We start from the raw sequence: 123,848 nt of genomic DNA, 5'->3' as shown, positions 1-123,848 counted from the left end.
AATTGCTCATACATATTTTCAAAGAAAAAATATTTAGCATAAGTTTCAACCCAATCAAATTTTAATCCCAAAAAATATCTATCGGGGAACACAACAATTTTTTAAGTACGGGGGGTTTATTGTAATAGTTAATTTTTTTTTCTACCGCCGTAAATGTAATTGTAACCTAAACCCAATATGTAAAAAATAAGTATAAGGGTGATTTGCTAAAAATGAATGACATGACATGACAACTCTAGTTGTACCGTGTTTCATTTGTAAAACTGTTTTTGGGAAATGATAAACTCAAGGCAAAGGACATGACAAAAACAGAATTTTTTTTCCCTCACTAAACCACATCACAATTTTTTGTCCCACGTACAAGTTATCTGAAATACAAAAATAGTTTTTTGTCCACCAAAAATCGTATAAGACCAAAAATTATTCAATACCATAAAAGTTTGTCTTGTATTGTTTTGTCTTGTGATGTATTATTCAATAGGAAAAAGATAGGTAGACACTCTTTTTCATACACTTTTTATGTACGCCCTCATGTATTAGAGGTATTTGAGTAATTTTACATCATATCATCACCCTTTTTCATCTCTTCTTTCAATGTTTTTGCCACGTGTCACAAATGTGTGTGGGTGTAAAAAGGTGTATGACACCTAAGGTGGTTCATGTATAAGAGCTCTATTCAATACCATAAAAGTTTGTCTTGTGTTGTTTTGTCTTGTGATGTTTTGTCTAGTACATACTCTTTTGTTAAAACGCACGTATGTTTCATTGTCGTCTTCTTCTTCAAAAAAATTATGCTTCATCATCGTAAAGAAATACGAGTTAAGACTCAATTTAGTTTGTCACATTTTCCTCTCAATCCAATTTAGTCTTTGACAAAAAATGATATCTAAATTGGACTCTGGACATTTTTTTATACATGAGACAAAGTTAGTTTCAGATTCATTATAATAGAATGACTAATTTTTCCTCAGTATGAAAATGTCATAGACTAGTTTGAGTGATAGTTTTTGTCGAAGACTAAATTATGCTACATGAAAATTGTGAGGGACCAAAATCTCTAATCTAAAAATAGTATAGAACAACTTTAATAGCTACTCATGTCATGTATTATCAGACCATGCAGTACAATAAGTGATAATTTGGTTTTACCATTAACCCTAGCTCAATCGGGTCAATGACTAGTCTGGTTTTTAAAACCTTGGATTTACTTCTTTTTTTATTGAATTCTTAAATTTATCTCTAAAGTTGAAACTCAAGTTAGTCACGATTACGGATCTATAATCTTAGGAGAGGTCATTTCTTCTTCCCAGTGACCTCTCCCATTTCACTTCTGCAGCATCATCCAAGAATTCTTGTTCCACACCACTTGAAACTGTTGACAAAGGGACATTAACCGAATATTACACACTCCTCGTGAAAAGTGGATATCTTGGAGGCCAAGCCTTGCTCTTCCAAATAATATGATATGTGAGCGATTACCAGGAAGAGTTAATTTTTCCAGTGCGATCACATCAGTGCACTGCTTTTAGTTTGTGCACAGGATAACAGTACAAATGCATCAAAGGGGAAGGCTAGCGTGCGTGAGTAAAACATATCGCATATGGTACATTAACAACATTTTGGTAGAGCCTATGCTACACTTGCCTATACCATATTCTACTTTCGCCACTTTCTTTGTCTTCTGTTCTTCTTCCTCTTCCACTTAGAACTGGAATCAAAACTACTTCAATAAACTCAGCAATCTTTGTGCAGTAAAGATATAATTTGTGGACTAGTTTAGAAAAAGTGATATTTTACGGGCTATGTTATTTGTGAATGAATTGAAAAACCATCAAGCCAATCCGTGAATGAAGCGGCACCGAAAATTATTCCTTGCCAATTTTCAGTTGCACACTCAGGCCATTGTTACACACTGACCATTGTTTTTTTATTTTGTTTTTCAAAAAAAAAAAAAAATCAACCTTAGCAAATCTCAGTGGCCACACCGATCAAAGCATAATGGAAAAGAGGAAATCTCAGCGAAATATTTAATTCTACCTCACGTTTTCGCACCATCAATCTTTCTTTTAAATCATTTATTTCTGCATCGCCACATAGTCATTTCTTCTTCTCTTCATAATTTAGAAAACTCAAAGATGAAGGTGACATTAACCATGATATTTAAAATTTAAACTGTATGGGAAGAAAAAAAAAAAGGGAACGAAGATCCAGATCTAAAACTTTTATTGTCATCAAATTAGCAAAATGCCATGAGAATGGACAAAAATATCCTCGTCATTCATTCGTGAAATGACATTTTTACCCATGTCTTCATCTTCTTCTCATAATAAAGACGAGGATATTTTTGACCATTCCCATGCCATTTTGCGAATTTGATGACTTGGTAGTGATTAAGTTGGTCAAATGACGAAATTTTAAATGATTAAACAATGCAAGGGTAAATTGCCAGAATTAACGATTACAAGGACTAATTTTTAAATGACACATAATTACAATGATGAAACACGTCATTAAACCTTATAAAAGTTCTTAACAAATAGTTCCAGCCATCGATGGGAAAACAACATAAAAATTATATTACTTCGATCTTAAATATAAGTAAAAGTTGACCAAAATTTAGATCAAATATGTGAACTTTATTTGACCAACTTTTATTTATATTTGAGACCAAAGGGAATATTATTATAATTTAACATATTTAGTTCAGTTCATAATGTAATGTTCAAGATTTGAACCAAATATTGCAATATTTGAGTAGCACTTAGCTAACATTAACATATAAATTGCAACTTCAATCTTCCGAAATCAAATGATAAACCATCTAAAGCAATGTATGATAATGAACTATTTAAAATGTAATACAAAATGAGAGTACCAACAACTCTACCTAAAAAACGACCAATTTGTCAACTTGTATTCCATTAACCATTAATTAACAATTATTTATAGAGTATCCCGTGAAGTTAGCTCATTTGGTAGGGATATCGTATTTTATATGTTCGGGGTTCGAACCTCGAACACTCCACTTCTCCACAATTAAATTGTGTGAGTTCTAACTACTGGACTACTTGACAAAAAAAAAAACCAAAAACAATTATTTGCAGAGTCGCTAGTAATCAAAGATGCACAAGCAATCCCTAAACACCCCTAAGGTCCAAATCCAATAATCCTTCTTCAAATGAAGCAGCGAAAGCTTTTGATACGACTCTATTTCCAGATCGAGAGAAACAATGGCATGAAAAGAACAACTACCTGAAACATCATATATCAACCAATTAATAGTACCACTCACAAATACACCCGGTCCAGGTATGGATTGAGAATACGGGAAGTCCTGGATCCTCCTCCAATAATTAGTACCCAAAGTATGAACATTAACTTCTCTGTTTTTGTCATTGAAGAAAGAAACAGCAACAACCTTATAAACATCATTGAAATTATCATATCCAATGCTAATTTCCAACATATTGTATCTTCTAAGGGAAGGATTCCACAGAAAAGCAGAATGTCCAGCAAAGGAGAAGCAGAGAATACCGTCGCAAGAGCAAATTTCCAAATAGTTATTCAAGGAAATTGGGCACTTGAGTTGTGTCTGTGTGACGCTGCTAGAGTTGGATGCATTGCTGAAAACAGAGGAAATTGATGAATCCCAAAGAAATGATTCACCTGAGTCGTTTAAACTGCTTACAATGAGATGCTTCTTTGACATGCGAAGGTGCTTCTTTGAAAATTAAGGATCGTTGGTGATTAGAGTTTTCCAGGACTTGCATATGCATCGGAGCTGCAGAAGTATCTTCACCGGTAACCTGCACAATATTTCTTCCACAAGTTCAGACCGAAGAGTAGGTAGCGTTGATGATATGGTTCCTGTGGAGGTAGTTGATTGCTGCCTCTTAGTGGCGGTTGGTTCCTCTTTCAGCGGCAAAGAAGAAACGATGGTGTACCAGTTATCTCCCTCGCTGTCTGGCGCCATTCGACCACTGCACTGTCAAACTATAATACCGGGAAGATGGCAAGTTGGAATCGTACGGCACAATAAATGTAAAGTTTGTTGTAAAAACAACGGTTTATTGTAATGGGCTTGGGCTTTAACATATTAAAGTTAATAAAAAAGACGGAGGCTAGAAACACACTCTCTAACATATATCGACACCATTCAAAATAAGGAAATTGCTACTTAGGCACATAACAATTTATTTTTTTGAACAGGTAGGCACATAACTGATAAGTGCTAGAAAGTTGTATTTTAAATGAACATTCAAAGCACTTTTGTTACTTGTTTTGCAAATTATTGAGAGAAAAGTCGAGAGATAAATGATTATTGACCTTTTATGCTTTATCTATCTTACTTTACCCATTTGTGCAGGATTTGAACTCAAGACATCAAGCAACGAGGAAAAATAGAGAAAAGTGCAAAGAGGCAGAAATTTGAAGTCACTCGCCTCCAACTCGCAATGGCGAGCAGCAAAAGCGAGCAGAGGCAGGAAGGCCTATTTACTCGCAACCAAACTCGCAATGGCGAGCTTAAGGCGAGTTCACTCGCAATGGCGAACAAGAAAGGCGAGTCAAAGGCGAGCAAGTTCCAGAGAGCATCAGTTTTTCACACGCCCTCAACTCGCAAAGGCGAATTGAAGGCGAGCAACTCGCACTGGTGAGTGCATTTACTCGCGAGGCGAGTTAGGGCGGTCTAAACTCCTCAAAGGTGACGTGGCTCAAACCCACTGGTGAAGTAACCTCAACTCGCCATTGCGAGTGAAGTTACTCGCGAGGCGAGTTAATGCAGAACATGAATCCTATAAATAGCCCACTTGATCTTTTCATTTAGATATCTTAGTTTCTCATATTTTAACTTGTAATACTTTTAGATAGAGAGATAGGGCTTGTTCTAATAGAGTGAGAGTGATAGAAGGTGGATTCTTCCTCATTTGTTGAGAGATCACATAGTTGTAATGAATCCTTCTCTTTCAATTCATTCTTGTAAGGCTTCCATGACAATGAGTAGCTAAATCTCCTTTGTTGGGATTAGAGGTACTTGATCTTAGCTAACATGTAATCTTTTGATCTATAAATATATGGTTCTAGCATTTGATTTGATATTGATGTTATTCTTGCACTTTAATGCTTATGTTTGATTTAATTGTGATTGAGAAATACTTTTGAATCTATGTTTAGAATAATCATCTATCAAAACATAAGTTCTGGACATGAAATTGATGTTTTGATAATACCTTTTGTATCCAAACTTAAAGCTTTCTTATCATTCAATAGATTGAGAAATCATCGATTAAATGATAAGACCGACTCTTGGATCATTCAATAGTTTGAGACATCGACGATTGAATGATACAATTGATCTCATAATATTGTTTGGACACGAATGGTGTTGTCGAGGGATACGTAATAATATCAAAAGAAAAGCTAGAATCCATGTATGATCATTAGGTTACGTGTGACGCTTGGTTAAGGAACTCTAATCCTGACAAGTTTCACGCCTTATTAATCTCAACTTTATCATTTCAACATAGTCAACTTAGTTTCTAAAACAAACAACAAACTATCTTTTAACTTAGAATGATATTTGATGTCGAATGGTCCGTGATATCGCACTAGTCCCTGAGGAGACACGATATAAATACTTACTTTTGTTTGATGCAAAAATACTACAGTACATCAATAACAACTGATCACAATCATCTTGAACTTGCGAAAATACCGGCAATGGTAGTTAACTATTTGAATGGTAGTTAACTAACCATAATATGAACGTAAGTTAACTACCATTCATTGTTCTCAATAACCGTTTGTGGTAATTGTTCTCAATAACTGGATGAAACTTTCAATTCATCTCGCAAAAGCAATTTTGTGAACTTTCAATGATACTGCTACACCGAAAATACACAATAAATTTCCTCAAAGTAACCTTAGGAAAGGGAATAATAAATCGATCTGAGAGTTAGACATGCAAATGCCACTAGTAAATCCAGAAATATGTAGCTGGAAAATCACATCAGAGTTCAAACAAAGATGATAATCAAAAACTAATTTACAAAGTTTTGGAATATGAACTATCCCTAAGCATGTACACTACTTGGCTTGGAAAATTCTTCACGACAACCTCCCAACAAAGAAGTTTGTTCACAAGGTATGATTATTGACCTCTCTTTCCTACGGAGTGGTGATGTTGGTGCTGAAGAAGATATTGGTCGTGTCTTCAAAGATTGTCTAAGGGCAAAATAGATTTGGTTCCAATGACCTCTTGGTGTTTAGCTTTGAAAATGTATCTACTCACTTTATCTCTTGGCTGGGTATATATATGTTATACCTCATTCTCCATTAGAGGTTGTCTCTTATGTTTCATCCTTGTGTTTTAGTTTTTGGCTTACTCGCTTTTGTAAATAAAAATATTGAGGTGATTTCTACTGTAAATACGGCTTAGGGCATGAATCCATATTACAAGCTCTCCAGAATTGTCCAACTCGACATCTAGGTGGAGTATTCCCATGAATCCATATTACAAGCTGAATGTAGATGTTGTAGGTGGGACACTGGAACTGTTATTAAGGACACAGGGATTTGATTTTGTGACGACCTCTTATCTTTTAAGGCCTTACATTATGGTGGTACCTGAGCTGTCCAACATTTAACCAAGATTCAAGGCAGAAATGTCACAGAAGCTTTCAGCTTTACATGTGATAATTTTGAATGAAAAAATTATTTCAGTTGCCATTACAGGACATCATACATGAACTCAATCTAGATCCTCTGTATTAAGCATGTTTTGGTGCATCTCTAATTCAAGGAAAAAATAACAACTATGATGGAACAAATTGGGAAATACTGTGCAGCCACAAATTCTGCCGCAAATTAGCACCATCATAGATACACTGTCGATGCATCAGGGTGCATCCATATACAATTAACAATCTGTTTTGTAGTTCCACGAGCTGAACTGTCAAATAGAACTACTGTTACTTATACCTAGTTAATGATGTTGCAGAATAATGAATTTTCTTTAACTGATTGATCAAATGAATCAGAATTGGAACAAATTGAAAAGTGAGCTTCTACTCATTCTACAGCAGTTTCCAAAGTAGATGTTAACCATGCCATGATCTAATATATATGTTTAAATCTCAGAAAGCTATGCCTTTCAAACTTTGGGCTCTATCCCCATATGTGGAATAGGCTTTTAAAGAATGCATAAAGAGTTCAGATTCAAACTATGTAGCATCATCATCACATATCGCTGGCCTCAATAAACATTTAGAGAACAATTAAAGGTTCTGTTTTCATTGAAATTCATTCACATATACAAATATCAAAATTAAAATGCAGATATACGGTCATGTTAATAAAGAAGCACCACACAGTCTCTTTCAAGTCTCTCCATCAAAGCATTGTTTACAGATCTAGGACATAACTAAACCCTCATAATGTTAAGATAACATGATAGGTTATACATGTACCAAACATTGTTACATAAATAATCATATGCACAAAATAAAGAAAGTAAAACCTTAATTAGCATTCTCTCTAGTCTGATACTATTTCAAGGTTAAAAATTATTCCGCGGGAAGGTGTCACGCCCAGACCAACGACCCCTAATTTCACATTCTGTACAAAACAAATCATAAGGAAGTAAAATGAAAGGGGGAAAAGGTCATTGTTCTTTAGATGGTGTGACTTGTAGCTGAAGGTAGGCATATGTGCAAAGTTTGAACATGTCAAAATAGTACCATTTTTCCCTCGGAGAGTAAGTAATTGAAATGAGAATAACTACTTCTAATACATAACTACAATGATGAATCATCAAAGACAATGCTATAGTTTCATACATTTCTTCAATTGAATGGTTATATGTATTTGTTATACTAACTCTTAACAAATAGCTCCAATCATCAGTGGGAAAAATTACTAGAAACTCAGCTTTAAAGCCAGTTTTCAAAAGGCTACATATTTGCTAAAATTGAATATTCTAAAAAAAACGACATAACGATAGTATTATTATACTATAACATATTTAGTTCAGTTCATACAGCAAATATTAATAAATTTGGACAGAACTCAGCTGACATTATAGTATCTAAATTGTAACTTCAAATTTAGAAAATCAAACCTCAAACCATCTAAAGCAGTGCATGATTGTGAACTATTTAAAACTAAAATTTACTTATACACAATGAGAGAACCAACAGTTCAAACTAAAAAACAAGTGAAAACAACAGCAATTTGGTAATCTGAATTCCATCAACCACTAATTTAACAATGATCGGCAAAGTGACTATCAATCAAAACAAAAAAACAAGTAGAAAATAAATAACATAATCAGAAATTAACCCATATATATATGTTGCAGTTGAAACTCATGCTTAAGTGACATAAACATTAGGAACCAAGGTCATGCTCAAGTTACATAAACATTAAGAACAAGGTGATATCAAACTCTCAACGTAAACTTCAGGGTCTATCCAACCATTGGTGTTTTGAATCTCAGGAATCTTCAGAGTACCATTTTTGGAATCGTAAACAGCCAACGTCAATTCGGAACTTGTCAATTCATAAAAATCAATTAACACTTAATCATCCTCAGAAATATAGAATGCCATGGGATATGGATAAATACCCCAATTTCGTAAGAAAGGAACACTATACAATTTGGTCCAAGACTCTATATTTCCATATTCCTTCATAATCCAAACATCCAAAAACATATGACTACATGTCAAGATACACAGGCAATCCTTAAACACCCGCAAGGTCAAGATCCGGTAATCCATCCCGAAATCAGGCCAAAGCTTTTGATAAGACTCCGTCTCCAAATCAAGAGAAACAATGGCACAAGAGGAACTATTCAAACCATAAAATGCCAACCAATTAACAGTGCCACTCACAAATACACCTGGTCCAGGAATGCGACGAGAATATGGGAAGTCATGTGAGAAATAGCAACAACCTTATAAACATCATTGAAATGATCATACCCAAAGCTATATAAATAAGTACTCCCGTCACTCTCCTCCGGATTTTCCAAAGGAGGCAACATATTGTATCTTATAATGGAAGGGTTCCACAAAACAGAAGAACGTCTAGCAATGGTGAAACAGAGAATACCGTCGCATGAGCAAATTTCCAAATATTTAGTCAAGGAAAATGGGCAAATGAGTTGAGTCTGTGTGACGCTGCTAGAGTTGGATGCATTGCTGAAAACAGAGGAAATTGAGGAATCCCAAAAAAGTGGTTCACCTGAGTCGTTTACACTGCTTACAATGAGTGCTACCCTCTTTGACATGCGAAGGTGCTTCTTTGCAAATTTACGATCATTCGAGATAAGAGATTTCCAGGACTTGCAGATGCATTGGAGTTGCATGAGTATCTTCACCGGTAATCTACACAGGATTTCTTCCACAAGTTCAAACGGAAGAGTGGGTAACCGTGCCACCGTGTTAAGTGACTGTGATGTTAGGGTTCTGGTAGTGGTGGTGGTTGGTTCTTCCGTGAGTGGAAAAGAAGAAAAGACGTTGGTTCTGTTTCTGTCGTCACACGCGCTGTTTGGTACCATTATTTTTCACCCGGTGTTTTAATGTATTTAAAATGCTGAAATTTAATTATTCAATAAAAAAATTATATTTAGTTGCAGTTTTTTAATTTATTTACATAATTGATCATCGTATTTTAACATCATTCAATTTTGGTTCATCTATCTTCTTTTTTTTTTTTTAAGGAAGTTTTGATTCATCTATCATTTTTCTTTATTGATGATTTGACATATTTTAAAAGATGGTGACATGATCATATGATATATAATGTGGATTGATCAATACTTATAAAATTACAAAAAATCAATTAAAATCTTCAATTTCAACTTTAACTTCGTTTAGGGACAAATAAGAAACAACTCTAATAGCTACGTATTTTATGAAATACTTTGAGAAAAGAAAATTATCAACACCAAGTCTTTCGGTTCACCAAATGACCCTCACCCAACACTCTAATTGGGTCGACGATCGAATCAATTTTAAAAAACATTGGGTTCACTTTCTTTTTTATTGAATGCTCAATCTTGCTCAAGTTAACCAATATGATGTTTGTATAACCTTTTCATAAAAACATTTTGATATAAATAATTTAGATAGTATTTTTAACAAATTTTTAAGTGAAGTGTGCTATTTTGTGTTTGATTTAAAATTATATAAATAGTTTTTGTATTTCTCTCTTCTATTAAAAATGCAATAACACATAAAAGATACAACTACTTATGCAACCACAGAAGTTTTCAGCTTGTCTTCTGCTCCTCCTTGTCTCGGGCCTCAACCTTGCGTTTACATGTTATGTGATACTTTTAAGAGAGAAAATGGTTTCAATTGGGACTATAGGACATCATACATAACTCCCATGAGATTTTATTACTCAATAGTGAGCACCTTTTGATGTATCTCATTCTCTTAATCAAAGAAAAGATAATATTACCGCATTATTGCTGTAACGAATGGTCAACATTTTACAGAGCTGCTTCAAATTCTTCCCTCCCACCTTGCTACTTCTTGCCAAGCATTCTTGCAATTGCAGCATAGACAGTAGTTTCAGAAATAGCAGAGTGAAATAAATTCATTTAAAATCTCCATCCATGGGCATTTCCCACTTCCCAGCATTGTAAATCAAAGTTAACCGCTGAAAAGTTAGATTAATGATTGATTCCCCTCTTGGCACGTTTCCTGGAATTCATAAGTTCCACTAATGAGGGAAGAGGCCGAAGCACAGGAAGATTCATTGACCTGTAATACTTTCTGACATGTTCACTAAAGCCTGGGGATCCAATATTTTCATAAGACGCACTCTTATGAACTTTTGTGTTTTCCTGGACCTCAGATTGCTGATCCACATTATGTAAATCTTCCTTTCTTCCTGGCGACCTCTCCCATTTCACTTCAACAGCATCATCCAGGAATTCTTGTTTTGGGCCACTTGAAACTGTTTGCAAAGGGACATTAACCGGTAAAAGATTACACCCTCCTCGTAAAAAGTCGACATCTTTGAGACCAAGTCTTGCTCTTCCAAATAATGTGACAGGCGAGCGATTAACAGGAAGAGTTAATTTTTCCAGTGCTTTTACATCAGTGCACTGCTTGACAGGTGATTTAGTTTGTGCACAAGGCTGAGCGGTCCCTTGAAGCACAGGATAACAGTTTACAGGTTTGACAAATGCATCAACATCGCCGTAAGTTTCCACAGCCATACCCAAAAGCTTTACCACTGAGTTATTGAGACTGACTTTAGAATTAAAACAGTATTTCTTGACATAATTGAGCTGCATTGCCCTGCAGGGAGGGGTTGTGGAAACAACCCACCTTGGAGCAAGAAGTTGAAGTGCCTCTTCCAATTCTTCCTTGGAGGAGTGCATTGAGTAACAGACATGCCAAACACCAAATTGATCCTTAACTGCTTCGTTCATTCTCTTCTTTTTAGTGTTTTGAACATCTGATAACTCTTCACATGCATACCATTGAGCCGAAGGGCGGACGATGAGAGGCTCAGTCTGGAGAGTTGCCTTGGCCTCAACCAGTTTTGATTGTGCTCTTTCATATAGTCCTGGAGATCCATCAAATAAATGAAAACGAGAACATGGATCTTCACAAACAATTTCAGGCACCGTAACCATGAAATTCTTGAAACATTCTGGATTTTGGGCTTTATCAACATATATCTTCGCTCCAAATGTTTGGGACACTTGAACAAGAATGTCTTCCTGTCCAAGGATATCACAGGTAAGATACACTGTCGATGCATCAGGATGCTTCCATATACAATTAACAACCTGCTTTGTAGTTTCATAAGCTGAACTGTCAGATAGAACTATTGTTACTCATATTGAGTTAACAATATGCAGAACGATGGATTCAATATAATTAAAAATAACTCAGTAATATGCATCTAGTAATACATTGAAAGTTTCGAAAACTGCAACTGCTAAAAGAAAAATGAAAAAGATAGATTAAGCATGTTTGGGCTTAAGAATCTACCTGCTATAATATATTCAATCTTCAACACGCAGAAATGATAAGTTTTGGCAACTATAAAGACTAAGGTTGAAGGCTTTTAATATGAAGCTGCAAATTTGTATATTATTACCAAACTGCTTTATGTACAAAATGCTCATACACTATACAATGAATGTTTAAAATACTCAATGATAAAAAAAACCATGTCTTTAAATTACAATATTAAGCTCACAAAAGAATACTAATCATCCTGAATTACCCAACAAGTTCTTCCTCCAATAACAATAACTTTCTTCTAGAAACAATGCCAAATGAATATATGCAATCAGCCAATCACATACCAAGAGCTTGTTATTATTTCTAAGTTGAGGAGAGGGGTTTTTATATGCATTTAAGAAGCTTACCCCTAGATAACGTAAACTAATTAACAAAAACCAATTTGACTACCTAAACTGTAAATTTACTTCCAACACTAATAATTAATAAAAATAGCAAAACATTATAGAGGCTGATGATATGCTTTTTTTAAGCAATAAAAAGTTATTGGACCTGTTGAATAGAGGAATGCTTAGTAGGCATGGCACGAGCGAAATCGCCAAAAGTACAGTCTAAGAAAACACAATCAAGAGGACAACGCGGCTTCTTTCCTTTCGTCCCTACATACTTGACAGGTAAATTGAACAAGCATTCAAGGGTGAGCCTGCAATCTCCTGTGTGTAAAATATTGCCAAATTTTCCTTCAAACAAGAACATCACTGCCCCTGAACAAAACAAGACGAATGAATCATTTTATAGCTAAACAAACAAACAACATAAAGATAAGCACAATTTTCAGAAAAATGTTTTCAGGGTTCATTTTTATAATCAAACCAAGCAATTATAATGATAAATATAAAATAAATTATTTCCTCCTCCATGACAGAATTCTAACCACAAGAAGTGCATCTTTCCTTCCACCTTTTGAAGAGCCCAAATTGATTTTGACATGTTTGGATGTTCTTGAGTACAATTGATTTTGTCTACAGAATCAATTCTAACTGGAAGCTAGAATTTGTAGTTTTTGACTCCTACAATTGATTTTTAGCCTAAATCTATTTTTCAACCCAAAAGCTACAAAATGCATTGAATGTAAAATTGATTAATTTAAATTCATTTGACAAAATCAATTTGTGTCACGGAAGAATCAAACACACTCGAAATCATCCATAGTTGAATGAAAATACAAGTGTAGAAATTGGTTGTAAGAATTAGAAAGGAAAAAATTACCTGGACAGTGATTGGCATCAAAAGCGGTAACGGTGAAGTTTCCATCAGGATCATCGACAATCAAGGATTGACCAACTTCAATTACCAGAAACAAAGAAGCATCAAGCTGCAACAACAGGAAGAAGATGATTGAGTAAAATTAGAGGAAGAAAAGGGGGTGAAAATGTAAATAAAGGAATAACCTGAGGGTGATGTTGAAGGAGGAGGGTTTTGGTGAGGGAAGTAGAGTAAATTGGGAAAGAGGAATGAGAAGTGATGTTTGAAGAATGATCTTTGTGAGCGTGTGTGATGAAATGATGCCTTTTGCTGATTTTGGATGATGGAGTCCATGTGTCTACAGAGAATGGTAATCCTTGAGGCATTTCGATCGGCATCTTCCAAATTATTCTTTCTCACCAATAACTGCTTCTAACCATGTTTAACATTTTATCGCCGGCTTTGGGTTTCGGATCTGGCCTCGTTCAAATGCCGTGGCTTCCCGCGGAAGTTTCACGATAACAAACAAATATTTTTTACTTATATATGAATATGAATATGATATCAAGGGATAAAAATAAAATGTTTGTGTGATTTTGTTATTAATTTAAACTAATTTATTTGTGATTTTATCATTTTTATTCAATCAAATAAATATTTTTTTAAAAGTTAAAGGGTGAACATTCACAGGTGACTATGAGGTAATTTTAACTTCTAATAGTGGTTGATTGTAAGAATTTGAAAGCACTATTGCAACTAGGAATTATGTTCGTCTTACAATTAAAATTAATTGGATTCTACAACTTACAAAAAAAAAAAACATTTTTTTACTTTTACTACATACAATAAGAATATCACATTGTAACCACGTATAATAAAAATATCACATTTTTATTTCATTTTCCATTTTTCAAATGGTTATAAAATATGATAAAATAAGATATGATTATCTTCTTAAAAAAAAAGATATGATTATCATTTTATCCCTATAAAGGACACACATCTTTCAATCTCGTTGTTCTTGAATTTTCATTCTCTAAATTCTAAAAAAAAGATCAACTAACATGTGACATAAAGAAATATGTTAAGTTATCTATAAATAGAAGTTGGGTTGGAAAAAAAAACAATGTTTACACTTTTGAGAAATTCGATGGAGAGATGGTAAGCATTTTATATGAAATCGGATGGAGAGATCGTAAGCATTTCATATTTAGTTTATTAACTTGTACATTTATGGCATTTGTTATATTTTCCTTATAAAAATTGGAAAGTTTTCCTACCAAACCTCAAAGGTGTTTCTGTTTCTGTCCTTGTTGCTCCCAACACGTTAAGCTTCAACGTTCACTTGACAGGATTTTGATTAGCTTTAGAGAAATTCGTAAAACATTGACTTTCAGAGAATGATCATTATTAAATCTAGATTCTCTAAAAGTTTCCAAAATTCATAAATTTCTGCACTTATAGGAAAATCCCAAATGTGAAATGGGCTCTCGTCTTTATCAAACCCAACAAATCTGACTCCAAAACCACACTTGACATAACTTTTCAAACAAATATGACACGGCTGTTGCTGACATTCAATATGTCTTAGAAACACAAGTAAATGACTAAAAAACCCAGCGGCACTTAACTGCTGCCGGTTTTCTAGTTATAGAGCCAGCAATAGTTAACTACCGCTGGGAGTATTTTAGTAATTTACTTGTGTTTTTAGAAAGTTTATGATGTTAAAACAGCAATTGTCATATGACACACAGGCTCTTTACGCCTTTCTGTCTAACTTCAGGTAAATTCAATACGAAACACCTATTTCAGATAATCTGGACCCATCATACTTGTTTAGGCTCTTAACGGATTGGTATCAGACCAAAAAAACGATGGTGCCATTCTCAGCTAAACAACATTATAAAAGGAAAAAAGATATATGTATGAAAATTTTCTCTTCTTTTCTTCTGCCTTGGACTAATAATAATATACAACAAAAAGGCTAGTACAAAGTACAAACATGGCAAACACCTTCCGTTTTACAGTAATCAATAAAAATTGTTACAAGCTACAAGGTCTCCCCAGTCCAATGCCTGCTCCGAGAGGGCTCCTACACTTCTCACTTCTACTGTCGTCTATTTCTCATGTATAAAGAAAGAATGGACCAGAGTTTTTTAGATATAGTTTGAACTTTCAGGGTTACAATTGAATGAAGTTCAACTATAGAGCACAAGGCATGACTGGGAAAACCACCAAGAAAGATTTTAGGGTATTTACATTCAGAAACTCAAATAAGTCTCGTTCTTGGGGATGCACCAGGTGTGCGGACTTTGTACATATGTGTTTCATGCCAAGGATCAAGAGTAAACTTGGTATTTGATCTCATTGGATATGATTCATATGAAGTGAGGGTATTTTGTCCCATCATTGCGTAAGTTGGATGAGGTGGAGAAAGGAAACAGCTCTTGTGAGCTGGACCAGACTGTCGCAATGGACTTGAACAAGGAGATACAGGCAAAGATGTGATCATTCTTGTGTTGTCTCTGAACAAGGAAATTAAAAATAGCAAGTCAGTCTAAATAACATAAAAAACGTGAAGCAAAAGAGAGAGGTATAGCAAAACCATGCTTCAATCATAAATAATCACAAAAGGTTAGATATCTAACCTTGGGCTCCTTACTGCTCGTGAAGCTGCAAGAACTGATTTTGTCGCATAATCTGCATCCTGAGAAGCAATACAAGTTCTATTGGAGTGAAGATCTGAAGCTGGCTGCAAACCCGAACAAGCAAAGAGAAAGTTAGCTCCAGTGCAACACTGACCATAAAAGTGATTTCCAGAAAATATGCAACTTTAAATTTATGTAAATCAGTGCTGGGAATATTCGCATTGGAATTGTGACTTCAAATGATATGATATTTTGGGTACACGTTCTGCTCCAATGCAGAATTGTGTGGTAGCATGAAGTCCTCTATATAAATCTCTATACTCTGCTTTACCGAAATGCAAAGCTATATGCACTACTCTACTATATTAATATATTCCTTTCATATATCAGTTATCACCCCAAGCTATGTGTTTTGGCCGCCAGGTTAATTTATTCTCACGGTTCAATTTCTCTGGCATGTGTGCCAAATGAACTTCATCTGTACAGATGTAGGTAGCACATTAATACATAATAACATAAACAAAATTAACCTCTAATATGCACATGACAGACAAGCAACCTCTAATATTTCCTTTTTTTATCTTTCCTGATTGTAATGAAGTATCAGTAATTAATGCCTAACTCTACAGATACAGCCAAACAACAAGCATACTTTATTCTCCCCCAATTCATTTTTTTAGCTACTCCATATTGGAGGGTTTTAGCCCAATGAAGAAAAATAGCTTCTCATGCAAGGTAGCTGGACTACTCACTCTTCCATTTCAATTTCCTCCAAACTCCCAATCAAAAACCTTAATGGAACAGAATCCTTTTATAATGATTATGTTACAAACTTAACAATGTGTGTGGAACTAGTTTGTAAGATGCCAATGAAACAAAACTCCACTAAAAAAAAAAAATTAGCATCAAAGACTATACCGGCGTCCGGCTTCCATCACACATGTATGGAAAAGCATCCCTGGTTATTCTGACAATAGCAGCTTTTGTTGCTGACTGATCTCGAATGAAGGGGTGATTTAATAACATTTGGGCTGTGGGGCGAGTTGAAGGATCTCTATGCAAGCATAGCTTAATGAAATTCTTTGCATCATTTGAGAGATGATCAGGAATTTCAGGCATGTCTTTGCTGTTCCCGATTTTAAATATTGCAGCCACCTGTTGAATCCAACATTAAAAAACGGCATTGACCCTTCATAATTTACAAACAGAATCACAACAAATATGTAAATGAATGCTAGTTCAAAATAAGCCAATATCGCACCCCTTCATACTGACTCCAAGGAGGCTTTGATGTTGCCATTTCAAGAATTGTGCATCCCAAGCTCCAAATATCAACAGGAAGACTATAGCCATTTGTATTCATTACAACCTAAGAAAGTAAACATAAGCATACATTACTATTTACGGTGGAAAAGAAAGGAGGAGGGAAGGATGTGCTTGCATAAGAAAAAAAATTAAGATCTGAAACGAAGGGAAAGAACTTTACCTCTGGTGCCATCCAGTGTGGACTTCCTTTGAAAGAAAGCATTGAGGATGAAGAATTTATCTGGTCCAGAACAAATCACATAATTCAGAGATGATATCTATCATAAATAAGAAATCAACCAAAACAGAAAATTATACTTTTTGAAGCCCTCTAAATTCATTTCGATATCTACCACATGCTTATGCCAATGCAATATAGTTTTAAATGATAAAACGATGGAACAGAGATGAAAATGTGCAATGCTTGTATAAGAATCGACTATAATCAAGCTCTTCTCTCATTCTCTATGTGGGTTGGGTATGCACAATTGAGAGAGAGCATGGGCATTCAAGGGAGAGGAAGGACTCCACCACTAGGCATTCAGAAGAGTAGAATGGCCAATTTTAACCAGAAACAAACATGCATGATAAACTTACATGTTTAGCCATTCCAAAGTCCGCTAGCTTGATTTCACCATTAGGATCAACTAGTATGTTAGCCCCTTTAATATCCCTGTGAAGATAAAAACATATAAATAATTTGAAAGAAAGTCAAGCACCAATTTTAAGCAATAAATACAATATAATAAAATTACCTATGCACTGTGTTTCTCGCATGTAGATAGGAAAGTCCAGAGACAATCTGCCTAGTATAATTTTGGATAACAGGCTCTTTGAAGGCCCCATATTCCTGAAGTAATTTATGAATAGAACCTCCAGAGACATATTCCAAATAAACGGAAAGTGTTTCTTCTCCCTGTATAAAATAAAATGGATCACATTCATAAATTTTCTAGTTTCTCTTTCTATATGTTGTATTTAACATATAAAGGACTAAAGGTCAGGAATATTTTAGCATACCAAATCACTTCCATAGTATTGAACAATGTTTGGATGTGAAAGTTTACTCAGCAAAATTATCTCCTGCAGCAAATTGAAAACATGGTATAGATTTATTAGACCATCAAATGATGATTAGGTTTATTAAACCAAAATCTGTTGCAACTGTGAAAAGAAGAACTGCAAAAGTATTATAGTGACGGTGTGTGGTGAAGCTTAGACCATCAAGCATATCTCTTAAGAAAAACGACATAATTACCTGATTAAGTTGTTTGAGGCACTCTTTTGAGGTTTGATCATCACAGACAGCCCTGACTTCTTTTATTGCACACAATTGTCCACTTTCACTACCAAAGTTGCAAATTCGCAATACAAGCATTTTAGATGTAGTACAAACATAGGAAGCAGAATACATATAGTTTCAGTAATCTGTCTGTAATATGGACAAAATCAGACAGAATACGCAATCTGTAAAAACAGCCGTTGCTTTAAAGTCAGAGTTTTGTTTTTGCTAACAACAATCGGCATTGTAATATTAATTTATTAGCCTAAACATTACAACAACCAGACTGAAGAAAACACAATTTTTTTCCTTAAATATTCAGGAAATGACTATGCACAATAAAATTTGTTGGGTGCTGACCCGAAATATTGAAAGTAAATATACATTGCCATAGAAGAAAATAAAAAACAACCAATACCTATTGAATCCCAAGTAAACATGTCCAAAAGTTCCCCGACCTAGAAGCTTTCCTCTCTTCCAACTGCCACGGTTAGTGGTACTGCTTTCTATCAGTCCATTTGGTCTTGTGTTGTTAGGAAGAGAAGAAGAACTAGTCGGTGAGCCTGGCGGAAGAGGCAATGGATGACACTCACTCCTTCCATCTTCTTGCCTGCTTGTAGGTGAGTCAAGACTCAAAACATTCAACCTTGGATGAAGAGGTGATGTCGGGCTTGTGGGCCCCCTTGATCCTGGACCCGGGCTTTTAGGCCTCACATTGAACTTCGTTTCACATTGTCCTCTAGCATAAAGAAATTACGTTGATTAGTTTAGGTCTAGAGCGGAATGAAGATAACTATAACATAACAGTAACACCCTTGTAACAAATCTAAAAAAAGACACTTTTATCTGATTAATCAATACGCAAATCAATTTTACAAAGTTGAATAATTTACAAAGCCCAAAATTGAAAAGGGGAAATCGAATGAGTATAATAACTATTATTGAACCAACCTAGCGGTATTAATCTGAGAGTTAGAAGTTGAAGGATCATCATAAGAGCCATTGGAGCTAACACTAGAACCTGAAACAGAAGCAGATCCAAATCCAAAAGTAATTCCTTGATCATTGCTCAAGCTTTGTGTAGAAGAAACTGAAGGATGAGGCAAAGGAAACCCTGTCTTATAACCGGCATCAGAATCCCAACAAGAGGAAGAACCACCGCCGGCAGAATTGATTGAAGGAGAGAAATCCCTACTGGATCTGGGAGTGTTTCTAAAATTAGAAGAAGCATCGTCGAAACTCCTTGGGTTTTCGGGTTTATAACCGTTTTTATTAGAGTTTCTGATCGGAGACTTGTTGCTAAAATTGAAGTGAAGAACGCCGCCGCCGCCGCCACTGCTGCCGTTGCTGGTGCTGCTGCCGCCACGTGGCTCTTCGTGCTCCTTGGGTTTGCTGGATTTTTTACCCCACCAAGTGGGCATTATTATTAATAATATAAAATTGAAATTGGGAAATTAAAAGGAAGAAGAAGAAGGAGGAGGAAGAAAGAAGAGAAGACTTGGTTTTTGTTCACACGTAGTAGTGAAGAGAAAAGAAGAAAGTAAAATGAAGAAAAGAAAAAAAAAAGGAAGAAACGACGAAAGGACAGCTAAGAGAAAAGGGGTTGATGTTGGAGGGGACGGCACACGGTTGTTGGATAAGAGACGTGGCAGTTGTCTGCTCCCACGTGTGTGTATGTGTGACAAAAAGCATAACTGTGTTATCCTCGGTTAAAACTGTACTGTACAGTTTGGTTTGGTTGTTTGTTTGCCTCAAATTTAGAAGGGAAGCCTGTCTGCTGCTGTACAGTGTGTTTGTAACGAACCAGATTAAAAAAACATAAATTCCAAAAGAAAAATAGAAAGGGCGGGTATATGAGGAGAATCCACATTGGTCATTGTGCGATATTTACATATGCCATATTCTTCTACTATTCACTTTCATATGTCAAAATCATGCAAAATTTTAGATATAAATATTGTCTTTGTCCTGTAAAAAAATTATTAATCAATCATAAAAGAAGAGTGTTATAGAAACTTTTTTTTTAACACTTATTATCTTATTTGGTAAAATTTATGGATACCATATTTTGGAAATAGTTCTCACATTAGGTGGTGAGATCCATATAAGTTTCATCTAGTAATAGAATGTTAAAAAGAGTAGAGATTTGAGAAGAAGAAAATAAGATAATGTTGATGAAGAAGGAAGAAAATGAGAGTATTATATGCTTTGCCAGTTCCATCGTATGCTTGTTTGTTGGGGAAACAAAAAAGAAAGAGAGGATTGGTTACTATTGGTAGATGGTTGTGGTGGTGAGGTGAGGACAACAGTGGATTGGTGGTGGTGGTGTGCTCACAAGCTCTGCCATTTTCATATGGTAGGTTTTTCGTTTTGTTCAGTGTATTGTGTGTGAATGACAATGGAGAAGAAATTGAGTATATGATTACCAAAGTCCAAAACGACGTCATATATCGCTAAAAAGAAATATTTTTGGTTTCAGGAGATTCATCTATTGTCGGTTGTTTTGCATTGCACTGAACCTACTCTCTACAATCCTTCGAGACCACCTATATATATGGGATTGTTAACCCTCTCACCGTTTTAATCCATCCCATTTCAGCTTTCTTACTTCGGGTTGGGCCAATTTTCGGGTACTTATCCACCCCACAAAATGGCGGTACTTGTTAGGAAATAACATGGCTGAAGAAGAAAAATAAACACAATAACTACACAAGAATATAACGTGGAAACTCCAAAACTGGAGAAAAAACCACGACCGTTATCTAAACCGACAACCAGAGAATTATTACTATGTGAGATAATTTTAGTTGCAACTTCTTCAAAAAAAAAATTGAAGAAAGGAGGATGCAAAGTGATGAAAGCACTTCATCAAGCTCGATGTTGCTAGCTATAAGTGGGGCTAATGGGAAGAAGATCCATGCAAAGAATATGTCGTGCTGGAAGCGTGGAATGTCTACCATTTAAAGAGAAATTGTCCAGGTGGAGCATTATCTGAAAAAGACTTTGAGGCAGGTGCTAGCAATGTCTCCCTTGTTCTAGGAGATGATGGTGATCTTATCTAGAAGATAAAGCGTGTCCTTATGGTATTTCCGCTATACCATGCAAAAGGGCAAGTTATTACTAGCAAATTCAGAACAACGCACGGGCGTTGGTTGGGAAATCAAATGTGAGTGATTATGTCCCACATCGACTAAGAATGGAGGAAACGTTGGGTGTATAAGAGAGGAGCCCCGTATACCTATTGCCTTAAGGTTTTGGGTAAGCTAGAGTGTGGCGTCTCTCTCACTTGTGTGTTTGTTCTAACCTCGATGTGGACTGTCCCCCGAGCTCCCTTTAGTGACCCAACAAACTGGTATTATAGCCATGGTTAGGCTCGGTTGGGGAGCGGGATATCCTAGTGTGGATCAAACTAGTGATGTGGTGATTCACACTTGAGGGGGAGATTGTTGGAAAATCAAGTGTGAGTGATTATGTCCCACATCGACTAGGAATGGAGGAAACATTGGATATATAAGAGAGGAGACTCATATACCTATTGCCTTAAGGTTTTGGGTGGAGATGTGATATCTAAGTCTCTTAACGGGTCCTAGACGTTTAACCCATTGCCGCTCCAAGCGCTCCCCAGACTCCACAACAAGGTTGCGAACTAGTATTTTATAATTGATTAATTAGTACCCACTCCATTCCAAATTATATGTCATTTTAGCAAAATTTATTTATTCCAAATTATATACTCCCTCCGTCCCTAATTATAGGGCCCTTTTGAAAAAATAACGGAAATTAAGAAAGTGGATATTTGTATTAAATATGTTTGTAATTAGTATTGTTTTTACAATTTTATCCTTTAAGAGAGAGATGGTTTATGTTTTCAACATGTTATTTAGTGCTGATTGAAGAAAAAGATGTATAATTAATAGGGGCATGTATGTAAAGAAATAATTAATGTAGTTGGAAATAGCAAATAAGTCTTATAAAAAGAGACAAAAAAAATTCTTAAAAGGGTCTTATAATTAGGGACGGAGGAAGTATCATCTTACAATATTAAGGAATCATTAATATTTATTTTCCTATTATTTCCCTTCCTATTTATTACTTTGTGAGATCAAAAGTGGAGTCGCGTTCCATTTTGCGTTCATGCATGGTATTCTGTATGGCTCTGCTTCTATTAAATTACTTCATTATATGTGCTTCTACGCATCTACTCTTGGCTGCCAATGTTGCCCCCAATCCCCATAATGATAACTGATAAGTTGTAAGCTTCTAGAAGAAGTGCTCCCTTCATTCAACATGTGTTTAATTGTATCTAGCCAGTTTCTGATCCTTAAATCATTGGTCACTATCTTTTGGAATTTTTCGTGCTTCATACTCGATTTCACCAAGTGGGGTAACCAAATGCTTAATTAGATTGGATGAATGTGAACCTTATATTGTGGTTCCAGCTCTCCATTGATAAGGACGTTATACACTCCATTTCATGAAAGGAAAAAAAAATTAAACTTAGGTTGTCTTTGGAAAATTGAGGGTAAGTTACTCTCTACTAGTTAAAATCAGTCACATCTACTTACTAATTATGTCAAACCAAGAATTCTAATTCTAAAAATAAATGTTATTGAAATGCATATGACTGGTTTAAATTAACTGTAAGGTACTTATCCACAATTTTCTAAAGACGGCCTAGAATTTTTTACACAGACTTTTGCTTGCACTCAAAAATATAGGGCCGCGGCTTTCAAAGGATAGAATGATGTGACCATAAAAACTTAATAGAAGGAAGTCAAGTACATGTGAATCTCATTATACATATGAGTTTGAGTGACTCTCAGGGAAAGGTATAGCTTTTCCTTATGCTTAACGATAAACATCATAATCCGTTGTCATATCTTAACAACAACAACAACAACAAAAAAAAAATCGCAACCCGTTTCATGAATATGGATAGAGAATTAGTGAATATTTTTTAGTACTTATTTTTTAAAGAGTAAAGATATTCATACAACTATTTGGTAATAACTTTTGTGACAACTATTTTTTTTTTTCTTTTTATTGGCTAAAAACAATAGAGAGAGAAAAGAAAAGAAAGAAATGGTAAGAAGTAAGAACATGATCTGAGTGTGAGAGAGATACTAATCCAAAAGTTGTCACAAAATAGTTGTATAAATATAATTTCTCTTTCTTAAAAGATGTGTTCTCTATCCAAATTGATCACATGTTTAATGTGTTAATGACATAGGCTCCAACTTGATTGTTGTTTTTCCTCCGATTGGATTTGTTCTTGTGGGTCGGTTTCTTTCTTCCACTTTTGCAGGCTAGTTCTCGTATGTACTGATCCACATGCATTCTGAATGGGTCAAAACTTTTTTTTGCTTTGATAGATTGCGAACTTTCATTATAAATAAACGACTCAGCACAAGTCTAATATAAAAATGTTGAATTTCATTAAAAAAACGATATAGGACAAATGATTAAAATTAAATTTTATATTATAAAAGCATAAAATTAATAATAAAATATTTAAAGTTAATTATCATTGACATTTGATGTTATAAAAAAAGGAAAATTAATTTCTTAAATGCTGGCTTGAAATTTCCTCCACAAAAAGTTGTGGCTTAAAGTTTATTGTTTTTTTTTGACAAAGGCTTAAAGTTTATTGTTATTGTAAATATATTTTTTAATATTAAAATATATTAAAGTGTAATAAATATTTAATTTTCAATAAAGCAAAGTGCAATTCAAACATCTCATAACGATAGGGAGTATAATTTTTAAGTGATGCTATATGCACAAAGACATATGCTAAAGAAAATTTCCCTTAGCTATTTTTCATAATTCTTTCTTAAAAGTGTTATAAAATAATAGTACCATAGGTCCACCACAGCTACTAATATCTTTTGATACTCTTCTGAACTAGACCCAAATATTTTACCATGATTGGTTGGAACCGTGGCACTTGATTGTGAACTTTGAGATCAAAGTTGGAGAAGAGTCCATTTTTGTCGGCATTGATGAATACTATGGAAGGGGTGAAGGTTGTGGAAGAAAAGAGAGTGATAAATGACAAAAGTGATGAAAATGGTAGAAAAAAGAGAGAGAAATGCAAGAGTTCCCATACAACATCAAGTAAAATTTTATGGTGAAGTCATGAGAATGACTTTTTTGAAGTCAACACTATAGCATCAAAAGTGTAGTGAGTAGCACTCCACTATTTGTACGATGACATCAAAAGTTTAATCCTCATAATATCATCAATTCATCAGATTAACAAAATTGCACTTAATCTAATTTTATCTTATCTTGTTTTAAGTGTAACACCCCAGAAAGTGTAACACTATCGCATAATATCATCAACTATGTTGTTTACATGTTAAAGATGCCAACGATAAAATAGTACTTGTAAGTCCAAGATTTTGCAAGCATTACTAGATGAATTAATATTGATCATTAATCAGCAATCAACAATTTAAAAATGAATCGAACATTAAGATCAAGATTAATTTTTTCAAAAGAGTCAGTTTTCTGACTGCACCGTAGAAACTCCCCACATCAATTGTGACGCTTTCGTGACAGGAATTTTCGCTATATTTAGAATTATTGATAAAAAAAATAATCTAATATATTTAATTTTTAGCGGAGGGGGCATATTTCATCAAACTTAAATATACCTAAAAATTTATCAAATTCCTATCTATCATGTACATATAAACAATTTTCAACATAAACACAAAAATAATGTCAACCTCTTTAAAGTTATGAAATTTAAAGAGTCTTTAAAAAAAAAAAATTGCTATTAAACTATGACGGTAAAAAGGTAGTGCAATTTTTTTGTTTGTTTGAAAGAACGGTAGTTCAACTTAAATAGTAAAGGATTGTAAAGAGATATTATACGTTGAAGTGCAAGTTGAATTATAATTTTATGCTTCTTTGCCATTAATATGTGATTTCGGTCACAACATCGTTTGTTTGTGGTCAGATGAAACTTATGTTAAAGTTTGGTAAACTAGAGGGTGAGTAGTTGCACTTTTTAAAAATAAGACTTGTGTAGATGTACTATCAACCACCCGGCATGGAACTTTTTTGATTCTGAAGGAGAAACAACGTCAAGATTCGTCGATGTCCAATGCTGAATTTGGATATATTTTTGGGTTTTTTACTTTAACAAAAGGCACGAGTAGAGAGAATAAAGATGCTTCCAACGACTTCCTCCTACCAACCTTACCTTGTTTTGGCTTTGCAAAAATAAGTTGAATACTCCAAATTAATTAATTTCTGGTCTGCTGGAGGTCTTTGTACGTTGTTTAGTAGGTCTTCGTACCCCCACTTTATTGCAAATTATGTAAACGGAACTAAAAGTTTCTAGAACATCTTTACTTTACAACTCACTTTGAAAAATTAAATTAAATTAAATTGATACTTGTTAAAAATAAAATGCAACTGATATCTGAAATAGGTGATAGAGTTAGAAATAAGAAAGGGATAAGTTGGTTGTTATATAGATAGAATTTCACCTAAAAAAAAGTTGGTTGATGACAAATATTTAAAGGAGTTAATTTTTTTTTAACCTGACTTAGGAAAAGTTATATGGTATATGATTTATAATCTACTTTATTTTGGAAAACGTCCGAGAACTGACATTTTTTTTTGGGTATAATAGAATTGACATTTGATTGCAGTTAATATATTTTAGGGTTAAATATGTTTCTGGTCCCTATAAATATATCAGCTTTTCGTTTTAGTCCCTCAAAAATTTTCCTTCAACTTTTAGTCCCTGTAAAATTTTTAGTCACTACTTTTAGTCCCTATTTTTAAGTTATATTTTGTATTTTTTAATGAAATTGTGCAGAAATGTGTAGAATATTGTAAAACAAATTCACAAAAAAAGTTAGAATTTTTTTTAATAAAACACAAATTTAATATGAATTTTTAACCGTAAAAAATGTAAAAATTCATATTAAATTCATGTTTTGTTAAAAAATTCTAATTTTTTTAGGGAGAGATTCTTATAATATTATGAATTTTTCGAAAAAAATTTATTCAAAAATATGAATTCTACATAAGAATTTACTTTAAAAGAGAGACCAAAAGTAGTGATTGAAAATTTTATAGGGACTAAAAGTTGAAGGAAAACTTTAGAGGGGTTAAAATGAAAAGTTGGTATATTTATAAGGACCAAAAACATATTTAATCCAAACCCTATATTTTATTTTAGGCTTAATTACACTTTTGGTCCTCGTGTTTTGGCCTACTCACGAAACTGGTTCTGCCCTTTTAAAACAGAACAAAACGGTCATTCAATTATCATTTTTGTTGCATTTTTCGTCCTACCTCCTATTTTCATACCCCAGAAACGCAGAGAAATGACAGTTTTAGGCAGTTTTAGACCTACCCCTATGCTCAACCATGAAGTCAACAAGGAATAAAACATGTGGGCACAAGGAATCTATTCTATTCAGCACACTAACCAAAAAAACCCTAATTTCTAACATATCTTAGAAATTAGGGTTTTTTTGGTTAGTGTGTTGAATAAAGTGGATTCTTTGTACCCACATGCTTTATTCCTTATTTATTTCATGGTAGAACATAGGGGTAGGTCTAAAACTGTTATTTATCTGCGTTTTTGGAGAATAAAATGGGGGGTAGGACGAAAAATGCAACAAAAATGATAATTGAAGGACCGTTTTGTTCTGTTTTAAAAGGGCATAATCATTTTCGTGAGTAGGACAAAACACGAGGACCAAAAGTGTAATTAAGCCCTTATTTTATACATGCATATTCTCTCAAAGGATCACATGGATTATTATATGACTGGTGCTAGTCACATCCCAAAAAAAACAAGTTATACCCAAATTTATTTAAAATTTTACAATAATACCAAAATTGTCCTCTTCATGTAAATTTTTAAAAACCCATCTTTTATGATCATTCTGAACCCTTACCCCCTTTCATCCACAAATCACCATAGATGTGCAACCAATATCTGAATCAACATCTTTGTTATTGATCTGTACTATATTCATAAAGGTTAGTGAATTTCATAAATTTCATTTTCGATGAGTTTCTATTTGTTTATTGTTTGTTTTGGTATGAGATATGTTTGTCAATTTGATTTTAAGCGAGAGGTTGGTGTAAATTAAGTTTACGTATATGTATATAAAAGTGGTTAGTGTAGTTTACGTACGTAGGTTAATGTAAATTCAAGTTTACGTATGTTCAATTTAGGTTAGTGTAAATTCAGTTTACTTATGTTCAATCTAGGTTAATGTAAATTCAGTTTACTTACGTTCAATTTAGGTTAATGTAAATTAAGTTTGTAAATTCAGTTTACTTACGTTCAATCTAGGTTAATGTAAATTAAGTTTGTAAATTCAGTTTACTTACGTTCAATCTAGGTTAATGTAAATTCAGTTTACTTACGTTTGAATTTACTTACGTTCAATCTAGGTTAATGTAAATTCAGTTTACTTACGTTCAATATAGGTTAATGTAAATTAAGTTTGTAAATGTAGTTTACTTACGTTCAATCTAGGTTAATGTAAATTCAGTTTACTTACGTTCAATTTAGGTTAGTGTAAATTCAGTTTACTTATGTTCAATCTAGGTTAATGTAAATTCAGTTTACTTACGTTCAATATAGGTTAATGTAAATTAAGTTTGGTAAATTCAGTTTACTTACGTTCAATCTAGGTTAATGTAAATTCAGTTTACTTACGTTCAATCTAGGTTAGTGTAAATTCAGTTTACTTAGGTTAATGTAAATTCAGTTTACTTACGTTAAATCTAGATTAATGTAAATTAAGTTTGTAAATTCAGTTTACTTACGTTCAATCTAGGTTAATGTAAATTAAGTTTACCTTATGTTAAATTTAGGTTAATATAAATTAAGTTTACTTATGTTCAATTTACGTTAATGTAAATTTAGTTAATTTGAAATTTTTATCTTAGTTAAATGGTATATTAGTCATTCTGAGGTGTAACTTGTTTTTTTTTTTGTGTGACTAGCACCAGTCTTATTATATTACCTTTTTTGTTTAAATATTAAAGATATATATATATATATATATATATATATATATATATATATATATAATTACATTCATGCTGTAAGATACGTTAGGTTGGGACATGTTATGACTAATGTGAGAAATTGAAAGGAAATAAGATATCTTTTCTTGCGGGTCCCAACACTTCAGAAACGGATATGAATAATAATTCACTATATAGACCCGTTTGGATTGACCTTAATTTAAGTATATACAAAACAATTTACGTAAATAAATAAGCTTTTATTTATTATTCACAAGTTTGTTAAAATAGTTTATGAGAAAACAATTTATGAAGATAAAATTTTCGTTAGTGAGAACTTATATTTTAATTTAAAAACATATTTATTTGCATAAGTTATTTTTCATAAGCTCAAAATAAACTCAATCCAAACGGACTATAATATATTTGATAAAAATTTAAGCGACGTCTTGAATTAATAATCCTCTTCCTCTTAGAATAAAAAAAACAATGTGAAGGCTGGTGACATATGAAGACAAATGGTGACAAGAAAGAGTGGATGGAAATCTGATTAGTGCAAGATTTTATGGGATTTGATATGAAGGTTGTGATTTGTCAAGCGCCAGATCTTGATTACCATCCTTCAATTATCATTAGAATTTTTTTTTTGTCAATGAAGAGGATAAAATACATCCTTATCCTTATCCTTAATCCTTAAAATCTAAAAAGAAAAGAGACGGACGAAAAACCCTAAACTTGAAGGAATTGCAACCCCTAACACCAATTCAGAGGAGCCAACTTAGCCCATGATGAGAGTCTCAAATCTAGAAGAAATAGTCTTGATTTTTTTGGAATCTCATCTCTTTCGACCAAAAAAAAAAAAAAAGAAATAGTCTTGATTTTCTGTGTGAAAAATTTTAGACAAACATTACCGTGTCTAAAATGTGCAAGAGAGTTGAGCTTTTGAGATCTTTTTTTTTTTTGGTAAGAGCTTTTGAGATCTAAGTCTATATCTTGAAAAATAGTCTCACATTTAAAATAAATATCAAAGGATTAATGTGATATATGGTTGTGAATATACCAATTATCATTTTAATAGATTTTAGAAATATTTATAGTTGGTTGTCAAAACAAAAATAAAATTTATAGTTCTTCTTTAAAAATAAGAAATATTTTCAGTTCTGTAATAAAAAAAAATATTTATAGTTTGTTAAAAAAAGAATATAGTCCTCTCTTTTCCTATATAATTTATAATCTGTCAAGAAAAATATACTTTTCCTCTTTTCCTACAATCTCTAACTTAAAAATATAAATAAATATTCTCCCTTTTTCTTACAAAATTCAACTCTCAAGCATATTCTGGCGAAAACCAAAACTTGATTGTCTAATGAGGATTGTTTTTGATATGGAGTGATCAAAATTATGATATTGTTGAGCAACAACCGTCGAGATGCATTGAAAAATACATTGTATGTATTTTGAGTTGGTTGTCTAATTACCTTTATATGAAATCAAGGGAGTCAAGATCGAGATATCAGTTGGACGATTGTTGCAGACCAATGAGTTTTGTATTTGTTGAGGATTGAAGAACCATAATGGTCAGAGACGTTACATATTCTAGAGAATCTTATGTTTATATCTATTGGAGGGAGGAATATGAAGTATCCATAGTTGAAGATATCGTGTGTGTTGCCATTGGGCCTTCTTATGATTTGGGTTCATGCTCGGTGGTGGATTCTTAGACGAAAGAAGTATCGGGCCTTGTAAGTGTCGAGCATGGGCCTTTTGGCCTCGTAAGTCGTCATTTTGTTGTTTGGAGTGATGATTGCGTATGATGTAAGTGTAAAGGAGGTGCATCGAACTAAGCAGACTTTTGAGGGAATATCTTAAAGGGATATCCAGGGAAGGTTGGATGCAGGCGTTGAGTCTTTTTGTACTTTTGTTGAGGAAATATTCCTATTAATTTTTTTTTTGTTTACTAGACATATGTTAGAGATTTATATTTGTTTGTTATAACCTCAAGGAGAGATGAAATGTTGGTTAATTTCTAGAGATGCGGGTGATCCTTTACGAGTGTTTTGATATGCTTAAAGTGTGACGTTATTATTGATAAATTAATGCAAAAACTAATTGCTTTATATTTTTTTAGTCGCTTTATAAATAATAAGATAAGATATGCATGAAATATTTGTTTAGGGTGAGTTTGATATGCTAAAATACAACACACAAAACAAACTTTTATGTATTGATTTTTTTTATTTTTTATCTTAGTACGATTTTTGATGGACAAAAGACTGCTTCCCCTTGCCTTCCGTTTGTCATGTCCCTAAAACAACTTTGCAAATCAAATAGTATTGTGCAACAAGAGTTGTCTTGTTCTGTCATTCTTATTTTAACATATCAAACACAATCTTAATCTCTTTACAAGTTAATATATAAAATTCATACAAAAAAGTTAATATATTACAACATGTTATCTTTTAATTTTTCATGTTTTTTTTTATTGTTTTTGCCTAAGGTTAATTTTTTATTTTAGTAAAAGGACAAAAAAAATGCAAAAAAATAATAATAAAACGACCTATGGATGAATCTGGAAAATCTTTGAAGCATTCAATAATAACAAATATGTATCATGATAGTTTTCCATAGTCAATTGTTCCCTTTTCTTTTGTGTTTCTTGTGTTGTCTCCGAAAATGATGTTCTTTCAATCATTTATTTTTTTATGACGACATCTAATAATCTATCTGTCATTCCGCCACATGTCACCTTTTTCTTCCTTTCTCTCTCACAATGTTCGGCTATTCCCGGCTTCTTTCTCAATCTTCCCTTCCTTTTCTTTTTCTTACACCACTCACAACAAAATTGCAGTGTAGCGTAGAATACGCTCCTGCATCTTCTCAAGTTAAAATTCAATTTAACTTTCTCTTTCTCCTTTCACATTTTGGTTTTCAATTCTAAGGTATTCACATCAGGTACATTGTCAATATTCAATATTGCATATACAAATTGTTATTATGTTCATCGAATAACACAAAATTTAATTAATTAAACGTGCATTTGAATTGGTGTTGTTGTTGTGTGTAGGGAGATACGGAGGGAGTTAATTGAAAGTCTAGAGGTAGGTGGTAGTCTGGAGGAGAGAGTCGACAGACATGTCGAGTCTCGAGCCAGCACCTTCAACGTTAACTCGACGTCCGTCGAGAAGCGCTGCCATGACCACCGTCTCGATGGAGGTTTTTGACAATGACGTTGTCGTCCCTTCATCACTCGCCACAATTTCACCTATTCTCCGTGTGGCCAACGAGATCGAAAGTGAACGCCCTAGGGTTGCCTATCTATGTATGTTATTGCTTGCTTTCATGTCAATAATGCAATTTTATGCATTTGGTGTTAGTATGATGAAACTATTATGCTTGTGTGTTTGTGGAAGGTCGATTTTATGCGTTCGAAAAGGCACATCGATTGGATCAAAGCTCAAGCGGGCGTGGTGTGAGGCAATTCAAAACGCTGTTGCTGCAACGATTGGAGAGGGTACATAACTATCCTTTATCATACACAACAAAATATATAGTACTCTTTTTTTTATGCATGCATGCATAACATTTATTTTCAAAGAGTTTAACTTAAAGTGGATATTGAACATTAACTTCATATAATTTATTGGTTCAATTTTGTATTATTATTAATTGATTTTTTTTTAGTTAATGCAACTAATACTAACGCAAACTACTTAATGTTGTGTTTGGTAACGACGAGAAGTTAGCTTATAATTTGTTGAATTAGCTTATAAGCTTGTTGGATCAAAACATGACGTGTTTGGTAACAAGTTTTTCTCATGAGCTTATAACTTTTTGTGATAAGCTATTTCAAGTAGCTTTTGAGCTTGTAGCTTATAGCTTTTCATATTTTCTTCCATTTTTAACCTTTAATATTATTTTTTATAAAAATAAATTGCCCACTAAAAAGGAAAAACTGCCCACGTTCTAACTCTCTTTTTTACGTTGATTTTTTTTTTTTTTAATTATAGTTCTTTTTTTTAAGGATGAATTCTACAAGGGTAACAAAAGATTCCTGCACTAGTATTTAAATTTTGAAGATTTTGTTTTTGATCAATATTTTAGGAGAATCTTTTTTTTTGTAGATAGACGAAATGATAAAGCCATTATAAACTCACACACACAAGTGGAGTACCGGGGTTCGAACCCTGATCATGACATCCGGCCTAACAATTTCAGCACTTTACCAGTTGAGCTAGGATTTCTGAATTATTTCAGGAGAATCTTATTAACAATATATTGTTCTAAAACTTTAAAATAATATACGTACTTAGTAATAGTACAGGAAAATCTTATGTTGATTATTAATATATGAGAATATAATTTAGGCAAACCACAAAATAAAAAAGAGAATATATCTTATGTTGATTGTCAATACGCGTTAAATCATAAGATTCACTTTTTTAGATATTACGTTGATATTATCGATACGTTAATATATTAATAGGATGTATTATTTTGAATCATATATATAGGTGCCTAAATATATTGCCTAAATATCATTTTATCTTTGAAATATTTCTAACCATAATCAACGTAAAAAGAGAACTTATATATATTCGTATTATCATTTTTTAATCAATTATCTTTGAAATATTGTTCTAAAACGGACTCTTTCTATTGAACTTATATATTCATATTATCATTTTTTTCTTTAAAATTATTTACTGATTCAAATAAAAAGAAAAAAAAATCATAAAAAGGTATAAAAATAAAGTCAGATAAGATTTGTTAAAAAAATATATCAATTAAATTCATAAATCACAGTTATTATTTTAAAGATAAAAAATACTTTAAAATAAATTAATTATTTAAGATGAATATATCACTTAAAAATATTTATAAATGTAATTTATAAAAAAATAAACATACATGCACTCTTATGTCATTTTATACTTATCACTCATTTCAAAAGCTAATTTTACCAAACACTTTAACTTCAAACAATTAGTTTTTCAGCTATAAATTTTAAACTATCAGTCATCAGCTATAATCTAACTTTTCAGATATTAGCTAGCTTATCGGTTATCAGCGAGCTTATAGCTTAATTTGACCAAAGAGAGTCATAATAGTGTTGGCTTGAGACCTTAGAAATGTGTTGCTCTTAAAGTTTCAAATTTAATTCTCTCCGATGAATTATAGTTTGGTTTTTTAAAAAACCAACTATTGACACAAAAAATCCTACTATAACTTGCCCCAAAAAAAAAAAATTCCTGCTATAACATGTCATTTTTTTGAAGGATGCTATAACATGTCACTTGTAATCTTTTTAATTATATTATATTATTTATACTCGATACATTGAAAAATTAAAATTTCAAAACATTTAATAATAAAATCAAAGATATTTTGATATAGATGTACATTAAATCTGATTGCAAAATTTTATAAATATAAATACATTTAGTAAGGACTACAAGGCATCACCCATAATTTTATATCCAAGTGATTGAACTCAACTTTATCAATAAAAAAAAAATGAAAGAAGTGATTGGCTTTAAGTGATTAACGAGTTTTATATGACGATTTTTGGTGGGAATAATTTTTGTCTAAATTTTATTTACCTTTATGTCAAACTTGGAATTATTATGACTTGTTTTTTCTAAGAATTGAATAATTGAACAAAAATTTAACCAATCAATTTGACTTAGGCGGTTAATACCATACCAATTGTTCTGAAGAACTAAGTTTAATTTTTTGGTAGAACAATTTTTTTTTTCCCCCTATCCTTATCCCACTAACTTCAAATTACCATTCTCCTTTTTGGGAATTGAAATTGGAGGGTTAAAAAAACAAAAAAATTGATATTTTAAGAACGAATAACTTCATTAATTCATTTGACGCTGGCATATTGGCAATAGAATGGGTTTTTTCAGAAACTGAATTGAGAGTTTTTGAGAAAAATGTTATTGAAATGAGAAATGGGGACACAACACAAGATGATGAAATCATTAATGACATAAATGTTGGGAAGTGTAGGACAATGCTACCAGTCTTGCTGCTCGGACTAAGAAGACAGATGCAAGAGAAATCCAAGTTTATTATCAGCAATACTATGAGAACTATGTCAAAGCACTTGACCAAGGAGAGCAGGCTGACAGGTACATACATACATTTATTTATATTAGTAATACTTCGGTGCGACACTAACACGCTGACACGGCCAATAGTTTTAGAAAATGACAAAATTAAATATGTGTCAGTGTTATGCCGGTGTTTGACACATGTCAGACACACCTTCGATCAGAATTGTCGTGCAATAGAGTCCACTGGTGTATGTTTGAATTAGCCGCGAGCTTTGTTGAAGCTCTGCCAAACTCAACGCCAATTAATGGGTTGAAAGTTGATTTTGCAAAATTGATTTGTGTTAAAAGTGAATTTTAGGTAAAATGATTTATCTTTGAATACATTCACCTGAAAATGAGTTGAACAATAATTTTGAGTGTAAAATTTACGTTCGAAGGCAAAAACTATAAATCCTAGCTTCAAGTTAAAATCAATTCTTGAGGCTAAATTATTCATTCGAGAATTCTCAATACTAAAATCAAATTTAAGTCTTCAGAATCACTTGTAGTTCTCACAAAATTGAAACCAAACATTGATTTATGTTGTGTGAGTCATTGTAAAAATGGATGGGAATAATTGCTTCTACTATATTATGATTTACTGGTTTGTTTTTGATATTCTTTTCCAGAGCACAGCTTGGTAAAGCTTACCAGACCGCCGGTGTGCTTTTTGAAGTGCTTTGTGCTGTTAACAAGACTGAGAAAGTCGAAGAAGTTGCTCCTGAGGTTAGTCATTGTTTGAAAATTGTGTAGTTCCTGCATTGATTTTCTCTCAGCATTCATATTTTGGAGGCTTGAGTGACATCATTGAATTTTGTGGCGTGTTCAGATTATTGCAGCTGCTAGAGATGTCCAGGAAAAGACGGAAATTTATGCCCCTTTTAACATTCTTCCGTTGGATTCTGCCGGGGCTTTTCAGCCTATTATGCAGCTTGAAGAGGTATCAGTTCTGAAATGATTCATATGGAGTCTGTTTTGTGTTTGGAATTACACTGACGTCCTTGGCTTTGTTTACATGTTTTATAGATTAAGGCAGCTGTTTCTGCGCTTTTTAATACTCGTGGCTTGAACTGGCCTAGTGCATTCGAGCAAACTCGCCAGAGAACTGGAGATTTGGATCTGCTTGATTGGCTCAGAGCCATGTTTGGGTTCCAGGCATGTTTTCTTGGTCCCAAATAAAACTTGGATAGGAGAAAGATTATGACTAACTAATTTCTTTTGTATCTGTATTATATTATGGTTAACAAGTTGTTATGTTTCCTCCCCTCAGAGAGACAATGTCAGGAATCAGAGAGAGCATCTAATTTTGCTTCTTGCTAACAACCATATAAGGCTACACCCCAAACCCGAGCCTCTCAACAAGGTATATAACTGTCTGTTACATCGTCCTGCAATTGGCAAAACTGTAGTATAAAATTAAAATGAAACAGTAATATTAGTTATCAGGGTAGCTTGCTTTGTTTTGACCTATATAGTTATATTCCACTGGTCTTTCCTACAATTGCAGCTTGATGACCGCGCGGTCAATTCAGTGATGACTGATCTCTTTAAGAATTACAAAACATGGTGCAAATTTTTGGGACGAAAACATAGTTTACGGTGAGCTATGAAGTACTTTGCTTAGCAAATATTTATATAATTTTTCCTCATCAAAATTTTAATAAATAAATAAACTAGAAATTTTGTGCTAAATATGCTTATCTTGTTCATTCAAACAGACTTCCTCAAGGTCAGCAAGAGATACAACAGAGAAAGTTGCTTTATATGGGCTTGTATCTTCTCATATGGGGTGAAGCGTCCAATCTTCGCTTCATGCCAGAGTGTATATGCTACATATTTCACAATGTGAGCACATTGTTTTCATACATTTCACAGTATCTTGGGCTAGATTATCTTTGGATATGAAATGCAACTCTTTTTTTTTATTAAGAAAAATAGTATATTAATAATGTTTAACTCTAACTTCAGATGGCATATGAACTTCATGGTTTATTGGCTGGAAATGTCAGCATTGTTACTGGTGAAAATATCAAACCTTCTTATGGTGGTGATGATGAGGCATTCTTGCGCAAGGTTATATCTCCCATATACAAAGTCATTCATACGGTATGCTTTTTCTTCTTCTTTCTGTTATGGTCGTTGTTAGCTAGCTTCAGGTACCTTTCTACTAAGTGATGAGCTATAATCAATTAATTAATACAGGAAGCTGAGAAAAGCAGAAATGGAATGGCTCCTCACTCAGCCTGGTGCAATTACGATGATCTAAATGAGTATTTCTGGTTAGTTTGGCTTTTGGTTTCATATCCTATTGAATCCGATTTTTCTGGCTTGTTTTGTCTTTAATTAATTGACAATTTATTGATTTAGTGATCAATGTATTTTGTTGCAGGACACCTGATTGCTTTTCTCTTGGATGGCCCATGCGTGATGATGGTGAATTTTTTAAATCTACATTTAATTTGACACAGGTATGCGCTCAGTTAACATTTAATATCCAGAAGTTAGTTGCCTGAGTGTAAAATGATTATTCAGTTCAACACTTACAAATTCATATCAGGGAAGAAAAGGTGCTCCGGCAAAATCTGCAAGAACTGGCAAATCAAATTATGTTGAGACCCGGTCATTCTGGAACCTCTTCCGCACTTTTGATCGTCTTTGGACCTTTTATATACTGGGTTTGCAGGTATTTCTCTTAGGGAAATGGTCATGTTAATGTTTCCATTGATTGTATTTTTGACAAGATCAAAACATTCCTGTTACAGGCGATGTTCATAATTGCATGGGGAAATATTTCAGTGTTGGAAATATTTCAAAAAGATGTCTTATATAAACTTTCTAGCATATTCATCACAGCAGCCTTTCTTCGTTTACTTCAAAGTATGACACACTCAGATATATGACTTTGTTTTTGTAAATTGATCATGCTTCTATCAGAAGAACTAATTACAAGATTTTTTCAATACGGATATTTTTTTTTAACCCATTACCCTAGGAAGTGACATCTCGTTTGTTGTTCTTTATTTTGATTTAGGTATCTTGGACCTGAGTCTGAATTTTCCTGGCTTTCATCGCTGGAAATTCACTGATGTGCTAAGAAATGTTCTCAAAGTCATTGTTAGTCTTTTATGGGTTATTGTTCTTCAAATATTTTACGTGCATTCCTTCGACGGTGCCCCAGAGTTTATCAGGAAGTTGCTTTCTTTTGTTCATCAAATGAAAGGGATTCCACCATATTATGTCTTAGCAGTTGCAGTTTATCTGATCCCAAATGTACTAGCGGCCCTTCTCTTTCTTTTCCCAATGCTTAGGCGTTGGATTGAAAACTCAGACTGGCACATATTTAGACTCCTCTTATGGTGGCAACAGGTACTTAGTGCGTATGATATGCTTCCAATCCAATGTGCTTATTTACACCGTGAAAGTAACGCATATTTCCACCTGATCATAAAAATCAGCGAGACAAGCAATTTTTATCAATTTTATCTGAATGGAAAACTCATCGAGCTCTTTCACGTGAAGAGCATACAGATAATATGCCAAAGTGTGTGTAATTAATTGTTAATGTGTAAACACATGCACATAGACGTACATGCGTACAGATGCACATTACATAACAGAAGTTAACTGATAAAGAAGCACTTTATACTGAACTATTTTGATTCAATATGCACTCAGCCTATTATTGTACCATACCAATTCGATAATGAATATAACAACAACCAAAGCTTTTTTATTCCTGATAATAAGTATATTGTAAATTTCAAGAATTATACCTGCAAGTTTTTTTTCTCACAAGCTGCTCCTTTAAGCTTTTAAGAAAAACGCTAAAACTACTTGAAGTTATTTTTTTTTCTTCGCAAAACAACTTACACGAGCATTATAAATTTTTGTAAACATCTTTTAATTAGAAAATAATGATTCTCTAAAAAAACTAAAGACCCATAGGTTAACTTGTCTGATCAAGGTTTTCTTCCAATTTCCTGGGCACCCTTGACTAGAGTACTAATTGTTCATAACAATCATTTGTTCATTTTCTGAATTATTATTTGTCACTGTGCAGCCAAGAATCTATGTCGGACGAGGGATGCACGAGAGTCAACTTTCCCTCCTAAAGTGAGTTTAACAGAATAATATGTAATTAGTGCCATTTAAGGATTGCTCTTGTTATTTGTTTAAAATTTGTTTCTTCATCAAAATTCTATTTTAAATTTCAGGTACACTCTTTTCTGGGTGCTTCTTTTGGCTGCAAAATTTTCATTCAGCTTTTTTGTCCAGGTAATTTTTACACGTGTAGTAATTGTTTTCCTAAAATGTTTTGTGAACTTGTTCGGCCTTTTTTGACTTTGTCTTCAGATCAAACCTCTTGTTAAGCCAACTAAGGACATAATGAGCATTCGACATGTTGATTATAATTGGCATCAGTTTTTCCCACAGGGTAGTTTCTTCTCAATTTTAATTATTCAATTGTGACTTTTTATTAGTTTTATTGAGATCTAAAATTTCCTGTTTATGCAGCTCAAAATAATTATAGTGCAGTTGCTGCACTCTGGGTTCCTGTACTTATGGTGTGTGCACTATATTTCCTGGCCATGTTCACATATATTAATCTTTTCTTTTGCATGGGATATTTTTTTTAGGATAACATCTCTTCACATTTTGAATGCAGGTTTATTTCATGGACACCCAAATTTGGTATGCCATCTTCTCAACTGTGTGTGGCGGTGTTCTTGGAGCCTTCGATCGTCTGGGAGAGGTCGTTTTCTGTTTGCATTTTATCAAATAATTTAAAATAGGATTACTCTTATGGAACTAGAAAGATAAAATACTTCAAGTCATGATTTTTAACAACCAATTAATGTCATTGTCTTCTGCCTATACAGATACGCACTTTGAGCATGCTAAGATCACGGTTTCAGTCATTGCCTGGTGCATTCAACACATACTTGGTTCCCACTGACAGGAGAAAGAAAAAGAAATTCTCCCTCTCTAAGCGATTTGCCGAGGTGTCTATCACATTTTCTTCTCATCACTAACTGGAATAAGCTATATGTAAATATTTATTTTCACTTATGTTTTAATGTTTGTATAGATTTCCGCCAACAGAAGGAGTGAAGCTGCTAAATTTGCCCAATTATGGAACGAAATTATTTGCAGTTATCGCGAAGAAGATATTATAAGTGATAGGAAAGGCCTCAGAGTCAAACTCTTTATCTTCTTTTCTTTGTCCTCATCCCTAACTTCTACTATTCCTCTTCCATATTTTGATTTGTCGTTTATCACCTATCAAAGACTAAACCATGTTTGCATCTCTCCAGGGAGATGGATCTTTTGTTGGTTCCTTACTCATCAGATCCTAGCCTGAAAATAATTCAATGGCCACCATTTATGCTTGCAAGCAAGGTTCCTATTGACTCCACACGCAATTCAATTTTTAAAACTCACGTGTTACCAGTTCATATAATTTGATTCCCGGTCAACCTTTGCAGATTCCTATTGCACTGGATATGGCAGCTCAATTTCGAGGTAGGGACTCTGATCTTTGGAAGCGCATATGTGGAGACGAATATATGAAATGTGCGGTGCTTGAATGCTATGAATCTTTCCAACAAATTTTGAACACTTTAGTGATTGGAGAAGCTGAAAAAAGGTGGCTTTTAGTATCTTTCCTGTTGATGTCTATATCTTTCAGTTTGCACTTCACACCTAAGGCATATTTTCTTTGGTTGTGCCATTATGATCCAGTTCTAGTAGGACTACAGCATGCTTTGCTTTCCCAACTTCTCTTTTTCTACAAATATAACAAATGTGGCTCTTGCTGTTTCCATTGAATTTCATGAACAGCAATTAGCCTTGTTTCATGTGCGTTTACTTTCCATTTGTATTTCAATTATATATTTAAAAAAAATAAATTGGATCACTTATCAACCTAAAACAAATAACGGAAGGAATGGTTATCTTGTGTACTCATTTTTTTTATCATGAACCACATTAAATCTACTTATATTGCTATAGATAGTCATTCCAAATTTCATAGCGGTTGCTTGTGTTGTTTTCTCGATTAGCAGATAGAATTGAAGCTGTAGAAATTATATGATCATTAGTAATTATGAACTCATTCTGATGGAACAGGACAATCTCTATCATCCTAAAGGAAGTTGAAAACAGCATTTCTAAAAATACACTGCTTACAAATTTCCGAATGGGATTTTTGCCTTCCCTTTGCAAGAAATTTGTGGAGCTTGTCGAAATTCTGGTGAGTCATTTGAAGGAAAACTAATTGTATCATCCATTTGTGAATGGCCTTTCTGTAACTATCCTATTTGGAAGCTTACATATTCCTTTTTGGTTACAGAAAGCTGCAGATTCATCCAAGCGCAACACAGTGGTGGTATTGTTGCAAGACATGTTAGAAGTGTTTACTCGTGATATGATGGTGAATGACAGCAGGTTGGTTAACTTAGCCACACACATTTGAAATATAAAATTCGTTCACGAAATTTAATAACATATGCTTTTCACATTGTGTTCATTAGCGAATTAGCAGAACTTAATCTTAGTAGCAAGGATACTGGAAGGCAACTTTTTGCTGGTACTGATGCAAAACCGACCGTACTCTTCCCTCCAGTTGTTACATCACAATGGGAGGAGCAGGTAGTTATATTAATATAAATAAATTACAACATTAACACTTTTATAGTTTATATTAGTATTAATATAAATAATTACGACATTAATACTTAGTAAAAAAACAAACACTTATAGTTAATATCAGTATTAGCTTTCCAGATGCTTCTCTTCTTCTTTGATAAAATTTATCTTACAGTATGAAAAGCAAACTATACAGATGCTCCTATAACTTATGAATAATTATGGGTGTTTCAGATTAGACGTCTTCACTTGCTGTTGACGGTGAAGGAATCTGCCATTGAGGTTCCAACAAACCTTGAAGCACGCAGAAGGATTGCATTCTTTACCAATTCGCTGTTCATGGATATGCCTCGTGCTCCTAGAGTTCGTAAAATGCTCTCGTTCAGGTCTGAGGCTTTTTTATCATACAGAGCTCATGACCATGAAGATATGTGCCGATATCTGCAGGAACTTCATCTTTCGTTTTTTTTTTTATTTTTTTATTTTTTATATTGAACTAACTATACTAAATTTTTACATCCTCCCAAAACAGTTGAAGCTATAACCTTCAGGGTCATATGTTTTTTTTGATAAAATGTGATTATAAAGAGTACCATTTTTATTTATACTTTAAATGTGTTTATAAAAGGGAAATTTGGTTCTATAAAGCTCCGTCCGTGGTAGGGTCCGAGAAAGGGAAGGACCCATTTTGTTCTATTTTCAATAACCTTACCATTCATTTACAAAAGGTTGATTCTATGATACAAACCTATGACCTCCTACTCACATAACAACAACTCCAATTGCTGGGCCAAGACCCCCATTTCAGAAGAGAGACCTCTCTTCCAAGATTTCCCCTTCACAAAGGATTTCTCCTTTCACACGCTATCAACTTCACAAAATGAGTCCCTCCATAACTCTCCCTATTCATCTAGTTAACTCTCTTCTAACAAACTAATCGACTATCTGCCCTAACTGTCCTTATTCTTCCCCAACATGTCACGTGCTTATTAAAAGTTTTCACTTATTGTTGCAGTGTCATGACTCCATACTACAGTGAAGAGACTGTCTACTCAAAGAATGACCTTGAGGTTGAAAATGAAGATGGTGTGTCAATCATATATTACCTGCAGAAGATATACCCTGGTTTGTATAATTAACAATATATAATTTGACTGCATTTTGTTATTAGAAAAATGACTGAGCTAAATTATTGTAATATTATCAGATGAGTGGAATAACTTCATGGAGCGACTTAATTGTAAGAAAGATAGTGAGGTTTGGGAAAGAGATGAGAATATATTGCAGCTACGTCATTGGGCCTCATTACGAGGTCAAACACTTAGCAGGACAGGTAATGATTGCTTCTCCCTCTTCATCCCTGCAGAAGAGTTTGGTTGATTAATAATTTTCCTTCTGAACTTATGAATTAATGCAGTTCGGGGAATGATGTACTATCGGCGGGCTCTTAAGCTCCAGGCTTTTCTTGATATGGCTAATGAAAAGGGTAAGAATGATTTCTTTTTGTTCTGATCTATTTAGCTAAATCTAGTAGGTATTGTGGCGATGGCAAGCATGTGATTTATAGATTTTTTCAAATCCTGGTCCTTCTCCCTTTCTTAACGATACATAACTTGTAGCTTACGTGCAAGTCACTATGTATTCATTCATGGTGGTCGACAAAAGTGTAGTTCTATCCACAAATAATAGATGATTGTATGGTTTTCTGTTATTTTGCGGGCAGAGATACTTGATGGATATAAAGCTATTACTGTTCCATCCGAGGAAGATAAAAAGAGTCACAGATCACTGTACGCCAGTTTAGAGGCTGTTGCTGACATGAAGTTCACATATATCGCTACCTGTCAGAACTATGGGAATCAGAAGCGTAGTGGAGACCGCCATGCAACAGACATCCTGAATTTGATGGTTAAGTATGTTCTCCAATTGATAAATTGTACTCAATTTAAGTACAATATTTGTTTTACTTTTAACACTTAATTTAAGAATATAATTTCTGGTTCTTCATTTGTAGCAATCCCTCGCTCCGTGTGGCATATATTGATGAGCTTGAAGAAAGAGAAGGAGGAAAAGTACAGAAAGTTTACTACTCTGTATTGGTCAAAGCTGTGGACAATCATGACCAGGTAAATGCATATTGATGTCAGGAAACATATTAATTTACTCTTGAATATCTTTGAACTTATGGTTTTATTATTTTTTGTGAAGGAAATATATCGAATAAAACTACCAGGTCCAGCGAAGTTAGGAGAAGGGAAACCTGAAAATCAAAACCATGCAATTATTTTTACCAGAGGAGAAGCTCTTCAGACTATCGACATGAACCAGGTAAACATTAAATTGTTTTGTTAGACAATAATTATAAACTTGGAAACTATAACTAGGTGAAACTGGGTGTCAGTGCCTATTGAAACGGTATAATTTAAATTTCTTCTAGGATAATTACTTGGAAGAAGCTTTGAAAATGCGTAACCTTCTGGAGGAATTTAACGAGGATCATGGAGTGCGCCGACCTACTATATTAGGTGTTCGTGAGCATATCTTCACTGGCAGGTATGATGACTTTTCTTCTACATACAGAGAAATTTTGTCATGTTTAGTTTCCATATTACTTAATGCTGTCACTTGTTACAGTGTTTCTTCCTTGGCTTGGTTTATGTCAAATCAAGAAACAAGCTTTGTCACAATTGGTCAGAGAGTTCTTGCAAGACCCCTGAAGTAAGTTTAGTGATGACTTCTTTTTTAAAAAAAAAACAAAGAAAGTTTAGTGATTTCATTAGAGGGGGAACCTTGGCGCAACGGTAAAGTTGTTGTTACTTGACTGAAAAGTCCGGGGTTCATGTTCTGGAAACAGCCTCATGTGTAAAAAAAAACACAAGGCTACGCACAATACACCAAATGGTGGGACCCAGCGTATGCGGGAGCTTTAGTGCACCGGGCTGCCCTTTTTTTCTAGTGATTTCATTACATGGTTGACTTTTATATACAATTACTTGTTTAACTTAAGACACTTTTGTCTTAACTTAAATAGTCATTTTTAAAAATAGAAATCCATGCAATATATATAAAAACCTTCTTTCAAAGGTCAACTTGCTGATGAATTTTATGCTTTCTTCTTTCCTCTTGTTTTTTTTCTTGCTGTATTGTCAGCCCTATACTACATGAAATTTTAGAGACAAAAACAATGAACTATTAACTTTTTTCCCCATCTCTTCTGCCACTGTTGCAAGAAATAAAACATTAGAATGGATTTAGTACAGGGTATAAATTTTCTGGCTAATGATGGATTTGTGGAATTCTAGGGTACGATTTCACTATGGTCATCCAGATGTTTTTGATAGAATTTTCCACATTACCCGTGGAGGAATTAGTAAGGCTTCTCGTGGCATCCATTTGAGCGAGGATATTTTTGCCGGTAACATTCTTGAAACATATTCATTATCATGGATATTTGATATTTCTTTTTCTGTATCTCATGCCTTATCCTATATAGGATTCAACTCAACACTACGGCGTGGGAATATTACTCATCATGAATACATCCAAGTTGGAAAGGGTAGAGATGTTGGGATGAATCAGATCTCGCTTTTTGAAGCAAAGGTGGCTTGCGGTAATGGAGAGCAAATACTAAGCAGAGACGTCTACAGGCTGGGGCATCGTTTTGACTTTTTCCGCATGTTATCGTTTTATTTTACGACCGTTGGATTTTATATCAGCTCAATGGTAATGGTTAATTAATGCATTTAGGATAAAGCAAAATAACACTTACTGTTTTTATAGAATATTGTTAAGAGTCCCACATTGGATGAGATAAGACCCGAAAATACGCTTTTAAGTGGTGGGCAGCTCTCACCTTACAACCAGTCTTGTAGAATTGTGTTAGGCTCAACCCAAATTCTAAGTTGGTATCAAATCCTATCAAGATCCTTTGGGCCACTCAGGTCACACTCCAGATTTCCAATCCTGGGTGTGAGAGTGTTGAGAGGTCCCATATTTGACTAGATAAGGCCTGGAAGTATGTTTATAAGCGGTGGGTAGTTCTCACCTTATGAACCGGTTTTATAAGGTTGAGTTAGGCTCAACCCAAATTCTAAGAAACACAATTAGTATAATTATCATTATTGCTCAAAACTTTGTTATTAGAATGAGACTAACAGATCCTTAAAAGAATAAAATCAATCCCAATATGAGTAATGGATCTGGAAATCAATATCTTATTGCTTGAAGTCTTGAACATTAAACCATATATATATATTCAACCCACACAAAACTTACGTGACTGAGTGTTGTTACATAGAGAGCTGCTAATTTCTTTTGGGGAACTATAAAATGTAACCTATTTGAATTTGTGTTTTTCTTGGCAATAAATCTTCCTTTTCTGATTCACAGATTGTGGTCTTTACGACTTATGCTTTCCTATACGGCAAGCTGTACCTGTCATTAAGTGGATTTGAGGCTGCAATAGTCAAGTTTGCTAGGAGAAAGGGAGACGATACATTAAAGGCGGCTATAGCTTCACAATCACTTGTCCAAATAGGACTTCTAATGACTTTACCCATGTTCATGGAAATTGGACTGGAGAGAGGGTTCAGAACTGCTGTAGGCGACTTAATAATAATGCAGTTGCAACTCGCACCTGTTTTCTTCACTTTCTCGCTTGGAACGAAAATACACTATTTTGGACGCACTCTCCTGCATGGAGGGGCAAAGTATAGAGCAACTGGGCGTGGATTTGTTGTTCGCCATGAAAAGTTTGCAGACAATTACAGGTTGTACTCTAGGAGTCACTTCGTCAAAGGGATTGAGCTCACAATGTTGCTCATTTGCTATAAGATTTATGGAGCAGCAACACCTGACTCAGCAACATACGCTCTTCTCTCATGGTCAATGTGGTTTATGGTTTGTTCTTGGTTGTTTGCTCCTTTCCTTTTCAATCCATCAGGATTTGAGTGGCAGAAGATAGTTGAGGACTGGGATGATTGGAATAAATGGATTAGTAATCGAGGTGGTATTGGTGTTCCTTCAACAAAGAGTTGGGAGTCATGGTGGGCTGAGGAACAGGAGCATCTGCAGCACACCGGCTTTGTGGGGCGGATTTGTGAGATTCTTCTTTCCTTACGTTTCTTTATCTACCAGTATGGGATTGTGTATCATCTCAATGTAGCCAGAGGTGACAAGAGCATCTTGGTAATTATGCACGCTGGCTTAATTTTATTTAGTGTTGTCATATTTCAGACCACCACCACCCCCCACCCCACCCACCCACGAGTTTGCTGACATGTATTTTCTCTTCAGGTTTATGCTCTGTCCTGGATAGTAATAGTAGCTGTCATGGTTATCTTGAAGGTTAGTATTCGGTGATAAAAACGTTCATTCTGAATAAAAGCATATTTTTCTGCATATGCTTGATAATAATTTTATTAATTGGTGGCATCTGAAACTGCAGATTGTGTCCATGGGCAGAAAGAAGTTCAGCGCAGATTTCCAGTTGATGTTCCGTCTTCTCAAATTGTTTCTGTTTATTGGAGCCGTTGTTGCCCTGGCCTTAATGTTTACTTTGCTTAGCCTCACTGTTGGAGACATCTTTGCTAGTCTCCTTGCCTTTTTGCCAACAGCATGGGCAATTATAATGGTACTTGTTTATTAACCACCACCTTTTGTTGGATAGATATGTCTCATTGGATCCATCCGAATATGCACTTGTTTGTGTCCAACACAATTTGACTTAAGTTAGTCCGTCCATGAATTTCTCTTGGCACTTGTTTAGTAGCCGCCGCCATTAAACCACATTCAGGCTTGACCATATTCTTGGCCCTTCATCGTAGAAATTGCTAATTAATAATTTTTCTTGATTAACTTTAAAGTCTCTTTTCATTCATGCAATTAAATAAGTTCCCTGGTGAATGTAAAATCACTTCTTTATGACCGGTGCGGTGTTTTATTGTACAGATAGCACAAGCATGCAGGCCAATCGTGAAGGGCATTGGAATGTGGGGGTCAGTTAAAGCTTTAGCTAGGGGCTATGAATACCTGATGGCAGTGGTTATATTTACGCCAGTGGCCATATTGGCATGGTTCCCATTTGTTTCAGAATTCCAAACCAGGCTGCTATTCAACCAAGCATTCAGCAGAGGACTTCAAATCCAGCGTATTCTGGCCGGTGGCAAGAAACATAAGCAAAACTAAATCAAACCTTTTCTGCAGCATCCAGCCTAGGGCTTCAAATTGCATACGGACTTTGTATGGTATATTGCTGTCCTTTTAGTCCTAACTCTACCTCTGCAGCATGCAGGTTGAAAAAAAACTGGTTTGTGCTTGCTTGGCAATTGAATAATTCTTCCAGCCAGTGTATGTAAAATCTTAAATACTGATGAGAGAACTATAAAACTGTATCTAACAGCTTCCATCAGTCTTATTCTCCTTTCTCCATGTGAAAGCTGAAGAATTGAATATCAAATTTTGTATACAATTCTTTACCATTGTTGCCTTGATTCTGGGAATTTGCCTCACTTTCTCTATCCCTTCTTCACATTCGGACAACTGAATTTAATGAAGTGAAAATCTTCAATATAATCGAAGATTTAGTGGGCTCAAGTGGTTAATGAAATTAAGCTAACAGTTCGGATAATTTATAGGTTTATCCCTAATTGAAACAATGTTTAGCTAGACTTTATCCCTAACCGCAACAATGTTTACCTAGACTTTATTAATCACGAATTTGAATGTGGTTTAACCATAATTTTTAGGAGCTCAACTACACAGATTTAAACATTAATCACATCTAAATATTTGTTTCCTTAAGTTAGATCGATGGTAAATGAGTTTTGACATCTTGTGCATCCATTAACCATATATTCAATAGAATTAACTACATATTTGAATTGTGTTGACTACTTAAAAAGTTTTCACAAATGTTGTTTAAAATTGATACTAGCAATTCTTGAATGAAATAATTCTTGGCGAGACGTAACAAAAATTTGATGACTTAATTTGATTTTAAGAAATAAATAAATATTCCTTAAAAAAAAAAAAAAAAAAAAAAGATTCTTGAACAATAAAAGCCACTCCTTGGAAAACCCTACAAATAATCGCAAGAGTGAGCATCGTATTGTGAGAAATGACGAGAGCTTACACATTAAAGGGGAAAAAGAGAAAGAACAAGGACGCAGCCACAAAACACGACCATGAACAAGAAGAAGAAGAAGAACAACAACAACAACAAATCGAACCAACACCGAAGAAACCAAATCTTCATAACGATGAACCAAGTGCGCCAACAGAGGAATCTGAACTTCCTGGTATTCCAATTGCTCCTTTGAATGAAAAGAACAGTGAGAAACAAGGTGTTATATTCATTCTCGAAAAAGCTTCTTTAGAAGTCGCTAAAGTTGGCAAGGTACTTTCGTTTTTATCGTCTTTTTATTGAATTATTTGATCTTATTTATTGATATATACAATTTAAGACTACAATATTATTTGAGTTTATGTATGGCAGAAAACAGCTTATAATATGTACATAAGTTGTTTTTGGCTTATTTATATTTGGTTTTTAGGTTAGGTTACGTTATGATATGAAAACAGCCTATAGATTATTCTTAAGAGCTTATATGATGAGCGTTTATGCTATAAACTCATTAAGTTGTAATAGATTATTCTTAAGCGCTTATGCGATGAGCGTCTATGCTATACAAGCTGCAAAGTAAGTTGTTTATCCAAACAAGACTTATATGGGAAAACTTATGAAAAGGGCTTATGGCATGTCTATAAGTTGTTTTTCAACTTATTTTCATGAGCCCTGGATGATAGCTAAAATGAAAACTATTTGATTTTTTCTTTTTTCTTTTTTCATCTTTGTATTAGAAACAGGTTATACATATGACCTTATACGATAAATGATTTTATTATAAGCACTTAAACTGTTTATCCAAACAAAGCCTTAATTCATGCAGTCTTTGTAAATATTTTTTATAATGTAAACCGGTTGTTATCGTTAAATCACTAAACACTTGTTTAATTATTATTTTTAACTTGTAAAAATCTCAGGCAAGATTCATTTCACAGAAAGTAGAGGTGTAATATTCTGTTACGCACACACTTATATGATAATCATTTATGAGGTGTGAAATTCTGTTACGCACACACTTATATGATAACCGTTTATGCTATAACCGCTTCATTAAAAGGTTATCCAAACAAGGCCTTCATTCACATAGTCACTAAAGATTTTTATAATCTCCGTTAATTATTAGAAACATTTGTCTCTACTCATAATTACTTCTAAAGTTGCATATATGATTTGTTGATGGCATAAAATTTTACAATGATAATGTATCAAAAGTAAACACTTGTATTAATATTGTTTTTTACTTGCAAAGATGTTGTGATGCTTTGGTATTGTGAGTAATAATGATTTTGAACTATGTGTTTACAGACGTATCAGCTGTTGAACTCTGATGAACATTCTAATTTCCTACGCAAACATAGCAAGAATCCTGGTGATTACAGGCCTGACATTTGTCATCAGGTTGGTTCCAAAATGTTTTTATCAATTGTATTCTTACTACTTCAGTGTTACCTAGTTTGATGTTTACGCTGCTAGATACCACTAGGAAAACAAAACCCGCTTGAATCGGGAAAACACTAAAGATAAATCAAACGTTGCTTATAAGATTAACCATAACCTTGAAATTGGATTCTATTAGGATATTTGTAGAACCTGACCTTTAGCTAAGCAAAGTCACAGTAACTAAGCGCTCTTCCTCAAAGCTTTAATGTATTGTCTTGTTCAAAATTTAAATGTATTGTCTTGTTCCACAGACTACCATGGCCTGATTTGAAGGGTTCCTCTCTCCCTCAAAGAATGTACAATGCTGGTCTTGAATATTTGTAGTGATTATTGGGTTTAAATATGTTTTAAGTTGTCGAAATACAATTTTTTTTGCTTTTGGTCCACCAAATTTTTGACTCGGTTATGAAAACTTGTCAACTTTGGTTCTGTAGCTAACTCTATGCTGAGAGATTAATATTAGATTAGATGTGACCCAAAAATGTGTTTATAAGTGGAACGCATCCCACAAGCTGATTTTGTTGGGTTGATTAAGGCCTAATCCAAATTTTAAGATGGTATCATAGGCTATGCAAGAATCGCTGGGCTTGCTATTAGGCCACTCGGATCACACTCTAGATATTCAGAATTGGGTGTGAGAGGGTGTGTTTAGGGTCCCACATTGGATGAGATACGGCCTGAAAGTGTTATAAGTAGGAGACATCTTGCATATTACACGACAGTTTTGTAGGGTTGATTTAGCATTGACTGAAATTCTAAGACTCTGTCAATCTAATTATAACTCTAACTGTGTCTTGCACCTTTTTTTCTGATCTATTGTTCTGAACTCAGCACTGTGTATACTATTGCTGGCATCTCCCTCAAAGGGCTTTTGAGCAAAACTGATACATTTCTAAAAATTAAGGACAAAAACGAGACAGTTTTTGGGGATCAAAAGCAAATATTATCATATTTAGAGGAATAAAAAACATTTAAGCATAACAATTTTAAATCTCATTTTATATAAAATTTTGTTTTCAGGCACTTCTATCTATTTTAGATAGCCCAGTAAATAAAGCTGGGAGGTTGAAAATGGTATACATAAGGACTGAAAAAGGCGTTCTTATAGAGGTTAAGCCCTATGTTCGTATTCCAAGAACATTCAAACGGTTTGCTGGTGTCATGTGTAAGTTTTAGTTATTTGACTATGTTAACACTTAGGACTACTATCTTGTGTAGCATGATTTTCTTTTCGTGAGGAAAATGAATAATCTCTCATTTGTTGCTTTTATACATTGCTGTTTTGCAGTAGAACTGCTTCAGAAATTGAGTATAACTGCTGCTGGAAAACGTGAGAAACTTCTCCGCACGATCAAAAACCCCGTAACCCAATATTTGCCCGTCAACTCTCGAAAAACAGGTTAGTTATTGTTGTTGTCCAATGGTTTAAAAAATGACTCCATTGAGTGTTGTCAATTGTTGATCGCAGAAAATAACAGTTCGGTCAGATTCTCTTACGCTACAATGCTATAGTATTAACAGTACTATAGCCACTGTTTAACAAGACCTTGCACTAATAGTTGGTGAGAAACCAATAGCGAATTGTTCGAATTCCGCTTTGCTATAGCTGCTATTTGACAACACTGATATCATGAAGGCCGCATGTTTATTTCATTTGATTAGATAGACAGTGGAAATGGATCTGATTTCTATTCAATTTGTTTCTTCCTTTTTGTACACTGTTGTGTTTCTCTTCTCTTAAACAAATATAAGTAACTGTTTCCTTTGAATGTTAGGTTTATCTTATAGTTCAGAGAAGCTGGTAGACATGAACAACTATTTGTCAACAATTCCAAGCAATCAGGACCTTGTCTTTGTGGTACTCCCTAGCTCAATTTTTAAATTCCTTTGCCTATTTATCTCTGTTGATGATTAACTTTTGAATGATCTAATTTAAGGTAGGAGCAATGGCACATGGGAAGGTTGAGACAGATTACACGGAAGATTATATAGCTGGTATGTTATCCTTGTATTCACTTTTCCTTAACTTTGGTCCAAAGACTAAGCCTGTTTGGATTGGCTAATTTGAGTTAATCTATTGTCATAAGCATTTGTGAGACTGTATGGGAGAACATATGAAAACAGCTATTGACATCCCATAAGCTGTTTTCAGCTTATTTCCTCAAGCTTTCCAAGATAGCTTATGAAAACAACCGATATTATGAAGACAATTTGACTTTATTTTGTCTTTTACTATAGAAAGAACTTATACACAAACACTTCATTGGGAAAAAAGCACTTGATTAAGCTGTTTATCAGAATATGATCTTAATGTATTTGTGCGCAATGGGAAAAAAGTACGTTGAGTTTCTTACTTCATTGTGTTTTCTGATTGCAGTTTCTGGTTACCCTTTAAGTGCTGCTTATTGTATTACAAGGATTACTAATGCCATTGAGGGAAAGTGGAACATATTGTGATTTAGCTTCTTCTATTTATACTGGATGGGACCATATATTCGTTTGAGTTGCACATTCAGTTTATGTAATATCGGGGTTGTTTTTTTTGGGCAACTTCCTAGTTTAAATTGTCTCTATGTTGCTCTACATCATAGGATTTTGTAACTTTCTAAGTTATCTCTCTGTTTTTCTACATCATAGGAACTCTTGTTCTCTAATTGGTATGGAAGCATTTTATGACAAATTTTATGGTTTCTACAAAAATATGACAAATTTTATGGTTTCTACGAAAATATTATAGGCCAAGAATAGAGTTCTTGGTACATACATGCGATGAGATCTACCGATTTTGTTAGATTTTTTTTTTAGTTACATCGTTACACCTTCATTAGACAAAAAAGGTCCTTAATTCTTTTTCAATGTGTTCTGGTTAATGGACATTTACTTTATTGATCAAAATCTCCAATCCATGTACATACAATACATTTTTTTGTTTAAACCGTAGGTTTACGCATACGTACACCATTAGATTCACGTACACCGTATAATTCAATTCCACAACATAAATCAAGTGCATATTAATGAAATCATATAGTTCTTTAAAAAGACATTAAAATAAAGCTTAATTACACCGTTGGCTCCCTAAGTTTCTCAAAGTTGTGATTATGGCCCCCTAAAAAACAACTCTTTTGCCCTAAGTTTACTTTATGTTGCAATTTTGGCCCCTCACGTTAATTTTGACCCAGTCAACGGACACGTTGGCGTCACCTGTGTAAAAAAATTTATTTTATTTTATTTTTTATAGCTGGAAATACTTGTTTTCTATTTCAATTATACTCTATAACAAAATGAGAAATATGACATAAAAAAGGTGAGGTGGCAACAACCCTAAATGCCCCTTCTAGGGGAAAATGGGAAATTCATATGGCATCAATTTTAATAGAGATAGAGTATATATAGATGATAATAAGATAAAATAAAAAGTGGTGCCAGCCACTCACTCATGGTATCAATGTCATGCCAAGGAAGTGCTTCATTAATTTATCTTTGATTTTAAGTGCCTTAACGCATAAAAAAGAAGCATCCCCAAATCGTGTTTGAATTATGCCTGAAGCAAGGGATGGGCAAGAAAATAAGAAACTAAAGAACGTGGCAATGCCTTCCCTCGCCAACAAGCAAGGTGAAAAATGCTCAAAGAGTGTGCTATATTCATGGTATGTTCGTGTGTGTGTGAGAGATGTTTACCCAATTAGAATTTTAATTTAATTTAATTTTTGTACATATACTTCAATTTATTAGTCAACACTTATCATAATTTCAACGATATAAATTGGGATGCCACTTCTATCAAGTGGGCAACTTGGTTTAGTTAAAAATAACGAATCGTTGATAAGTCAACTAAGTGATATAATTGATAAACTTGTGATACATTATCGTGACTACAAATTATTAAATGTGTCGATTAAAAAGTGAGAATAGGATAGATTTAGTTAGGCTTGCAAGACATAAGTGACATGTCAAATAAATTAAAACTTAAGTTTGGTTTCTCATAGACTAATTTTTTGGACATGAATCTGATCTTCTGAAAGTTTGATGTGATCTGTTAACTTGTTGAAAAGTTTATTTCATATGTATATCTTTAAATAAGTAATGTGTGATTTAAGTTTAAATAGACTGACAAACTAATAAATCAATAACATTAAACTCCATTTTGACATTTAATATGAATTTTTAGAGAATTTGACTATATATTACATAATATTTCAATTTCAGTATAATGTATACTAATAAACATAAATTACTGAAAAGGTTAACAAATTTATAACTTAATTCAAAGTATAAAATAATATATAATTAGTATTAAAAAATATTATTTATATTTATTTAGTGGACTGGTCTGATAGGTCTAAGAGGCTTTTTGATGACACGCAGTGGCAGAGCCAGACAAAAAAGTTTGGGATAGCCGCCATCAAAATAAACTAAAATATATAAATCATATTGGTTACAACACATTTAAGTCAAAATAAATCAAAAATCGATCATTCAAAATTTAAACTACATAATATATAAAACCAGCTTTATCAACAAATCTTAACACAAAGTCATTTGTTCATTTTTTGACTCATCATAAGTTTCATCAACAACGCTGCAAAATTTAGAATCACCAATTTTTTCACGAATATATTTTCTAACCCTATTGAAAAGATTTTGCAAGAGCTCTTTTTGAATTTGATGTGAAGTATATTTGTATTTTTCTGAAGCATTTTTCAACATAACTTTTACAACTTCATCATTGTACTGGAAATAAAAAGAAATAAGACTAGTAATATTGAAGAGCCTTCTATAGTTTAGTTTCAGGGAGAAAATACAAAGAATTAAGGCCAGTAATCTAAATATAATGGAAGCAATTAGCAAATAGCACATAAGATAAACCAACCAATATAGCTTATGATAAACCAGTATAGCGCAGGGAAGCATATACTTTGGTTTCAGGGATGCAAATAGCAAATAGCATTCAGCAAGGATCCTTTTTCAGCATCCACTTTCTGGTATATAAAAAAAATATAAAAAACAATAAAGATGGGTTGGCGGTGGTTTCCCCTTGCCACCCCAGTTCCGCCAGTGATGACACGTGATATGGTCTTTTTGGTTAAATAAACTTCTAAAAAAAGATTAAGTCTTCCTTATTTAAGATAAAATATGGTTTATTGTAAACTAAGTTGTATATTTTGTAGGCCGGAATGACCTATTCTCATTCCTATTAACGAGTGTCTTAAAGATACTACCTCCGTTCCTTTTTAGTTGTCACATTTTGACATTTTATATAAACCAAGACAATCAACAATTGATACTATTTTTGATGCAATAAACTATACTTTTACTGTAATGATCTTATTCATTTAATATCTCATTTCATATATTTCTCTCTTCGCAATAAATAACTAAGGACAATATTGATAAAACAACATTTAATAAGAATTGCATCATTAATAACAATATGAACAATGTCACTTGCATATAGAAAGTATCCACATTGTTATTTGTTTAAAAAACAATATTTATCATTTTAACAATCTGGCATCAACATATTATGACATGTCACTCTTTACATAGCTTCAAACGGTTAATAAGAACCTAAACAAAAGCATCAAAATCCAGTCACAAACGCAAATGGCAAACTGTCTCAAAGTAATAAGCTAAAGCCAAAGCTTAAGCAAGCAGAAAAAGCACTTATTACTACTTTACCTCGTTTTCTTCACCCAACCCAAAACCACACTCACACTCTTCCCCATAAATTAAATCGCCTCCAATTCCAACAATAATCACTTTTACAAACAAAATTGATTCTCCTCCTTACACACCATCATGTGCTGATGTGCATGTGCAGCAGTCACATACATACCTCATCCATTAAGAGAGAGAAAGCCTCAGTTAGTTAGTTAGTTAGAGAGAGAAAATGGATTCTTCTTCTTCTTCATATCATCGACGCCGACACCGAACATGGTGTTGCTCTTTCGCTGTTCCACCTTCAAGCCCAGATAACCCACCCATCAAACCCCGTAAGCCCGAACCCATATCCAAGCCCACCACTTTCTCCTCCTCCATACCCAACTCCCCTCAAAGCTCCAAATCCACCACCCGCATTGCTCGGATCGACCCTCGCCGGATCTTATCTCCGGGAAGAGTTTCTCCAATCGAAGACTCCACCGCTGTTCCTGATCAAAACCCTTCTCCTGTTCTCAATTCACCTCCGTCAAGATCTCGTAGCTTCCGTGCACCTATTACAGCTCCAATTCCACCGCCGCCGATGAACTCCGCCGTCGGAGTCAGTGTCGGAGATGGATTTGATGTGAGGATGAGTTTAAGAGGGAAGAACGGTGGTTCTATTGTTTTAGAGCTTAATTCAGCTATTTTATGTGCTAATTCGGAGGTTTTTGCGGGGTTAATTGCGGATTATAGAAAGGGTAATTCTTCGAGTGGTGGTACTGGTGTTAACAAAATGTGTAGAATTGAGGTTCCTGAAGTTGATAATTTGGGTGTTTTTAGAGAAACTATTGAGCTTATGTTTGAAGATGATGTTGCTAAAAGACTTCTCAATATTGGTGTTTATAGATCCATTGATGTTTTAGAGGTTACTATTTTCCTTCCATTTTTATTTAACTAATAAATTTTGATGATTATGTCTCCTTTGCCTATAACCTAGATATTAATGCATCAATTTAATGTAATGCAATGCAATTGAATGCATGTCATTAGTGAAAATTATTATGGAACATTATAATCAATATTTGCTTTATATGCACATATATGCAATGCAATAGTAGGAAAAAAACTGTTTTTAGTTTTTATGTTTTTTTTTCTTACCTTGTTTGTCAATGCATTGATTTAGTATTTTGGTGACAAGTTTTTCATTTGAGAAAATGAAATATTTTATTTGAATCGGTTTGAAGATTGGCATGAAATTACATGGAAATTTTTTATTACCTTGAGAGAAGTATGGAGAGACAATGAGAGATGGAGGAAGACAGCTACAAAACAAAAAAAGCAAAATGCAATTGAATTTGTTGTTTGATAGTTGATAATGTTTTTGCTGGATCAATTGTTTTTTCTTACATGGTTGTCTGTTTTTGTGTCACTAGGTGTCAGCAGGCATTATGTTCACAAAGGGTGTTTTGTCCTGTTTACAATACCTTGAGGCTGTTCCTTGGACAGAAGAGGAAGAAGAGAAATTAAGAAACTTATTCACAAGATTTAAGTTTGATGATGAAACTACAAGGGACATTCTAGGAAGGCTTTACTTGCACAACCCAGAAGATTCCCAGCCGAATGTAACTCGACATCTCGTTTGGTCTATCACCACATGTGTCAATGCCAATGCAAGAAATGAATTGAAATCACTAGTTAAAGGTCTTCTTTGTAAAAGCTCGGTTTATGAGAAGAACCATCTTGACCTAAGCAAAGACGATCTATATTCTGTTTGCCACTCATGTATTGACTCACTGATCAGCCTCTTTGAAGAAGCATCTGACTCCGTCAATCCTGAAAGGTTGACAAAGAAAGATACGAATAAACCGATGATCGAACACATCTCAAGACAGGTTGATAACATCAACTGGTTGTTGGAAATCATGCTTGATGGACAAATAGCAGAGGATTTTGTGGATATATGGTCTGATCAGCACCAACTTCTTAAAATGCACAATAATGCATCCCCTATGGTTAGATATGAACTCAGTAGAGTTTCAGCGGTTCTGTTTGTTGCTATGGCTACGAGAAAATTGCAATGCCGGTTGGAAGCTAGATCAGGGCTTCTCCAAGCATGGTTTTCACCTATGTTGTTAGACTTTGGCTGGCTGCAGAGATGCAGAAAAGGGCTTGATATAAAGGTTTTGCAGGAGGCTATGGGTCAGACACTTCTTACTTTGCCTTTAAAGCAACAACACACTTTGTTCATGGAATGGTTTCACCACTTCTCAAGGCATGGCACTGAATGTCCTAATCTAAGCAAAGCATTCCAAATTTGGTGGCGTAGATCATTTTTGAGAGGCTCTGAAACTTATGCCATTGAATCAAGGTAAAGAGTATCTGTTAGGAACCCAAGATTCTGACAGTACCAATATTTATTTGCCACTTGTGTACCGTGTAAAGATTTGCAATTAGGTGAGGGGTTCTGAATTATGTACACTAAAATAACATAGATCTCCATAGAGTGTTGTATTGAATTCTCTAGGCGATTTTTTCTATCTTCGTTTATTTTATTGTTTTGGGTGCATTAATAGCAAGAAGCTCCTTTGTAGGAATGCCATTCTAAGATGAAAGTTAGGTCAATTTTTTGTTTCATAACAAAACGTTTAGATTAGAAAAGGCACGTCATGCAAGGTCAATGAGAAACATCAATCACGACAATGATTTATTTACAATAGAATTTGTAAATAGCCTAGTAAAATAGAAATTTCAGACATGAACTCAAGTCATAGATTGTATGAGTAGAAGGTCTAATCATATAATGTCAACCTCTTTTGGTTGTGAAACTGGTTATGCGGTTATATCTTCTTCTTTTTTTATAATAAAAATGATATGATTCTTTTATAATTTGTGGATACAATCTACTTGTGTTGTTTTTCTTTCAAAAAAAATCTACTTGTGTTGCTTAGGTTGTCCCCGTTGTTATAGGTTAGTGGGGTATTTTACATGAAATCTCGAGTTCAAACTCGGGTCACCACATTCTCCCTTCTCGTGTATATTTAATTGAGTATGTGTTAGTCACTGAGCCAATAGCAAAAAGGTTAATGGGGGTAAAAAAAACACCCTTAAAATTCATTAAATGAAATCATTTTTCTAGAAAAGACGAATTCTTGGTAAAAAAGACTCGTATCAAAATAGGGGTATGCATGGAATTTAAATAAAGAATACACTTCAAAAGCGTATTATGTTTCTTATATTTAGGAAGAAAAAAACACCTTAATATCTCTCTTGTAAATAAGACAAAAGAAGTAAAAAAATAAGAAATCTTATTTTTATGTACATCCCTTACCTAATTTTCCCACATCATCTCTCTCTCATGCAATTTCCAGGTAAGAGAAATTTATACTTTTCTGCATTTTCCAGAAGAAAAGCAGGAAGGTGGACTGCAGAATATGAATGGGGTATTGGACCCATTTTACCAATGATATCCCTGAAAGTGTACTCCTCGGGTATCATATCAAATAGATCAGACCCTTCGCATATTACTTTCTGAATTCTATCAGGATTTAAATAATGAGAGAACCTCACTCTGTCATGATGGCTGTAAGCTTTCATCTTAAAAATGAAATCACTGATTCGACGAAAACAAAAGCTACAATGCCAACCAGCATCTGCCAACATGTTATCCGACTGCCGATAATGTGCATATCTTGTGTTGCCGGATTGATACCTGTGAACCGAAGCCCTCCAACTTTTATCATCTAGACGAAACTCGAATGAATAAAGATAATTCTTTAGTTGTAGATGCAAGATTGAAGGTATTTCATCGCACCATCTCAAGAGGTTAATAGTGTGAGCACTTGGTATCTCATCAACATCAGACATAATCAATAAGTCATCATCTGTAATACCTGCAATCTTAAGGAGTTGATCCAATGCTACACGCTGATAAGCCTCCTCAACAAATGGATTTTCTCCTTTCTTAAATCTTCCACCGATAGTCCCATAAGTTAATCGGGGCTCAATAAATTTGAATTTCTCCCTATTGCTATTGAAAACCAGAGGCTTGGGCAATCCAGTAAATGTTGAGTTTGACTCTAGGATCACAAATTCGGCTACGTAGGGGTACAATTCTTTCCAACGCAAGGTGAGTATTTCGATCTCATTACTAAACAACACGGCATCATAAACACGCCTTGGGTACTCACGAACTCCCCAACCATGAAGTCTGCAAAGATTCACCATGGTAACATTGTCGTTATAATAATGACGGATGACATTGAAAGGTTTGGGTGGTTTTTCCCATAATGGACGCAGAAAGTATGAGATCTTTTGTCCATGTATATATATTCCAAAGATGCACATTGGGACAACCATGAACATGAATATACAGTTTTTCACATCCAAGCCACGCAATATGCTGCGGGTTCTTGACGTACCCGATGTTTGACTTGATTCATGCATGTTTAAGGAACAAAGAATCTTGGTAAACCATAAAAATATGAAGATGCAGCTTCTCAAATCCTAAAAAGATAACCAACCAATTTTTGAAAGGCTAACTTTCCTCTCTACTAGCAAAATTTTCAAGGATTATATAACTGGTACCAGAAATTATAATCATAAAGCCAGAGTTGCATCAGGAAGATATTACCATGCAAAAAAGATAAAACCAAAACGCACAACTTGTTCATGTGAGGAAATCTTTCCCCCATTCAAATTCAAGTACGGCAGAAACCCCCTTTCTCCTCCAAAACAAACCTCCCAAAAATAGTAATAACACAAAAGGGAACAAGATAAAAGGGTGTCTCTTATACATTTACCTGCAAACCACACAAAATAGTTCAACTGATTTGCTAAAATTAGAAAAGTTAAGCACTTAACCTCAAAAAAACAAAAACAACCTTATCCCCCTATCCAAATTCATATCACGCATATCTCATACACACACAAACCACAACAACAAAACACCATGGATAAAATGGGCCAATCTAGGACAAAATCATAACCATCAACTAATGATATTTCCCTTTACCAATTTAATAATTAGTTAGAATTAAGTTAAGAAATGTTTAAATTACTCTATATATTATAATAATTAACTTGAAAATCACTATAACTTTAGTTAATACTAAATTCCTACAACTATGTTAATAATTTTTAATTGTAAATATGATTAAACGTAATTTCTGAACGTGTTTACTTTTACCAACATAAAAGACTAATTTGAAACTAAAAAAAAATAAAAGAATTAGTTTAGTACAAACTTTGAACCTAAAAGACCCTATGACGTGTTTGGAATTGTGTTTTATTATCAAGTTTTGAAACAATATCTCCCTGATACTTTTTTTCAAAGGTGCCAGCTTCCCAATCTCAAAAATATTAACCGAAAAAAAGCACCAGGAAAGCAAATGCATAACCATGAGATATTAAACGGCCAAAGTTCATTGTGGTTTCTCAAAATTATTTTTTAATCAAAATTTCTTAAACTAAGTTGCCTCAAGGCAAAATGTGTATGTTCATTCACACAAAAAGGCGCAAACCTGGGCTCTGTTACTCGAACCTTGTAATAGTAGATGTTAAATAATCAAATTCTTTTCTTAATTTTGCTATAACAGAATTGCATGTTTAGTTTACAGCATAGGGACACAAAGGGTAAAATCCTTCAATTTATAAAGCAATCAAAAGGAAGGTTCTAGGCGATTAAAACTATATATTGTTAGCTCAAAAATTTCCTATTCTTGTCACTGCCAATTTACTTTAGAAACAAAAATCTAAATTTCCCCAACTTCTTTCATTTGACACCACTAATCAACATAAAAAATGCAATGAATGTAAAGGTTGGAACAACTTTTAGCATAACAAGATTTTACTAAACAAATAATAGTCCAACAAATAACTGTGATCAAGCATATAATTCATCAGTTTACATATGTTAGCTTATTCCAGAAATTAATGTTCAAATTCAAATTGACAATTCATACCACGTACAATGTTTTATAACGGAGAATAGGAAGAGAATCTATAGTTTTCTCTAGTCCATACTAGGTACTTGCAGATATAGTTCTGCCAAATTCTGTCTCCACTTCCTCAATTTTCTAAGCTTGTTTATCTTTCCCCAACTTCCATAATGTTTAGTCTGCCAGGATAATGGCACCTCTAGGTCAAGCAACTCAAATAAATCAGCCATCATGTTTAGTCTGCCAAGATAATGGCACCTCTAGGTCAAGCAACTCAAAGAAATCAGGGGGGTTGCAAAACAAAGAGACGTTGCCAGTAGAAAGCCTTTCGTATTCATCTTTTTGGCCATAGGAAAAACCGCCTCCTTCATCCAATCCAACCAAGCTGTTGAGATCTCCCAAGTCCTCAAAAATCTCATTTGGAATTAAATAAGGTACATCTTCAGCATTGTTTGCCTGACCAGGATTATCAACCTTCTGTCGAACATAATCACATATTAGCATATATGAGCAAGTGATGAAGATTAAAGCAAGCATGTTAAAACTATCTATGACTAATACTTTAACAAATTAAAATCTACCGAAAAGAAACTCATAACATTTATAGATAAGAAAACAAATACCTCTGCAATCTTGATTAGTAGGATAAATTTTTTTAAGCAATTGAGCCGTCCAGTTTCTAATGGTTAGTCAAAGGGGAAACTAAGAAACAAAAACCTATTAAGTATTAACAAATAAACAACCTTCACCCTCCCTAAACAAAAGAGACAGTAAGAATGGAAAAGGATGATAAGTCTGCTTCTTAATTTATTTCTTTGGATAACTAACCACTAATTTACAAACTTTCATTTGGGCAGAAGGGGTAGCAAGCATATTCCCAAATGACACCAACAAGTCCAATAGGAAAATGAAGCAGAAAGCAGTAGAATGCAGCATTGCATTAAATTATTGAAAGTATATGTCTAAGCTCACACGTATGTACAGTATAGTCTAACATTCATTACTTAAAGTCATGTGGAACATTTGAGCCCCACTCATCACTTTGGAGTGAATTAATTGCAAGTGCAATGAATCTGAAGGTTTTTCCAGCCTGGGACAAGAACACCATCTCTTGCCCCCAACTTTTTTGAACCAAAATAAAAAGTATAACACAAATGTCCAATGTTCTAATGGCATAGGAAACTATGACAAAAGAGGCGACAATAATAAAAGAGAGTACATATACCAAAATATACCCAAAAAAATGCAGAATACAATACAAAAACAAAAGCACTGCCAACACATGTTAAGACCGATGATCAAACTGATAGAAAGCACATAATATCATAAGTCTTACAGTAGCATAAAAGTGGAGTAGCGGAGGAAAAAAAATAACAGAACCGCAAGAGCAAATGAAAGATAGCAAGAAAGAAGAATTGCAAAGATAAAGAGAAGGAGAGGCTGCCCAAAAAAGAGCGTAAAAAAATGCTTGTCCACTAGAAATGGAAGCTTCCCAGATATTGGAGGTACTCAGATACAGACCTTCTAATAACAAAGCGAAAATCAAAATCTATTTATTAATTTAAAATTTGGCATTCATTTAGAAATTCAATAGAAATATCAAATTTCTATCGAAACATTATATGTATTATACTATATACAGTATACAATATTTCATCCTAATGCATAAGAATTTTGTAATATAAATTACTGTTTACTGTAATCTAATTGGTCGTTATTTCAAATTCTAAAAAATGAGACTATTTAAAATATATATTTTTATTTTAAGATAGTATTTTATATACTCTTTACTACTTTCTACGCATATATTTATATTTATATATAGAATAGAAATATAAGGTATTATATAATATAAAAGAATACATATAGAAATAAATAATCTTCCTATCTTATATAATTATATAATATAATAAATAAAAATGATTAAATATAAATAAATATATAAAATATAATAGATAGTTGAGGCTAAAGATTTTAGATGAACACGATGAGCCTGAAGACTGCTCGATATTACAAGTCTTTCGAGAGTTTTATCTTATAGGTCATGTGGGTTTTGGGGTCTAGCCATGACTCATGATCCAATTTCTCATTTTTTTTTGCTACAGGCTTTCAATCTGCCATCGCCGTTGTTGGTGATGAGATTAGTGCAGCGAGAATGGTAACCGCCATGGCCCTTGCATAACACTAACAGTGCCAATGTGTCATGCAATTCAGCAAGTGACTGACAAAGGAAGCCAGTGTGATGTTTTTATATAAAATACACGATAATTTCAGTATTTCAAAGATAACTACAAAAAAGAGGAAGAGTTCATGAGGAGACAAATACGATATAAAAAAAAAACTCGAGGTAAAAAGTGTAGAAAAAAGATGTTGAAAGATAAAGTCTGAGCAACCAAAATTGGGAAGCATCTGGCACTAGTTGTAACAAATAAATAACAAGAAATAGATTACACACCTCAGATCCATTGTTTTCATTCCCAGCCAATGCATTTTCATCGTCAAAGATAGCAAGCATGGATAAAATGTCATCATCAGCTTGATTGCCTGGAGCTGAAGGGTGTGTCGTGCCAGAGGGCATCAATCTTGATAGACCTGATAAAGAGGTCTGTCCAGTGCATCCCCTTGCAGAGGTATGCATATCATTTTCTTCAGAAATATGGCTTGAGCTAGGTAGAATGAGAGCTGGTGCAGACACAGCAGCAACAGGGACAGCTTGTACATAATCAATTTCCTCTTCGCTATCCCAGTCTTTCTCATTAAATGGTTTTCCATACTGTGCACCATTCCTGGGACCAGGACCTTCCTTTTGAAATACCCTACAAATCACATAGGAGTTCTGCAATACAAATAAATCAGTAGAACAGTTAAGATAAAACCAAGAGAACAATCAGAAAAAAAAATGAGACAGAAAGTTAACAACCCAGACTAAGAATATACCAAGTCATGCTACATAGAATTGATTTGAAGAATTTACCAAAACCCTCCAAAATAGGGGGGGGGGGGGTTAGTTGGTCCTTGGACCGGATACCGAGTTTCCAAAAAAACAGTGAAGAAAGATAAACTCCCCAAAGCCCTCCCATCCCAAACCTCTTCATTCCTTCCACTTTTTTCAAAGCCATCCCCTCTCTCCCCTCCCCCATAAGCCCCCAAATAGACCTTTGGGAAAAAATTGTTCCTAAATACAAGTCTTATTTCAAATTAGTAGATACATTATTATTATTTTTTTAATATACCCCTTATTAATACTAACAATAATTTGTCTTAGGGCCCCTTGTTAATACTAATAATAATTTGTCTTAGGGAGATAGACACGTCTATACGCAAAAGTGCATTTTAGTAACATCCGTACACGCAATGGATACATTAAATACACTATTTACTTTTCGTAATATATATGAAAATGACAAAAGCGGCTTATAACAAGGGATGGTGAGAGTAATAAGATGGCAAAACAAAGCTGCCACTCAATGCTATTTAAGCACGCACGAAGAATCTACAGCCATGAATCATTTACAGAGTGAGTTTAACATGAAAATACATGGTTCTACTATGATGTCATATCCAACAAAAGCTGTAATTTTAGGTATTGAAATATGTATCAAAGACTGGCTTTCACGTGTAAAAATGGGCAATAATAGCAGCAACAGTACTAGACATCACGTGCACAGGCCATTAAACACCATACGTACATCCAACAGAACAGTTCACAACCAATTGATAAACATAATTCCTCATTCAAAGATGTCGTACCTGTGGAACACCATTGTCAGCTAGGTCTTTGTTTTCGAGTCTGTATTCATGCATAACCCAATCAGTTCGGTCTCCTTTAGGAGCTTTGCCAGTGTGAAACACCAGGGTTCTTATCATCCCCACCACTTGATTCCTATGTTCAATCGACCTATCCTTCCCTGTAGTCTTCCAGTAGCCTACTTCTGTTGCCCGATTCATCCTCCCTCCCGTGCAATATTTCTTTCCGACAGGGGTAAAGAAGTACCATTGCAAATCACCACTCTTGAGCAAAGATTTTTCTGAAAAAAACAAATAACAAACAAAACCTTGTCATGTCAAAACACAAAATCCACCAACAGATGAAAAACAAAAACTACTCGAGTGTCATTGAATCCAAACCTGGTAGATCCCATGGAGCATACTTGTAAATGTCAAGTTCATCAATGACATTAAAAGGGAATTTTCTACCCAAAATCTTCCTCTTGAGAAAATACATTACCAGCTCAACATCAGTGGGGTGAAAACGAAACCCTGGAATCATCAATTTTGTTTCGGCCATGGAAAAATCAAAAAGAAAAACCAAACCCAAACAGAAAATGTTTCAGAAACTAACAACCTTAAACTACCAAACCCCCAAATTGAACAAACAGAAACAAACTCAGGTCCTTAAGCGCAACAACAATGTGAATAAACAATAACTAAAAACAAAAACAAGGCTTGTAAATAAAAGACAATGTTAAAAATAAAAAAGAGGGAATTAACTTATAACAACCCTAATAATGGAGAAGGAAGATCAAGTCCAATGGCGAAAGAAGATATTCCAAAGCCTGGTGCGACGATTGTTATTCATGAAGAGAAAATGTTGAGACTGGAAGGATGCTGATGATGATGATGATGGTTCCGTGATGATAAGAAAAGTCATCGGCACAGTGGAACCCTAACATTATCAAATTCAATTTCATATTCTCAGCGATTGGGGAAAATGCATGGCGATGAGAATGAAGAAGAGGAAGCTTACCAGAGAAGGATGAGAAAGCACCACGAACGAGGCGATTTTATGTGAATAGTTGTTGAGAGAGAGTATATGAAGCACGGAAGGGTTGTATTTGTAATGAAGGATTATTTGGAAAAAATAAAAAAATGGAAAAATGTTGCTTGGTGGAGGGGTTGCTTCTCTCTCTTCCGGTGAGTGAGTGAGAGGTGGAGTAGTGTGGAGTATGAGAGAGACGCGGCTAAGTTTCTTTTCCACCAGCTGTTTCCCAAACACATCATTAATTACTAATTCAAATTAATTAAAATTATCAAGATGAACTAATTTTTTTGATAGAACTAATTTATGTTTTTAGTAATATAATTTTGATAAAAATATGAATATGAATCAGTCTTAAAATTATATATATATATATATATATATATATATATATATATATATATATATATTTTGTTTGAAACTTAGCATGATTATTAATAGAATTATTGTTACTAAAATGAGAAAATGTCAAAGTTCAATCATATTGGTGGTTAAAATCGTTCCATGTATTATTTGATTTTGATTATCACATTTGGAGTTTGCATTATATGTCTTGTTTAAAGACGGTTTTCTAGCTTTCATATTCTCTTAATTGAATGAGCAAACTTGTTGGTGTACTCTAATTACGTGGATTGCAATCTTTCTCGTACACTTTGTGTTAGAGTGGCTTCTTTTGGTTTTTAATATATGCGTTAAATATGTTTTTAGTCCTCACATTTTGCGTCCATTTGAAAAATAGTCTCTACTTTCATTAAATGTTTTTAAAATCCTCATATTTTATCTCTGTTATCAAAATTAGTTCATGAATGTTGATGTGGCGGTTAGTGGCTCCCAATTATTTTAGGGTTAAATATGTTTTTTGGTCCCTATATTTTGCGCGACTTTGAAGAATAGTCTTTACATTTTGGGACCCACTAACTGTCACATCAGCATTCCATTATAGAATTAACAACAGGGACTAATTTTGATAACGAAGATAAAATGTGAGGATTTTAAAAATATTTAATGAAATGTAGGGACTATTCTTCAAACGGGCACAAAATGTAAGGACTAAAAATATATTTAACCCTTAATATATTATACCTTGTGGGACAACCATAATATACAAAGAAATGTCAGTTTTGACACAAAAATCAGAGCAAAGAAAGAGAGAAAATGAGAACATAATGCGAGCACGAGAGAAAATGTTGTCATAAAAGTTACAAAATGGTTGTTTATACATCATTTCTCTAATAAAATAGACACATGTTACTGATTTTTATTTTATTTTTTTACGAAAGATGGACGAACTCTAAAGAATAACTACGTATCTAAATGAACATTCTTTGGCATACAAGTGATAAAGTTAGCATTAAAAAGTAGTTTATGGAGCTCAATAAAAGAGTCTACACGATTGTACAAGCTAACCAGACCAGAGAAAGACTACAATTTATTAGCAACTCAACACATCGGTTTTCTTTTCTCCAAGTATGACAAAACTAGACACATTAATCCAAAGTCAACAAGTCTCGAATTTGCTGCACTAAAGTAGAAACCACCTCACTAAATTTGTAACCATTTCTTATAGAATTTTTTAGTCACTTTCAACAATGAGATGAGAGATGTGATAAGTGCTAGAAAGTTGTATTTTAAATGAATATTCAAAGCACTTTTGTTATTTGTTTTGCAAGTTATTGAGGGAAAAGCCGAGAGATAAGTGGTTATTGCCTTTTTACGCTTGATCTATCTTACTTTACCCATTTGTGCAGGATTCTAACTCAAGACACCAAAAAAAGAGGCAGAAGCACCGCTTTGCTCGCCCTCAACTCGCAGTGGCGAGTGCTAAAAGGTGAGCAAGAGGTAGGAAGACCAATTCACTCGCACTCAACACGCAATGGTGAGTAGGAGGCGAGTGAGCTCGCAATGGCGAGAGCAAGGCGAGCTTCAGAGGCGAGCAATTCTAGAGAGCACCGATTTTCACAAGCTACCAACTCGCAAAGGTGAGCAACTCGCAATGGCGAGTGAAATTACTCGTGAGGCGAGTTAGGGCGGCCTAAACTCCTTAGAGGTGACGTGGCTCAAACTTAATGGTGAAGAAACATCAACTCGCCATGGCGAATGGAGTTACTCGCGAGGCGAGTTGATGCAGATCAAGAATTCTATAAATAGCCTACTTGAACTTTTCATGAGATCTGAGTTTTTCATAGTTTTTAACTTGTAATACTTTTAGAGAGAACGATAGGGCTTGTTCTTCATAGCGTAAGATTGATAGAATGTGGATTCTTCCTCAATTGTTGAGAAATCACAAGTTTGTAATGAATCCTTCTCTTTCAATTCATTCTTGCAAGGCTTCCATGACAATGAGTAGCTAAATCTCCTTTGTTGGGATTAGAGGTACTTAATCTTAGCTTAACATGTAATCTTTTGATCTATAAATATATGGTTCTAGCATTTGATTTGATATTGATGTTATTCTTGCACTTTAATGCTTATGTTTGATTTAATTGTGATTGAGAAATACGTTTGAATCTAGGTTTAGAATAATCATCTATCAAAACATAAGTTCTAGACATGGAATTGATGTTTTGATAATCACCTTTTGTATCCAAACTTAAAGCTTTCTTATCATTCAATAGATTGGCAAATCATCGATTAAATGATAAGACCGACTCTTGAATCATTCAATAGTTTGAGACATCGACGATTGAATGATACAATTGATCTCACAATATTGTTTGAACACGAATGGTGTTGTCGAGGGATACGTGATAAGAAAAGCTAGAATCCATGTATGGTCATTAGGTTACGTATGTGACGCTTGATTAAGGAACTCTAATCCTAACAAGTTTCACGCCTTATTAATCTCAATTTTATTATCCGCAACTTAGTTACTAAAACAAACAACAAATTATCTTTTAACTTAGAATGGTATTTGGTGTCGGACGGTCCGTGATATCGCACTAGTCCCTAAGGAGACGATATAAATACTTACTATTGTTTGATGCAAAAATACTACATCAAGATGTGTTAATTCCAAGCCATATCCAAACCAAGACACATGCCCATGTTTCAGAATGAAGGGCGTCACAGGCTCCAATCTTCCTAATGTAACCTCTGATCCATCTACCATCTAAGTTGAAAAATAAGACGCCACATCCTACGAGCTCGACAACTCCATTGCAAGCACAATCACATTTGAGCTTTATCCATCCATCAAGGGTTTCTTCTAACCAATGTAGATTGTCTCCTTGGGTTAAAATTTACAGTGAAGTTGTTAAGCAAAGCAAGCATTAATTCATCTTGTGAGAATATGTATTGGCAATCACATTTTGGCATTTGAGAACCATCTTAAAATATACATATATTTCTTATGGCATATAAGTGGTCATGAAAACAATTTATCAGTTAACATCGATATAACCAATCTCTAGCTTATTGATGATGTTAAAAGTCTAATTCATGCCATCAAAAGAAAAGATATCTATTATACGACTATATGGGACAAGACGTAGCCATGCCTAAGGAGCAAAACACACAGTCATGTAACACGTGAAACGTCGTTTCAATATCTCATGCCACAATTAGTGATTGTAGGAGAAATTTCCACTCTCCACTTGCTCCTGCAAAAATTGGCGAGAAGACACTCATGAACATTTAGTCATATAAAAGTTTGGGTTAATAGAGCTTTATCCCCTTGTAATATATGACACTTTTGGTTCTCCCCCTGTAATTTTTTTTTTTAGATTCCATCCTTGTAAAATAAAGATTCTTCAAGATTGCCCCCTCAGTTCTGTGACTCAGCAGAATCTATGATGTGACATTTTTTTTTATTTTTCAATTTTTTTTTGGATGCCATGTGTAAAAAAGAATTTACATGTCATTTATAATTAAAAAAATCTTTTTTTTAAAAAGCTAAAATTATTTTAAAAATCCGAAAAAAAAAATACTAATTTTTGAAAAAAAATTTAAAAAATCAAATTCTTTTTTCAAAAATTAAAAAAATTGAAATTTTTATTATTAAAAGATTTTTTAAAAAATACTTCCTAATTTCAGAAAAAAAAAATGAATTTTTTTAAATAAAAAAAGAATTCGTAAAAATTCAGGAATAAATTTTTTGAATTCTTTTCCAAATTTTCCAAAAAAATAATACAAAAATTTCAAAAGAAATCCGAATTAAATTAAAATTCGAAAAAAAAAATATTATCTAATTTTTTGAATTTATAAAAAATATTTGATTTTTTTTCCTAATTATTTAATTTCAAAAAAGAATTTATAAAAATTCTGGAATAAAGATTTTGAAATATAAAATAATTTTTTTTTTAATTTCGAAAATTAAATTTAAAAAATCTGAATGTTTTTTCTGATTAAAAAAAAAATCTGGAACTTAATTTTTAAAAAAAATCTGAATTTTTTTTTTCTGATTTTTAAAATTTTTCCTGAATTTTTATTAAATAAAAAAAAATGCCACGTCAGTGACACATCAAAGATTCTGCTGAGTCACAATGCATAGGGGGCATTCTTGAATAATCTTTATTTTACAAGGACGAAATCTATAAAAAAAATATTACAGGGGGTAAAGCCCTATTAACCCTAAAAGTTTGATTTCGGTGTGGACCTTTCCAACTCCAAAAGGTTTTTCAATCACCCTCTAAAGCGTCTTCCAAAGTTTGTATATTCCTAGTTTGTAGCTTACAAGCACTTCGAATGGTGAACTTACAGGTATTAGAACTTCTGTAACGCCCTATTTAATTATTTAATTATTTTGGTTGATTTAAAGTCTTTTATATGACTTATATGAATTATGTTGATATTGTGGTGTGTTGTATTTTATTAAATGATGTATTTTTTTTATTATTTATTAGAATATGTGGGAATTAGAAACAATTGGAGTTTAGGGGCTGAATTAGAAATAAGGAGAGTTGTGTGGATTTAATTAAAATAATTGGGAGTTAAGTTAAGGGATTAGAAAACTGAGAAGTCAGAAAACAGTTTCACGTAAAAACAAGCTTTTGGGAGAAAAAGGGAGAAGAGCCAAGGTAGCCAAGTGAAGAACCGGAGAGATTGTAGAGCTTTGTTCATCTAAATTAAGGTAAGGGTGAGGCTAACTTTCAATAATTATAGTGTATGTAAATTCTGAAATTGATTTAACATGAGAGTTGTTTTTGATTTTGGGAATTGGGAATTAGGTTTTCCATTGTTGAGTCGATTAGAAAAGTGTAGAAACCATGCTAATTGTGTTAAGACTTGATGTTTAGGTTGTAGAATAATCGTAGGTTAAGTTTCCTATCAAATTTGGGATTTGGGTAGATGGAATTTGGTTTTTTTGGGTGAAAAATGTGCAGAAATCGTAACAGCAGGGGAAAAACTCGCTAGGAGTTCGCTATTGGCGAAACACTCTGTAACAATTTCGCTATTAGCTAACATTTCGCCATTAGCGAAATTGCTCAGTGACAGCATACTCTGTTTTATGTTCTTGCGTATTTTTCACACGTTTCTGTTTTGAATTGGCCTTTGGTGTAAACATGAAAGTTTTAGATAATTTTGTTAGCTTTCCAATGGCTTTGATTTGATCTGAAAATAATTTTTAATTTTTGAGATATAATGAAAATACTCCAAGGAGGTCTTAGTGAAATCTTATGAAAATTCAGCATAATCATTTCTAAGTTGATCCAAAACTTATGGAATAATTCCAAAGCTCAAAATTAGAAGTACTATGAGTTCAATTAAGGTGCTTAAGAGTATTTAACATATGTTCTGATGAATCTTATTTGGTTTGACGTGAATATCTGGTGTTTCGTGTACCATGTAGCGTGTACTGTTGGGTTTGATTCTTTAGACTATAATATTGATTATATGTGACTGCATTGTTTACCAAGAACATGATTGCTTAATGATTGATGTATTTTATATATAGCCATGTGAATATATGCTATGTTGATGAATCTCGTTTTTAAGAGTCGTTGTGTCATAGTTGACCAAGTTGTGGAGTAAGTCATAATTATTTATGCACATATGTCGTTGTCGTTGATGTTGCTGAGTTGTATGTTGATATACACAAATGTTGAGTTCATTGCATACTCATAAAATGTTGAGGGCTTATGCCATGTGAATGCCTTGTCATTCAAATTGTTGAGGGCTCATTGTAACGCCCGTTTTGATTATTTAATTATTTTGTTGAGTTTAGAATATATTTATATTATTTGTGTGATTTAAGTGATTTATGTGATTTAATGAGGTGTTGTGACTTATTCTATTGTTTAATAAAATAAGATTTGCAAATAAAATAAATATTGAGATGAGGGGCTGTTTTGTGAATTTAGAGAGTTTCGTGGGAAAAAGAGGAATAAGATAGAAGAGATATAAATAGGAGAAAACCTAAGTCAGAATAGTTTTTACGTACAATCAGTTTTTGGGAGAAAAGGGAGAACAAGAGGAGAGAAGACCAAAGAGAAGCTGCGATTTCGATTTTCTAAGGTAAGGGTGAGACTAGCATTCAATCTTATTAAGTCTGTAATTCTGATGGTTGTATTTAACAAGTTGTAGGATTAGTTATTGAGAATTTGAGAATTAGGTTAAAGTGAGGAATTGATGAAAAATTGTTAGATTGATGTAGAAACTGTGTACAATAGGTTGATATCTGGAATCAATGTTAAGCTTAAAACCATGCCTTTAGGTGGATTTTCGTGAAAACTGCAATTCTGCCCGAGCCAACATTCATCGCTCGCCTCCCGAGTGATGATCCTCACCCTCGCGAGGGATGAACTTCATCGCTCGCCTCGCGAGTTGCATGTTGCAGCTCGCCGTAGCGAGCAGATCACTCGCCATAGCGAGTTTGACCAGTGAGGAAACATGATTTTGTGATTTTGTGATTTAACTCCTTAAGTCGAACTTTAGATGATTTTGAGTGCCTGAACATGTATAATAATGATTAGACAAGTTTTTAGATTGAGTTTGAACCTGGGAAAGTTTAAAAATGGATTTTTGGGTGAAAAATGTCAAATTCCCGAGAGCATTCAGTTTCTTGTTCGCCAAGGCGAGTAGCTTACTCGCCATAGCGAGTAGAGGCTCTCGCCTCGCGAGCCCTTGTGAGACAGAATACCTTGTTAGGATAAATGTGACCTTTGTCGCACGAGTTGATGTGAGTTGATCATGGGGGTAAGAAACTAAGTTGCTTATCTTACTGTTGTTGTTTCAGTAAGCCTGAATTATATGATTTGATGTTGTTAATAATGTGATATGATATATTTTTTTAGCAAGTGTACTAAATACTATCAAAGTAGTAAAAATATCGTTCCCACGAGGACTGTGTTAATCTCAATTTAGAAATAAAGTAAATATTTAGGATGTATAAATTATTTTGTTTAGATTTGATTTGATTTGATTGCATAAAATTAAATAACAGGAAATAAAGATTGAGTTAGAAAATATAGATTTGGTTAGAAAATATGAAGAGAGATGAGATCATGTCTTTCGAATCATCTATGTTCCCCTAATTGGTATACTGCACCTATTCTTATGAATGATTTTCTAGTTCCATGATAGTTAACAAAATAGTCCTAATCAATCCCTTGAGTTAGGACCCTCTTCTCAAACTACAGCCCCTAATTCCTTAGGTGGTCTAATAATCTTTGAAGGTTTAAGCACGTTAACCTAATATCACTAACAAACGATTATCCATTCCTAGACTAACCTTGTTTATTAGAACAATTCAATTCTGTCTAAGTAGAAAGCTATGGTCAGTAGTCATTCATTCTCACTAAATCATGTTTATATTTGATCAGGATATAAAAAGCATTAAGAACAACTGAATTGAATAAAAACTAGATTGTCATTTACAATAAATAGAGTTTCACAGCAACATGGTTCAATTAGGGTTACAAAGAATCATCTCAGACCTAATCTCTAAGAGATTTAGCTACTCATAATTGAGTTTACAAATAACATAATCAATAGTGGAATCAAAACATACACGAACCGATAGAAGGTTGAAGAAATCGCCCTCCTAGCCGTCTTTAGGTCTCAAAATCGCACTTTGCTCTCTCCAAATCGTAACCCTTGTCTTTGGAATAGACTTCAGCTTAAATAGGCACAAAATTTCGCCTAAAATCGTGCCACGATTTAAGTAAATCGTGACACGATTCTCCTTGAATCGCAAATCACTGAATTAGGGTTTCCTCAGATCGTGCCACGATTATGCCATCGTGACACGATTTCTTCAATGTCGAAGCTTGATTTTGATCTTCTAAAATCGTGTCACGTTTTTACCAAATCTTGACACGATTCTCTTCTTTGTATTTTCTTCAGTTTTCTACTCTTTTGCTGCATAAGTTGACTTGTGAACTCCAATTTGTGATCAAACTACATATAAAAAGACTCTAAAAATAGCGAATGACGGACTGTCATCATGATATAAATGTATATGCATTACATGAATTGTATATGATGTTTGAGATGTTGTTGATTTGCATTTGATATTGTTATATCATGAGCTGTTTTATGTACTGCCTATGTTGCTGTTTGTTTATTAACTAAGCTGCATGAGTCGGTCTAAGATGAAAGATGTTGTTCCAAATTATTGGATTTATATAAGAGGTCGATGTTTCTAAGATGTAAGTTGTTGAGTCCATGCATACTCATTCATTGTTGGGGGCTTGATGCCCTGGAAGTATATTAATACTTAATACGTTGAGGGCTTGATGCCTGGATTGGTACCACATGCATGATTAAGAGGTCTAAGTTACATAGTCAAGTTGAAGTCGCATTGTCGAGTCAAGTTGTTAAGTTGTCAAGTTGATTAAGTTGTGTTCTATACATGAGCTGTTAATGAAGTGTTATATGATTATATTATTATCTATGATGAATTTATGATGTTGTCATGTTGTTAAATATAATTGATGAATTATATGCTTAATATTATTGTTTTGTGAAATCTCACCCCTTCTGCTTGAAAATGTTGCTCTTCGTATGAGTAACTTGCAGGTGATCGAGAGTAGGTTGTTGTAGTTGCTGTCGTGAGTGGTTTCCTTCTCACGTGTGTCTTTAGGTGCTCTGATACGTAACGGGATGGGAACTTGTTGCATGCTTTTCTATTCCTTACGTATTTGCTTATGATTTTACATGACTATGTTTAAGATTGAATTTTTATGAGATGTTTTGATGAGGCCTTCGTGCCAAGACTATTTATGTTAATGAATTAAATCCGCTGCGAAGTTTTGAATATTTATGTTGATTGAATTATGAAGGATAAATTGTTATTTATTCCATTTATGATTTTTAAGAAGTGTAACATTCCGTTTATGTGTTGAATACTCTGATAATTGTTATGAAATTTTTATGTTGGGAAAACGGGGTGTTACACTCATGCCCTGTGAATGCTAGTTCATTCAAATTGTTGAGGGCTTATGCCCTGTGAATGCTCGTTCATTCAAACGCGTTAAAATGGTACCACATGCATGTGCACTGTCGCATTTGTCGTTGTGTCGTTGCATAGTCGTTGTTGTTGGTTGAGTTGTTGTCGTTGTTGTTGGTTGAGTTTGTAGGTGTTGTTAATGTTGATGAAGTATGAAACAAGACTGTTGAATTATCCGTTGTTAATTAGGTTGTTAAATACAGTTGATGATTTATATACCTATTATTATTGTTTGTGAATCTCACCCCTTCTGCTTGGAAATGTTGCTCTTCGTATGGGTAACTTGCAGGTGATCGAGAATAGTTGCTGTTAGTTGCTGTCGTAAGTGGACCTTCTCTCACATGTGTCTTAGGTGATCTGATACGTAATAGGATGAGAATTTGTTATTGCTTTCTGTTCCTTACGTATTGTTTTATGAAGTTTTAAGGACATGTTGTTGGAACAATTTTATGAGATTTATGTTGAGGCCTTGGTGCCAAAGTTGTTTAAATGTTGAATAATTTCCGCTGCAAAATGTAATAAATGATATGTTGTTGAAGTTGAATAATAAATAGTAATTTTATTCTATTTATGATTTTATGAAAAGTAGTGTGACATTCCGTTTATGTTGAAATACTCTGATGTTTATGCAAAATTCTTTAAGTTGGGAAAACGGGGTGTTACAACCTCCCCTGTCCAAATTACCGACTTCGTCCGTATCAGATGAGACTGATAAAGAAAACACCTAATTCACCACATTTATCGATAAATTGTTGTACATGAGGTTCATATTCCAATCTCCATCATAATCTAGGGTATCACGAACGGAAAAAGAGTAGTGTCGGACGAACCTTTAAGTTGTCGAAGAAAAAATATCACAATCGTTAGGGACCCGCTTATCCAGCCAAAAGTTTTTAATAAATGTTCTAAGAAAATTGTTTAAGAATCTATAACAAAAAAATCTATCTTAGAAATAGAAGTTAAAGACTTGTCAAAATCATAACTACATTTTTTATCATAATGCAACTCTTTTTTTTAATTCCTCAAAAAATGTCTTAAAAACAACGTTTAGTTTGTCAGTACTTTTATTATAAAGAATTAAAGACTATTTTATCCCCTTTATTAAAATGTCGAGGATTAAATTGAGATATATTTTTGTAAGAGGCTGAATTGGCCCGTCAAAAAATTATGAAAAACCAAAATAAGTATTCACTCAACAAAAAAAGTAAGTGTTCCACGCAAATAAATTTAACATTATTTTACACTTATCATAACATTTTCATTTTCATGTGCATTGTTTTTTTTTTTTTACACCATGATAGCAATAAAATTTGTCAAAAAAAAAAAAATCCCCAAAAAAATAATTAAAACAATCACTCCTCTCAAAAAATATTTTTTTGGATGATGATAATCTCAAACCTTTCATATGCTATTATGTATTGTCCTTAATTAAGCTCACGATGACACTCATCTAATTTTTTTTTTTTTTTTGTGGTTACCGAGATTTGAACTCCTAACCTTATCTCAAAAAATAATTAAAACAACTACTTCTATTAGTAAAAAATAATTAAAAAAATACTATCAGTAAAAAATTAAAATAATTACTAATAATAATTTAATTAACTCGCACATCTATGTCACAAAAACGGCAACGACCAGATCACCACCGCACCACCGTTGTCCTCGCTCGAAACGCCGTCGTTTGGAACACGGCGCGAAGATCCATCTCCACATTCTCTCTCCGCAGTTCAACAACATTTCACATTCTTCCAATTTTATCGAACCCGCATTGCCATTCCCCCGAACATTGTTCCCTCTGCAGCTTCAATTTTCGGAGCCCTAATTTTCTCAACAAGAAGCGTAGATTACACTGCCAAACCTTTTCCACCATTAAAGCAAAGGTTTTCTTCTGTTCAACTTCATTGCCATCAGCAGACACCCGAATTGGAAATCCAATGAGGGTGGCATTTTAAATTTTTGGGCAATTAAGGTTTTTGCCGAAGGTTTTATGCACTTGTAGGGTTTAAGCATGCATATAGGTAGTAATCTAATTGAAATCAAGGTGTTCTCGGTTTTGTTGATGATGGTATGGTGAGTTTCTTAGGATTGACTCATGGAGAGGGCGAACAACCCCGAGAAATCACGTCGAGGTCTAATCGGACAAGTGAATCCAGTGAAAATGGATGGCTTATTAGATTTTTTGATTCTTCATTCTTCTGTGAGTGGATTGCTGTTAGTTACTTGTACAAGCATGATCATGCGGGAGTGCGCAATTATCTTTGTAATCGAATGTACACACTTCCTTTGCAAGGAATTGAGGGTTATTTGTTTCAAGTGTGTTACATGACGATATATAAACCGAATCAATCGTTGGATAAGTTTGTTATAGATGTATGCTCGAAGTCACTTAAGATTGCTTTGAAGGTGCATTGGTTTTTGTTGGCTGAGCTTGAGGATGACAATGATGGGATTAGTAGGATTCAAGAGAAGTGTCAGATTGCTGCCACATTGATGGGGGAGTGGCCACCCTTGATATGGCCTCAAAGTGCACCGACAAGCCCTGCAGGAAAGAGCCAAGTTTTGAATAGGATATTGTCATCAAAACATAGATTGTTGTCTTTAACATCTTCATCGCCTACACAGAGATCTTTGTCGTTCTTGCCTTCTTTGGGAAACAATTTGCAAGATGATGGTAGTCCGCAGTCTCCTAAACAAGTCGTGAGGTGCAGTTTTTTTTTGGTCAAGTTATCTAGTGGCTAGAAATTCACCCCTAATGTAAATAAGTGGAGAATCCGGGGTTCGAACCCTGACCCCTGTATACCTATGAAGCATGGACTCCGACACAGATACCTGACACGACACTGACACGGACACTTCGACACCGCTAGTGTAAAAAATATAGGACACCGACACCTCTACATACATGTTAATTTATTTATATATGGTCTAACATGAAAATAAAAATACATATCCAAACATCTAACTTGAGCAAGTTATTTCATTAGAAAAAGTTCTAAAACAAGACATCGTAGTATTTGATCTTTATTTATTCATCTAATATCAAAAAAGCTAAAAATGTTATAATCAATTGTAATGTCAATTAACCCTGATTGATCAACATTTCTCAAAACATATGTAACTCTTGTATCTACTGTATGTGGAAGCAAGAGAGAAAAAAATGCTTTAGATATTTGTCTGAGTTGTCCGAAACGGTTCGATGAGTGTTATAGGTGTCGGACACCGGTCCTAGGAGTGTTGAATTAAAGAAAAAAACAATTTTATCTAGGACACCGATTTTAGTTGTCCGACACGTGTCAGACAAGTGTCATAGGAGTGTCGGACACCGAAGCGTGTCGGACACCGTGACACGGCTAGTCCTAGAGGTGTCCGTGCTTCATAGCTGTATACTGAGATGCCCCTGCCAACTGAGCTGTGCTTTTTGAGCAACGCCCCTATATATTGCATAATTAATTTTCTGAGAAATGTTCTAGTCACTAGTCAAGGTATTTTCATAATAGTTTGTATAATTAAGATCTGACAATATCAACAAAGCAACATACTGAAAGAATGTTCTCCACCAGTGCAACTATGAGGAAGGTTAACACAACTTATTGGAAAAAGCTTGCTTTTTGAATAATACATCATGTTTAGTTGGAGACTGTTGTTTGGAAAATAGGCTAGCCTAGAAAATGTTTTCTGTATATTTCTATTGATGGAATAATTCCTTCATTTTTTGTCTGTAGTTAGAGAGTAGAGATTGCAACACACATTTGCATTGCACATATCATGATGGAGTCAGGAATGAGAATATTCATTAGCAAACATGACCTAGATTTTTTTTACCTGTTTAAAGTAGCATTATCTTGTCGTTCTTTATTATCATTATGGCTTTTTAAAGTGTAAATTGCAGCCAACTTTTTTCTAGATGATTTATTTGATTATCTGTTTGAGAATATGTGCTTTGAGATCACAAATCCCTCAAGTATGATGGCAGAGTTTCCCCTTTTCACATAGGTTATTGTAAAGAGTGGGGACGATTGTAGGCAGGAGCATCTGGCAGTTCAACTTATTTCACATTTCTATGGTAGGTGGTCGCTGTCAAACTTTACCTTTGCTCTCGCATTCAAAATTTGACAATTATTGTTCTGGTGTTGTTCATTATGGTGCAAACTGTTAGGATATAGAATATAATAAAGGGGAATTAGAGTAGTAAGAGTCGTTAGTGAAATAACAGCTGTATTCATATAGTAAAGGGGAATTAGAGTATAGCAAGTTAGAGTAGGAAGGCATTCAGATTTGTGAAAGTTTGGTGAATAGAGCAGTGGCTATGTAGGCTATGTTGTAGAAGGGAAAACCCCTGGAGGAGGGTTCTCTGTCTCTCTCTCTATCTAATCCGTTCTCAATCTTTCAGTAACATAGTACTCTTCAATTGAATTTCTGGGTTCACAACACAAACCCACTTGTTTTTTATATTGTCTTAAGAAAAACTCTTATATTTCTATTTATAATAATATCGTTCAAATAAGATGTATCCATCCTAATTTTGTCTTGTGTTTTCCATTTTTATCATGAATCATATTCGAGACGTTCCTCTATTTTATCCATCCTAATTGAATCCTTTGGGTTGTGGTTGACATCTCTCTATCTCCTCATCACTTTGTATGGTGGACCCTGTTAGCAACCTAAAAAAAGAATTAGAAAATTGATAGGAAAAATGAATAGAAAGAACACGCTTTTATTGAAAGAATGGAAGTAAGAGAGAAGACTCTTCTCCATGGGTTTTCCCTTCTACGGGAGTCATTTCTCTATTCACTCATTGTTTACAAATCTGAATGATATCCCTCTTCCCATGTGTCCTCCTATTTATTATGTATGTTGTCCTTCTAACCAATGAACCAACTACTCTAACTATTGCACTGTCACTACCTTATGCTAATCTTCTATCCTAACAGTACCATGCCGTAAAGTTCAACCTTGTCCTCAAGGTTGGAAACAAAATCGTATGAAACACTGCTTTGTATAACAGCAGCAAAACTTTCACTCCAACCATTCTGTAAATGTCATCATCTTTTCATTTTACTGTTTATTAAACGGGGAAAAAAGCCAGCACAATTCATGAAAGGTCTTATTCTTTAAGTTCCATTTTGTGTGTGCACATTAAGATACACTAAATCTGTTGTTTGCAGTTTACGGTGCAGTACTAGTGAACTATAAGAAAGATTCAAAATCATCTAGTGAACCTGCTGGATGTGCCCTATATTTGTTCTTGATGCATGAGTGGATCTTATTTTACCGTATTACGACACAAGATTACCCCAGGATGCAGTAATCTTCTGTCTGTTTTTTGTTTCTTAATTTGTTGCTTAAATGCTGACTATCACTAGGTTTTTGTTCCAGATATTTTCCAAGAAGCTGGACTTCCTCTCTGGCTACGCCCGTATGAAGTGTTATGTACTTCTTCTTACACTGCTCTTATTGAAACAATTCAAGATACGGTAATTCTAAGCTTACGCATTTCAGATTTATTGATACTTCTACATTTTTTATCTTTACTAATTTTTAGATATTTATATATGTTTTTGCAGGCTTCTCTACATTCTATAAAGAGTAGATATCTCAACATTTCAAGTTTACGGGAATTCTTTATTGCCAAGTATGAAGAAGATTCTCCAAGTTTTAAACTGGCTCAGGTAATGTAGATTAGAAATGCAGATACATACAATCCATAATTATGGACTGATCTTGTTCATCTTATAATTTGCAACGAAATCTTAATCAGGTGTTTGTTTTACTAGCATATATTATGTTTATCCCTGCCTTTGTTCTAATTTAATGTTTTCTATTGAGAGAGAGAGTGGAGATACGTATCCGAATCTAAAATTGTATTCTGAAGCAGAAAATAACAAAGAGGTATTCTATACACATACCCAAGTTTACAATCATAGCAGAAAATAACTAGTTCCCAACAAAGAGCTAGGTTTGTTACACCTATATATGTAACTGAGAATCTTCTAGAATCTTAGAACTTACTCAGAATCTTCATTCAAAATCAAATGACACGCTCTCATTTTCATATATAGACAGGTAAAGTATTCACAAAAAGAAAAGTTCTAAATAGAAATCTGTTTCTCTCAGTTGCTTATTTTCTTATCAGTTTATTCAAGGAAGATTTCTTACCATCCTTCCTTTGGTATCCCTTCTTTGTCATGAAGTCACAATCTGCCTCATGATCTGTAACCCTGACATTGGTTAAATATCATAATCTTATTCAACATGGCAAACTTGAGAGCAAAAATATTGCAAAGAGCTTCATATAAAAGCGTAGTTTAAATGATTTATTTACATCTCTGTTCTGGAAAAGTTTATTATTGAAAATCCAGCTAAATTTTGTTTGAAAATTTAACATTCCCATGCTCACAACACCTGACAAGCCTCCCAAAAATCAACAATATTCTCATTACCAGACCAATTTACTTTATAATATTGTGCATAATGGGAACCTCTTATTGGATGAAGAAGGCCATATCATACATATCGATTTTGGCTTCATGCTTTCCAATTCGCCTGGTGGTGTTAATTTTGAAAATGCACCTTTCAAATTATCTCGGGAGCTTCTTGAAGTAAAACTGAGACAAATTGCTGTTTATAATGCACCTGATTTTTTAGTGTACTTTTCCTTTACAATAACTGGTAATGTGCTCGTGGCAGGTTATGGACTCTGATGTTGAGGGACTTCCGAGCGAAATCTTTGATTTTATTAAGTCTAAATTGCCGTAAGCATGCTGAGCGCATTATTCTTCTTGTTGAGATGTTGCAGGTAATATAAATGTTAGCTCCTGTTGCACTCCTCGTGTCATCGAATATATATCCTGCCTATGTTACGGTCTTTCATTGCCTGGTTGTGATTAGTTCCTATATTTCATAGCAGAACAACAGCCTGTGTTATGGTCTTTTTTTTTTTTTTACTGTTGGCCCAAACCTGTCAGCTACTTTTATATCTTCCTTTGAAATCGTAATTTTTAATTCTTAGAAACATTTTGTTTGCTAATCTAGGAAATCGACTATATTCTTCAGAAGCTTGCGATTAGACTGTCTTTGCATTTTAAGATGGTTACGATAATATCTTAGTTATAAATTCTGCCAAGAATTAATCAACAAACTTGTAGGATCCATTAAAGGCATAGTGATTAGTAGACAGGTAAGTTTGGTGTTGAGTTTTTTTTTTTTTTTTTTTAACTTATTTTTAAGAATGACAATCCTAACTAGCAATTCTTAGCAAATGGTGTATCTTTAAATTTTAAACAAGGAAAAGGTGGATGGGAAGTATCCAGCATGACTTTTAACTAGTTTAAAAGTTGTAGTTGTTTTAGATAACAGGCTGGGGCCAGGGTATGACAAATTGGTGAGGTGGTTGGTTTTTTTAGAACACGGCTGGAATAGAAATTTTGATGCGTTTTCAGCCGAAACTCAACCAAAGAAAAGCAAACTCTTTTTCTTCTGTTTAACAGAAATTCATGCAACAAGGTTACACTGTGTTTGATTGGAAGTTTCGTCTTTTCCTCACCTTGTAGACGATGCTTGGCCTTAACCTTTCTGAATGCTCCGTGTTAAAAGATGATCCTGGGTTTGATCTATCTTTAATGACTGTTGATAGTCATGGCACTCAACTGTGTGTACTTTCTTGGGCCTCTCATTGCTACTATATGTGTATGGGTATTGGGAGGAGAAAATCAGGAAATACTATGAAATACATGCTCTGAGTTTTTGTTTCCCTATGTTGTTACCAGGACTCTGGTTTCCCCTGCTTTAAATGTGGTCCACGGACGATACAGAACCTAAGAAAGCGATTCCATCTCAGTTTAACTGAAGAGGTTTTAATTCATTATAAAATACTAGTTTTCTTTCTCAGCTGTAAGCTTTTTGCCTGTGATTGTTATATCTTTTGTTCTCCTTGCAGCAATGTGTATCTTTGGTTCTTTCACTTATTAGCAGCAGCCTGGATGCATGGCGAACAAGGCAGTATGATTATTACCAGAAGGTTTTGAATGGAATATTTTAAGACAGCTTATCAGTTGTGGTCATTTGCTTGCCACCTTTTGGCTAAGCTTGCAGAGTGAATGTGCATCAATCAATATTGCATTTCTCAAGTCATAGGAGAGTGGTTGTTTCACTGCAGTATGGATTTAGGAGTTTTTTAATAGGTGGCTGGATGCATCCTCTTTTCTTGTGATGGCAATGGGAGTAATTTTTGTACGAATGCAGCTCTATTTGAAGAAGTTGCATTGGCCTCCTAAATGCCACTTTGAGGTAGATCAAATTGTACAGTGATTTCAGCGGGAGTACATATTGGATGTTGATATGGGTACGGTGTAAGATGTTTGATTCATGGAAGCTTACCGGGGGGGGGGGGGGGGGGTTTGAATTGTGGAGCAAAGGACAGACATCTACTTTGGCAAATAGTTCTGCTATTTCTTCCGGATCTATGGTGTATCTCTTCCCAAAGTTGATTCTTCAATACCTAATGCAAAATTGTTGTCAAAATTCTTTAATGATGTTTGACTGTATAATGTGTAATTGACCTTCTTTACCTTTCACGGTAATTTGTTAACCTTCGTATCAATCATAAAAGGTTTGGTGATATTGACAATGGAACCCAACTTTTCAATCATCCCCTAGAGGCTTTAGACTCTCCTTTTTGAACTTACAAAATCAAACTTTTACTGCTGAGTTAACACCTCATGCATCTATTATCAACTAAATTATACTTTAAATTAGAAGGATATTGAACATTTGACATAAATATAAATAAAGGAAGCTCCTTTTGATGTTTGGCATAAAAATCTCTTTATGTATGTGATCAACAAATCACTGTACATAAAAAGTTTGGCATAAAAAACTTACATATATCTCTTTTTATGCATGTGATCAGCTAATCACTCCACAATTCATTGCATATATAATTGTATATGTGATTCTTCCAAAAATTCATTGCAGAGAAACATTTTTAACTGTCATAAGTTTTATGGAATAAAAATTAAAACCAACATTTTATTCTTATTTACCAGGATTTGAACTGTGTACCTTTTACTCTTTACATTTTTTAATCTCTCATCTCAATCAAATGAACTAACCATCTCTTTACATTTTTTAATCTCTCATCTCAATCAAATGAACTAACCATCTTCCAAATCAAAACCAACTTCATAAGTCAATATATCACTTTTTTTTTTAAGGAATTCGTATTATATCAATAATTTAGTGTAGACCACTTAAGTTTTAGAGGGAGCAACAATTAAGTTATTCAGAAAATGGTAATAGGAACAAAATATGTTATTGGGTGCGTCTATCCGAATTTAATACACGAAGAATCCGTCCTTGACGTCCACGTATGCCATTTGCCAAGAACATGCGACAAAATATCACACTCAAATTATTTATTTACTTTTTATATTTTTCACATCTACATCAGGCCACATATACTTTACTACTTTAGTTTAATTTTTTTTGAAGGACCTACTTTAGTTTAAATCATTTCCCATTTATGTTTTAAGATACATGTGCATGATTAATGCAAATTATTTTTAAAATACATGTGCATTCGCAAGGGTCCGCTAATTATTAAGATATCAAATAAGAATAAAGTGCATTGATCAGCTTAATTTATGATATACATTTTTAGATCATCTTTATAATAAAAAATTAGTATTTTTTAGGTTTATTGAATAAATTAGGTATCTGATTTATATTATAGATTAAATATATCAGTCATTCAATAAATCTAAAAAGTGATTTTTTCCCTGATAATAGTAATCGGATGGTGTAATAAAGTTTTAAAAAACATCAATAAATTATTAAAGGAAATCGTGATATACAGCGGAAATTAATATTTTATTTTTTAACTCATTGGATCAATACGAATTTAACATAAATTAGTGATAGTATTGTTACCTCTTGAGGTGCAAAAATGATTTCAATCACAAGCTGGTTTGGTCAAAGTAATCAAAGCTTAGATATGCAGCATTAATCATGTAGATGAATACCTAAGTATGAGATTCTTTACACCAGTCTAGACCTAATGGAGCTAACTAGACCTATAAATACATAGGAGACTCTGATACAACCTTAATAAATATCTGTCTCTCAACATTGGAGCAGATAAACCTACATACCCTTGCTAATTCCACCCAGACAGAAGACTTGGCACTGTATGTGGGAAAAGAGGAAAATAATCCCACTAATCTTTAATAATGAGTAAATAGTCAATTTCCCCTCTGAAATCGTAGGTTTCGTCAATTATCCTCCCTGAAATTAACAAAACTTCAATTACCCCCCTAAAATTGCATAACGTTAATCAATTTACCCCCTTCGTCAAATTTTCTGTTAACTGTTTACGGTTATGATCAAATACCCCCCTTGAAATTTTGCACTTATGTGCAAAATGCCCCATAAACTTGAAAATTTATATATATTTTTTAATCCTTGACTCAAAAGATATTAAAGGCAAACAATTAACAATTATTGATCATATAAATCTTTATGGAATGTATGTTTATGCAGCTATTAGTCATATAAATCTGTATAGAAGGTATGTTACTCTCATGTGTTTTAAATATATACATATAGAAGACTTTTTTTTACACAAGTTGGTAATTATGTTAGAGTATGCAGTCATAAAGTACACAAGTATTTGATAATTGTGTATCCATAAAGAAAATTCATAGGTTAATATCTGTAGAAGGAAGAAGAAACAAGGCTTAGGTTTGTGAAGTTGCAACTTAATTAATGATATAATTTTTATAATGCAGGAAATGTCATATCTATTAGCTGCATCATGTTAAATAGATTATGTCATAGATCTTCTGCATGAAGCTGATAGATCACATTGTACTACAAAGTTATGTGATAGATATCAATTTTCTGCTGCTATGACATTCTTGTTTTGGTTTATTTCAACAGTTTGATATATTTTTAATGTTTGGTTTTTAGTTTTACCTTCTTTGTAAAAAAATTATCGCGCTCCTTGTTGATAAATATGAAATATGAATGAAAATGCTGCACATGACAAAACCATGATTTCTTTGGCATATATTCATTCATTTTCTTGGGAATAGAATTTTTATGACAATAAGTACAATGTACTACTTGAAGAACTAAATGTATGATTTTTGGTAAGAAAAAAAATCTAAATTTTTAAATTTAAGGGGCATTTTGTACATAAGTGCAAAATTTCAGGGGGGTATTTGATCATAACCGTAAACAGTTAACATAAAAATTTAACGGAGGGGTAAATTGATTAACGTTATGCAATTTCAGAAGAATAATTGAAATTTTGTTAATTTCAGAAGGATAATTAACGAAACTTACAATTTTAAGGTAAATTAACTATTTACTCCTTTAATAATCATTTGAGAAAGGATGGAGCGATCATGCTGACTATCGAATACTAAGGAAAACAAACGAAGAAGAGCAGACAACACACTTTAAAAATGTTTTAATCTTAACATATTATATTAGTTTTAGACCGGTCACAACCAACCGACCATTTATATTTTTTGAGACAAACCGACCTTTTATATGTTTAGCATATTATATATGCCACTACGTACACACTGACATTATGCTACTATACATAAAATGTTTGCCTCTTTCAAAAGAAAAAAAAACTTTACTTTTTTTTTTGAGAAAAAAAAAAAAAAAAAACTTTGCTTGACTTTATCTTAATTTGTATATCTTCTCAATTAAATTGAAAATGTAATGATTAACCATATATTTAACCCTTTTATACGATCTAAAATACATCTTTTAATATATTAGGTATACAATTTTTCATCGTTTCAAAAATAAAGCATACAATTTTTCATTTAGATGTTTAGAAAAATAATTCTAAATATCTTGCGCATATTAATAACACATGTATTATCTATGCAATTTTTGTAAGCAAATTGAATTAAGTAAAAATAATACTTCAACCTTTCTTAAAAAGAAATTAAAAATACTTCAACCCATTAAGTGGCGGTGCTAGAAATGTTTTTTTTTTATTATTTATTTATAAGGAGGCACTTTTTAATAAACAAATAACTTTTCCCATTATTTTACCATATGTGTTGCTATTTATCACTAGACCAGATCAATTTCTTGTGAAAAATATTCAAGGTGTATACATATCTATTCATTTTGAATAGATATTAATCCAGAGATAAAAAAATATTCAAAAGGCCGAACAAAACTATCTTTAAAGTTGTATACATATTTTGTAGCTAATAGATATGCTTTTGAACAAAACTATCTTTGAAGTTGATTTCTAAAGGCTGAACAATCTAAATATATTAATCCAAAGATTCGTTAGGGATATTGAAGACTACAACTTGGAGTACCTTCATAGAGGGCCTAAGGTGAAGGAAGTAATACTATCTACATAGGATGGAAACGACCTCAGAAAGGTTGGATCAAGCTCAACAGTGACGATGCCTGCAAGGATATGGGTCATATTTTCGGTTGTGGTGATATTTTTCGTGATGTAGATGATAAATGGATTAAAGGCTACGTTAAGAAGATTTGAGCTTGTGATACCTTACATGATGAGATGTGAGGGTTGTATTTGGGTATAGAGATGGCTTGGAGGGAGCATTTTGATCATCTTATAGTTGAAAGTGACTCAAAGATATTGATCAACATGATTTCTGAGAAGTTCAAGTTTAATGGGAATATCTCTATTTTAGCTCATCGTATCAGGAAGCTGTTGAAAATGGATTGGCAAGTGCAAATCAACCATATCTGGCGCGAAGAAAATATAAGTGTATATTACCTTGCTAATTTTAACATTTCTGTGAATCATTTGAATTTGGTTGTTTTGGAGACTCCAGCTACTGAGCTTCAAAACCTCACGTTTGATGATATTTCCGGGGTTTGCATGCCTAAGAATGTCCAGTTAATTTCGTAGTTTCTTTTCTCTTGGGTTTTGCCCTCTTTTTGTACAAAAAAAAAAGTAATGTGCAAATTTCATCATCATGCCAACCCTGTTGGCGTCTATTCGTGACTAAGATTGGAACGTTTTCTTGCATCATATTCTTCACGATAAGAACCAATGTGCATATATTCTAGCTAAGTTGGGAGCAAATGACGTTGAACCTTTGATCGTTATTTGTGAACCCCTACATATTTGTTTTTCCTCTGTTATGCTTGAAGATACCATAGGAGCGACTCTTCAAAAAAAAATAAAAAAAAAAATAAATATATATATATATATATATATATATATATATATATATATATATATATATATATATATATACCATAGGAGTGTCTCGTTTGAGGGATTAGTTTTTTTTTTTTGTCAAGTAGCCTAGTGGCAATAATTCACATTTTTCAAGGTGAATAAGTGGAGTGTTCAGCCCCGACCCCTGCATATAACAATATATGTCTCTGCCAACTAAGCTATGCTCATGGGGACAGAGATATGTGGGGTTCTTTTTCTTATGTAATCAATGTAATATGAATGTTTTATTGGTATTGTCAAACATCTTATAAATTGAAACATTTTGTTTTCTTGAAATGATTTATATTTGAGACAGAGATAGTATCATTCTTCATCATCCAAATGCACCAAGTAGAACAATTATCTGCAATATTTTTTCTTTTAAATTTATCTTAATTTGTATTTGTTTTTCGTCTATATTATATTGTAAATGTAATGATTAGCTATATATTTAACATCCATTCGTGATCCATCCCGTCAAATAAATAAATAAATAATCGTGATCCATGATTGATATATGCGGCGAAGAAAAGCATTGCCAAATGCTAATGGTATCACGGATTGTTTCTTTTTTTAAAGGGTATCACGGATTATTGTTATGTTTAGATCATTCACCGAAATACATGGATGGTTAAAAAAAAGTGGTTAATGTGATATAGTCTTTTTGTTTTTTGAGGGATAATGTGATATAGGTATAAAGTGGGTTTGATCCGTTAAAAAGTAAGAATACATGTTATTAGCAAAAGTAAATAAAATATCAATATTTTATATTTTTTTAAAAGACAACAGACATCTCATTTTATAAAAAATAAATTAAAAGACAACAAACATCTCGTGCATGTCAACACATATGCATTTTTCCCTAAAAAAAAACACATGCATTTTCTTTTATAATAAATAATAAGTCATTTTAGAAAAATATAAGACATTGATTATTTTTTTTTAGGGAATTTGTATTTTTTTTAACAAGCTAAAGATGGAATATATAACACCAAAATGGCGGTCTATATAACACAAGACGTACCAGAATAGGCACACAAAGTTACAACAAGACCAATACAAAATTAAAAAACAAGGAAAGAAAGAAAATATCTACATGGTCAAACATGTGCACGACAAAGAATCAAGTCACCATATATGATAGTTAAAATCAAAAAAGACATTCTCTGCTTTCAACCACACAAAGGAAAGTAACTTAATTTTGTTTAATAATATGTGCATATGATCAACTTTCATGTTAAAGATCCTATTATTTATTTCTTTTCAAATTACCCAAATAGTTGCAAACCATATAGTTGCAATAAAGACCGGAAAACCTTTGATGAGCCACGAAGCTGAGTAAATTAGACCAAGTGATCCGTTACACCTAAAGGATCAACAGAAGTAACCCCAATCCAATTATGAGTGAGTGGCCAGATAGTACCGAACTGATGACAATGTAAAAACAGGTGCTGCCATTTCTTCCATATCATTACCCCCTACATAATTATTGTTAGTAGGCTGAAGAATACCACATCTGATTAGGTTATCTCTTGTTGGAATACGGTTTCGAACAAGACGTCAAACAAACAACTTGACCTTCAACGACATTTTTTTGTGCCAAATGTCAACCATGCGCTCCACTTCAGCAGACCCTTAGGAAGATATGAGGTAGTGATAAACGCCACTGATTGTGTATCCTTTGACATGATATAGCAGCCAATGCCATTGGTTCTCCACTTGAACATGTAAAACAACATTGTGAAGCAAAACACAACTCTCCCCCACCATCTCTTCCTCGCCTCTTCCACTTCGACGCCTCACCCCCCATCCTAATTGACACATCTCAGCTACTTTCAACACTCTTGTCTCAACCAACTCAAACAACCGCCTAAACCTCACACAAAAAGGTTCATCTCCCACCTACTTGTCTGTCCAAAAAAATGAACTAGCACTATCACCCACCAACCTTTTCATACTGTCGTCAAACCAACTTCCAATCTCCATTCCAACCTCGTCACGCAACCTCAAAATGCTTTCCCATCACGTAGAGGTACCTCTCCCACCCTCACAAATTCGCCCTCCTTCCTCACCATACGCAGCTGTAAATACGCCATATCACAAACCTCTCCGCTCTACATGCAATCTCCAACTCCATTTTCCGATAAAGCTAAATTAAACTCGAACATCCTCCTAACCCCTAAACCCCCTTTTGTCCTTTTCCAAAGAAACCGAGTCCCAACTAACCCAAGCAACTTTCCTAGTTTCCTCACAACCCCTCAAAAAATGCATTTTAAAATAGATTCAAAAGAGGAAATGGTACATGTGGAAGCCTTCAAGAATGAAAGGAGTGTATTTTTAGAATAGATTCAAAAGAGGAAATGGTACATGATAGATCTTAGAAGAATCAAACGGTCTCCCATAGACAAATTTTTGTTCATCCATGTCGACAATCTCAATTTTATACGATCAAGCAGAGAAACCCAAAAATTCAACTTTCTCGCATCACCCGCAATAGACAACCCCAAATACACCCAAGAGAGAATTGGTATTTTATTTCGAATTCTTTTTCTAAACACTTATACAAATGAAGCATTGTATTTTTTTTTTTTGAAACGATGAAAAATTGTATGCCTAATATTTGAAAAGATGTATTTGATTTCGGTCATGGATCAAAAGTATTTTTTTTATATATACGGTTAATCATTACATTTTAAATATAATAGAGACAATCGCTCAAAAAAATATATAATAGAGACAAAAAACAAATACTCTCATTAAAGTAAATAGTCAAGAAAATATTCTATATAAATACCAATGATGATATCCGTACACTTTGTATTTCTCAACATTTTTTTTAATCACATCATCAATCGATTACATTTCTCAATGATTAGTTATAATAGTTCCTTAATGTATCAAAATTCCAAAATAGTCTATGATTTGGTCAAAATAGTCCCCTACGTACAAAAATAATTTCTCAATGCTCACAATAACTCTTTTCATATAAGTATTGAAATGACAATAAATAAGTACTTATAAAGACTGATATGATAATATATAAATATATTGATTGACTAATATGATAATATTAATGAAGCTTTTTAACATTTGAGATTTTTTTGACTAACAAAATGTACAATAAAAAATTGTTTTAAAATTTTGATATATTGAAGGACTACTGTGACTATTCATTGCATGATCAAAGTGTCAGTTACCTTTTTTTTTTCTTCTTTTTCTTTCTTTCTTTATCTTAAGATGTATACGTTTATTCATATAACTCATTTGAAGTGTACACCAATCATTTTTCTATAAATAGCTTATGTACTTTCTTCTACTACTACACCAGCTGAAAACACAACAATCTTTTTTAGTTTTGAGTATAAAAACAAATTAGTAAACAATAATGGAAAATGGAAAAGTTGCTGTGGTAAAGTCTCAAAGTGAAGCGAGGCTTGCCATTTTGGAACTTGCACACATTATGAGTGTTCCTACTTCCCTCGTTGCTGTTCTCAAAATGAAAGTACCTGAAGCTATCTGGCAAGGTGGAAACAACACCCCACTCTCTGCCTCTCAAATTCTCTCCATAGTTCGTCCCAACGGCGGAGGAGACGCTGAAAATCTCCAGCGTATCCTTCGTTTGCTCACCACTTATGCTATTTTTGCTGAGGACTTGAGCAGCAATGGCAAAAGGAAGTACTCCCTCACCGAGGTCGGTAAAGCTCTTGTTCCTGATGATGATGGTCTGTCCTATGGAACATACGTGCTCCAGCACTATCAGGTTTAATTGAACTTATATATAAATAATTTTTCTATTTTTATTTTCATGTTTCTTAAATACAAAATATAGGGTTAAATAAGTAAATGATCCCTTAAATATACTAATATTTGATTTTAGTCCCCCTAAAATATTTTTTAGGTTTTTTGTTCCTTCAAAATTTTTCATCCATAAAATTAATACCTACTTTTTAATTAGCTCATGTTTAATCTTTATATTCTTTAATGAAGTTTTTTAGAAATGGGTAAAATATTATAATAATCTCTCAAATTTTTATTTTTAAAAAAAAATATAAAATAAGTATGATTTTTTATGTTTTTGGTGTTAAAAAATTCATATTAAATTGATGTTTTGTTAAAAAAATCTATAATTATTGGGTTAAATACTAAGAGTACTTAATTTTGTAGAAATGAACAGGGTATCAAACTCAATAGTACTTGATGTGAGCAGACAAGCTAAAAAGAAACACTGAGTTTCACATAAAGACTTAAAAAGTTAATTTACAAAGACAGATCTCGAAACGTACAAGTTAATTTATAATAAGCTCATGCAAAACTTTGTTGTCGAAGTACATCTGATATGAACCTCAAAACAAAACAAAAATTCAAACGTGGAGGGTTTAATTTATATAGGACCAGTACCTGCGAGCATGGCCGCTGGTGGGAGAGGCGGTGGAGGATCCAACTGTTGAGCCGTTCGAGAAGCTACACGGAGAAGGAGCATATGCATACTGCATGAAGAGACCAGATGAAATGAGTTTGTTTTACGCTTCCATGTCTGGAATGTCAATGCCCCACATGAATGAAATGTTGGAGAAGTATGATGGCTTCAAAGGTGTGGAATCTCTAGTTGATGTTGGTGGAAATTCTGGTGTGATTCTCAATATGATTATGAACAAATATCCAAACATACTCAAAGGCATCAATTTTGATCTTCCTGATATGATATCTTCTGCCCCTCAATTGCCAGGTAAGTCTATATTTTATTGTTGTAATTCAAACGTGAACATTTATATCTAATTTGAAAAAATAGAGTTAGATTGACAAATATTAGTGTACCAGGAGGCTGTATTATTTGTCCCTTAAAAAAATATAATAGTGAACCACTTTTTTTTGAGGGGATTAGTGGACCATGTTAGTTTTTCGGTTTGTCCACGAACTAATTTTAAATTTTACAGTATAGTACGTCCACCTTTCGTATTTATTATAAACAATTTTTTTTTAGATTCATTTAATCAATAATGTATGTGACTTATTAGACTACATACACCTTTTATTCAATAAATATAAAAAGTAGATTTTTGTTTATAATTGTGATTAGATGATGTATTAGTTTACAAACAAATTTATTCAATTTATTTAACTCTTGTGACCATGTATAGGTATAACACACGTCGGTGGTGATGCGCTTGAATTAGTTCCGGCTGGGGATGCTATCTTCACTAAGGTGTCTCTTTCACTACTAATTAGTAGTACTTATCTTCAAAATATTTTTGAACATTAGCACCATATACTCTCTTCTCAACAACAAATACATATATTTTCGGAAAAAAACAATAAATACATATAATTTTCCCTACCTACTCTTTTTTATTACTAAACTTTTATTAGGAGCAAATCAAGCATAGTAGCCATTAGCCAATGACTAATGTTCAAACATACATCAGCCTATAATACAAAATGGTTGCCAAAATATAACTGTTATTTTTATTTATTTTTGGTTAAATACGGTGAATTCACTACAACACTCTAGATATATTAAAATAAAAAAGATATATTAAAATAAGAAAGGTTACAATTGATCAGGGACATAAATCTGACGCAGTAAAAAGCAAAAAATTACAACACTAACAAGTGTTAAACCAACACGAAAGGGTAATAACACCAACTCAAAGGAGATAAAATCAAAACAACTGGACAAAACAAAAAGTAGTCTGGCATGTAAACCAAAGTAGTCTGATCAGGCCCGGCTTGAGGGAGTGCAAGGTGCTCAATCAAGTCGGACCTCCAAAAGCTATGAGCTTAAAAAAATTAACTCTATTATCCACCCCACTTAAATAAAAAATATATACACGTTTGAGGTTTTTTTAGACTTTAGTTCTCCTATCTGGACATAAATCTGGTACTATCAAACTACCCTCAATTTGTATAATCACTCAATCAGTCAATTTGAAAAGTTATTTCACACAACAATCATTTCTTTTTCACATAAACCATTCATTTTTCCCTTTCCCACAGCGGATAAGTGACAAATCCAAATGACACCGTTAGTAAATTCTACCTCTCTTTCACTTAATTTTTTTGTATTTCGTTTCATGTTTAGAAGCTCTTATGATTCTATTTTTTTAGTAAAGCTTAACAACACAAAAAAATTGCGTTTTTATTTTATTGGGGGTCTATTTTAAATAGAGAGTCGAGCCTCCTATTTCATAGGGACGACCCTGAGTCTGACACAACAAACCTGCAACACGGACCCAAAATCAAACTAGAAACAAGAATAGTATGTGACACATCTCCCCAAATCAAACAAAAGATCAAAACGAATCAGGCTCAAATCGGCTACAACAAACCTAACCATAACAACGCAGAAGCAACAACGACTAGACCAAATTCAATCTTTTAGAACCAACAAAGATTCCAACTCAAAGCAACCTGAATTAGAATAGTGTTGAACATCGTCACCAACTGAATCGTGAAGCTACACAATTTAACATCAACATGGTGGAAACACCATGAAGGAAAAACCCATCTAAATATCTTACGATAGTGAAAGTAAGTAAGTCAGAATCCACAAGAAACGAGACCCAAAATAAGCTTGCAAGTTGCTGAGTCGTGGAAGACAGCGAACCCAGGATCCAAAATAATGCAAACACCAACAACATATTCATAAGAGGAGTGTTATTTGAACAACCAATTTAGTGAAAACTTATTTGACAACCATATTTTACAAAGAAAAAAGTGGTATTGACACAGAAACCATAACAATAGAGAGATAAAGTAAAAAGTAATGTGAGTATGAGAGAGAAAGTTGTTACAAAAATTATCACTAAATGGATGTTCAAATATCATTTCTCTATTCACAACCCCAACAACAACGACAGTAAACACCACTCAAACACGCAAGAGATTCATATAAGTGTCATGAACCCACACTGGAGCTATCGATATCGAACCAACCAGATGGGAGTCAAAGAGAAGAAGCAACACGACGAACAATTGTTACTACATACATAATACACTCCACATATTTTAAGGTTGGACTATTATAGCAATAACGACTCATCTTACAATTGTTTTAGATGAAATTTAAACTATGACATGTTATCCATATCAATCATACATTTCTATACCGCTAATAAATGTGATACATAATTTATTTTGGTATAGTCTATTTTCAATAGACCTAAATTACCTTCAAATAATTCAGAAGTTCTAGCTCAACTGAAAAAAATGTCGAAATTGTTAGGCCGGATGCCATGACCGGGGTTCAAACCCTGGTACCTCCATTTATGTGTGTGAGTTTATAATAACTTTGTCATTTCGTCTATCTATAAAAAAAAAAAAAATTACCTTCAAACAGTTTTACTCATAAGCCAAATAATTATAGTTCTCTTGCTATATTATTTTTGTAGTCTTATCAATTCAATTATTTTTAAAATTTAAATTTAAATCTACACCATAATTTAAGGAACAAAAAAACTAAATAAATTCAATCAATCTTTTTTTAAACCAATCGATAAAATACAAATAAACACACTCATAAATGGCTTGTGGCCGTCTTTCAGCTAGTTGCTTATAAATAATATATGTTAACCAAATAAAAAAGAAAGAAAGATCTTCATTAAAAAAAACCTAAATAATTAATTTATATTTTATAGTAGACACACATATCATTTGATACTTGAGATATTTAAAACTAATTATAATTTTTTAATTCTATCGATTCTCATTTATTGTATAATTATTTATTTTGCAGTGGACAATGTTAACATGGACAGATGAAGAATGCAAGAAGGTCTTGCAGAACTGCTACAAGGCTCTTCCGGTGAACGGAAAATTGATTGTTTGTGAGCCAGTGTCACCGGAGCTGACCGATGAGAGTCAAAGAACAAGAGCATTGTTGTCGGGTGACATATTCATAATGACAATGTATAAAACTAAGGGAAAACACAGAACTGAAGAACAATTCAAACAGCTTGGCATTTCTGCTGGTTTTCTTCGTTTTCGTGCCTTCCACATTGATCCTTATTTTCCTGTTCTAGAATTTCAGAAATGAGCAGAAGAAGCCTTTGAAGTGTGCGGTGTTTATTATGTGATGGGGTAAATGTTAAACATTTGCTGCTGTAAATGTTTTTATTGGATTATTTGGGTGGTGGCCGACTCCTTTAGATTGTTTGGATGTTGGTTAGATGTTTTTGTTTTGTTTTTTCTTATTGATGAAGTGTTGTATTTGAATTTTGTTGGTCTTCCTTGACACACCTTGTGTTAAGAAGAGCATCTTTTGTCATTTATATATAAGTTTTATTTGGCCTTGTTCAAAAAAATTATGAGATGGGGTAAAATAATTGGGAACTTCTACGGTACACCTCACAAATTGAGGTGTATCGGTACTCCTCCTTCAAATATTTACAATTTAACGATTATTTTATGAAATAAAGAGTTATTTATCAATATTTATATTTTATAAGACATCATTTTATAAGAATAAACATCATTTCATTGTTTATAAGAATCATATTAAATTTTTAACATTTTCTCATAAAAAATAATAAATATTCTTTGTTATATGTAACAAAAATTCAAAAAGTGTAAAATTTTATTTCGTTGACACTTTCGGTAACTAAGATCTAATTATTGTAATTTTTAATGATAGAAAACAATTCTTTTTCTTCGAAAAAACAACTCGTTTCAATATGAATTTGATGATTTGGTGTACCGGTACACTCAAATTTTTAAGTGTACCATAGAATTTGTCAAAATAATTAGGAACCGATACTAATTAATTGGTTGCTGCTCCTAGACTATGAATAAATTTCCACTCATCATAAACGGAAGTTGGGTTTAGTAGAGGGATTTAGACCCCACAATGTAGCGATCAATGCTCAAATTTGAACCGAGAGGGATATAAATATTTAGTATGTGATAAAACTCAAATAATTTTCCTTAGGTTTAATAGCAGTTTTAGTCCTTTAAGTATTAGAAAGTTGCAATTTCAACCCCCTAACAAAATAAAATACAATCTAGCCCCCTAAGTATTGTCACTTATACAATTTTGGCCCCAGGCCAATTTTGACAAAGTCAATGCTAACGTGGACGCCGTGTGTAATTTTTTTTAATTAAAAAAATATATATACACACACACATGGCATCAGTGTCAGCATTGACTTGATCAAAATTGGTCTCGGGGCAAAACTGCAAAAGGGGCAATACTTAGGGGGTTAGATTGTATTTTATTTTGTTAAGGGGCCAAAATCACAACTTCCTAATACTTAAGGGGTCAAACTGCTATTAAGCCTTTTAGTTATAGTGAAATTAAAGGAATCTAAAGAGCAATTTTCATTCGAAAAGGGGAAGAAAAAAAATAGTAAAAAAGGATAAAAGAAACAACGAAAGAAGCAAGTATGCCCGGTTGTATTGGCTTGTGACCTAGGAGTGCGCTTCTCCTCGAGGTCTCAGATTCGATTCTCCCTTATGCCAATTGAAATTCTAGAACGTAGTGGACATATGTCGTATACGATGTCAGAACATCATAAATGTCGAATGTAATATCAAGACATCGTAATAACACAAATAACAATAATAAATAATTTAATGTAAAGTGCAGGAAGGAAATAACACAAGGTATTTGTTAATCCAATTCGGTGCAACGTCACCTACATTTGGGGGCTCCAAGCCAGGAAAGAAATCTACTATAACAGTATTAGTTTGAAGTCTACATAAACAACCTCTGGTTTACTAGCTTCGCACCTAATCACTACCCGTGATATTCCTATCTAAGACACTCCTAGATATGAGACCCCTCCCATTTCCCCTCAATCACTCGTCCTATGATAAGGACAAACACAATAAAAAAGGAGACACGCTTCGAGAAACATAATCCACTCTTGCTTAAAAGCTTACGATTGATTCACAGATACAACTCAACTATCAGTCCAGCTCAACGCATCAAGGTGATACAAAGAGTGACTCATGAATAAAAACGACAAACATGAAACCCTAAATGACTTTCTTCTCAAATTACGACTTCAGTCCTTTTACAACTCAACTAAACAAATCATCTATGTGCTTTGATAATCAGTGGCAGCAACCAGAGAGGTACTACCTCCGGTCCTTATTATAAGAAACAATTAACTTTTTTGGTTCATTGTGTAAATGATGTACCTAGTCTATATTTTCAATAAGATACATTAATTATTCTATGAACCTAAAAAGTCAACTTTTTCATATAATAAGGATCAGAAGGAGTAGACAATAAAGCACAAGTCTTAACAAAGACACAAAACCCTAAAAGAATATTTCTTTGATATGACGGCTTCGATGCTTTCACAAGGGTTTGATAAAATCTTGTTGAAGATTCCACATAGAATAATGAATGAAGTTACAAACTTTTACATTTAGATCCAAATTCAAAATTGCAATCGTGTGAGAGTTAATAAATGATTCCCCACACAACTCAAAATATAAATGGATAATAATCGTAAACCCCACAGAAACATTTCAAAATTCAAAATTTATTGCATATATAATTGTACATGTGATTCTTCAAAAAATAAATCTAAGGAAACATTTTTATTTATTTTTGTAAAGTAGTCTAGTGGTTATAAATTCACTCTTTAGAGTGGATAAATGAGGAGTTTGAAGTTCAAACCCCAACCTCTATATGGTATAATTTCCCCATCGATTGAGCTACAGGCTCACATAAACGTAAGAGAGTCATTTTTAACTATCTTAAACTTCGTACAAATAAAACTCTAAACCAATTATTATTCTTGCTCGCCAAAATTCGAACTTTAAACCTTTTACTCTTTATCTTCTTTAATTCCTTAGCTCAATCTGTATCCCAAAATTCAAAGCCAATTTCATAAAATCAAGAGCAATGATATTTTGACATCCATTTAAGGACAACTTTAGTGACAACTTTGTTTTTCTCTCTTCTTATTGGTTAAAAATAATGGAGAGAGAAAAAAAAAAGAATAAAAATATTTTATGAGTATGAGAGAGAAATGATATTTGTACAACCACTTTATTACAACTTTTTGACAACTTTCTCTCTCATACTCACATTATATTCTTATTCTCTCTCTTCCTTTTTCTCTCTCCATTGTTTTGAACCAATAAAAAAAAAAAAAAAAGTTATCATCAAAGTTGTCCCAAATAATTCTACATATATCACTATTAGTGTCGACACCACCACTCAAATAAAAAATAGTGTAGACAACTTTATTATTAATTCTTTTTTACGGGAGACCACTTAATTTTTAGTTGGAGCAACAATCAAGTTATTCATAAAATGCTAATAGGAACAAAATAAGTTAGTGGGACTGGTAGCACCTACCCCAATATAATACTCAATCCATCCATTGTCTGCCATTTGCCAAGGGCATGTGACAAAATATCACACTCATATCGTTTATTTATATTTTTCACATCTACATCATGCCACATATATATTTACTAGTTTAGTTGAACCATCGTTTTCCATTTATGTTTTAAGAGACACCTGGCATTTTAAATAAATATTTATACGTAGCATGAAATATACAAAATAATTGTTTTATAACCAGTAAAATATCTATCATTCACATGAGTCTGCTTATTTTTGTTTTATATCTTAAAAATAGTACGGATCTACTAAATGATAAAAACGGTTACTAAAATAAAAAATGTTAGAGAGCACGACAACAAATTGTCGTGGAATCCACACGGCAATGTATTCTAAGCGCGTGCAGTTACAAACTTTTTCATTTATTTCAATTAAAATCTATTTAAGCAATAAGGTTATGCTACATAACATATTATGCGGGTCGTGCGGTGAATATTGTCATGCACAACAACACTTCTCTATTAAAATACATGTGCATTCACATGAGTTTGCTCATTATGAAGATATAAAATAAGAATATACATGAGTTTGTTTTATCTATCTATCAATTATTATAAATTGAAAGATAGTCATTGCAAGCCCTAATCTCAAACTCTAATACCCAATTTAGCTCAACAACATTGAAAGAGGTACAACTACTAATAGGAAGGATAACAACCATGTGTCGTTTAGACTTGGTAGACAAGACATTCCATTTTTTCACCACATTGTGAAAAAGCGAGGAATTTCAATTTCATTGGACCAACGAATGTGAGGAAGCTTTTCAAAATCTGAAGGTATTCCTAGCCTCCCCGTCAATCTTGACTCGACCAAAGTTAGGGAACCCTCTCGTCCTATATCTCTTGGTGAGCGATAACACCTTTCGCTCGGTACTGTTTGAAGACGGAAAAGGAGGGCTGGCCCAACATGTCAAGAGGTTTAAAGAAAGTTTCATAATGAAGCCTTTTGAAATTAAAAATAAAATAAAAATAACACAATGCTTAGGCTAAATTGCATTTTTGGTTCCTTAACTATTTAGGTAATATCGCTTTGGTCCCCTAATTAAAATTCGATTTATTTTGGTCCCTTAACTTCTCTCCGTTACATATTTTGGTCCTTACCGTTAGTTTTAATTAAACAACGTTAGGTTTTCTTCATCTTCTTCTCCTTTTTTTCATCTTTTCAACAACAAAGAATCCCATAAAAATTCCAGAAGAAAAATGAAGAAAATCTAACGGAAAGGACCAAAATGTGTAACAGAGAGAAGTTAAGGGACCAAAATAAATCGAATTTTAATTAAGGGACCAAAACGATGTTACCTAAATAGTTAAAGGACCAAAAATGCAATTTAGCCAAAATATAATAAATCAAGTTTTGTTGAATCAAAGATTTGAACTTAAGACCAAAAGAATTTGAAGCCTTAAAATTGACCAACTAAATTAGATAAATATTTAGAGGTAAATTGACTTATTTTGAGACTTTTTTTTAACCAAAAATCTTGAGGCCTAAAACCCTTACTTAGGTGGCTTGACCCTTGGGTCGACCCGCATCAAAAGTGATGAAATGCCAACCTAATTTAAATGCAAGATACTCAAGGATATACATGCAAGGTACCTGACTGTCAAACGTATGTCCTTGGAAGTTGTAGTAATCGCCGACATGCATCAAACACATGCTAAAATCTTGTAGTAAGTAACCTCTTCATGCCCTTTTTTATGGAGGAATGATATTTTGACAACAATTTTTAAACAACTTTCATTGACAACTTTTTTTCTATCTTCTTATTGGACAATAACAATAGAGAGAAAAAAAGAAAGAGGAAATAAAAGTATAATGAGAGTATGAGAGAGAGTTGTCACAAAAGTTGTTTAAAATTGGTTGTTAATATCATTACTCTTTTTATGTGGGGAGTTGACACAGTGAGTCCTTTCCTCTTAGCCCCAAGAGAATAAAGTTCTTAATCCTACTTCAATAAATGGATAGAAGCAGAAGTAGTAGTGCACATAACGACCAAATGAATCAAAAATTCTTTAGAAAAAATGTTGTATGCCGATTTGGATTACCGAATATTAGTGGCACTCATTTTGAAAGTTTGGTTGTCTGGATTTCTAAAAGAACTTAGGAATTAAAAACAAATTCATTATGTCGTCTGTCCTCAAGTAATTGGGCGATCGGGATAAGCCAATAAGGGCCGTGCTGACTGGTATAAAGAAAATAAAATATCTATTACTCCCTCCGTTCTAAAATATAAGCAAATTTGATTTTTTAGGTTCGTCCAATTAATGATGTATGTGGTTCATATTATGGACCATATACATCATTAATTGAATGAATCTAAAAAGTAAAATTTGCTTATATTTAAAAACGGATGGATCCAGAAGTCCTAGCTCAACAGACAAAATGCCGAAATTGTTAGGCCGGATGCCATGACCGGGATTCGAACCCCGGTACCTCCACTTGTGTGTGTGAGTTTACAATGACTTTGCCATTTCGTCTATCTACCAAAAAAAAAAAAACGGATGGAGTATTTTATAATTTTTTTAAAAGAGCACAGTCATCTTGTGCATCCTTTCAAAAAACAGACATCTCGTGCATGTCAACACGGGTAGATATGGGTTTTCTTTTATAATAATAAAATTCATTTTAGAAAAAATATAAAACAATTGGTATTTTATTTAAGAATTCTTTTTCTAAACACTTGTATAAATGAAGCATTATATATATATATATATATATATTTTAGGTCAAGTAGCCTAACGGTTAGAGAAATTCACCTTAAAGGTGAATAAGTGGGGTGTCTGAGGTTCGAACATCAATCCCTACATATAATATACATTTTTCCTTACCAAGTAAGCTAAACTCATGAAATTATATATATATATTTTTTTAAAACAATAATTTTTTTTATATACGCTAATCATTACATCTTAAATATAATAGAGACAAAAAAATAAATAGTTAAAGAGAATATTTTATATAAACATCAAACGATGATATGTGTATATTTTATATTTCTCACCTCACTCTTTCTCTCTCTTTATCAACGCGTCGCGTCTTTCTTCTTTTTACTAAAGAGGAATATTTGAATATAGTCATATTAGTAGGTATATGTACTTTGTTGTTTTATGTTATTAACCTATATGTTTTGAGTTTGTTCACAAATTTATCTTTTTTGTTTTGAACAATTTTGGATTTATATTGTATTATTGTACTCTATCAATTTGAATTGATAGATATCATTTATTTTATCAATAAAAAATTCTCAAGGTCTCATTATATCTTAAACTTTATCTTTTTATCACCAATCACACCACTCATCTATTATATTAAAAAAATTATATTTGTACAACCACTTTCTAACAACTTTTGAACATCTCTCTCGTACTCCTATTATTTTATGTTATTACTTTCGCTCTTCTTTTTTTCCTCTCAATTGTTTTTGATAAAGAAATAAAAAAGAAGTTGTCATAGAAGTTGTCTCAAATGGTTTATCAAATATCGCAACTCTTGCATTAATTATCAATTACCTCACTTTATGTTTTTCTTTATCATGAGATGTATACATTTAATCATATAACTCATTTGAAGTGCACACCAATCGTTTTTCTATAAATAGCTTATGTGGTTTCTTCTACTACTACACCTGCTGAAAACACAACAATCTTTTTTAGTTTTGAGTATAAAAACAAATTAGTAAACAATAATGGAAAATGGAAAAGTTGCTGTGGTAAAGCCTCAAAGTGAAGCGAGGCTTGCCATTTTGGAACTTGCACACATTATGAGTGTTCCTACGTCCCTTAATGCTGTTCTCAAAATGAAAGTACCTGAAGCCATCTGGCAAGGTGGAAAGAACACTCCACTCTCTGCCTCTCAGATTCTCTCCATAGTTCGTCCCAATGGCGGAGGAGACGCTGAAAATCTCCAACGTATCCTCCGTTTGCTCACAACTTATACTATTTTTGTTGAGGACTTGAGCAGCAATGGTGAAAGGAAGTACTCCCTCACCGATGTTGGTAAAGCTCTTGTTCCTGATGATCATGGTCTGACCTGTGCATCATTTTTCGTCCAGCACCATCAGGTTTAAATAAACTTGTATACAAATAATTTTTCTATTTTCATGTTTATTAAATATAAAATATATAACAAAATGAAATTTAAATATACGACTTTTTCAACAACAGAAAAAAAAAAAAAGAGAGAGAGAGATTAATGGGGATATTCGAACAAATACACACTTATTAGAATTATTGGGTTAAATACTAAGAGTACTTAATTTTGTTGAAATGAATATGGTATAAAACTCAACAGTTAGTTTAGATGTGATCAAAGAAACACGAGTTTGACATAAAAACTTAAAATAGTTAATTTATAAAGAAGACCTCCGACTAATAAGTTGATTTTGTAAAGATAAATTATGTTCTTATCAAAACATGATAGCTATGCCCATATATTATAACAAGTTCGTGCAAAACTTACAAGTAGATTTTGTATAAGCTCATGCAAAACTTTGTTGACAAAGTACATCTGATAACCTAAAAAAAAATCAAACGTACAGGACCCGTACCTGCGAGCATGGCCGTTGGTGGGAGACGCGGTGGAGGATCCAACTGTGGAACCGTTCGAGAAGCTGCACGGAGAAGCAGCATATGCATATTGCACGAAGGGACCAGAAGAAATGAGTTTGTTTTATGCTTCCATGTCTGGGATGTCATTGCCCTACATGAGGGAAATGTTGGAGAATTATGATGGCTTCAAAGGTGTGGAGACTCTAGTTGATGTTGGTGGCAATTCTGGTGTGAGTCTCAACATGATTATGAACAAATATCCAAACATACTCAAAGGCATCAATTTTGATCTTCCTGATATGATCTCTTCTGCACCTCAATATCCAGGTAATTAGTCTATTTTTTGGGTCACCACCATTTTGGAACCTAATTTGAAAAAATAAAGTTAGATTGACAAATATTAGTGGACCGACCATCCTTAAAAAAAATATTAGTGGACCGAGACCATGTTAGTTTTTTGGTTTGTCCACGGACTAATTTTATTAAATTTTAGAATATGCTGTATTAGTTTACAAACATATTTATTCAATTTATTTAACTTTTGTGGCATGTATATAGGTATAACACACGTCGGTGGTGATGCGCTTGAATCAGTTCCGGCTGGAGATGCTATCTTCATTAAGGTGTCTCTTTCACTATAATTAGTATTGTACCTACTTATCTCCAAAATATTTTTCAACTTTAGCACCATAGTAAGATATCATTTCTTCCCTCCTCAAAAATAAAGAGATATGATTTTCCACTATCTACTACTTTTTTATAACCAAAATTTTATTATTATGAGTAAACTAAACATAGTTGCAAATAACTAATGTTCAAACATACATCAGCCCATAATACAAACAGAAATGAAACTTGTACAACCATTTTTGTATAATTTTTGTACAACTTTATCTCTCATATTCACATTATCTTTTTATCTTCTCTCTTCTTTTTTCTCTATCTATTGTTTTTGACCAATGAAAAGAGAGCACAACAAAGTTGTCCCAAAAATTATAGCAAAAAAGTTGTTCAAATATCTTACTCTAATACAAAATGATTGCTAAGATACAATTGTTACTTACTTTTTTTGTTTTTTTGCGTAAATAGGATGCAGATGATAAACCCACTCCAACACCTTAGATAAATTAAAATAAAATAAAATAAATTACAAAAGGTTAGGGACATAAATTTGACTCAATGAAAAGCAAAAAAAAAAATATGACACTAAAAAGTTTTAAACCAACCAGAAAGGGTAATACATTATACAACCAACTCAAAGGGGGATAAATCAAAGGCAAAACAATCAGACAAAGCAAAAAGTTGGCCGTCATAGAAACCAAAATTTGAGGTGAACGAATACCCACCACAAGAACAACCCAACAAACCTGCAACACAAACCAAAAATCAGACAAGGAAAAATGGTGGCATGTTAACTCGTATTCCCAAATCAAGTTAGAGACTGTTACGAGTTAGGGCTCGAACTAGTTTCAACAAACCAAACCATAATGACACAGAAGCAACAACAACTAAGATCGAATTCACTGTTACAAACCAACAAATTAAAGATTCCAATGAAGAGCAACCCCAAATTAGAATAGTGTCGAACATCATCATAGTGTATAATACCAACAAGTTGTGATCAACCCCAACCAAATAAAATTGTCCAATCCGAGGCCAAATCAAATCCAACATGAAGCCAACTAAATCTAAAGCTTCACGATTTAATCTCAACAAGGTGTAACCACCATGAATACATAAGCCACCTTAAGATCGAACCGCAACAAAAAACCACCACAAAAGCAAGTAAGTCTGAATCCACAAGACCCAGGACAAGCGTGCATGTTGTTGAGTTGTGGAAGACATTGAACCCATGGACCAAAACCACGCGAACAACAACAACAGTTCTGCAACACACACAACGACGACAACAAACAACCACCCAAACTCAGAATATATTCGGATCAGTGCCACGAACCCATGTCGGAGCTATCAATCTCAGATAACACTACTTATAAAAGGGATACATTTGCTTTTTGGTGTATTATATTTTCAATACATTAATTAAACTATCCTCAAACAATTTTATTCTTAAGTCAATCAATTATGATTCGTTTGTTATAAGTATGTCTTTGTAAGCTTAACAATTTAATTACTTTTTAAAATTTAAATTTACATCATAATTTAAGGGGGAAAACTAAATAGAAATTTCAGTCATTCTTTTTTAAATTAATTTTTCTTGAGCAGTATAGATAAAAAAAGTTATATGAAAATTTTAAATTCCTTAAAAAAATGAAAAAAAATAAATTAAAATCAATAAAATACAAAAAAAAAAAGTGGATAGACGAAAATATCATTTGATACTTTAGATATTTAAAACTCTTTAGTTATAACTTTTTAATTCTATCAATTATAATTAATAGTATAATTATTGTTTTGCAGTGGACAGTGTTAACATGGACAGATGAAGAATTCAAGAAGGCCTTGCAAAGTTGTTACAAGGCTCTTCCGGTGGCCGGAAAATTGATTCTTTGTGAACCGGTGTTACCGGAGCAGACCGATGAGAGTAAAAGAACAAGAGCATTGTTGGCAGCTGACATATGGATAATGACAATGTATAGAACCAAGGGAAAACACAGAACTGAAGAACAATTCAAACAACTTGGCATTTCTGCTGGTTTTAAAAGTTTCCGTGCCTTCCATATTGATCCTTATTTGCCTGTACTTGAATTTCATAAATGAGCAGAAGAAGGCTTTGAAGTGTGTGGTGCTTTATGTGATGATGGGGAAAATAATAAGGAACTTTGAGCTAAGATGCTAATTAATTGGTTACTGTTTCCTTGACTGTGAATAAATATTCACTCATCATAAATTTTCACTTTTGTTTCCCTTATTTATCTTTTGCTTTAATAAATAAAATTTATCTTTCGCGTTAGGTTCACCATTGCAACCAACGGGAATTGGGTAATTAGGTTGAGAAATGTTCAAATTTCAACCGAAAATGACCACTCTGTGAATCTTTTCTTGGTGGTCGTTGTGGCCATCAATGTGTATAGAGATTTCAAATGGGAAAATATGTGAGGCGGGATGATGGATTTGAGCTTCATATTTGTAGATGGATTGAGCATCCGAGTCCAGTTCAGAACAATAATCATTAGCAAAGTTACTTAAAAAAATGATTTATCTCAGATGTAATAATCAAAAATATTTCTGGAGTCAAGTTTAACAAACAATTAACATCTCCAAAATGATCCCTTCAAAATTTGTTATTACCCGTAGCAAACCCATACCTTGTTCCGCCTTAGAATCAATCACTTCATGAGATCATGTGGCTTCTTATTTTATTTAAAAAAAAAAATAAGGTGTTAACTTTAAATAAGTTGAATCTAACATTGAAAATTAAGTATTCGTATTTCTCACCATAACAAAATATTCCCATCGTTTGTCAAAACAATAATATTCTCAACTTAATATATATAATTAGTGAAATTTCTTATTGTACATTAAATGAGTTTATAAAAATAGGAATATTATTTAAAAAATTTGGGAAACTTTTTTATTAATTTTTTTACTTGTGCAATAATATATATATTTAAAAATACAATTAGTGAATTTTTTCCCAGTTATAAAAAAAGTTGAAAACTAACTTTTTTTTTTTGAGCAAAGGCAAACTTACTACATTTCATTCATAAACAGAGAGTACAAACTAGTAGGAACATCATAAAAGAGATGAGGGTTAGGATTAGATAGAGCAGCTCTAGCAATGTTATGAGCCACACTATTTGCTTGCCTCCTAACAAACGACACTACATAGTCGGGGTTACTTAACAAGAGAGTTTTACATTCCGAAACTAAATCACCAATTTCATTGAGTGGAGGATTAGTATTTCCTAGTTAATCAGCCAAAAGTTTGCTATCTGTTTCAAAAGCAACATTGCGAAGGTCTTTGGAGATTGCCATTCTGAGGGATTCCAAAAAACCTATAGCCTCAGCTTCTAAGACGGTGGTCGACAAGAGTTTGAAATCGGACTTACCAAAGAGAAGATGACCTGAAGAGTCTCGAAAGCAAAAACCATAGCACATTACCGAGTTGCCATTAAGAAGAGATGCGTCAACATTACACTTGATTGAGCCATGGGGAGGCTTTTCAAATGTAGGGGCCCGACCATCATGATGTGCCGGTTGCTTTGCTTTTTGGACACAACTCCATTCATGAAGGGTGTCCTAGGCACGAGTGACTATGAGAATTGGAGTAATGTCGTTGTCATCCCAAAGTAACATGTTGCGACTCTTCCACAAGCTCGAAAGGGTCATACCTGCTAGTTGTCTTTGTTGATCATGGAGTTTGCTAAATAAGTCAAAAAACATTTGTTGGAAAGAATTTGCCCTGTGTAATAACTCTTGAATAATGCCACCTATGCCAAGGAGGTTCCAGCAAGCCATTGCTTTATGACAGACAAAGAAAAAGTGCATGTGAGATTTAGCTAGCTTAAGTAATATAAACTTGTATTTTGATATCAAATGGTTGTTGATAAGTTTAAATTATAATAGTTATAAAAAAAACCATGAAATGGCGGAGGCAATTTTTTGTTTGGGATGAAGAGTTAGTGGGGGAGTGTGTCGACCGTTTAACTACAATTGTTTTGCAGGTGGGGGTGGAGTGTAACACCCCGTTTTCCCAACTTAAAAATTTCACATATAAATCAGAGTATTTCAATATAAACGGAATGTCACACTACTTTTCTTAAAATCATAAACGGAATAAAATAACTATTTATCCTTCAAAATTCAACGTCATAATATTTATTACTTCGCAGCGGAAATTATTCAACTTTTAAACAACTTTGGCACAAGGGCCTCAACGTAAAATCTCTTAAAATTCTTCCAACAACATGTTCATGATAATTCATAAAATAATACGTAAGGAATAGAAAGCAACAACAAAATCTCATCCCGTTACGTATCAGAGCACCTAAGACACACGAGAGAGAAACCTCACACGACATCAACTATTCTTGATTACCTGCAAGTTACCCATGGTGGGCAACATTTCCAAGCAGAAGGGGTGAGATTTCACATTCAATAATAATAAGCATATAATTCATCAAAAGCATTTAACAACTTAAACATCATCAATTAATAATAATAATTCTTCATATAGTACTTCATTAACAGCTCAATCAACTTATAGTCATCATTAATATCATATTCATCACATCATATACATTCATCATATAACAACATAAACAACACAACATAAAGATCATCTCATAACGACATAAACAACACATCATAAAGATCATCTTATAACAACATAAACAACACATTATAAAGATCATCTTATAACAACATAACATCACATCATAAAAATCATCGCATAACAACTTCATAAAAATCATCGCTTAACAATATCATAATCAATATCATAACAACATCATAATCAACATCATATGATCAACATCGTAAACAACATCATAACATCATATAATCAACATCGTAAACAATATCATAACATTATAATCAATATCATAAACAACATCATAATCAACATCATATAACTTCATAACATCATATAATCTTCATAAGCACTTCATAAACAACACATGGGTAGAAGACAACTCAACAAATTAACGACTCATGAATGACAACTCATCAACAACTTAACAACTCATGGATGACAACTCGTCAACAACTTAACAATCCATGGATGACAACTCATCAACAACGACTTTGACTCGACAATGCAACTTCGACTTCTTAATCATGCATGTGGTACCAATTCAGGGCATCAAGCCCCCAACGTATTGAGCGTAAATAGGCTCCCAGGGCATCAAGCCCTCAACTTATTTGAGCATTAATATACTCCCAAGGCATCAAGCCCTCAACTTAATTGAGCAAAGGCTTCAGGGCATCAAGCCCCCAACTTAAATGAGTATGTATGGTCTCAACAACTTACAACTTTGGACAACATCGACAACTTAAGACTCCAATACTTTGGAACGACAACTTACAACTTAGATAACATCAACAACTTAAGACTCCAATACTTTGGAACGACAACTTACAATTTTACAACTTAGACCAACACCTGCAACTTGATCAATATTCAACAGCAACAGAAACAACACAAGCAATTCACAACATAACAATATTAATGAGAGACATCAACAACTTAAACATCATACATTTTCTACATAAGGCATATAAATATTTCACATAACCAACAACAGCAACATAGGCAGCACGTAAACATCTCAAGATATAACAATATCAAATGATAATCAACAACAACTTAAACATCTTATATAATTCACATAATGCATATACAAATATATTACATTACCATCAACATCAAATCATATTCATCAACATATACATAATAAATCATCAATCATGTACAACATTATTTCTAAATCATACAATATTCACATAATATATGTATCTCAAATTATTCAACAAAGATATTCACGTCCAACCAAATTAGATCCATGACAACACATGTTAAATACTCTTAAAACCCTTAATTAAACTCCTAGTACTTCTAGTTTTGAGGTTTGGAATTATTCCATAAATTTTGGATTAACTTAGAAACGGTTATGCTGAATTTTCATAAAATTTCACTAAGACCTACTTGGAGTATTTTCATCATATCTCAAGAACCAAAAATCATTTTCACGTCAAACCAAAGCCACTGGAAAGCTAACTCAATTATCTACAACTTTCATGTTTACATCAAAGGCCAATTCAAAACAGAAACATGTGAAAAAGACGCAAGAACATGAAACATGACATGCTGTCAGAGAGCAACTCGGGAAAAACCCATTTTTCACCCCCAAAATCCCAATTTTAACTTCTCTATGTCCAAATTTGATCCAAAAACTTGTTTAACCATTTCTATACATGTTAAGGCACTCAAAACCACATAAAAGATGACCCAAAACATTATTTTACAAAAATCACATTTTTCATAAAAGTTCTCAAGAACAACAAAAGTTCACTTCAAGCTCTATGGTTAAGATTACCCAATGTTTCAATCATATAATCAACAATTTATCACTTTTAACCCTAATTCCCAAATCCTCAAAACTAAACCTACAACATGTTAAATACCATTTTCAGAATTAAAACACTTAGAATTATTGATGGCTAGTCCCACCCTTACCTTGGATTGATCGACGAAGGACTCTACCGTTTTCTCTTCTCTAAAAGGACATTAAACAGAAGAGGGATTATGGTCTTAAGAACACTATTAATTTCGAAGGGGCAGAAGGAAGTAGAAAAAGAAGAAAGACTCGTCAACACAAGTCAAAAGAGGGAGAAGAGAAGAAAAGCACAGGAAGCATAAAAAAAAAAAAATTCTATAACAAATAACAATTATATCTCTATAACAAATATATTTCTATAACATATATATATTTCTACACCAAATAAGAAATATATTTCTACACCAGATAACATATATTTCTACACAAAATAACATATATTTCTAAAACAAATAACACATATTTCTTCACCAAATAACATATATTTCTACTTATTCCACTAAACTCTTCTAGTTTCCAAAACAGCCCCCACAACTTAATCTTATTTTATTTTCAAATCTTATTCTATTAAATAATAAAATAAGCCTCTTAATAAATCAACAACACCTCACAAAAATCATATAAATCACATAAGTCATAAAAATAGACTCTAAACTCAATAAAATGATTAAATATTAAAATAGGGCATTACATGGAGGATCCTTGGGTCTGAAAATTACATTCATCTCGTTGTTATAATATCAAAAGTCTTTAAATTAACTTGACTATAATGGAAGACAACAGTAATTCAATCAATAATCAAGTTTTGTGGTTAAAAGCGGTTTTGCTTAAAATTAATAGTTTTGTTTGACGGTTGGTTTTTAACCATGTCCCGACTAAGGAGAACTTGGTGAGGCGGAATATTCTTGATCAAAATACTCGTCATTTTTCAACAGGTGTGGTTAGTTAGAAGATAAGGATCACTTATTGGTATTGTGATTTTTATGGCCGAATTTGGCCTCTAGTTTCAGGATGGCTAGGCTTCTTAACGACAATTCATGGGAAGTTATTGGATCATCTAGTGCAGTTTGGTGGGCTAGGTGGCCATTCAAAATGTGTACGCCTGGCTCTTAATATTACTTGGATGTATGTAGTTTGAGTTATTTGAAAAGATCATAATAGGCGTATTTTTCAACACAAGTGTAAACTATTTACAGTACTTATGTGAAGAAGTTAAGTTTCAGACCCTTTGGTGGTTAAAGTCAAAATACACAATTTTTGATTTTGACTATATAAAAGTCAAAATACCCTTACTTAGTTTTTGTATCTGTTTTGCTCTTTTGTTGTTTTGAAACTTTTTGTAATGTAACTTTGTTATCTTAATAAGTCCTTTTGGTACATCTTGTGCTGTGAAGACTTATTTTTGATTTCTAATATATTTCATTTTAATATTTTTAAAAAAGGGTAAAAAAAAACATGCCTAATGAATACTTAACTATAGATAAAAATAAACATTAATTTGATCCTCTAGTCCCAAGGAAAAGGGACCATGTTGATTTGGAGTTTTATGAGGAGGTATAAGTAAATTTTACCATGAACTATTTTAACGAGGATTCAAGTTTTCTTGATCACTTGAAAATATGAGAGCTTTCAAATTTGTTATTGTTGCACATAAAAATAAGGGTTAAATATGTTTTTGATCCTTATAAATATACCAACTTTTTGTTTTAATTCCTCTAAAAAAATTCTTCAACTTTTAGTCCCTATAAAATTTTCAATCACTACTTTTTGTTCCTAATTTTAGTATTTTTTTAATGAAATTGTACAAAAATGCGTGGAATATTGTAAAAGATACATGAATGGTACCCATTTTTCATATAGCAATTTTTTTAAACTAGAATCATATGTAGTAATTCTCTGAATGGAAAATCAACCAAAATATCACGGGTAAAAATCAACACATGTTCTTATGCTTCCATACATGATTATAAATTATACAACTTCTTGTTGGCTTAAGCATATTGGAGTCTAACAAAACAAACATATCAGAGATACTTAGATCCTAGATTACTACAACAACAATATGCAAGAATCCACAGTTGTAATTGTAGGTTCTGGTCCTTCTGGCCTAGCAATATCAGCTTGCCTAACACAAAACTCCATCTCTCATATCATACTGGAAAAGGAAGATTGTTGTGATTCTCTTTGGAGAAAAAAATGCTTATGATCGTTTGAACCTCCACTTGGCTAGTGAGTTTTGCTCTCTACCTCTCATGTCTTATCCACCCTCAGGCCCAACCTACCTATCCAAAGACCAATTCCTTCGGTATATAGACAAATATGTCGAACATTTTAACATAAAATCTCATTATTGTCGCACAGTTGAGTATGCTAAGTATGGTGAAGTTAGAGACAAATGGAGGATTGAAACAAAGAATACTAAAGAAGGAATATTGGAATTTTATGAGGCAAAGTTTCTTGTGATTGCCACCGGCAAAAAAAGTGAAGGTTATATTCCTAACGTGCCTGGAATGGATGACTTTGAAGGAGAGGTGGTACACTCGAAATATTACAAATCTGGTTCAAAATATGAATCAAAAGAGGTTTTGGTAGTTGGGTGTGGTAACTCATAAATGGAGATTGCTTATGATCTCCATAACTGGGGTGCTTACCCGTCTATCATCGTTTGAAGTCCGGTAAAGAACATTTCTAACTCACTCTTTTCATGCAACAATATCATTCACAATGAAATAATTTAAATTTGTATCCCTAATAGTAAGGATACATATAAATCTCCTCACATAGACAATTTTTTAGAGAGCATAGAAAATTGATTTATTTGTTTGTTTATTTATTTAAAAATTTAATGACAAAGATGAATTTTATCAAATTTTCAATTTTTTTTTTTTTTTTGAGATTGTATTAGACCTATCTATTTAGATATCCATAACTTTCGAATATCAATGTTGTACAATATTTTCGTATGTTAACTATCTTAAGGGTTTAGGGTGCTTCTATCATGGATATAAAAAAAAAAAACTAAGTTTTGTATAAAAAAAAATGTGGAAGAATGTATTATTTTAGTAAACTAATGTAAGAGTTCACTTTTAGACAATTTTTTTTAATCCATATTAAAATCATTTAATTGAAAAGTATGGTAACGAGCGTCTATAATGTTGAAAATGATAGTAGCATGTACACTGTGTTTGGTTAAGGTGAAATAGGAAAGAGAGAAAGAACATGCAGAGAAATAGGAGAGAAGTTCAAAACTTCTCCTGTTTGGTTGCAAAGAGAAAGAGGGAAGAGAGATAAAAACATGTGGGACCCATGGCTGTTTTTAGTCTCTCCAAAATAGAGAAGAAAGAGAATAGGAGTCCACATTTTTATTTTAATCCCACTTATACCCTTATGAAATTGCAAGCTTGCAACATGAAAACACAAATATTGGCCGGTTATAAAGCGTTCATTTCCTAGTAGTACAGGACAAATCAAATAGTAAGTAAAGTTTTTAAGTTTTCTTCATAATCGATTAACTCACATAAAAAAACTATAATTAGTTTAACTTAATTCAATTAAACTAATTAATTTAATCCTAGTAGTACAGTACAAATAGTAAGTAAAGTTTTTAAATTTTCTTCATAATCAATTAAATTACATAAAAAAACCTATAATTAGTTTAACTTAATTCAATTAAACTAATTTATTTAATTTAGCACAAAAAACTAATTAATTTAATTAATATAAAGCTTAATTAAATAATGTAATTAACGAAAATAAAATTGAATCAAAGATTAAATAATTTTAATGGATATTTTTTATTGTAGGGGCATCTTAGTACTTTTATAAATAATCAACACTTCTCTCTCTTCTATTTCTCTCATATCTCTCTTATACCAAACAACACATCAAATCTACTCTATTTCTCACATATTTCTCTCTTCTCACTCTCTCTCTCACCTATTTCTCTCTTCACAATTTCTCTTCTTAACCAAACACACTTGTAAAGTTGAATTCCATTATATTGGCTCGATAGTTGAACTCCGTTATGTTGATATTATTTGTGTCAAGTCAATATAAAAAAAAGGGTTAAATATGTTTTTAGTCCCTGTAAATATGTCAACTTTTCGTTTTAGTCCCTAAAAAAATTTTCTTCAACTTTTAGTCCCTATAAAATTGTTAATTTTCACTTTTGGTCCCTCTTTTAAAGTAAACTCATATGTAGAATTTATATTTTTTAATAAAATTTTCCAGAAAAATTCAAAATATTATAAGAATCACTACAAAATTTTTTTAGAATTTTTTAACAAAAAATGAATTTAATATGAATTTTTATATTTTTTACGGTTAAAAATTCATATTTAATTTGTACTTTGTTAAAAAATTCTAATTTTTTTTAAGAATGTTTTTTAGAATATTTTACACATTTCTGCACAATTTTATTAAAAAATAAATTAAAAATAGGGACCAAAAGTAGTGATTGAAAATTTTATAGGGACTAAAAATTGAAGGAAAATTTTAGAGGGACTAAAACGAAAAACTAACATATTTATAGGGACCGAAAACATATTTAACCCAAAAAAAAATATGCATGGAAAGCGTAATGAAAATATGTGTTTTGTGGTATTGAATGTTTTAAGTTTTTTTTTCTTTTACCAGTTTCATGTCTTCAGTAGAGAAATGATTCGTCAAGGGATGCGAATGGTGAATTATTTGCCGGTTGATGTTGTGGATGCTATCATTACTTTTCGGCAAAACTAAAATATGGTGATTTGTCCAAGTATGAGATTTATCGTCCCAAATTGGGACCTTTACAACTCAAGAACGTGATAGGAAAATCTGCAGTTATTGATTTTGGAACCATCGAAAAGATTAATTAGGGATCTATAAAGGTACTCCCTCCGTTTTTAAATATAAATAAAATTAACTTTTTAGGTTCATTCATCTAATGATGTATGTGGTTTATAATATGAACCACATACATCATTAAATGAATAAATGAACATAAAAAATCAATTTTACTTATATTTAAAAATGGAGGAAGTATTTTATTAGTTATTAATACCATGCTTATGTAGATGATTAATTAACACAAAACTTAAGTAGTATAATTTAATAATTTTGTATAGAGGGTAAAACAATTTTTTATCAACACAGGTACTTCATGATATTTATTATTGGTGATTTTTTTATTAAAATTAAATTATAATTGTTTCAAACCTATAACACTTTTATTAAGGTATGAGTGACATAACTTTGAATTTGGATGTCACAGGTTGTTCCTTCAGATATTTACGAGAATTGAGAAAAAGAAAGTTGTACTATTTGGAAACAACATGGAAAAAGAGTTTGATGTAATCGTTTTCGCGACTGGCTACAAAAGCATAGCTAATGGGTGGCTTAATGTATATGTCCATAATTAAAATAAGAGCAGTGATATTTGAACAACTATGTTGAATAATTTCTTTTCTCTCTCTTTTTATTGATCAAAATCAATAGAGAGAAAAAAAGAAAGAGAGAGAATAAGAGTATAATATGAATATAAAAGAGAAAATTGTCAAAAAATGGTTGTACAAATATCATTTCTATTAAAATAAAGGGACTAAAAATAAATAATCTTCTCCCTTACAATATACATACACTAACATTAACACGATTAACGAGTGTTCTTGTCAAAAAAAAAAGATTAACAAGTGTAAGGAAAAAACAAATTGAGCGAAAATACATAGCAAGTGTGCCAAGACTGTGTAATAACGGTGTCTAGCTTCAATTGATGCAGACACGGGTTTTTCTGAATCGCAGCGTGAAGAAGAAGAAAGAATCCAAGTATATCAGAGGTTTCATGGCTAGATTTCATACCAGAAAATTATCTCCAAGTATCATCACCTTCTACACCATTTTCGTCTTCGCTTTCTCCGTCTTCATCTTCTTGTTATACGTAAGAACCTTCATCACCGACGAAGAAGATCAACCGCATCCTCACATTTCTCGATCTCACGAGGTACACATCAAATCTTCGATTTGATTCTATTTATTGTCAGAGATCCAAATCCTACTCTAATTAAGAGTAATTAATCCTGATTATTGAGGCAATTTCTGCGTACATTATAGAACTCTCTAGCATTGGATCCATTTAACAGTTTTGATAATGGAAAATGCATCATAACACATAACACATGTGAACAATGTATGCTTTTATTTGTAGAGATTTTATTTTATTGTTCGATTTCGATTTGTGCAAATTCAGGCTTCAATAACTGTTGCATTTGTTACAGGTGCCAAAGCCACCTAGGTTCAAGGACGACGGACAACTTTGGGTTTCTCCTAACAGTCATGGATTCCACCCTTGTGTCAAGCCAACTGCGAAATATAAAGGTTCATGTTATAGCTTCTTGTAGAATTGAATTTTCTTATTTCACTCACTTTTGCTCGTTTTTATTCAAGGTTTTGTGTTTCAGCCATTAAAAGAAAGTCTGTAAATGTTTGTTTGTCGAGCATAGTATAGCCTTGCTATCATTGTTTAGAGATTTTTGTCTCTCGTGCTAATTCATAACTACATTTTACTACATCAGGTGTCCAACAATTTGATCGCTATCTGTCTGTTAGAAGTAACGGTGGACTCAATCAAATGCGAACTGGTGTAAGTAGCTTCTGACTCTTATGTCTTTAATTGTACGCACAATCATATATTCTCATTCAATTACACTTTCAAAACTTTGGTACATGATAATACATATTGTATAATTGCTATTTCAAATTTCTTGTATCAAAATAGGTCTTTGGGTTAATTCTTTTGGCATGAAATAATAGGAATTCAATATTCATGTTCTTGTTCTTTCCCCCCTTGTTTTCCTTCTGTCAGTTATGAACACGATAACTTTTTCTCCCAATTTATGCCAAAACTTCAGTAGTTCTCTGCATACGGTAAACAAACATAATACATTGTTTATGCTGAAGTGCAAATTACGTTGTCTCATCCCTACATATTTTGGTTTGTGTTGATGTCATCTTGTTTAGGGTTGGGTAGTGACTAAGTGTGAAGCCAACTTTTTTTCTAATTATAAGTTTTTATACTTTTTCCTCTCTTGTAAACTAGTAATTAATCCTTTTTGCCATAGATAGCAGACATGGTGGCTGTGGCACATATAATGAATGCAACTTTAGTCATCCCTCAGTTGGATAAACGTTCATTCTGGAAAGACTCGAGGTATTTCTGGGTATACTCTATTTCAGCATCAGTTGGCTCCTTAGAAGCATACCTTAACCTTTTCTAATGTTATCTTCTTTATGGGCATGTGCACAGTGTATTTTCAGACGTATTCGATGAGTTTCATTTCATTGAATCCCTGAAAGGAGATATCGGGATTGTTCAGGAACTTCCCAAGAACTTGGAAGCTGCCCCTCGGGCTAGGAAACACTTTACTTCCTGGTCTGGAGTTGGTTATTATGAAGAGATGACAAGGTTATGGAATGATTATCAGGTACTCAAGTTTTCCTCTACAATGACCAACTTTTGTTGGTTTTAATTTTCCACAGAAAGCTTCATTGTAAAACTTGCTAATTAGTAAACATGGTTTAGCTTGCTTTATCTCTAATAGTTCCCTTCCCTGTGAAAATTAGTACTCTGCTTCTGAATATTTCTATTTGTGAAAAGTAGCAGTATGACCAGTCACCACTCACCAGAGACACCTTTGTGCTCCAATCTTCTTTAGCCTATACAAAGACCTAGTGAAAAGGAAATGGGCGATAGGCTGGCTCGCAGCTCAATTTAAATATTTGGCACATGAATATGAATATAGGCATAGTTGAGATATTTTTACCCCATCAAGTAAACTTAGTAATATATATTGCAAAGTTTTAGTCAGGTAATATTGTGTGGCAAAATATACGGGGGAAGTTTATTTGTGTTAGAAGAATATAGAATGCTCATCCTTTACTGTGTTAATGCTGTCATTGCTGCAATGGCAATAAGAGATGGATATATTATAGTTGTATAGTGTATACCAGAACTGTTGTTTGCCAGTATTTAAATTGCTTTGTTTTCGAATGCAATGCAACATGTTTTTAAAGATGTCCATTTTAGGTAGCGAGGACCAAATTAGATTTTTCGTTGATGTTTCTGTTACTACTACATGCTTCTGGGCATGCACAAACTTGATGTCCATTCTCAAAGATTTGATTTTTCATATTTTGTCTTTGTGCTACACATTTCGTAGTCTGAATGTCTTAAGAAAATAATGTTTTGATTTTTCAGGTGATTCATGTTGCCAAATCAGATTCTCGACTTGCAAACAATGATCTTCCTCTAGACATCCAGAGGTTGAGATGCCGTGCGATGTATCATGCACTTCGATTTTCTCCTCCTATTGAGAATCTAGGAAAGGTTTGGCCTTTTTTCGATGCAACTGCTATGCTCCTATATGTGCCATAGAAATATCATCTGTGCATCATATTGGGATTTATTAACTGATAAAATTCTGGGATAGAGATTAAAGAGGAAATAACCGATTCAATTCTCACATTTTTTTTGTGTATTAAATTATATACTAACATTTTTTAAAGCATTTTAAATGAAGCAATTTAGGGAGAATGAAAAAGGTGATATCATATGTAAAGATACAAATTAAAATGAACTGCTTTCCATTTTGTGCCTAAATAATAATTGGAAATCCTTAAGAAAGTTGTACTTCAAAGGAGAAAGAATAGGATTCAGACTATTGTCTTGAGGATTTTCTTGAATGAATGTTTTAATTTAAGAGGATTTTCTTGAGGGCACATGGATGCATGGCAAATTAAATATTTTAGATGCTGAAAAGTTAGATTCAAACCTTGCCAGTTTAAGTCCAATATTTCTGTACATCATGCTAGAAAACGATGCATGTGATCCCAGGATCACAATGTCCTTCACTTTTGATGCATTTAAGATGTCTACATGGGGCTTCGTGGTAAATTAGGTTCTGAGCATACATGACGGTTAAAAAACAGAGGTTGGTAGATCGGCTGAGATCACGCGGGGAAAGATATATTGCTCTCCATCTAAGATATGAGAAAGATATGCTATCTTTTACTGGTTGTGCTTATGGTCTGACAGATGCAGAATCTGAAGAGCTGAGAATTTTAAGGTGAGATCAGTTATTATATGTGTGCTGAATCATTCTACCATGTATTTGAAATATATATGCCCAGCAATTCCAATGATTATTTTTAAGAAAAGTTTGTTTCAATTCTTCTAGGGAGACTACAAATTATTGGAAAGTAAAAAAGATAAACTCAACAGAACAGAGAATTGGAGGATTTTGTCCATTGACTCCAAAGGAGGTTGGCATTTTTCTTCAAGCTCTTGGCTTTCCCCCATCAACACCAATATACATTGCTGCAGGGGAGATCTATGGTGGTAATACTCATCTATCAGAGCTCTCTTCCCGCTTCCCTAATCTAATCTCTAAGGTGCGCAAACTAATATGTTGTCGAACTGTGTTAACAAGTACTTCAAATAGCTCATAATCTTTGGGTGAGGCGCAGTGTTCGCCTGATTAAGTGATTGATAAATGTTAACAGGAATCTCTTGCAACTCCTGAAGAGCTAAAAGCTTTCACCAATCATGCATCTCAAAATGCTGCAGTCGATTACATAATCTCTGTAGAGAGTGATGTGTTTGTTCCATCTTATTCGGGAAATATGGCACGAGCTGTTGAGGGACACCGCAGGTTCTTAGATCACCGCAAAACAATCAACCCAGACAGGTACTGAATTCAAGAAATTATAATTGTAGAATTTTCTTGGGAATGTTGATACATGTGAGTTTTGAACTACCTATAGAGATATAGGCTTGTTTTCCTTCCGTTTATTTTGATTCTGTCTTTTCCAAAATGTAGTTATTTTTTTCCACCAGTGTTCTATAATCAAGTCAATAATCACGATTAAAAAAAGGATCAAACTTAGGTACAGTACCATAGATACCGTGCTTTGTTAATTGCACATACAAATATCACCAAAATTGTTTCCCTTAAAAATAGGAGAAGGTAGTTTAGGTAAAATTTCAGTGTATAACAGTACAAACAGCACTTATTGTACTGCATCTAAATTTTTTCCTTAAAAAAAGTCAATAATCGATCATCTAAGTTTTTCTCAAGCTTGTCTGAGCATCGTATTCAGCTTTTCTCAAGCTTTCATTGTCTACTTCAGTTATGATACAAGTTGATGGGATTCCCCATCTGTTCCCTTTCCAATTATATTGATTCCGCATAGTATATAAACCCTTATTTTTGTTCCATGAAATATATATATATGCTATGGAAGTTTAAATAATTTACCGTCTCATTATTTCACTTGCTTCTGTAGAGAAATACTTGAGTTTCTGATAGTTCAGAAACTGGACCACCCAGAGGCCTTGACAATTTTAATTCTTCAATATATCTCTTTAATCTTCTTATTCCTTTTATTTTCAGGAAAGGACTTGTTGGAATATTTGATAAGCTGGAAACTGGAGAGCTAGTAGAAGGAGCGGCACTGTCACATATGGTGCAGCGGATGCACAAGAACAGGTAAGTTTCTTGCTTAATGTTAAATCATGTTTTTGGGCTCAATAGATTCCCTCTCCTTTTTGTCCCTCATTTGTGACCATATTATGAATGATTTGATGATTAGACGTTAAAATCATTAATTTTTCTTTAACATAGAAGTTTTTTTTTTTTTTTTTGCCTTTGAATCTGTAATATATTTCCTTCTGTTTCATCTATCATTTCCCTTTCACCTCTTGTTGACTTCAGTTTGCAAATTATTCAAGTCAAAATAACTTCCATATTTTTCTTAATCGTATGTGCAGGCAAGGAGCTCCAAGGAAAAGACAAGGTTCATTACCGGGAGTTAAAGGCCGGGCACGTTTCAGGACTGAAGAGTCCTTTTATGAAAATCCATACCCAGAGTGTATATGTGGTTCGAGAAACAAACTAGAAAGAATGTGAAAAGAAACCATACAGCAGTTCCAGTTCCAGTTCCAATCTAAAGCTTTTGGAAGGTCTTGTTTATATGCGGAGATGTTTTAGATAGACTGTAATTGTAACTACCCATTTCCGACATGGGTGGTTCCTTGCGTGTGCCTTGAACCAATGTGGTCGCAGGGGTTTTGGAAACCCATAACAACAAACCCACAGTGATGGCAGCCTAACTCCTTAGCTGTACAACAGTTCACTTCAAGTAGCATTGAGCCATCGGCATTATATACTAATTCATAGATAGAATACCCCCGTCCCATGTGCTTCCGAAATGAACTCTAGTCTACAGGTGAAGCCATTGCGGAAGGCAAGATGTTATTACATTGTAAAGTTTAATAGCTTCCCATCTTTGGTTATTATGTTTGACAAGCTAGTCTCGTCTATCATCTTATAGTTAATTTTTTTGGTAGATGACCTTATCCCTGTTAGTTTATAATTTGCTTATATCAACTTATAGCATTTTTTAGATGCGACTTGAACTAGTATGTGATCTTATAGCTTATTAATTCTAATTAATTTTTTTTTTTATCTCTATTGTATATTAAGTTAATCATTTATCATCTTTAAATAAAACAAAAAATGTATCTATATTTATTTGTCATTTTATACTTATTTACTAAAGATGGTGTATCACTTTATGTGGGTTTTATTCTCAAATTTAGATGGACCTACGTGGATTTTATCATATATAAGAGTGTGTTGGAAATAAAATATTAGGGCGAGTGCTGTAAATCATCCCTATCATCCATACTACGATTTAAAATTGCCATTTTGTTTATAGTATTAATTAATTTTTACGATTATTAAATCTTTTCTCATTCTTTCTGTGTGATGTAGTAATTCTCTCACTTGGAGTAATAAATGAAGTAAAAACCCAGTAAAATTTGATGTTTTCTCCGGTCTTATTTATAAAATGGGTTTCAGAGTCAATTTTTTCTTATAAATACGATCGGATGGAGTAATTTTATTATGAGATAATTAATGAATATATCAAGTGTCGAAACTCATTCACCACAAAATTTAGACGTGGTTAACCATGATTTTCAAATACTCAATTACACGTAGATTTAAAATTTGTATTCAAGTTTGTGGTTAATGAAGTTGCATTGTTACACTACTTTTATTTTTAGTCAAGTAGCTTATAACTAAAAATTTATAAGAAGGGGGGTATCTAGGTTTAAACATAGA

General features: G+C 33.3%; 13 protein-coding genes and 1 non-coding gene across 18 annotated transcripts; 8 read left to right on the top strand and 6 right to left on the bottom strand.

Annotated features, from left to right (window-relative positions):
• Positions 1–1,283: 1,283 nt before the first annotated feature.
• On the bottom strand, positions 1,284–3,973 carry LOC11428647 (uncharacterized). Its single transcript, XM_024779016.1, has 3 exons — positions 3,807–3,973; positions 3,253–3,623; positions 1,284–1,372 (listed from the first exon to the last, which is right to left on the bottom strand). Exons 1-3 carry the CDS (start codon positions 3,971–3,973, stop codon positions 1,284–1,286), a joined length of 627 nt encoding a protein of 208 aa, XP_024634784.1.
• A 4,240-nt stretch (positions 3,974–8,213) lies between these two features.
• On the bottom strand, positions 8,214–9,822 carry LOC11429486 (F-box/kelch-repeat protein At3g23880). The gene has a single exon (XM_024779985.2). The coding sequence runs from the start codon at positions 9,557–9,559 to the stop codon at positions 8,888–8,890; it is 672 nt and encodes a 223-aa protein (XP_024635753.1). The 5' UTR covers positions 9,560–9,822; the 3' UTR covers positions 8,214–8,887.
• Positions 9,823–10,194: 372 nt separating this feature from the next.
• Positions 10,195–13,767, bottom strand: LOC11423063 (5' exonuclease Apollo). Its single transcript, XM_003602564.4, has 4 exons — positions 13,445–13,767; positions 13,263–13,368; positions 12,546–12,757; positions 10,195–11,812 (listed from the first exon to the last, which is right to left on the bottom strand). Exons 1-4 carry the CDS (start codon positions 13,634–13,636, stop codon positions 10,682–10,684), a joined length of 1,641 nt encoding a protein of 546 aa, XP_003602612.2. The 5' UTR covers positions 13,637–13,767; the 3' UTR covers positions 10,195–10,681.
• A 1,391-nt stretch (positions 13,768–15,158) lies between these two features.
• LOC11425554 (mitogen-activated protein kinase kinase kinase 3) lies at positions 15,159–20,091 on the bottom strand. Its single transcript, XM_003602563.4, has 11 exons — positions 19,425–20,091; positions 18,892–19,212; positions 18,450–18,537; positions 18,212–18,274; positions 17,947–18,107; positions 17,789–17,864; positions 17,373–17,432; positions 17,148–17,255; positions 16,805–17,041; positions 15,887–15,990; positions 15,159–15,763 (listed from the first exon to the last, which is right to left on the bottom strand). The coding sequence occupies exons 1-11, from the start codon at positions 19,892–19,894 to the stop codon at positions 15,508–15,510; spliced, it is 1,944 nt and encodes a 647-aa protein (XP_003602611.1). The 5' UTR covers positions 19,895–20,091; the 3' UTR covers positions 15,159–15,507.
• Positions 20,092–31,592: 11,501 nt separating this feature from the next.
• Positions 31,593–47,739, top strand: LOC11418933 (callose synthase 5). Of its 2 annotated transcripts, XM_024779385.2 has the most exons (42): positions 31,593–31,809; positions 31,901–32,001; positions 34,506–34,627; positions 35,221–35,317; positions 35,421–35,531; positions 35,618–35,746; positions 35,862–35,954; positions 36,099–36,190; positions 36,310–36,436; positions 36,560–36,697; positions 36,794–36,870; positions 36,981–37,059; positions 37,149–37,274; positions 37,354–37,468; positions 37,623–37,957; positions 38,652–38,704; positions 38,806–38,866; positions 38,945–39,026; positions 39,107–39,156; positions 39,258–39,344; positions 39,472–39,594; positions 39,681–39,775; positions 39,907–39,991; positions 40,078–40,238; positions 40,721–40,844; positions 40,944–41,038; positions 41,125–41,242; positions 41,474–41,625; positions 42,255–42,364; positions 42,447–42,572; positions 42,657–42,725; positions 42,963–43,152; positions 43,254–43,365; positions 43,448–43,567; positions 43,677–43,792; positions 43,874–43,957; positions 44,542–44,654; positions 44,733–44,962; positions 45,629–46,426; positions 46,535–46,585; positions 46,686–46,871; positions 47,189–47,739. In XM_024779385.2, exons 1-42 carry the CDS (start codon positions 31,623–31,625, stop codon positions 47,423–47,425), a joined length of 5,757 nt encoding a protein of 1,918 aa, XP_024635153.1. In that variant the 5' UTR covers positions 31,593–31,622; the 3' UTR covers positions 47,426–47,739. The 2 variants fall into 2 exon arrangements, with proteins under 2 accessions (XP_024635153.1, XP_039687643.1); XM_039831709.1 differs by lacking the exons at positions 31,593–31,809; positions 31,901–32,001; positions 34,506–34,627 and adding an exon at positions 34,779–34,910.
• Positions 42,654–42,734, top strand: LOC112420545 (small nucleolar RNA J33). The gene has a single exon (XR_003010725.1). It is a non-coding gene; the product is annotated as a small nucleolar RNA J33 (small nucleolar RNA).
• A 573-nt stretch (positions 47,740–48,312) lies between the features above and the next one.
• Positions 48,313–52,505, top strand: LOC11421258 (ribosomal RNA small subunit methyltransferase NEP1). The gene is made up of 7 exons (XM_003602559.4): positions 48,313–48,635; positions 49,671–49,763; positions 50,826–50,970; positions 51,094–51,204; positions 51,581–51,663; positions 51,743–51,800; positions 52,183–52,505. Exons 1-7 carry the CDS (start codon positions 48,357–48,359, stop codon positions 52,260–52,262), a joined length of 849 nt encoding a protein of 282 aa, XP_003602607.1. The 5' UTR covers positions 48,313–48,356; the 3' UTR covers positions 52,263–52,505.
• Positions 52,506–55,376: 2,871 nt separating this feature from the next.
• On the top strand, positions 55,377–58,042 carry LOC11423990 (BTB/POZ domain-containing protein At2g13690). Its single transcript, XM_003602557.4, has 2 exons — positions 55,377–56,373; positions 56,882–58,042. Exons 1-2 carry the CDS (start codon positions 55,699–55,701, stop codon positions 57,818–57,820), a joined length of 1,614 nt encoding a protein of 537 aa, XP_003602605.1. The 5' UTR covers positions 55,377–55,698; the 3' UTR covers positions 57,821–58,042.
• Positions 58,043–58,697: 655 nt separating this feature from the next.
• LOC11425546 (uncharacterized) lies at positions 58,698–60,464 on the bottom strand. The gene has a single exon (XM_003602556.3). It carries the CDS (start codon positions 59,889–59,891, stop codon positions 58,791–58,793), a length of 1,101 nt encoding a protein of 366 aa, XP_003602604.1. The 5' UTR covers positions 59,892–60,464; the 3' UTR covers positions 58,698–58,790.
• Positions 60,465–61,275: 811 nt separating this feature from the next.
• LOC11423052 (NAC domain-containing protein 82) lies at positions 61,276–66,328 on the bottom strand. 4 transcript variants are annotated; one of them, XM_013606103.3, is made up of 6 exons: positions 66,132–66,326; positions 65,886–66,050; positions 65,513–65,644; positions 65,135–65,412; positions 63,840–64,220; positions 61,276–61,861 (listed from the first exon to the last, which is right to left on the bottom strand). In XM_013606103.3, exons 3-6 carry the CDS (start codon positions 65,607–65,609, stop codon positions 61,607–61,609), a joined length of 1,011 nt encoding a protein of 336 aa, XP_013461557.1. In that variant the 5' UTR covers positions 65,610–65,644; positions 65,886–66,050; positions 66,132–66,326; the 3' UTR covers positions 61,276–61,606. The 4 variants fall into 4 exon arrangements, with proteins under 4 accessions (XP_013461557.1, XP_024635611.1, XP_003602603.1 ...); XM_024779843.2 differs by having other exon boundaries at positions 61,276–61,858; positions 65,513–66,050; positions 66,132–66,328; XM_003602555.4 differs by having other exon boundaries at positions 65,513–66,050.
• A 10,811-nt stretch (positions 66,329–77,139) lies between these two features.
• On the top strand, positions 77,140–83,923 carry LOC11430439 (phosphatidylinositol 4-kinase beta 1-like). The gene is given in 9 exon segments (XM_039832100.1): positions 77,140–78,249; positions 79,525–79,594; positions 80,908–81,005; positions 81,096–81,200; positions 81,975–82,130; positions 82,219–82,271; positions 82,273–82,327; positions 83,298–83,381; positions 83,468–83,923. Coding segments are annotated over 9 exon segments (1,374 nt in total). The 5' UTR covers positions 77,140–77,598; the 3' UTR covers positions 83,570–83,923.
• Positions 83,924–92,082: 8,159 nt separating this feature from the next.
• LOC11429473 (nicotinate N-methyltransferase 1) lies at positions 92,083–97,065 on the top strand. The gene is made up of 4 exons (XM_024779681.2): positions 92,083–92,525; positions 93,155–93,491; positions 93,904–93,968; positions 96,498–97,065. Exons 1-4 carry the CDS (start codon positions 92,151–92,153, stop codon positions 96,795–96,797), a joined length of 1,077 nt encoding a protein of 358 aa, XP_024635449.1. The 5' UTR covers positions 92,083–92,150; the 3' UTR covers positions 96,798–97,065.
• A 6,666-nt stretch (positions 97,066–103,731) lies between these two features.
• On the top strand, positions 103,732–107,835 carry LOC11429472 (nicotinate N-methyltransferase 1). The gene is made up of 4 exons (XM_003602547.4): positions 103,732–104,181; positions 104,659–104,995; positions 105,227–105,291; positions 107,090–107,835. Exons 1-4 carry the CDS (start codon positions 103,807–103,809, stop codon positions 107,387–107,389), a joined length of 1,077 nt encoding a protein of 358 aa, XP_003602595.1. The 5' UTR covers positions 103,732–103,806; the 3' UTR covers positions 107,390–107,835.
• Positions 107,836–117,331: 9,496 nt separating this feature from the next.
• Positions 117,332–123,145, top strand: LOC11434524 (O-fucosyltransferase 38). The gene is made up of 11 exons (XM_024779907.2): positions 117,332–117,667; positions 117,942–118,041; positions 118,239–118,306; positions 118,785–118,873; positions 118,970–119,147; positions 119,921–120,049; positions 120,652–120,788; positions 120,900–121,113; positions 121,225–121,409; positions 122,115–122,210; positions 122,492–123,145. Exons 1-11 carry the CDS (start codon positions 117,440–117,442, stop codon positions 122,628–122,630), a joined length of 1,563 nt encoding a protein of 520 aa, XP_024635675.1. The 5' UTR covers positions 117,332–117,439; the 3' UTR covers positions 122,631–123,145.
• Positions 123,146–123,848: the final 703 nt, after the last annotated feature.

The sequence above is a fragment of the Medicago truncatula genome, chromosome 3 (assembly GCF_003473485.1).
Source record: "Medicago truncatula cultivar Jemalong A17 chromosome 3, MtrunA17r5.0-ANR, whole genome shotgun sequence".
NCBI lineage: Eukaryota > Viridiplantae > Streptophyta > Magnoliopsida > Fabales > Fabaceae > Medicago > Medicago truncatula.
Note: the sequence above shows the minus strand (reverse complement) of the source record. Positions and strands in the feature narration are given on the sequence as shown.

Coding starts and splice junctions, on each gene's coding strand:
- LOC11428647 (XM_024779016.1), bottom strand. CDS start 3,973: ATGGCGCCAGACAGCGAGGGAGATAACTGGTACACCATCGTTTCTTCT. Junction 3,624..3,806: donor GTGGAAGAAATATTGTGCAG/GTTACCGGTGAA, acceptor CTCTGTTTTCAG/CAATGCATCCAACTCTAGCA. Junction 1,373..3,252: donor GTTGATATATGATGTTTCAG/GTAGTTGTTCTT, acceptor CTTTGTCAACAG/TTTCAAGTGGTGTGGAACAA.
- LOC11429486 (XM_024779985.2), bottom strand. CDS start 9,559: ATGGTACCAAACAGCGCGTGTGACGACAGAAACAGAACCAACGTCTTT.
- LOC11423063 (XM_003602564.4), bottom strand. CDS start 13,636: ATGCCGATCGAAATGCCTCAAGGATTACCATTCTCTGTAGACACATGG. Junction 13,369..13,444: donor TCCTTCAACATCACCCTCAG/GTTATTCCTTTA, acceptor CTGTTGTTGCAG/CTTGATGCTTCTTTGTTTCT. Junction 12,758..13,262: donor TGATGCCAATCACTGTCCAG/GTAATTTTTTCC, acceptor TGTTTTGTTCAG/GGGCAGTGATGTTCTTGTTT.
- LOC11425554 (XM_003602563.4), bottom strand. CDS start 19,894: ATGCCCACTTGGTGGGGTAAAAAATCCAGCAAACCCAAGGAGCACGAA. Junction 17,256..17,372: donor CACACTGGATGGCACCAGAG/GTAAAGTTCTTT, acceptor TTACTTTCTTAG/GTTGTAATGAATACAAATGG. Junction 15,991..16,804: donor GTGATGGAAGCCGGACGCCG/GTATAGTCTTTG, acceptor TCGGGTTTGCAG/CCAGCTTCAGATCTTCACTC.
- LOC11418933 (XM_024779385.2), top strand. CDS start 31,623: ATGTCGAGTCTCGAGCCAGCACCTTCAACGTTAACTCGACGTCCGTCG. Junction 35,955..36,098: donor AACCCGAGCCTCTCAACAAG/GTATATAACTGT, acceptor CTACAATTGCAG/CTTGATGACCGCGCGGTCAA. Junction 36,437..36,559: donor TATGCTACATATTTCACAAT/GTGAGCACATTG, acceptor CTCTAACTTCAG/ATGGCATATGAACTTCATGG.
- LOC11421258 (XM_003602559.4), top strand. CDS start 48,357: ATGACGAGAGCTTACACATTAAAGGGGAAAAAGAGAAAGAACAAGGAC. Junction 49,764..50,825: donor GGCCTGACATTTGTCATCAG/GTTGGTTCCAAA, acceptor TTTTGTTTTCAG/GCACTTCTATCTATTTTAGA. Junction 51,801..52,182: donor CACGGAAGATTATATAGCTG/GTATGTTATCCT, acceptor TTCTGATTGCAG/TTTCTGGTTACCCTTTAAGT.
- LOC11423990 (XM_003602557.4), top strand. CDS start 55,699: ATGGATTCTTCTTCTTCTTCATATCATCGACGCCGACACCGAACATGG. Junction 56,374..56,881: donor GATCCATTGATGTTTTAGAG/GTTACTATTTTC, acceptor TTGTGTCACTAG/GTGTCAGCAGGCATTATGTT.
- LOC11425546 (XM_003602556.3), bottom strand. CDS start 59,891: ATGCATGAATCAAGTCAAACATCGGGTACGTCAAGAACCCGCAGCATA.
- LOC11423052 (XM_003602555.4), bottom strand. CDS start 65,672: ATGGCCGAAACAAAATTGATGATTCCAGGGTTTCGTTTTCACCCCACT. Junction 65,413..65,512: donor TGCTCCATGGGATCTACCAG/GTTTGGATTCAA, acceptor TGTTTTTTTCAG/AAAAATCTTTGCTCAAGAGT. Junction 64,221..65,134: donor CTGACAATGGTGTTCCACAG/GTACGACATCTT, acceptor TTTGTATTGCAG/AACTCCTATGTGATTTGTAG.
- LOC11429473 (XM_024779681.2), top strand. CDS start 92,151: ATGGAAAATGGAAAAGTTGCTGTGGTAAAGTCTCAAAGTGAAGCGAGG. Junction 93,492..93,903: donor TTCTGCCCCTCAATTGCCAG/GTAAGTCTATAT, acceptor GACCATGTATAG/GTATAACACACGTCGGTGGT. Junction 93,969..96,497: donor GGGATGCTATCTTCACTAAG/GTGTCTCTTTCA, acceptor TTTATTTTGCAG/TGGACAATGTTAACATGGAC.
- LOC11429472 (XM_003602547.4), top strand. CDS start 103,807: ATGGAAAATGGAAAAGTTGCTGTGGTAAAGCCTCAAAGTGAAGCGAGG. Junction 104,182..104,658: donor TTTTCGTCCAGCACCATCAG/GTTTAAATAAAC, acceptor TCAAACGTACAG/GACCCGTACCTGCGAGCATG. Junction 105,292..107,089: donor GAGATGCTATCTTCATTAAG/GTGTCTCTTTCA, acceptor ATTGTTTTGCAG/TGGACAGTGTTAACATGGAC.
- LOC11434524 (XM_024779907.2), top strand. CDS start 117,440: ATGCAGACACGGGTTTTTCTGAATCGCAGCGTGAAGAAGAAGAAAGAA. Junction 119,148..119,920: donor GGTTATGGAATGATTATCAG/GTACTCAAGTTT, acceptor TTGATTTTTCAG/GTGATTCATGTTGCCAAATC. Junction 122,211..122,491: donor CAGCGGATGCACAAGAACAG/GTAAGTTTCTTG, acceptor TCGTATGTGCAG/GCAAGGAGCTCCAAGGAAAA.